General features: G+C 45.6%; 1 protein-coding gene and 2 pseudogenes across 6 annotated transcripts; 1 reads left to right on the top strand and 2 right to left on the bottom strand.

The window, feature by feature from the left end:
• Positions 1–12,670: 12,670 nt before the first annotated feature.
• On the bottom strand, positions 12,671–25,600 carry LOC144767566 (uncharacterized; annotated as a pseudogene). Its single transcript, XR_013598263.1, has 2 exons — positions 25,233–25,600; positions 12,671–16,012 (listed from the first exon to the last, which is right to left on the bottom strand). The product of XR_013598263.1 is annotated as an uncharacterized LOC144767566 (transcript).
• Positions 25,601–64,695: 39,095 nt separating this feature from the next.
• LOC144829010 (uncharacterized) lies at positions 64,696–92,476 on the bottom strand (annotated as a pseudogene). Its single transcript, XR_013610584.1, has 4 exons — positions 92,400–92,476; positions 69,973–70,044; positions 69,254–69,307; positions 64,696–68,775 (listed from the first exon to the last, which is right to left on the bottom strand). The product of XR_013610584.1 is annotated as an uncharacterized LOC144829010 (transcript).
• A 262-nt stretch (positions 92,477–92,738) lies between these two features.
• Positions 92,739–133,794, top strand: LOC144828825 (uncharacterized). Of its 4 annotated transcripts, XM_078687461.1 has the most exons (4): positions 93,289–93,338; positions 93,447–93,521; positions 101,877–103,360; positions 126,473–128,088. In XM_078687461.1, the coding sequence occupies exons 3-4, from the start codon at positions 101,908–101,910 to the stop codon at positions 127,255–127,257; spliced, it is 2,238 nt and encodes a 745-aa protein (XP_078543587.1). In that variant the 5' UTR covers positions 93,289–93,338; positions 93,447–93,521; positions 101,877–101,907; the 3' UTR covers positions 127,258–128,088. The 4 variants fall into 4 exon arrangements, with proteins under 4 accessions (XP_078543761.1, XP_078543503.1, XP_078543587.1 ...); XM_078687635.1 differs by lacking the exons at positions 93,289–93,338; positions 93,447–93,521 and adding an exon at positions 92,739–92,941 and having other exon boundaries at positions 126,473–129,328; XM_078687377.1 differs by lacking the exons at positions 93,289–93,338; positions 93,447–93,521 and adding an exon at positions 92,739–93,019.
• Positions 133,795–144,179: the final 10,385 nt, after the last annotated feature.

Raw genomic sequence — 144,179 nt, 5'->3', positions numbered from 1 at the left:
TATGGTCTTGTGATAATCCTGTATATGAAGTATATCTTTTACATAAAGTCTACGTATTTTTGATACAACCTTACGACTGGTGTCCGTCTGTGGTGGGTCAGTGGGTTTACTGTATGTGATCATAAATGCTTAACTAACTATCGCCCTGAGGATCAGCCTTGTCTGCTCGCGCCACGCAACCTCGAGGGTGAGCAGGGGTTATTCTTACAGAGTAGTTCCCTTGCCCTGACTAGAGGAGAAGGTCCCTGCTTGTCACAAGTGCATACCTGTGCCAACCAGAGACCTCCGATTCTAACAATCCTTCTCCTACCTCGCCGTCAAGACCTGGAACACTCTCCCAACCAACCTACGACAGACTCAGGACCTGCTGGCCTCCAGAAGACTCCTCAAGACCTGGCTCTTCGATCAGTAGCGCCCGCCCCTCCCCCCTCCCCCCCAGCGCCTTGAGACCCTCACAGGTATGTAGCGCGCTTTATAAATGTAATGATTGATTGAAAATAAATGCGGAAGTATTTGAGAGCAGAAGTAATTGAAGGAATGTGCCCCTTTTTGACATGGTCATGCTTACTTTATCTAGTATTTGATGCGATTTTAACTGGAAGTGCATTGGGTTCCTGCTAACCAGGTTCCCACTGCCAGATCTCTTTCCCAAAACTGTTACATTGTTTCCACAAATGGCAATACCTTTAGCACCTTCTGTAAGTCCTTAGTAAATGGTACCCAGGTACCTAGGGCAAGGAGGCTAAAGAGGGTACCTAAGGGCTGCAGCATATATCGTGCCACCCTAAGGGACCCCTCAGCAAAAACATACGCACTGCCACTGCAGGCTGCATGTCTTGGTGTAGACAAAAGTCCATCGATCACCTCCCTGTGTGCCATGCCAGCATACCCTGCAAGCAGTGTAGGTAAGTCCCCCCTACAGCAGGACTTACAGTCCAGCCCTAAGGCAGGGAGCACTATGCTACATGTGTGGACATATCTGCATGAGTAGATATGGCGCTGTGTTGGTCAGTTCCATTACCGCCCGTAAAAGTGAATAGGGACGCCGTTTTAAGTGCATGTGCAGAACACTGGTGAAAACGAGTTCCCCAAATACATTATAGTATCAAACATCTCGTATTAATTCGCCCACGCTGATTCCTGTGGTGATTTATTAATACATGCACCCAAAGGGCACCTTAGAAAACCTACCAACTACCAGTGTGCTATGCTGACTGGTCCCAGCCAGCCTGCCAACACAGAACAGGCATTGTGTGGCGAGATACGATGTTTGCTGGCATCGGGAAGTGAGACTGAACAGGCATTGTGTGATCCGTGTTTCGTCATGTGGGTACATAGAGGACTGAGCATTCTCTAAAAACACGGTGCTCATTAACTCATGTTTGTTTTGTCATCTTTCCCCTTTCTAGTTAGCGGTGGGATAACCATTTCACTGCGTCTATTCCTCAGAAAAAGAAAAAACAACAGGATAATATTTTTGGGAACAACTGTATGATGGCTGCCTATTATGTTCCACATGGGTTTATATTTAAATATAAACGGACAAAAGGAAGGACATAAAACAAAACAAATGGAAGGGGTCTTGTATTTCGGCAGTGGTTGGCCTGGCCCCATATCGAGGCAAATAGGGTGCATAATGGGACACTTAGAACAGGTCTTGTAATATACTTTTCCACATTCCCACAAGACACGTTCAATATCACCTCATACATTGATCGGGGAACACTGAGGGCCTCATTTACCAAGAATTGCATACAGCAGCATTGCAAGTCTTTTTTGGTGCACTGCTCTGCGCCAATCGAAAGAGCAGGAATGCACCGTACAGGACACAGTGCATTACTGGCCTTTCAGGCGCACATTTTGCAGCCGAGCGCAAACGCAGACACCCTTGCACCATGGTGCAATGGGGTCTATGTCTGCTGAAGAACGTGGTACACATGGAAAGAGGTATAAAAGAGGAGAAATGAAAACATTTCTCCTTGTTATGCCTGCTTTGGGGAGGTGTAAGGTTTTACCGCTGCCCCAGGTTTACGTGAGTGTCTAAATCTTGGGCGGTGTCAAAATAAATGGGTGTTTCGTGGGAGAACCCACATCAACACCCATGGAACACCTCCTTGATGCAGAGTAAGCCAACTCAGCGCTTTGCGCTGCCTAGCCTTACTCCATATCTATGAAGCATTTTGCGTCGCCTTGTAGATATGATTCAGAGGCCTGCACCACACGAGCTTTAAAAAAAAGTGACGCTCCAGCTGGGCAGGCCTCTTGTAAATGAGGCCCTGAGTTTGCTCCAGCAAGATCAAAACTATTTGTCTACAGAGAGTAGCGGACAAGTACTAGAGTACTCAGCCCCTGATGCCCTTACCACTGAGAAGGACTACAATAATTCAATTAAGGGGGGACCGCCCGGAGCGAGACATCCCTCCATGCTTATTTTTTGGGGTATTGATCATTCCAAGTCAAGCATTTGGGGGGAAAGTAGAGTGAGATTTTTCTTTAACAACTGGGACATGTTGTCTCAAGTCACCTGGATACCAGACAAGGTAACAGACTTCAAGTTGGAGTTTTACTGCATCCAGCTTCAAGCTACCAGACCTCACCCTCTCGGGTTTTCACAAGCGGAGCAGAATTTTAGAGATGCAGGAATTCTGCATCTTTTGGGAAAAGATATCTCAGTCTCGCCAACACGCCAGATGGTTTTGTAGTTCCATTTTCCTGATGAAAAAGAAGGGTCAGATTATTGTTTAGTCTTGAACTTTTGGGAGTTCAATTATTTCATGTTCTACAGGCACTTCAAAATGGAAGGGATACACTTGTTGCGAGATTGCCTTCAGGACGGTAATTTGATGGTCGGAGTGGATTTAAAAGATGCATATCGGATTATTCCAGTCTTCATCCCACACCATCGTTTTCTTCAGTTTTAATGGGGATCATTGGTGTTTCACAAAAAAACCAAGGCTTTGTTGAACGTCTGGGGATACACAGAGTGTGTATTATTGTATATCGAGATGACACTTTATCGTACTGACTTGGTAGCCAATCAAAGTGATACAACATTTGTCATGGGTGATTTGCTTGTTTCAGTACCCAGTGTTTGTCATAAACTCAGAGAAATTGATTCTGTCGGCAGTACAATCCATAGAGTTTTTGGGCTTTTATGTGTATTCACTGATGGCACAGTTAGCACTTCACACCCACAAACTAAAAACTAAGAAGAAACTTCAGTTTGCACTGAGAAGACAGACAATATAGCTGCCTCTAGTGGCCAGGCATACTCCAATCATGTCTCATTATTGATCGAATCTAGGACGAAACTGACATAGTTGCGTGGGCACATGGAAGCGTGGTACAGCAGGGAGATCTTTGGATGCCTTCCAAAGGTCAAGATAGAGTCGGATGTCAGACGCTGGGGAAGAGGAGCCCGATTTGGGATCCTAGCCACAGGGGGCTGGTGGACAACAGAGGAATTGAAAATGCACATTTGCTCCCTGGTACTGTTGGCGGGCTCCTTTGCGATCAAGAAGTTGCACCAAACAAAGTGAGTTGCTACAGTTTATTGAGGCTGGACGACGTTTCAGCTTTCTATTATATCAACAAATTGGGCGGCACAAAATTGTGAACGTTTGTAGAGATAGTCAAGGTGTTATGGCGCTTCTGCCTTCAGCAAAGCATTTAAGTGATAGAGGAATATCTGGCCGCGCCACCAGAAGACAGTGGGTGATTGGCATTCCAGACATCTGGCAGACTGCACCGACTGGATGTTGGATGCCCGAATTTTCCAGGAGCTCCATTACCACCTATGTCCATGTCTCATAGACATGTGTGCATCAAGATCGAATCAACAACTGAAAGAATTTTTCAGATGGAGGCTGGATCCAGACGCCCTAGCGACCGATGCATTCCTTCCACATTGGGGGGAAGGTTATGCTTTCCTTCCACTGATGAGGATTTTGAGGGTATTCTCTCAGGTGAGGAGGCGGAGTTAATTCTGGTGACAACTGCTTGGAAGACTTCGGTATCTTTCCCATTCCTTCTACAGCTGTCCTGCGACTCGCTAGTTGTTCTTCCCCTTTGTCCGATGTCGCTCCAGGACCCATTAGGCTCTTTCCCATCCACTGGCGCAGTTGGAGAATTTCAGGACTAGATTGCAAGTGGCAGGACATTCGGAACAGTCTTCAGTCTTCATCCAGTGTGCCCAGAAGATGTCCTTCAGCCTAGTCTAGACAGTTAACTTGGTGTGTCGAGTGGAAGCACCTATAACCATGGTGGTAAATTTCCTACCTGAACTGGCAACTTGTGGTCTCCCTTATCAGACCGTTAGCACCTCTCAGTCTGTCGTTTCTGCCGGAGGAGGGTCATCCAGTGGGGAAAATCCTTCGGTCAGTAAACTGTAAGGGTAATTAGATTTCCAATCCCTCTTGACCACGATATTAATGTATGTGGGATGTGAACATGGTTTTAAAGTTCTTCGATCATTAGGCTGACAACTCTGATCTTTCAGGCAAACAAGTACTGGCCGAGTTGACCATGTTGTTATGTCTCATCTCATGCTAGAAGGGGTAGAATGTTCGAAAATTGGATATTACAAGTAGAGTGATTTTTCACGTGTCTGAACTTATTAAGACTAATATCTGAACTATTAACTATCCTGCATTTCCTAGCAACTAGAAATTGTGTGTGGTTGGTGTCTCAAGTAATATATGAAGATATTGCCAGAACGAATAGACCGGATTCTGCAGGGCAGCTGCTGATTGCATTTCAGAGACCCGTTTGACCCATCTCTTCCACCAGGTTGCCAGATTGCAGAATTGGCTGCCTTTGGACTCTGGAATAGATGTTTCTGTGTTTGGAGCTCCTGCAGTGCCAGGAGCTACAGCTTCTTTAGGTTCACGATTGTAAGAGATCACAAAAGCGGCAGATTTGTCAGCGGAGTCTACTTTTTGTACCTTTTATCATGAGCATGTTGTTGATGTGGCTTCTGAAATAGTGGGACAGCTTTGAGCAAGCATAATCTCAGCCTCTGGTCCCGACATAGAATGAAAAACCTTTTAATTATTGCGTCAAGGATTTTAAGTTCTATTAAGGACATGGAGGTGAGGATTATCCCACTTGATAAGGTACATTTCATATATTATGTAGTGTATTTTGCCTTCTTGATTGTGTTTGCACACTTGCTGTTGACGCATAGTAATATTTTGCTCCCTTGCTTTGTCTTCGGGAAACATAGTTTACCAAATGTTTTTTTTTTCTATCTGGAGAACAGAAGCAAGAGTGAGCAGTCCTACTTCTGGTGGATTCGGATTTTCTGGAATGCAATTCTGTTCATCTGAGTGACGTTTTATACAACTAATGCATCATTCCAGGTTAGACAAAGAAGGTAATCCCATCTCGGACTCGGATATTGTGGTTGAAGTGTTTGAAACTGAGCATACTCAAAGACGAGGCAGTAAGATGGTGCTGGCCATACTTGTGGAGCAATGATTGGTGGATTGTGGTTACTGACATCATGGGAAATGTAGTTTTTAAGTTTACTGTTGATTGGTTGCTGTGCAAATTCAGTAATAGAAAAAGAAGCATTATTCCCACCAATATGTGCTTAATAAAAGGTTTAATTCTTGACGTGATAGCTCAAATAAATTTTCTCGCAACACGTACATACAGATACATAAACATTAGGTCTGGGCGGTGAACTCCGCTCCGTTCGTAGACTTTGTGGAGTTTTTCGCACTCCGCAGAGCACTCGGAATTCAGAAAAACATTATCTTGCTTGTGCTCACCAACGTTAAATTGAAGAGAGTGAGCAAGGAAAATCCAGCACTAGACCATCTCCCAGCCAGATTTCTCAACGCAGCTGCCCGGGGATGGGCACTCACACTCATGTCGAGAAACCTTCCATTCACGTTGAGGAAGCTGCCGCTCTAGTAGAACTTCTACTCAAGTGGCGGAAAGATGCAGCGCCCTGTTGCACTGTGAGTGGTGCCATTTGCACTGATTTTACTGCGCGGGACAAACATCTGGCGCAAAACAATCAGTGTGAAAGGCGCAACGTATTGCACTCCACCCGTTGCGGAACTCCGCATAGCGCGGTGGAGATTTTGTCACTTCTCAGAGTCCTGCTTAGCAAAACTCGCTGAACTCAGCCCAGGCCAAATGTACATTAGGCAATACAACAATAAAAAGGTCCAATGTAGACACGGACATCCCTGGGAGGATTTGCAATGAAATCCTCACTTACATCAGCACAATGAAAGTAAATAAGTGAAGCGGCCGCCAATCCCTATATGCACCGCAGCTACCACCACTGTGTAAATAAGTTATGCGTACAAAAAAAAATAATAAAGGCCTAGAAGTTAATTTGCTTCAAAGAAATTAGATTTCCCAATGGGAGGCACTTGAACTATCCCGACACTTCTTTATGCGGAAGACGCAGTCCTATTACCAGCCCCTGGATACCCTCACGGGTGAGAAGCCGTGCTCTATAAATCTGAGAATTATTATTAATATTATTAACTAGGACAGCAATTAGCCTTCAAAAAGCCCTGGATACCTTTGTGGAGTTTGTCATCCCAAGATTTGCAGAATAATTAGCAGAAGTCATTTGTAATGCTCTGTGGAACAAGGAAATGTAAATCTAAAACGTTTATTCTTGAAGAACCTCCAGTTGCCAAAGTAGAGAGTTTTTAGGTCGAGACTAGAGTCAGCGCACAAGCACAGCTCTGGGGATGATCTGTGGTAGTTCAGTACAGGAGAGAAGCCCCGCCCATATTTGTTATTGGCTTGTGTCTTTGTCCTTTGTAAATGCTGTCTTCTGATTCATTATGAGGCTTGCTAGTCCCTCCTTAGTACGGCCATGTCGTCATTTGTAACCTCCCATGGCTACTGGCCCCTTTACATGGTTGTTACATGGTATGTGTACTTTATTATTTATTGTGTTTCTTCTACATTAGGCGCCATGACCTGCTTGCTTACATTCAGCGGGCCATGCCCGCTTTCACTTTTGCAGTAGCCAGCCTGGCCCGCCGCTCTTTCCTGGACTTGGAGCTGGAGCTGTAGCCTCTGGAGACAGGCAGGAGTCACGGCTGCACGCAGGCAGGATCAGGCCGCACTACTGCAACACTTTGTCCCGATCTCTCTTGTTTTCTTTCCCTGGATTTGGCTGGGGGCTCGGGCTAGCCGTGCATGCCGGTGCCCGGGTTGCGTGCAATGGTAAGCCATGGCATAAAAGTGCCTGTGTGCTTCGGGGGGACCTGGGTGGTGGTGCCCTGCGGGAATGGTAACCTACAGGTCTCCAGCCTCATCGAGCAGGCGGTGACCCACCAGGTGAGGGAGAGGGTCGGCAGATCACTCCGGGGAGGGCAGCGAAGCCCCAGGACATGCTCTCCGCTGCTGTCCTGGTATTCAAGGAGAGGCAGGGGCGCTTGGAAGTCCCCACAATGTTTTCTTTATGATAGAGGTCAACAAAAACACACAATAAAACACTTTAGAAAAATATTAATTTATTTTTCCCGTAGAGCAGATATGCAACGGGATACAGGATCCCAGTACATTTATAAATGTATGCTTCGAATATACACGTGCACTTTATGTGCCAGTTAATCTGCCCACACTGGCAAGCAGTGGGTTATCGGAGACAAGAGGTCATGAAAGTTGCTGAAAACCTACAAAATTGCTTGCTTGTTGGTATTCACAAATGTTTGCAAGGAACATTCCCACCTTCTATATGACAGTAGAAATACGTGAACGGGGCTGCCAATTCATGGTTGCAGTGTTTAAAAGTTAATATACTAACTGCGATCATGAGTGTAATGGGGCAGTGTCAAAGGCATGGCTACAAACATCACAACATCCTGTAAATATTGTGTAGACCTCTCATCTACAGGTAACTGAAGATAAAATATTTCTTCCAACTACACACTTAACGATCATGTTATGTTATTTCTAAAGAATAGACGGTTGACATTCAAAGGGAATATTTTAGGTGATTGCTAAAGAATAGATTGTTGATGTTGAAAGGCATCCTCAATATGGGTGAAGGTAGTAATTCCCGGTCACCTGTCACAGTTTGTTTGGCTGTCGGGTCTCTGCTGAGAGAGATATCGTAGCAGGATCGGAATTTGTGACCTAGTGGCAAGGCAAACATCTCTGCTCTTTGTGCGAAGCCCAACTAATCTGTCTCTCTATGATTGGAGCCTGTGGCCGATATGCAGGGGCGATGGAATTATGTGGCAGGAGAGCACCGAACTATGCGGAGGTGTTGAGTAAATTATGCATCAAGGAAAGGCAAATTATGGGGCATCATTGTTTCCTCATTTTTAGCTCGAGCCTGGGCAGCGCGTGCGGTTCTCTGCGGCATGCTGTATTGGGGCATGGAATTGAAGCCCCGCCCATATTTGTCATTGGCTTGTGTCATTGCCCTTCGTAAATGCTGGCTTATGATTCGTTAATAGGCTTGTTAGTCCCTCCTTAGTACAACCTTGTCTTCATTTGTAACCTCTCAGGAGAACTTGCCCTTTTACTTCGGTTGTTACATGGTACGTCTTTTCTTAGTCTGTATGCACTATTTTCTTTAATGAGTTTCCCCTACTGCAGGCAAAACATGCTTTCCTGCAAAATTCAGTGTGCCATGCACGCTTTCACTTTCCAAGCAGCCCGGGACAATGGCTGCCGCTTCTTTGAAATAAAATAGGTCTCGCATTTACAAGAGTTTGAGTTATTGGCATCATAAATGACAATGTCTTTATTTATGTGTTAATTAGCAAAGCAAATAAATAAAATGCATTGTCATTTACGATGCTAATAGCTTAAACCCTAGCGAATGTGAGACCTATTGCATTGCAAATGCTTGTTGTTATTTGGGGTTGCCTTTCAATCGACAACTGGGAGTTCTTGATGGAGTTGACGGTACAACAAACTAACAGAACCGTGGAAGCAATTTTTCACTTCTCAGCACAGTTCGGTCATAGGCCAGTGAGGGAAATGATCACTTTATATAAAGCCAAGTGTCTTTCAATAGCCTCGTATGGGGCCGGTGTTTGGGGGATGTGCGATAGCTCTAGACTCAAAACAGCAGAGAACAGTTTTCTCCAAAGACTCTTGATGATGCCACAGGGCGCACCAATTTTATTCTGTCACTAGGGAGTGTGCTTACATTTTGTGTGGTATATCCTGAGTCGGTACAAAGGGGGTGGTGATGGGCGGAGCATCTGAACCAATCAAACACTCAGACCCAGTCAACAGATCTGGGTTTAATCCATCACCGTTTTTTAGCCCACTCCTGGGTCTGGCCACACTGTTATTATAAAATTTAGCCAACTCCGGCACTAGGATTCTCTAAATGCATTCTTCAGAGATGCCTGACCTTGGATAATTCTGGTTATTCCTTAACTAGGGTATTTTAAGCACTTTTTTAGTAGGCTGGAGCAGCTATAGAGCTTTTTAATAACCCCAACCAATTTGCCCGCTCAGCTAGAGATCAGATAAAGCTGCCATTTTATGACTAGGCGCAGCGCGTATGCGCAGCAGCAAGCCGTTAAGCTTCCCTCTCTGGCAAATTACCTTGTTTTAACATCTGGCAACAAGCTGGAATTTTACTTCTCTTGTATTGAAAGGCCCAACATAGGTTTTATTTGAGCAGGCTTTGATTGTGGTCCCTGCATTTTCTCTTTGCTTTCCCACATCAAGGGGCTTGGTTTGAGAACCTTCCTCCTGCCCTTAGTTACGGCAACGTTTCAAAAAGACAAGGGAACCCGCAAGGTAGGAAGGACCCTGGGTATCAGCTAATTATTGAGAACAGTGGGTCGTTCAATGAATTATACTAACGAACAATAAATATAGACCAGAATCAGTGCTATATTGGTTCATTCATGTCCAGCCGGACCAACAATCAGTGCTAAAGTTCGAGACATAGAGTGGGACACAATCCTGTATCTGTCAAGGTTCAAAACAAAGAGACAATAACACGTACACAAAACATTTTCAGGCATGAAAAAGAGCTTATTGCCAATACATGAATCATGAGGGCAAGCTTTGTAAAGACGTAGACAAAAATGCACAAGTTTTAACGAATGTGTTTAACATGCATTCAGTCTAAAAGAGTCGATAACGTTTCGATCTATAACGAGGTACATAGATCATCATCAGGACGGAAATTTACATACGCCTGAAAATTAACAATGCCTTGAGGGTGAATACGAGTGCTGATGTCGCCAAGGTCTAGGGATTCCAGGCGGAATTGCTATAAGGATACCGCTCGGTCACTACACAATGATTGAGGATTAATAGGATTCCAATTGGTCATGACTGCATGAGTTGGACGGGTCAGGGGTTGAGATGAGCCGGCCACGAGGGAATCGTGAGATGTGCGCCGGACCGCTAATGCCTGGATCGGCAGGTTGAGGAGCGGAAGGTCGGCTGCCAGGATCGGGAAAGCACATTGCCCTTTCTTCTTTTCTGAGCACTTTATAAATCAGTGAGAACCCGTTTGTTTATTTTCTCATAGTTTTAATTCTTTTCAGGGAGGTTTTAGATTTCTGCAGCACCTCGACGCACCTGAGATTTGCTTTGCTGTGATCAGTTTCATTAGAGGGTCACTTATAATTAGGAAAAGATACTACTAATGGTTGGGCTTTGGTCTTGGTCGGGGATTTGAGTTATCGACATTTTATTCCATGTTTATATTTGTTGAGATCTTGAATGTGTTTATGTATGTTTTATTAAATGAATTTTGAGTTTAATATGCTTGTAACTTGTACTTTTATGGCCTATGTAAGAAGAATTAAGTTTTATGTCTGGCTGATATGCCGTAATTGTGCAAACGCAGCTGTTACAATCTTGTGACCCACTGACTTGCTCTTGACAATAATCCAGTATCACAGCTTCAGCTGAGGCCCCCAATTCCTAGTCTCATCATTCACTTAGCACCCAGGGCGTCTCATCATTACACACACATACATGCCACCATTACCACTTAGTACATTCCTGGAGACACACGTCACTGCAGATCCAGGTCTTGCCACCAGCCACAGCAAGCTCCAGCACTCACCCAAATGTGGGTGTCGATCTGGGCACTGGAGTCTGAGTGACCCCAGATCAGCCTCGCACAAAGCGTAGCACCAGGCATCAGTCTGTCTCTTGCTGCATGGTCACATGCAGTGTGGCTAAAAGGAGGGAGAGCTCAAGGTCACTGATGACCACGGGTGGATCTTGTGGGGGCCTCAGTGTTCACCAGGATTCTTCACGACTCCATACACTAGTGCTATTGCTTCGATATAATGGTTTGGAGGCACGCCTTGTGCGCTCACAGATGGCACAGAATCCAGAGTAATCATCTATTTTAAGCCAACCAATACGGTCAGTGAAGGAAAAGGTCCAAGGGACAAAAGAGTGCCCAAAGCAATTACACTATTAAACGTCAAAAGTTGTCTTTGGAATCCATCTGGGCCTCCCCTCCCTATGCGGTGACTTTACACCAGGTATTAGGTTACTAGAGGTCGCCTTTCTGCTGGTATGGGTTAGGCTCTGTAAGTAACTCATCTCCGCCGGGTGGGAGTTTACTGGCATAATGATGATGCTTATTGCGCTGTAAGACCTACAACATAATGTTTACATTGAAAATCCTGGATTTTGAACGACATAAGACAGTGCTTATCAAAGGTGTGAAGTTTATTGATCTTCTATACCCCGTTTTGGGACTGGTATGAATTTATAATTAATTGATATACCAGTAAGAGACAGTGAGCCGTTTTTTCTTTGAGCCGTTCTTTCATTGAGCCAGTTTTTTCATTGAGACATTTTTTTTCATTGAACTATATTGCAGTAAATTAGATCATTGGTGTACACAACACGGCATTTGACGCCGATGAGGGAGTCACATGACTGACCCTGATCACATGACTATAACAGAGTTTAGATCTTTCTCCTGTACAAACTCGGCGTTTGACGCCGAGAAGGGGGTCACGTGACTGAACCAGGTCACTTGCGAGGAATAGAGATGCAGCTTTCTCCGCGGTGAATTTTAAGTCAGAGCGCGGAAGACGCCGCGTCATCTGGACGAGAGACAGAGCTCCGTATGGTGAGGAGTGGGGGAGAGGGGCTATAAAAATCTGATGGGATATTAGGATTACACCGTTCAATTTGGGGGCTAAGAGATGAGATGTAAGATGATCTAATGGCATGATCGCAAAAGGGAAATTGATGGTAACAGCATTTTCATAACGGAGTGAATGGGCTGTCACAGGATATTAAGAGTGACTGTGCATATCAAGGTCGTAGTTTGCGTAAAGCAGTTAGTGTCACTCTTTATCTGGATCTACAATTGTACTTTGGATAGGGCATATTCGTGTGTCAGGTAGTGACCATGGACAATATAATTTGACCTATGACACGCTGTTTTGTGTTTTGTTTTCCTAGATTGATGCAACAATCGTAGGGGCCATTAAGTTGATGTTGAGGCTCACATGAGGAGCCAGCATATATCTTCCTCTTCCGCTGGTACGAGAAAAATTGACTGGAAGAGGGTAATGCTCATTAATATGTTGGATAGACTAAGAGTGTCCGGAGGGGTGCTCCTGGTGTGTTTTTAATCTCTGTATTCTTTACATTTGACAGTCCCAGAGTACAAGGTGTCCAACATTGGTGCAGTGACAAAGTGTCAAGCCCTGATGAATCTGCCGGAAGTTTCAGTGGCAGTGAAACATGTTGGCTGTAGGTAATGGTATGTAGAGCTAGCTACCAGCCTTTTTAGTTCAACAGAATATACCTAATTTCAGAATAAAAGTTGTGCGAAAGGTGTGTCTGTTAATTTTAAGCACCTTTGGTCACAAAATGGAGTGAATGCTTGTTGCTCCTTTGCACTTTACACACTTTTTTGGTTTGTCTTGGACACTTTTCTTTCTTCTTTTCTGAATTGAATGACTACCTATGATGAGAAAAGGGGCATAATCTGGTGAACACATGCCAGTTGCCCCGAGGGTGGTGCGCCCGTGAGGAGTCATTCTTTTCTCCACACATTTTTTTACACGTAGTAAGTGTGGGCGGATGTCCTGTGTACATGACTGATACAGACATCGTTTAGTGCTCTGTTTGACTGTCTTTTTGAAGTTTACTAGGAATTTCCCTTATTTTTATGTTGAGAATTTTGGGCGAAATACACTGAACACACCAACGGAAAAAATTTCAGAAATCGATGGTGTAGCATTGGACTTTGATCGTTTGTCTCTCCATTGCATTTATACGAGTATTGATATTTAACGCCTTGGGGACAGGGTTTTTGTGATATTATTGTTTGTTCATCACCACATGAAACAGGCAGGCAGATTAGTTTATTAGCAAAGTTTTATTGCATAAAATAAGTCATTCTTGGCAAACAGCTCCCTGCAACAGTGTCCTTTGTCTAGTTGTCAATCTCACCCCTCACACTAGAACAGGACACAACTGACCTCACAAAACACATCACAGCATGCGATGAAATACGCCTTACAGTGTCTTTATCAGACAATCTGCTTTGTTTTGTAATGTATGTGAACATTAGTTTTTGGGTATTTAATTCTCACCAAAATAGCGGCCAAACTCCGGCCGACTTCTACCATATGGTTTGCTTTGCCCTGGCCTTGACCCATTCTGGTCCGAGGTGGAATCTGAGCTCACACAGACCTTGGGTCGCCAGGTTCCACACGATCCCTTATGTCTTCTCCTGGGTGTATTTGATGGTTTGGACGGCTCTAGAGCAGACAAACATTTTCTGGGAACGGCGGTCGCTGTGGCTAAACGAGATATTGCAGCGGCCTGGGCCCAGCCCAACCCCCCTACCCTGCGAAAGTGGCACCAGGGAGTGGATCGGTGCGCGACCCAGGAAGAACCCTTCTTTGAGACGCATGGTTGTCCCGCGAGGTTCCATAGAGTTTGGGGCAAATGGCTGATCCTACTGTTTTAAATTGCCAGCTTTGGCTCTCCCATGTAACGGGGTGCTGCTTTCCACCTTGGGTGGCTTGCATTAATACTCCTACCCACACAGTGGGGTTCTTTACTGTCTGTTGGAGATGGAATTGGCTTTACTGTGTAAGATATATGCTGTCGTTTTGTTTGTTTTTCAAAATGATAATAAAATTGATTATCAAAATAAAAAAATTCTCACCAGAATAAACCATCTCAAAACATTATGAATTGTGTAACGGTCTCGGCAGTTGAAACTGCAGAATTATATGGTTGGTGCCACCTTTGTAAGTTGTTAGACTCTGGACAGCCATGAATCCTTTTTTGATCTCTCAGCCTGGATGGGTTGTACAGAATATTTACACAGCCGGTCTGAAGATACAGATAGGGAGTAGATGTTCCTGCTTTAGTGAGTTTATATTTTTTGTCCTCAAGTGGTTATTGATTCCTATTTCTTCTCCTAGTTTCTTTTTCCCATGTGCTCAGGTCTTTCAATAATTTTTTGTTGAATCCTAAAAGTTATGTCTATCAGGATAGTTTATGATCCACACTTGGTAACATGTCCTCAACACTGCACTCATTTCATGAGAGTCTGACAGGTTTAATTCGCAGTGAAGCAGCCTCTGTGAAGTTCGTTGCTTGGTGAAGTGACGTTAGTGACGTTGAAGAACCTACATTCTGTTTGGAGACGCTGCGAACTTTAGAGTTTGTCCTTTAACTCAAAGCTCTTCTGACATTCAGAGGAAAGGGAGGACCTCACCCCGGAAGGATCGTTAGATGTCATAGGAGGTTTAACTTCAGCTGTAGATTCTTAGATGATGTAAAAGATCACATTTCTTTTTTTAAATGAAGGCTTTTGTGCAGTGCTTTGAGAAGGCTTCCATCTTGTATGTGTTATTTGATGCTGCTGAGGAGCACCTTTTGTTTGTAGCAGTTTCCATATTCTGTACGGCGTCATGGCCGTCGCCTGTGTGTTCTTTGATGGCGTACAAGGCTTGCCTTAAGATCAAAGTTCTTGCTACATACAGTGCAGTGATAAAGCCTCTGTCCTGTGTGTACGCTTTGAAGCCGTACAAGGGTCACAGTGCAGTGATAAAGCCTCTCTCCTGTGTGTACGCTTTGATGCTGTACAAGGGTCTCCTTCCGCGAAAACCTCTTCTCACACACAGTGCACTGATAAGGCCTCTCTCCTGTGTGTATGCTTTGATGGCTTACTAGGGCTTTTTTAAGAGTAAAGCCCTTGGAACACACAGTGCAGTGATAAGGCCTCTCTCCTGTGTGTACGCTTTGATGCCGTACAAGGGTCGCCTTCCGAGAAAACCTCTTGGAACACATAGTGCAGTGAAAAGGCCTCTCTCCTGTGTGAGTTCTTTGATGCAGTACAAGGTGTGTCTTCTGAGAAAAGGGTTTGGAACACACAGTGCAGTGATAAGGCCTCTCTCCTGTGTGAGTTCTTTGATGCAGTACAAGGTGTGCCTTCCGAGAAAAGGGTTTGGAACACACAGTGCAGTGATAAGGCCTCTCTCCTGTGTGAGTTCTTTGATGCATTACAAGGTTTGTCTTCCGAGAAAAGGGTTTGGAACACACAGTGCAATGATGAAGTCTCTCTCCTGTGTGAGATCTTTGATGCCGTACAAGGTGTGCCTTCAGAGAAAAGGGTTTGGAACACACAGTGCAGTGATAAGGCTTCTCTCCTGTGTGTACGCTTTGATGTTGTAGATTTCCCTTCTGAGTAAAACTTTTCTCACAGATATTGCAGTGAAAGGGCCGCTCTCCTTTGTGAGTTTTTTCATGTGTTGCCTTATCAGCAAACCTCACTTCATGCTCAGTGTAGGGATACTGATCTGTGTGTGCAGTAAAAGATGCGTCTTTCCAGTAAATGTCTTCTTACACTCAGCACAGGCATAAGCTCTTAGGCCGGTGCGTATTATTTTCTGCCTTGCAAGTAGTGTTTTATTGTTAAAATTCTCCCTCCTGTGTATTCCTTGGTGTTTTCTTTCATTTATTTTATAAGCAAAATTCTTCCTTCCTCCAGAAGCTTTACGTTTCTCTTTCCCATTCATACTTTCTGTCTGCGACTGCTGTGCTGCAGAATGAAATGAACACTGAGAATTATACATGGGAAATATTTCTTAAAAGAAATGCACGGTTATAATATGAGAAAGGTGGACAGTAATATCTAGGAAGGAAGGAAAATGTTACTATCTGTAAACAATCATTTGCTGCTTGTAGTTCTAACGTTCACATGTGGTGATCTCTCATGGGTTGGGTTCTGACTACTAAAAAGAAATTTATTTAAGATTGAGTTTTGATCTGGAGAACGACTCGTAATCCCATACCAGAAAGGCATAATGCATCAGCTCGCAGACTCCAATTAAAATCATTGTGTTCTTTTCTCCATCGGAGTTCAACTGCTTATATGTGTAAAATAAAAAAAATAAACTGCTTAATCTGAGCAACCTATATACTTTCCAACCATACAGCAAGTGGGTGATGCATGTGAGCCTGCAACATGACAAGCTGACAGTATTTGCAAGAGAGTAATATTTTCCATTTGCAGCAAGCTGTGGCACATCACAGGTTGTGCAATAACTTAAAAGAATAGGTAAGGTCCAGAACGCCGCGGCCAGTCTCATTCTAGGGACACCACACCACAAACATATGACTCAACACCTATGAAGCCTCCACTTGCTCCCCGTCGGGAAGAGGGTCACCTTCAAACTCCTCACCCACGCCTACAAACCCCTCAACAACATCGGACCCACATACCTCAACGACCGAGTATGATATCCACGTACCCAAGAGGAACCTCTGCTCCACTGACCTCGCCCTGGCAGAGGTCTCCGGCATCCGAGGAAACAGAAACGGTGGGAGAACCTTCTCCTACATCGCAGCCAAATCCTGGAACGAGCACCCCGTCAACGTCAGACGCTCCCCAACCCTTCAGGAAGGACCTCAAGACCTGGAAAGAGCTCCCCGTGAACATCAGACGCTCCCCGACCCTGCACAGGGTCAGGAAGGACCTCAAGACCTGGAACGAGCTCCCCGTGAACCTCAGACGCTTCCCGACCCAGCACACGTTCAGGAAGGACCTCAAGACCTGGAATGAGCTCCCCGTGAACCTCAGACGCTCCCCGACCCAGCACACGTTCAGGAAGGACCTCAAGACCTGGAACGAGCTCCCCATGAACCTCAGACGCTCCCCGACCCAGCACACGTTCAGGAAGGTCCTCAAGACCTGGAACGAGCTTCCCGTGAACTTCAGACGCTCCCCGACCCAGCACATGTTCAGGAAGGACCTCAAGACCTGGCTTTTTGACGGACCTGGAGCTGCTTCTCCCCACCCCCCCAGCGCCTTGAGACCCTCGCGGGTGAGTAGCGCGCTCTATAAACCGCTGATTGATTGATTGATTGATTGGAAAGAATTGCTAATGGAGTTACTAATATGCTTAGAACAATTAAGCACTTCTGGGCTTCTTCCTTGCATTGATGTCACCAGAGAAATATTTTATGAAAGGATGCACAGAACCACATGTTTCTGCTTTACAAATATCTACTAGAGGTATGTTGGGTAGAAAAGCCATGGTTGCATCTTTATCACACGAGGACTCAGCCTGTGGTATTTCTATGTGGTGTCTCCGCTAGGCCTGGGCGGTAAATTCAGTTCCACTTGCAGAATTTGGGTAATTTCGTGTTTCACGGAGAACGCGGAATTGCCAAAACTTCCGTGATCCACGGCTTTGAGGAATTTTTTGCTTTTTCCCGCATTCAAAATGTGTGTTCGCCAGATATTTTCCCCCGAGCACGCAAACAGCGTTCGCGAACAGGAAAAAAGCACTGGGAACGGGTGGAACAAGCAATTCCGCGAGTTCGCAAAATTCTGCGTGCTCGCTGAAATTTTGTTTGCTGAGCTTTGCGTAACACGACTACGCAAATTCCGCCCACCCCTAGTCTCCGTACGAGTAGGAAACCATATGCCTTATTTTTCATACCTTGTCAATTCTAATAATGTAGAGCATGAGTGTATGTTTAACACTGGATGCATATTTAACTTTGTCTTTGTAAACTTTCAGGAACTGTTCATCTACTTATGGGGCGTGTAGTTTGCTAACTGTTTGAGGAAGTGACTGCTACTAGGTAGACAACTATCTACAGTAAGGCTTGCAGTGATGTAGTGGCTTAAAAGGTGGACTTGTTACTCTTGATAAGACAACATTAAAATCTTAACTGGATGCCAGGGGTGCTCTGGTGGGAAAACCATTCTCAACTCTCCCATGAACATTTTCACAAGAGTTTTTTCAAAAGTATTCAAACGTTAGTGTAGGCTGGACCAGCTTCTTTATGTATGTATGTATATGTTATTTCTATACCGCAAACTTAGCCTAAAGCTAGGGCCAAAGATGAACATAAATTATTTTTAAAGAAGGAAGTTCTCAACTCTTTCCTAAACGGGAGCAATGTCGGGCGGTCCTGATGGATACAGGGATGTTGTTCCAGATCATGAGTTCATAGATGGAAAAGGCCTACTAACTTGTTTTTTTTGTTACAGTTCTAAGTCTGCAGTCCGATGGAGTTCTCCAACCTCGCATTTGTTGCACTTGAAAATAAGAGCTGAACTTAAGGACAACGAGAATGATGAACAAGTGATAAGAAAGAGGTAATAGCTACAAAAGAGGACATTTTAAAGGGAAAAGCAAGACTACTGTCCTGGAAGAGTCTTAAACTTTGTAAGACGATACGAATAAGTAAGGAGAATAGTCAAAATTACATTGACACAAAGACGACATGAACTTCTGACAGAGGAATCAAGCTCAGAAGGTCACTCAGACTCAGACGCCTCTGCTAGCAACTACCTAGAAAAAAAACCTACTTGTCACTTTTTTCTCTGGGTACGGGATACTGAGACAAGGACGGACAATGGAATATCATAAAAAAGGAAAAACAAAAGCAAGAGGCACAAACAGAGGAAGAGAAAGACAGGAAAGAGCAAATGGAAGACAACAAAATAACTCATCCCTTAATGAAGAGAAAGGTGATAGAGCAAGGTGAGATATGATTATTAAATCATCACAACATTAACTGACAATGGATGAACTAAATATCCATAACCTTGGCTTATATTTCTGCCCCAGTAGGGACTTCGATTACAGTTCATGTAGAATTGACATATTTCCGTTTCTAAGATATCAACCTAAAATCAGACCCAAGCCAATAAACATGAGAATAGGGAAGCCCAATACAGAAAACATGACTTGTGTTCAAGAGACGCTGATACTTCATGACATTGGCTGGTCTGGATGATGGAAATATATGTGCAACGAAAGAGCGGGAAGCGTTGCTTGGAAAGGAGGCACCGATAGATCAGGGAAGCATAACTTGCTTCAAAAAGCAAGCTACATATAACTCCTCCTTGCCTCATGATAATTTGGATGTCTTTAGTGACTCGGTCGCCAAAGACTTGTTCAAATAAATTGTTCACCAGTCAAGGCAAGAAGGGAAGAATCCTATCTAACTTGAGTATTGGACAAAGGGAAGCCATTAACACATTACGTAATGACAACATAAGTACCAATGTAATCCGATAAGGGGCAAGAATGTGGTTTTAATGATTGTTTGCAATTATGAACAAAAGGCTTTTCAATAATTATTAAATATGGATTGTTGTGAAATGGTAATGACAACATTTTCATTTGTGTAAAACACTACCCTCTACTGTCCCATGCTTTTACCTTCTAACAAATGTATGCAAGAACAAGGGTGGCGTATAGTGCCCTCCAACAATAGCTTACTAGAAAACACAGCAATAAACTAAAACCATTTAATGCTGATTCTTGTGGAGAGCCTCCCATCATATTGTATAGATAGAGAGAATTTTCTACGAAAGATACACAATGGAGACAATCATATTTGACAATTACCTAGGATGTGATCTTGCTAATTATGTATACAACACTCGCAAGGTCTAAGAGCCTAAGAACATGCTTTTTGCAATAGACCAATATCTCCATATGACTATACATGGATGCTTAGGACCATGACTTTTGCCTAAATATCAATATTTTCATATTTAAAGATAGATATTACAGACAAATCTCAGGGACAGCAATGGGCACCTGCTCTCCCAACTCTGCAAATGTATTTGTGGTCTGGAGGAAGGAACAGGTCTGTTGTGTAGTTCCCACTAATCCATAGTTCAGTTCAGAATCTTTATTCAAATTTTTTCAAATTCATAAAAGCAGTACAAATTTACAATCCCAATAAGATAACCATGATTCTAAATACATTTAAAACGTCACGCATTACTAAGATTACAAATTATTTTAGCAGCAATAATACAGAAATTTACTAAGGGTGATCCATTGTTTTACGTACATAGGTAGTAACTCTCAAAAAAGTGCTAGTGCGGAATATCAATTCATCATTATTCAAAGTTAGCAGCATCAAAAAAGACTGCTCCAAAGAAAGTGGTCTATGCTTCTTAAAATATGGAACTAAAAACCATTTAATGTATTTTAGATAAAATTTACAAAAGAAAAGAAAATGTAAATCATTTTGTAAACTCATACCATCACATGGACACAATTTATCTTCAGATCTTATTGATAAATAACCTATCGGGAAACATAATAAAAATCTAATAGTGCCTGTCCTTAAACGGAACAGAAGTGATCTTTCCCAGTTTGTCATTGGCAATATAAGATACAACGGAATTGGTTGTATATACAGATCTTTATTCACATACGCCTGGATAGTTGATTTAGTTAACTCCCCCGCCAGTCTATCTTTACTGTAGAGTGCATACAGTGCAGACTTTATTTCATTTTTGTCTTTAGGCTCAATCTTGCAGGGGTCAAAGAAAAGATGACCTTTGCCCACACTACTCAATTTATTAAGAACTCCAGAGAGCCAGGGGATTGTCATCCCTTTCTCACAATTAAGACAGTCTCTTATAATTTCATGGGTTAGGGAGGCCGATTTGTTTCTCCAAAGAGCCAGCCAGAACAAGGCCGGTCTCGATGCTATGAAATCCGATATGTAGTACAAATTCAATTCGCAATGACAAATATACTCTGAGGTAGAGATAGGGGCTCCAAGGATTTTTCTGCAGAAACGATTTTCCTACGTCTGAATACTAGATGTTTTATTCAGACCCCATATGTCAGCCCCATATGTTGCTACTGGGACGCACTGTAATTTAAAAAAAATTTAAATTGCTTTTGTAGCACCTACTTTCTTAGGCCGTGGGAGGCTAAGAATAGAGTTAATGGATTTTGAGAACTTGCTCGTGGTGTGGACCAGATGTCCACTCCACGAGCCGTTCGCAGCCAAACCCATTCCTAAATAGGTGAAAGTATTAGTGGAATAGAGTTTATCTGATCCCACCGAAATAACACTAAGTTGTTTTTTCCCCGGGCCACAGGACATAATAATAGATTTTTTTAAATTTACTTTAAGATCTAGGTTATCCATATATTGTGCAAAACGTTTGACCAAGCTACGTAGAGCATTTGGTGTAAGGCCCATAAGCACCGCATCATCTGCGTAAAGCAGAGTCGGCAGTAGTCCCCCCCTTATTTTTGGGACATCAGTAGTTGCTTGTTTTAAAAATGTATTTAGTCCATTGATATTAATAATAAACAACAGGGGTACTAAAACGCTCCCCTGCCTAACTCCTCTTTCTACTTTTATGTGCCCTGATATTTCCCTGGCCATTCCAATCCTTACTTGTGCTTTTGTGTCAGTATGCAGGTAGGCCAAAAAGTGTACAAGGGGCTCTTCTAGGCCATAATCTAAAAGAATAGCCCACAATTTAGACCTATTTACTAGGTCGAATGCGGACGATAAGTCCATAAATGCTAAGTAGATTGGTGACGACTTAGCAATAGTATATTTGCTAATTACTAAATTTAAATTCAGACATTGCTCTGTCGTCCCAATCCCACTTCTGAAACCCATTTGACAGGGGTCTAGAACCCCCGTGTCATCTACCCAATCATTTATTCTGTTATATAGCACTCGTCCCAAAATTTTCAAGGTATTATCTAAAAATGAAATAGGTCTGTAGTTTGCTGGGTCTGTTCTCTTCCCTTTCTTGTATATTGGCACTATTATACTTGCAGACCATGAGTCTGGCATTGGCACTAATCGTAAACTATTAAAAACATTTTTTTAAATAGGTGCCCAAAGTTCAGGCTTCCATTTGATGATGTCTATCGGAAGGCCATCTGGCCCAGGGGCTTTATTGCCAAGGCTTTGTTCGATAGCCGCAATTACCTCACCTAAACTGATCTCTAAGGACCTGAGCGTTTGTTGGTCAATTTAAACTTTGGGTGAGGTGCCTAGACTGGCTCCGGGCACCTCCGCAGGATAAGTTGGCCTAGAGACCAGCGAGCTCACAGTGCCACCATAAGACTCCCTAACCTTACCAGGAAGCGAATGGTTTCTGGCAACCTTTCAACGTGACAACCCTGACCCCTCAGGGATCGGGGAAACAGAACAGAATCTTTTGCTCAGTCACTCAAGCTTACTTGCTCTCAGAGAAATATACAGAGAATACACAGTGGGAGGTTTTCAAAATATTTATTGAACCAATGTTATTCTTGTATAGAATACATAAGCTGCAATAATCAGTAGACCGAAGCAGCTGAAAGTGATTACAAGCACGTAAATAGTAGATATAGTTCTAGCATGGTGCTAAAACAGTGTATATATGCAGGCATATAAACAAGGCAGTAATCAGGGGGACTCGTACTATGCACTCCCTACTCTGCGTGTACCTAGAGTGTGTGTGAAGCCAAGAATCCCCACTAAGGGACATGACAGGAGAGAATGCAGGCCACGAATTGGTTACAAACTGAACACCGACCATGGAGATGCCAGCCCGCTGCATAGTGAAGTCTCAGCCCGCACGGACCCTCGGTGTCAGCTGTAGCGCCTCCTCTACTAATCTATCGGGATACTCATTATTTATAATAGAAAGCATCTTTGTGATGTACGTATAGATTAGACAATGTTATAGAAATGTTTATAGCCCTGCCACCCCGTGAATGAAGATAGAGATGACATTTGTACATAGTGCGACAAGAGGCCTTGTACGTGGTGTTCGATGCATCATGATAATGTTGTGCGAAGCTAGATGTGTAAACAAAGTAGTCTTAGAGAAACTACTCCAACATTGTCGTGCATGCAAATATGTGCAAAAGGTCACAGCAGAAATGTTCTTGTAAAACATTGGACGATATATGTAATGAGCCACTTCGATACATGGGCCTAACCCGGGCACATAACAGGTGGTCTGGACATCACAAAATAAAAACATGACAAACCATGTGCTGATTTGGTTCGGGGATATAGATGACCTTTCCCTGCTGTGGGATGGAAGTAGGGAAATGTCTAAAAGATTAATCCAGAGACAGACAAAAACTGATTTCAACCGAAAATTCACTCATTAGATCAGAAATAAATCTATAAATGACCTGGTTATCCATACTGAGCTAGAGACGCACACATGGTCACAAGCCTACATAGAAAGGAAAAAGCAGGGAGCTGTGAATAGCGCGCATCCAAGAAACTGATAGAAAGTATCCCCTATGGTGAAATGCTACGGACCCGTAGAAACTGTAATAGCCAAGAAGTGTATGAGAAGGAAGAAAAAAGTAAGCGGCCAGCAGCCAAGCGAGCACCCAGAACATGAATAAACTACTTTCAAATCAGAGACACCAAAGGAGAGACCTGATATTACCGTAAGGTTCATCACTACATACAGTCCAAGGTACACAGCAGCAAGACAAATTCTAAACAATGGAAGATATAAAAAGCTGATCAGGTGATTAGACACAATATTACCTCACATCCCTCCATCACGTATCGTAAAGCCCTATCCTTAAAGGACAAACAAGCCCATAGCTATATAGATAGTACAATGAGAGAAAGGGGCCATCTAACCTAAAAGGTTTCAGAAAACTAGGGAAATGTATGGCTGCAAATCTGGTGTAAAAATAAAGGAGGTTATTCTGCATAACAGTAACTTAACAGTAAGTGCTTGTCACTTGATGTACTTGTTTTACTGCTATCTATGTTTTTAACTAAACCTTTTTATGCCCTTTTAATGCAGATGTATGATGTTTAGCTGGACTTATTTATTATGTTGTACTAAATGTGGTTTTTTAAAAAAATAAATGAATTTTGGATGCACATGCTTTTATGATAAATTTTATCAAATAATGCTCATACTACTACTACAAAAAAAAGAGATAAAGTACCACCTGGCGGCCTCATTCCTCTATATAGTTATGGAACTCCTCGCTGACATGCAATATCCTTATAATGTGTGGCCGGAAGTACTTTATCCCGAATATATTTGCACTGAATAAGGTTACAGTGAAATTATAGTTGGTTTTGTTATAACACCTTAATGGATCTTTTAAAAAAATCGCTTAAAAAACAAGGGTAAAGTGCATTTATAGTTAAAACTTAAAACTGATCAAACCACAGCAAGTTCTAGTTAGAACCACAATCCATAACTCGCACTACGGGTGTGCAAACCCTAACTCATGATGCGATGACATTTTACATACTTAAAGAGTTTGCTAAAGGCAGGATGCTGCTGTAGGGAGATCATGGCTACTTTTTTCTGCACATAAAACAATTCAATTCAATTCATAACACACCAGTGACACATAACAAATCACTTTGTGTATCTGTCTACCATGAGGTGGTGTGCACTCCTGGAGAACCCTGCAGTGGCAACAACATCCCTGGTCGTCCCGGCTGTTGAGGCTGAATACAGACTAGGATTTTTGTATCAGGAACTGGAGACGACTGCGTCTTACCCAATGTAACTGTGCAAATAAATAAATAAAAATAAATAAAACTGGAAACACAGTTCCCTCTCTGGACTGCTCATGTCTGCTATTCTCAATGAACACCACATCAATTGCATCAGATAATTAAGTTTGACTCCAGCCAGTATTTCCTCCCATGAATAGCACTATTTCCAGTTCCACAGCCTGGAATGGGGACGGACAAGAAAGGACGAGAGCTACTGGCCTATTTGTCTCATGCAGAGTCCCATAACCAGGCCTGTTTCTGCACAGGAAGGATGCAGTCCTGTGTGGAACCAGAGAAGAGTGCAGGGACACACCTGCACCCTGTGTACTCGTACTCTGGGGGTCAGTATCGCTCAGGGGGTTCCACCCAAACCATCTTAATCCCCTTGAAGACTTACTAAAATCTGCCCATATGCATTCTAAAGAGGTTACATGTGTTAGTGCACTCAGCGTGTCCATGTATAGCAAAACAATTACCTGGGGTGGCTTTGGATGGCAATAAATGTGACTGTGTTGGTCCTGTCTCCATTGAGTCTGAGGGGGCGTCTTCATCTGCAGTAATTGTGTCCAGTTCTAGGCATGATGGGGGCACAGGCTGACTCCGCTCTTCAGGACAGAGCAGTTCTGCCTTGCAGTTCTGATGTTGATCCTGTGATTCAGGGTGCAGTAGCGTGTTACTCTGATCTGAACACTGTGTATCAGTACAAGCGGGTTGTAGCTTGTAGTTCTGATATGAATCCTGCTCCTCTGGGTGCAGTGGTTCCACCGTGTTGTTCTGATCTGTTTTTTGTGCTTCAGGAAGCACCGATTCTCTCTCTCGATACAGTACAACAGTGTGCAGTGGTTCCTCCGTGTTGGTCTGATCTGTTTTTTGTGCTTCAGGAAGCACCGATTCTCTCTCTCGATCCAGTGCAGCAGTGTGCAGTGGTTCCACTGTGTTGTTCTGATCTGTTTTTTGTGCTTCCGGAAGCACCGATTCTCTCTCTCGATCCAGTGCAGCAGTGTGCAGTGGTTCCACCATTTTGTTCTGATCTGTTTTTTGTGCTTCAGGAAGCACCGATTCTCTCTCTCGATCCAGTGCAGCAGTGTGCAGTGGTTCCACCGTGTTGTTCTGATCTGTATTTTGTGCTTCAGGAAGCACCGATTCTCTCTCTCGATCCAGTGCAGCAGTGTGCAGTGGTTCCACAGTGTTGTTCTGATCTGTTTTTTGTGCTTCAGGAAGCACCGATTCTCTCTCTCGATACAGTGCAGCAGTGTGCAGTGGTTCTACCGTGTTGTTCTGATCTGTTTTTTGTGTTTCAGGAAGCACCGATTCTCTCTCACGATCCAGTGCAGCAGTGTGCAGTGGTTCCACAGTGTTGTTCTGATCTGTTTTTTGTGCTTCAGGAAGCACCGATTCTCTCTCTCGATCCAGTGCAGCAGTGTGCAGTGGTTCCATAGTTTTGTTCTGATCTGTTTTTTGTGCTTCAGGAAGCACCGATTCTCTCTCTCGATCCAGTGCAGCAGTGTGCAGTGGTTCCACCGTGTTGTTCTGATCTGTTTTTTGTACTTCAGGAAGCACCAATTCTCTCTCTCGATCCAGTGCAGCAGTGTGCAGTGGTTCCACAGTGTTGTTCGGATCTGTTTTTTGTGCTTCAGGAAGCACCGATTCTCTCTCTCGATCCAGTGCAGCAGTGTGCAGTGGTTCCACCGTGTTGTTCTGATCTGTTTTTTGTGCTTCAGGAAGCACCGATTCTCTCTCTTGATCCAGTGCAGCAGTGTGTAGTGGTTCCACCGTGTTGTTCTGATCTGTTTTTTGTGCTTCAGGAAGCACCGATTCTCTCTCTTGATCCAGTGCAGCAGTGTGTAGTGGTTCCACTGTGTTGTTCTGATCTGAACCTGGTGCATCTGAACAGGTCTGTTCCAGCTTGTCTTTCTGCTCTGGGTCCTGTGCTTCAGGGCACATTGATTCTAGCTCACAGTTCACGTTTGGATCCTGTGCAGAAGGAAGTTCCTGATTCAAGCATAGGGGTTGCTGTAGGCACTGGGTTTGTTGTGACCCCAACTCATCAAAGGACAATGGCCCAGACTCTAAGTGTTCGTCTGATGACATCCCATCAGGTGACACGGGTTGTAGACTGTGGTTCTCCTGGGAATCTTGGAAATCAAAACACATCAATTCTTCCTCCAAGGGATCATCAGGCCCCTTCCCATTTGATAACACGGGTTCTACACCGTGGTTTTGCTGTGGTTCGCGTCCATCAGGAAATAGTGGGCTTGGGCAGAGGTTCTGTTGTTGGTCCCAGCTATTAGTAGACAATGGGGATGGTTCTTGCTTCAGGGGCTCATCTGGTTCCCCCTTTTCTGGGAACGTTGACTGTACGCTCTGGTCTTGCTCTGGTGCCTCGCCAACAACAAATTCTGAGGGAAGACACAGGTGTGCCTCCAGTGATCTGCCTGGAGGATCTGTCTGAGGGTACCTGGATAGAGTACAATCCTGCTGTAGTCCATTTCCATTTGGAAACCCAGGTTGCATGCACTCTTCCTGCTGCGACTCGTGTACATCTGGAAACCCAGGCTGCATGCACTGTTCCTGCTGTGACTCGTGTACATCTGGAAACCCAGGCTGCATGCTCTGGTCCTGCTGCGACTCGTGTACATCTGGAAACCCAGGCTGTATGCACTGGTCTCGCTTAGACTCGTGTACATCTGGAAACCCAGGCTGCATGCACTGGTCTCGCTGCGACTCATGTACATCTGGAAACCCAGGCTGCATGCACTGGTCCTGCTGCGACTCGTGTACATCTGGAAACCCAGGCTGTATGTACTGGTCTCGCTTCGAATCGTGTACATATGGAAACCTAGGCTGCATGCACTGGTCTTGATTCGTCTCATGTACATCTGGAAACCAAGGTTGCATGCACTGGTCTCGCTGCGACTCGTGTACATCTGGAAAACCAGGTTGCAAGCACTGGTCTTGCTTTGACTCGTGTACATCTGGAAACTCAGGTTGCATGCACTGGTCTTGCTGCGACTCGTGTACATCTGGAAAACCAGGTTGCAAGCACTGGTCTCGCTTCGACTCGTGTACATCGGAAACCCAGGCTGCAAGCACTGGTCCTCCCGTGGGTCACGTCGATCTGGAAACACTGGCTGTAGCCAAAGGTTTGGCTCCTCTGGGCACACTTGAATATTGGTCGGAGAAGAGAGCGTACACTCCTGCTTTGGTGCGTGCCCATCAGAGAACACCTGCTGCAGACACAAGCTTGGATCCCCTGGCCTGTCCAGTTGAGATGTCGCAGGAGACCGGCTAACAGCACAATTTCTAATGCTCACTGGACAGACCACCTCCAAAGTCACTCCAGCATTATCTAGGGAACCTTGATCCTTTTCTATCCAGATTTTCTTAATCAGCCCAGCGACTCTAGAAGGTACGTCCTTCACAGTATTTAGCAAGTTATCCAGTTTGGCTTCCAACTCCTCCAGCATGGATAAAAGGAGAATGTGGGGCAGTTTCTCTGAAAGCGATTCCAGGTCCTCGTCCCTCTGAGCATCATTTCGGGATCTTGAAGCTGATTCGTCATGAAGAGGTAAAGATGAAACTGTGGCTCTTACGGATTCACGTGAACACTGCGCATTTGCTTTCTTTCCTGGAGCCCGTCTTCTGCCCATTCTGGTACTTTGATTTTCAAGTCTCAAGTGTCTGCGGAGGAGAGGAAAAGAGACAAGACAACACGTTATCACAGGACAGCTGGGTAAAAATACTCCTGATCAGAGAAAATTTGCTAATTTCTAAAACCTGAAAAATGTTAAATCATTAAAATTTAACAATACCCACAACATAGTTCATATATTATGAAAGGCACGGATTTGAAATTTGTTTCCAACGCTATGTCTGTTCCTTGGTCTGCTCAAATTGCACACGGTTACGAGAAAAATAAAATATTGCAACACCCTTGTAGCAATCAAAGGTTTATAGTACCCTAGCAGACAAGACTGCAATATCATCCTCACTTGCACAGTACACCTCTCTTTTGCAATAATCAGGGAAGTGACTGAAGCACGCGCCAACATACTCAACCTCTACAGGATCTACAAAACGCTTGTTATGTCATTGCACATATAGAGAGCATGTTCAACCTGGGGTTTCTTGGCACTGAATCATAAATAAATAAAAGAGGAGAAAACGAACCATAACGGGGAAGAATCTGGTCTGAATAGGTTTGTGGGTAGTCAGATTTCTGGGAGAACACATGGAGTTAGATTCAAAATGGATTTGGCCAGGAGAGAGTTCCGAATGGAAGGAGCTTGTACCAAAGCTGCGTCCACCTGATCTGATCCTCTGTAATTTTGGAATAGAAAGTAAATTCAAGTGAGGCGATCTCTGGTTTTGGACGGGTGTATGCATTTCCACCTGGTTTGCAATGAAGTGAGGGGCTAGACCCTGGGTGAGGCAGAGAGTCTTAGAGGGGATTTGTTATTTCAATAGAGGTGTGGCGCGTGCCCACCTCTGAAGATGATGTAGTAAACAAGCTGCGTCGCTGTGAATTACTTTTAGTCTATGAATGGTGATACTGGGCATTCGTACATATTCTCGGTTGGCATGATGAGATCTAGATAGGACTGCGGCCACCACTATTGATTTTCTTGTCTAAAGTGGGAGGAGTGGGGTTAGTTTCTGAAGCAGTTTCATCATAAATCTGCATTTAGTTCCTACTGCCCCAGCCTGCTGGTTCTTGCTAAGATTGCTATCAATTATCACTCAGAGGCGTTTAGCTGTGGGTTTAGGCTCCGATAACAATCTCAATTTTGTTGTTGAGTAAAGTTGGTTCCAAAGATTTAGAATTACAACCTCACTTTTGTCCACATACGGTTTTAGCTGATTCAACCTCATCAATTAATTATCAAATCGCATCATAAATAATTCCATTGATGAGAATTAACAACTGAGAACTGGTGTTGTTTTAAAGCCTGGAACCTCTTGAAGACAGTTCTCTGATCAATAGTTTTTGCAGGTTAAGGGAGTAAAGGTATAGACCTATAATTCTTGGTTATATCGGGGGCTTCTCCCTGGTTTTCAGTAACGTGAGCTCTACAGCATTTTGAAACGCGCTTGGAGCGACAGCTTGATGAAAACGCTCTGCAGGGGATTGCTGAAGACCTGGCTTTACGACTGAGACGCAGCACCCTCGGCGCCCAGATATCCTTGGGGTACACTTTATAAATGCTGATTGATTGATTGATGAGGTCAGAGATTCTATGACTGCTGGAGGGGAAGGGTCAGTTGGTGACCCGGATTTGACCTTGATCATAAATTCATGGATCTTATTATCTTAGTTCCACAAACAAAACGGTTCAGGTGAAACACAATTAACACTTAAACAATAAACATTAGAGCGAAGAAAACTAAATAAAGAAAAAGAAGAATCCTTTATACACACATTGACAGATTATCAAAATCAATTGTAATTTATTCTATAAATATTTTCCATAAAAAAGCTCCTGCATTATTGGCCATTCCGAGCCCCGTGGCTCCTACATTGCAGACAAACTTTTTATTTAGAGCCCGAGAGTCTCCTACGTCCCTGGGGCATTTTTTATTCAGAGCCCACGAGGCTCCAACGTCCCGGGAGCATTTGTTGCGGTCCCACGAGGGTCCAGGGGGCATTTGGTTTTCAGAGCCCCGTGGCTCCAACGTCAGTGGCGGCATTGTGGTTTCGAGCCTGAGAGGCTCCAACGATGGGGGCATTTTGTTATCTCGAGCCCACAAGGCTCCACGCGCATTAGGGGCATTTTGGAGGGTAGAGCGTCCCCGGTTGTTTATTCCTAGAGCCTGCAAGGCTCCCACGATGTGTTTGGGCACTGTGTTTATTTGGAAGCCCAGAGGAGAGCCAGGAGGCACGCTGGATACAGGCTCCGTTCCCCAGCTGCCCAGCACCTAGTGGGCAGCTGCTACGTTTAGGCCTGGTTTTTTGCGCATTCTTCTTTGGCTGCCTGCGCAGCCAGCCCAGACATTCTGGACATTGGGCCTGTGAGCCCCTGAGAGGCCAAGTTGGCCTGGGGTCAGTTCTGTGACCTTTTGCGCAAATGTGATACTTGCCTAATGTTATTTTATGCATAATATGCACTGCCGTTTTAACTATACCTCTACATGTGTGTTTATGCTTAGGAGGTTGTTTTACCTAGTATAGTTATGCTAGTGAGTTCATGGTTCACTGCGTGATATATGCCTAAGGTGGTTAGGATTGCGTAGGGTGTACTTACCTTCTACCAGTGGTTACTGGTTGTGTGCTACATTTGCTATTTGGTGCTGCAATTATTCTATGTTCTAAGTGCTATTCCTACAAAGTGCTATTTCTACCAAGTGCTATTTCTACCAAGTGCTAGTTCTACCAAGTGCTTATTCCTGACAGTGGTCCATGAGGCCCTGTCCTGTGTTTATAATCCCCTGTAAATTCCGCTCGTGCCAGTGGCACAGTGTAAATTGTGTGTTTATTATCTAATGTGTTTGGTATAATACAAAAGCTATTTTTATATATAACCTAGTGTGGAGTTTCCTTTGTGGTGGGCCCTGGGTGTTGCTGCTGGGTACGCTCCGGGATAAGCCTGACTGTTTGTGCCAAGCTACCAAGGAGGTGAGCAGGGGATATCTTGGCGAGTGACTTCCTTGCCCTGACTAGAGTGGTAGTTTCTGCCTGGCTTTGGCGCAAGCCTTAGCCAACCGGAAATCCCCATTTCTAACAGGGTTATTTCACCCTGTCGGATATCAGGACAGCTCCTTTTATGATTATAGATTCCTTGCTATACTGACCGTATCTGTGTTAGGCTTTTCCTTGCTTATTTTGGCACATGTATTGCATATTAGAGCATGATCGTTAAAATACACATTTTAAACTTGTCTTGTGTCTCTGTCTGAATTTACTGTGGAGAAGTACATGTGTGAGAGCGAAAGGGTGTGTCCTGTCACCACGATTGCTGAGAGTCGGGAGTGTTGTGTTCTGGGGTGTCTAATCACTTGGTCCTTGGTGAGTAGGAGGGCAAGTGAGACATGTTAGCGAGTCGGTCCAGCACTCATGGGTGCTAAGGTGCTAGGATGACTCGGTCCCTGCCTGTAGGAGAGTAGGGTCTGCTTCCTATGGTCACCCCCACTTTTTTCTGTGATACTCTGGTTTTTCGACTTTAGTGTGGCTGTAGGCCTGCTAATCAGACCCACAGCCCAGCTGTTCTCTCTCTAAATTGATACCATGTACTTTAACGTGACCGTCCCTGCTCTCTGCAGACAAGGTCGCTCCCCCACGCTGCTCCCTGACCTGATTGGTATCGTGGCACATTGCTCCTTGTGAAACTGACGAGTGATATTGACGCCTGCTTTGCATTTATTTCACCTTATTGCGCCCTGCTTTGTGTAGTGCTTAGACACTCTTTCATTTTTGCTGCTTAAGGACATCTGCTTGCTCCGTGGAAGGCCGCCGGCCATTTTGCTGTTGTTGTTGTTGTGTCGCCCTGCCCTGGTATCCACCCCGCTACCGCCTTCCCAGCTGACCCTCCCTCCCACGAACAGTACCTGCGCTGCTCTGCCCATATCGCGCTGTGACCGTCCCTGCTCTCTGCAGACGAGGTCGCTCCCCCACGCTGCTCCCTGACCTGATTGGTATCGTAGCGCATTGCTCCTTGTGAAACTGACGAGTGATATTGACGCCTGCTTTGCATTTATTTCACCTTATTGCGCCCTGCTCTGTGTTGTGCTCAGATAATCATTTATTTTTGCTGCTTCTGCACCCTGAACTGATTGGTATCGTAGCGTATTGCTCCGTGTGAAACTGACGAGTGATATTGACGCCTGCTTTGCATTTATTTCACCTTATTGCGCCCTGCTTTGTGTAGTGCTTAGACACTCTTTCATTTTTGCTGCTTAAGGACATCTGCTTGCTCCGTGGAAGGCCGCCGGCCATTTTGCTGTTGTTGTTGTTGTGTCGCCCTGCCCTGGTATCCACCCCGCTCCCGCCTTCCCAGCTGACCCTCCCTCGCCCCTCCCCCTCCACTTTTCATTTATGACAGCTGACTTTCCGCGCAGCGTTTACGCGCAGCGATCGCGCCCCAGTCGCGCCGAAGGATCGCCAAAGGTAAGCCCGTCTACGCCCGTCCGCGCCAAGACCGCGCCCAGCGCCAGACCCCCTGGCCCCCGTACCACCCACCCCACCCGCATTACATACGACGCCCCCACCCTCTTAGCCCTAAACCCCGGCCAACTCCCCAACTGCGCCCAAGCCGCACCTGGACACACCCATGGACCCTTCACATGCAACTCCTGCAAGTATGACGGCACCAAGACCAACTCCTCATCCACTAACACCAAACAGAGATCTGACACCAACCACCTAAAATGCATCCTGCTCAACACCCGCTCAGTCCACAGACACGCCATCGACCTTTGGAATCTACTAGACACCATCTCTCCGGACGTCGCCTTCCTAACAGAAACATGGATGAACGCCTCCTCAGCCCCAGACATCACCATTGCCATCCCGGAAGGCTACAAGATCATCCGAAAAGACCACACCTACCAAACAGGAGGAGGCATCGCTATCATCCATAAGAATTCCATCCGCATCTCAACCAGCTCGGACGTCAACCTCGCTAGCGCCGAACACCTTCACTTCCAGATCCACACCGACCCCAAGACCACACTCAGAGGCACCCTCCTCTACAGGCCACCAGGACCCCGTGCACAATTCAGTGAAGACATCACTGACTTTATCACCCCACACGCCCTCCCCTCCGAGGACTACATTCTATTGGGAGACCTCAATTTTCACCTGGAAAAGAGCAACGACAGCAACACCACCACCCTTCTGGACAATCTCGCCAACCTTGGACTCAAACAACTTGTTAATACCCCCACACACTACGCAGGTCACACACTCGACCCTATCTTCACCTCCAGCAAACATATCTCCTTCAGTCGCACCACAGTTCTCCATTGGACGGACCACAGCTGCGTTCACTTTGTCTACAAAAAGACCACAACCCACAACCATCCTCAACCTACTCTGCGAAGAAACTGGAACAAAATCACCATCGACCAGCTCTCCTCATCGCTTCTTCAAAACCCCCCTGCCCACTCATCGAACCCCAACCAAGCAGCCATTAACCTCACTCAATGGCTAACCAACAGCGCCGACAACCTAGCACCTTTGAAAAAACGTCAAATCAAACTAGGCAGCAAAAACGCCCCCTGGTTCAACGATGATCTTAAGAAATCCAAGAAACTCTGTCGCTCCCTTGAGAAGGCCTGGAAAAAAGACCCAAACACCAGCACCAGGGACGCCTTCAAAAACGCAACCCGCATACACCACCAACTGATCCGGACTGCCAAGAAAGCCGCATTCAAAGTCCGACTAGACAACAACGCCAACAAGAGCAAGGAATTATTCAACATCGTCAAAGAGTTTACCAACCCCACTGCCAACTCCAACGACATCACTCCCTCTCAAACCCTTTGCGACTCCCTAGCTTCGTTCTTCCACGACAAAATCGCAGACATCCACAACAGCTTCGACAACCAACCCGGAGACCAACCCACCCAACCTTCTGCCGTACCTTCACCCCCCTTGAACATCCTTAATGACTGGAACCCAATCTCCACCTATGAGGACACCATCCGCCTGATGAACTCCATCCACTCAGGATCCCCCATAGACCCATGCCCTCACCACATCTTGAACAAAGCAGACTCCATCATAGCACCACACCTCCGAGACGTCATCAACTGCTCCATCAACTCCGCCACCTTCCCGGAAAGCTGGAAACACGCCGAACTCAGCGCCCTTCTGAAAAAACCCACAGCTGACCCCACCGAACTCAAAAACTACCGCCCCATCTCGCTCCTTCCATTCCCGGCCAAAGTCATCGAGAAAGCTGTCAACAACCAGCTTGCCGCCTTCCTCGAAACCAACAAATCCCTCGACTCCTCACAGTCCGGCTTCCGAGCCAAACACAGCACTGAGACCGCACTCATCGCAGCAACAGACGACATTCGAACTCTACTGGACAATGGAGACACAGTCGCCCTCATCCTCCTCGACCTCTCCGCAGCCTTCGACACAGTCTGTCATAGCACCCTGTTACAACGCCTCAGAAACATCGGAATCCAAGGAAAAGCACTGGAATGGATTACCTCGTTCCTTTCCGGAAGAACTCAGAGAGTCCGCCTCCCACCATTCAAGTCAGAGGCCACTGAAGTCATTTGCGGCGTGCCACAAGGATCTTCACTCAGCCCCACCCTCTTCAACATATACATGAGCCCCCTCGTGGCCATCGCACGCCAACACAACCTCAACATCATCTCCTACGCTGATGACACTCAACTGATCCTTTCACTCACCAAAGACCCTAACACCACCAAAACCAACCTACATGAAGGTATGAAAGAAGTAGCCGAGTGGATGAAGCACAGCCGTCTGAAACTGAATTCAGACAAAACAGAAGTCCTTATCTTAGGTACCTCCCCCTCCGCCTGGGACGACTCTTGGTGGCCAGAGGCCCTTGGAAAATCACCCATCCCGACGGACCACGCACGGAACCTGGGCGTCATCCTGGATTCCTCACTCTCGATGACCAAACAAGCCAACGCCGTCTCATCATCTTGCTTCAACATTCTTCGCATGCTCAAAAAAACATTTCGCTGGATCCCCACCGAAACTAGAAAAACGGTCACCCACGCACTGGTTACAAGCCGCCTGGACTACGGAAACACCCTATACGCCGGTACCACCGCAAAACTTCAGAAAAAACTCCAACGCATCCAGAACGCATCAGCCAGACTCATACTAGACAGCCCGCGTAAAGACCACATTTCTGGTCACCTGAAAAACCTCCACTGGCTCCCCGTCAATAAGAGGATAACATTCCGCCTCCTAACCCACGCACACAAAGCACTTTACGAACTTGGACCCGAATGCCTCAACACACGACTTTCCTTCTACACCCCCTCCCGCCAGCTACGCTCTTCCAACCAAGCCCTTACTGCTGTTCCTCGCATCAACAAAACCACCATGGGAGGAAGATCCTTCTCCTACCTGGCGGCTAAAACCTGGAACTCACTTCCCATTCACCTTCGCCTCACTCAGAACCACCTAGCATTCACAAAGCAACTTAAAACGTGGATATTCGACAAGTAATTCCCCACCCTTCTTCAAGCGCCTTGAGACCCTCTGGGTATGTAGCGCGCTATATAAATTAATTGACTTGACTTGACTAAGTACATACCAGATTGGTTACTGGGTCACTCTTGTGAGCTCCTGTATAGTGTAACATAGGTACCCAGGGCATAGGTGTACCCAAGGCCTACCAGGGGCTGCAGCATGTATTGTGCCACCCCTGGTTTGCCTTCCAAACTGACACCATGGGTCTGTTCACACAGCCTAAGTAAGGTGGTGTAATCAACCCTTACTTAGATATAGTATACCTATATCTACCGTATATATAGACACATATGCACGTATAAGTCACTCCTGTGGTAGGCCTCGACAATCCTGGAGGCAGAGTGCTTGGTTTTATGTGAGAGGGTGCCCTAGCATGAGCTGAGCCCCCCTGCAGCTTTTGGAACCATCTCCTTATAGCTGTTCTATGATATAGCCATACCATATACTCTTAAGTGCATTATAATCCTCGCTGTTAATGCTAACTTTGGTTTGGCTTTATCAAAACATGTCGTGTAAGGTGCCAAATAGTTTGGAATACTACCCCCCGCCAATTCTGGTGGCAGGGGTAGCATTCCACCCTTCTAGAGGGAAAAGACATGTATGTTACTGCTTTACTCGGTTAAAGTTAGACAGAGCCCCAGCATCACAAAATGGATGCTGCTGCCACAGACACAGTCTGACCTCCTGCTGCTGGATGAAACTCCGGCAGGGGAGGCCTGGACAATAGGTTTCCTGTCCAGGGCGGCAGATGTGTATTGGGACAGGGAGGGCTGCATCAGCAGATGCTTTTTGAGACATTGCCTGGGGCACACAAGGTGCTCCATGCATAGCCCGGTTCAAACCAGTTGCTGGGGCACTCCAGCCCCAGCTCTGACACGAAACTGGAGAAAGGGAAAGGGGTGTAACCACCCCCTTCTCAGGTCCACCCATAGGAGGGACCTAGGCAGGTAAGGTAATCCAGCCCCTTAGCTTAGTATAAGTATAGGAGCTGTGTCCCCAGGACTTCAGATTACCCTGGAAAGAAACTTTGATACAGAACTCTTGGACCTTCGACATTCTATTCTGTCTAGAAGACAGAAGGCATCTCCATTGTGGAGCGACCACCCTATGCAAACAGGCACCACCAGTAACTTGCCAGTCTGCTTGGCCGATGCTCCTGAAAAAACCCAAAGACTCAGCGACACAGAAAATAGACTCTCAGACTTCTCTAACTCCGACCCACATCCACAGCAAAGCTGAGACCCATGGCGGACACGAAAGACGTGGGACCGGACACCCTGGACATCCTGTAGTTTTCTAACTGCATCGACTCCTGAGGTAACTCACAGTTGTGCTTTGGGGTATGAGAAGCCCAGACCCAAGCACCATTTGCACTGAAGCTTAGCCCTCCACACTCCACGAGTGCTGCGTGGGGCCTGCTCTTGCATTTCAGCTTGACGCGTCTTCCCAGTTCCTTGCCCGTTTGCTAGTGAGCCCCCTGAAGATTTTCTTTCAAACTAAACTACTTTCCTGGTTGCTCCAGGCTTGCTCGAGCATCCCTTCAAAGGAGAAGCGCTACAGACCTTGCTGGTCTGCAACAGAGCCAATCTCGACATCCTGCGTGGGTTGCATTTGCCGAGGCTTGTTGGGTCCAATCCAGATAACGACGCTGCAGTCAACTAGATCCTTTGTGGGACAGCTCGAATCCAGTGCTTGGTCATCGTCGATGCCTCTTGGACCTCGTGGCTGCAGAGACAATCTCACCTTCTTCGCCTTCAAGCAAGTGACATCGCCTGGTTCCTTCCTGGTTCCTCCCTGGTTCCTTCCTGGTCACTGGCTAGTGACCCAGACTCTGCCCCCTCTGCTTTCTGGTTCTTCACATCACCGATCCACCCTTGGATCCACCCAGACACTTTTCCTCAGGTCGCCTGCAGCACTTCTTTGCAGATCTCCATAGAAAAAGATGACGAAACCTGACACGAAAAGACACCTATGCACCTGGCTTTCCTGGGTGAGGTAACACAAGTACTCCATTGCTCCTGTGGGTCTTGACTCTCGAAGTGTCCAAGTTGAAAAGGGTTCCATCCAAGTCCATCCGGAAGTGTCCTTAAACAGTAACTTTGTAACTTCTTAGTTTTCCATTATAAGTCAATGGTAACTCGCGACTGTGTTTAGACACTGGACACGTCTCCCGTGGGCCTCCTACTTCCTAACCTTTAGTTGTTTAGTGTATTCCCAGCGATTCTACAGGCCCTAGGCCTGCTTTCTAACTCTCACGTGGTACTTATACCACGTTCTTAGTATATGGTTCGTGAGGCCCCTAGGGCATAACTGTATAGGTGCAACTTATCGTATGCTAATTGAGTAACTTGTGATGTACTTTGACCTCTGACCTCATAAACAGTGCAGAGGGGTTGTGTTAGAAATAAATACATATAAATTTGATATATACCTTGTGTGGTGTCCTTTCATTTGGTATTCAAGGGGTTATAATTGGTAAAACAGCTTGCTTTACATTCTCTCTGAAGTCTTAGTCTGATGACTGCTGGTCCATGCTACCACTAGGATAGCTTGTCTATAAGGTTGACTTTACAACCACCATCAGTAAGGGTCGATTAGACTGGTGCAAGGTGCCCACTAGAATAGTGGACATCATATGCCAGGCTAACTTCTCACACTGCCTACTAAGGTTCTATGGTCCCAAGCATAGTTCCTCGACTCCGCAGAATCCCTGCAATCTTTCTCACAGTAAACGTACCATTCCCAGGAAAGTGTATCTGCTCATCGTCAGCAGTGATCTTATTCCATTTTTAAGCCACAAACATGTATGTAGCCCGGATACATGTAGTAACATTCAGTGGGCTGGTGCGCTAGCTGGAGGCAAAGTCTCTCCCTCGCAAGTAGTATTCAGAGATGTATTACATGCGCACCCATTCACAACGAGAATCAAAACAACATAAACAAAGACAAAAGGCGAGACGTATTATCAATGACCAAAACAAATACACCTGTGTCTGCCTTACCAGGGCCCAGGAAAGAAACCAAAGTTACAACTGAAAGGAATGTTGGTGTCCGCATTTTCGACAAGGTTCATGTTGAGGCACCAACTACAACAGCCAATAACTGTTCAACAGACCGCACTCTTTGCATTCGTCAGTCTAGCAGGAGCTCTTCTCCTGTCAGAGTACTCTCCATAATCCCTAACCCCTCTGGGGGAGACACCATCAAGTTCACACATTCAACTCTCCCTAAAGTGAAATTATGCTTAAGTGAAAAATTGCTCTTTCGAAGAAAAAGTTCATTTTGAGAATATTTTGGGGGCAAATGAAAATGTAAATGTACTTGTATTTATATAGCGCAAATCACCGACGGTATCTAAGCGCTTGCTTAGGGAACCCGTCCTGGTATTCCCCTGTGAGATACCCCGGCAGGGTGTCCACAAGGTGAAAGCCAGGCATCCCGCCGCGAGGGGCCGTAGTGGAGATTAAGCAAGCTATTGCCCAGAGTCGCAGAGTGTGAACCCGTGAGTCGAGGAGGCACCGGGGCGAGAATTGTTGAGTCCGTGGAATTTTTGAGCCCGAGACCCGCCGAGGCGGGGAATCGAACCCTGGTCACGGCCGATCTCAGCTTCCGGGTCTGCCGCCTCTAACCACTGAGCCACACTTCTCCACTGGCACGTTTTTGAAAGGATATCAAACAAGAATTACTGAGAGAAATCAATGTGCACTGGGGTGGGGGACGGGTCCTTTGAACAATGACCACCACACTAAATCCTAAGCGCAATTTGTCATTTTATTATTTTCTTTTGCTAAAACTTCCTCATTTAAATTCAATGGTAAGGGTGCCCTTAAATAAACCTAAACTAGGAGGCGCTTGGCTAGTGCGCTAACCTGAGGTCAGTGTGATGGGTTGAAGCAGCGTGAGCGCGGAGCACCAGTGAAATGAAATGAAATGAAATACTAGCATTGGTAAAGCGCACAGCTGCCTCCGGAGAGGTGTCCAGGCGCTGGGAGCTGTCGGAAGGATGAAGCGAGCTATTGCCCAGAGTCACATGGTGCTGGGCTAACCTGCTGCCAGGGATCGTACTGTGAACCCCGTGGTCCAGAGTCAGGCTCCCTGGCCACTGCGCCACACCTCGTCTCAGTGAGAGAATGATGGTAGTTACTCATGCATCACGTCCCACAGACATGAAGAAAGAGGTCTCTGCAGACTCCAAGCGCACCAGACATCACTCACCCTTACCAGGTTCGAAGTTACTCACTGAAAATATGAACTGGGAGCGACCCCACACCCAAGAGAAGGGGTACCACTGGTAAGTAAAAAGAAAAAGTTTTCTCCTGGGTCTATTTAGAAACCCGCTAATCAATATTAGTCCCGGGTAATAATTCTATAAAACGCTCATTTCTTTGTCAATCTTCCATACAGTTCCTCAAAGGTAATTTAGTGACATCAATTAAACAACAGAACTAGTTGGGAAAACCACAATATATCTTTAATAAAATTAATAATGACATATAATAAATGTAATGTACAGGAATTTATATAGCGCAAATCACCAAGCGGTTTCTAAGCGCTTGCTTAGGGAACCCGTCCTGGTATTCCCCTGTGAGATAACCCCGGCAGGGTATCCGCAAGGTGAAAGCCAGGCATCCCGCCGCGAGGGGCCGTTGTGGAGATTAAGCAAGCTATTGCCCAGAGTCGCAGAGTGTGAACCCGTGAATCGAGTAGGCACCGGAGTGAGAATTGTCGAGTCCATGGACATTTTAGGACTCAAGACCCCGCCGAGCCGGGAATTGAACCCTGGTCCCGGGCTGACCTCTGCTTCCAGGTCTGCCTCCTCTAACCAGTGAGGGTAAAGGAACAGGGTTAACCCAAAACAAGTCACTGAGACCTGGGTATTGGAAGTACTGAAAGGAAGGGGTCTCAGTGTGAGAACAAATATGATTATAAACTTTAAGGAAGATTAGACAACAATAAATGAATCCAACATTGTTTTAATTCACAATGAGGAGCAATATATCCAATATATTAACATTTTCAATGCATAAAGTAGGTTGAACGGTGCCCAAAAGGGAAGGGAGGAGGTGAATTTGTGAGGATGGTGTGATGGAGGAATTGTGACAATAAAAACAAGAATTATCAAAAAATTACAGTTGTGTTTTCATTTCATTACACATAGGATGATTCACTGTGCCGATATATACAAAAATGTCATACTCCAATAATGCAATAAATGTCAAAATGTAGGTAAGGAGTTGACTATAAGGACGTTGTCGACGTTTCGACCCTCTAGATAGCGCAGGGTTAGTTGAGCCCTTGCCGTGGGGTCTTCTTCAGGACAGGGAAACGGGCAGGCAACCGTTGTACTTGGCACTTTGTCTTATCACTGCAATAGTCCTTAGATTGGTTTGTCAGAACGATAGGTAATCAGTCAATAATTTGATAGAGATTAATAAATAATGGAGAATTGGAGGGCGCGGCCAGCCGCGTGGCGGTGACACAGTCAATTTCGGTGTCGTCCCGATCAGATCAGTGATTTGTGATGCGTCCCCTCGTTATCAGTGAAAATCGAAGTAGTCCGACTGGTTCAGTATGATGTGGGGATCAACCTCGGTATGATGGTTGACCTGGATGCCGACTGGATCGAAACACAGAAAACGCTAGACGCCAGCCAGGGGATGCCCTATGCAGTTAGAGGCAGAAGGATTCTAGTATTTAGGAATATTTATTGCAAAGCACTCCGCAAAGAGATATGAACGTAACCTGCTCCTCCCATTGCAGAGATTGGGTAGAGATGTTGCCAATTAGAAAACGCTTCTGCTTTAGTTACTGGGAAGAGCGGCGTTGTTTAAAATGATGTCCCTACGCGCTTTCTTTATGCGCTTCAGAACCTCCCGGACGCAGTCCCTGCGAAGTATTTCAAAGCAGTGGAGAGTCTTCAGAGAGATTTGCTCTGGGATGGTCGTCCACGTTTAGCCTTCCCAAAGCTGGTGCTAAGTTTGTATGACGGCGGGATTGGACTCCCCAGCATCAAAAAATAATATTGGGCGGCCCACCTGGCAGCCATTAATCAGTGCACTTACCGTCTCTGGGATGATCCGGGCTACAGTTGAACAATTGGCTCCATCCCGGCGGCAACTATAACATGGCCCTCTACTCTAAACCCCACAAATTTCCCTTAAAGGGACCAACTGGACACTCGGTCCAGGTCAACAGTAGTCTGGGCTGGGAACGGAAGCTCAGCTAGGCTACCCCCTATGGGACTCGGAGCAGTTGGACACCCTGAAGAAACAAGGGGATTTGACAAGTGGGATATGATTGGGATCACAAAGATAGGAGACCTTTGGAAGAAGGGAGATATGATATCATTAGCCACCCTGCAACAAGAATATGAAATGGTGGATACAGAACACTTTAGGTACATACAAGTGAGACACGCACTAACATCACAGTTACCGAGGGGAGTATCTCCTGCAGAGTCTTCACCGCTGGAGGATAGGTTGCTTGACAGATATATGAAGACAGAAGCTGTGTCCCTGACTTACAAGAACTGATTAATAATGCTCCTGACCCCTTGGGATGGATCCGAGAGCACTGGAAAGGGGATTGTCTGTATCTGGACGATGAGGAATGGCAGGAAGCAGTAGCTTCCCCACGAGAGGTTGCAATCTCTTCCTGACTGAGATCGGTCCAACTCAAATATCGCCACAGAATATATATTACGGGGGTTAAGCTTGTCAGTATGGGTAGGGCAACTGATTTATTGTGTCGAAGGCAGTGTGGCCAGGCAGGTACATTCATCCATAGTCTCTGGGAATGTGTGCACATTCAGAATTACAGGAAGGGTATACACGACTGTCTTGGTGAAGTCCCAGGACAGGATATGGGAGTGGAGGCCAAACGATGTCTATTGAACGTCTAGGAACCCACTGATTTGAATAGTAAAGACAAAATATGGGCCACGCTGGGTTTGATGGTAGCCAAGAGGAATCTCGCTAGGCTGTGGGGTGCAAATGTGCCACCCAAAGTGGAGTCTTGGAAGGATAACATGGATTGGTGTATGATAAGGGAAAACACAGCATATGTAGCGAGCGGATGGCCTAAAAAATGATCCTCTATCTGGAGCAAATGGTACAAATATCGAGGTAATCTCTGTACCCCGATAGTTGTTCCCTCTCTTGATGAATCAGATACGCCACAGTAAATTTGTTATAGCATTCAAAGACCTGTGTGGTTCACTTGCACTTGGCTTGTCAAGTCAAAGAGAGCTTTATTCGATTGCTATATCAGACAATCATAAAAGCACATAAAAGCATAAAAACATATCAGACAGCTCATAAGTCAAAAATATCCTACAAATATACACATAATCTATAATACATTTCAAAGCTAAAACAGAATTAAATTGACACCTTTGTCCGATTAGAATCAATTAAATAAGCATACTTTTCCTTTGACTCAGAACTTCCTTCAGAAAAATTACAATCCTAAAAACACTGTGCTCATTATCCAGATGTTGTAGTGCAAGAAGAGCAGGTCAACATTGACGAACCCAAACAATTTTTAAAGTGGTACTGAATATATTTTCCTTGCATGGATATAGAATCTACAAAAGAAAACCACAAGAATCGTAGATTGGTTGGAGTCATTATCACAGGGGCAGATTTGTAGGTTTTGAGACCAGTCGTTCATTGTAGGTAGAGTGACTAGCCCCAACCTAAATCTAGTTAATAAAAACCTATTGTAAACTCCTGGTACAAAAGTTAAATAGGGTTGAAGGTTAAAAGTAGTTAAAATCAGCTGGTTATGCAGAACTGTGGGTTTCAGTATCTCGGAAGACATTCTAATGGTGTCCAACAACAAAAGGCCCTCTTTTCCTAATTCTTTTCTTGTTATTGTCTGCATAGTTCTAGGGTTAATAAAACAGTCTAAGCGGCCAAGATCTTTTAAAAAGTTGCAGACGTATCTTATCCATGGGATCTTTAGGGCCCCTTCCAGTTTCATAATATCGGATAAAATATCTTTGTTTAATTTTGCCTCTTCTTTGGCCCAGAGCCTGTGCCATAAAGCACAGGCTCGAGCTTGATTAAATCAGAGATGAAGGGAAGTCCCAGCTCCGCATGACATATACATGATGAAGTACTATTTGGAACAGATAAAATTTATCTTAAGAAAGAGTTTTCCATGCGTTGGACAGGCAGCAGATCGGTAAACCCTCAAACCCCTGCACCATACACTACTGATGAAACACACTTTGCCTTGTAAATTTTAATGAGCTCCTCAGGTGGTGTTTTTCCTAATTTCCTAGCAAAGTTAGTAAGGGCAGATGTTGTTCTTAAGAGTACCTATTCTTTCGCTGCAACAGTTTGTGCCCAAGTATCATTATGAGCAAATTTGAGAACCTTTTGGTTACCCCAATATTGGTATGTATAACTATGTGAAATTGGATCTATCCCAATTGATTGTAATTATGAATGTTGCTTCATTGGTAATTAATAAAAAGACTTTAAAAAAAACCATACAGTTCTTCCTCCCACATCGGGCATATCTAACGCCAGCGCAGCTCCATCGCCACTTCCCAGAGTCGCACTTTGCTTGCCCACGATGCCACACACCTAATGCGTCACTTGTTGTTAGACTTGGCATCTTTTGATGTGTTTCCCCTGAGTTTTTGCTTTCTGCCATCCCGATTTTCTGCTGGTATAACGTTTCTGCGTGCTTTTTGCACTGATGATCAGTGGTAAAGCGCTGATACTCCTGTGGTGAATGGTGTTATGATTGAATGTGTGACTTACTTGTCAGTCCACAGTAAAGGGCACTGCGGGTGCCGGGGTTTGTGAGTCAACCGCTACTCGTGGGACTGCAGCACGGATGGTGCCACCCATGTACGTAGCCCAAAAAAGGTATAAGTGAATGAAGTTTGGTACACCTGAACTCAGCGTCTAAAGACGCAGCCTTTAGCGATGGTGTCATTTACATTCTGAGACCACAGAGGCCACTTTTAGAAAGTGGGTATTATTTTGCTCGGTCATCCTGTGTGCCACTATTGGAATGTGGATTGCCTGTCTGGTTTTTGGACGACAGATGGCTGGGAAGCAGTTTGATTCCCGATAGTTTAGATAGGCCAGGAAAGTTTTACATAGACCAGGGTTACGATGGGGGAAGAGGTAGGAGATTTCCTTGCACCTCAAAGGGCCTGGTCTGTCTCTGGCAAAGCCGGCTCCACCTCCTGCCAGGAATTCATGCCCGAGAAGGCCCAACTGGTTCTGGTCGGACACTGACACCCTCTGCCTGGCAGATCAACGGATTTTTGTGTACAAATGCTGTGTCCCAGACCCCTGAACTTTAGAACTCATCTGGATCAAGAAGACTTCACAGAAGAAGAGCAGGAGATGCTGCTAAAAGGAATGACTGCTTTGCTGCGTGCTTTGCTGGGCTGACCTGCAGTGGCTGTTTCTGTCTTGGGCAGTGAAAGGCCTGGACTGGACTTTCTGCAACTGAATTGGTGAAACTCTCCAATGGCTTGAGGTAGAGCTTGCCCCCTGTTCACGATGTCTCAGGAACAGCAAAGACTTCAGGTTCTGGGGACTGTGTATTTTGTGCTGCAACCCAAAGAACGCCACTCAAGGACGTCTATGACGATCCTGCCGAATCTGTGTCCTGAAGGCAGCTCAGAGGGCAGGTCAGAGGGCACTGCAGCAACACCTCACAGTGACCCTGGGCTCACCGACGATGCCTGCTGATGTCATCACCCAGCCGCTGCTCACATAGCGACCTGTGGGCTCCGCTCTCCGCACCGCCTTGCTTAATGCCTATGCTTTGGCACTGCAGAGGGCACCGCCGCCACGCCGCACCGTGACCCTGGCCTCACCAAAGACGGCTGCTGATGCCATCACCGAGCCGCTGCTCGCACTGTGACCTGTGGGCCAGCATTCTGCACCCCCTCGCTACACGACGACGCCGTGACCTTCCTGAAGCCGCCACTTCCTGCCGAAATCGACGCTACTGCTTGCACTGTGGTTCTGGAGTACCGCTCGTAAGTTACATGACGCACCGCCCTCATCCCACACCGCAGTCTTGGCCACCGACGCCAGTTTCATTGACTCCAGTTCGTCAGCCGACGACAGCGCTTCAGCAACGACAATGCCGCTGCTTGCACCGTGACCTGCTAGCACCACCTTCATCTCGGACCACGACCCTGGTCTCACCGACGACGCCATCTGATGCCACCACCGAGCCCCTGTTCTCACCGCGACCTAGGGGCAAAGCACATCGCAGCACACGACGCCTGTTGGTGTCAGTACTCCGGATCCCATCAGAAAGGAGCTCGACCTGCAATGCGAGTGAGTTCAAGGGTCTCATCACCCTGCATCTCTCAAAGGTACTATTTGTGGGTCTTCCCGACACCGTAGTTGGCCTGCGACCCTGCGGTCAGCCCAAACTGTGAAGATTTTGAAGTATAATATTGTTGATTTTTTTTATCGTTTTTGGTCTTGTCTTAAGTATATAAAAATTGGATATTTGTCTAAACTGGTGTGGCGTCCTTTTGTAGTGTTTATACTGTTTTACTGTTGGTTATGTGCAAATGCTGTACACACTGCCTCTAAGATAAACCTGGCTGCTTGTGCCAAGCTACCAAGGGGGTGAGCAGGGGTTATTTTAAAAGTGTAACTCCCTTATCCTGACTAGAGTGGTGGTTGCTGCCTCGCTTTGGCGCAAGTCTCAGCTAGCCAGAAATACAACTACCACGTTATAGTCCGGCTTTGCTCTCCAACATTACTGGGGTGCAATCAATATTGCGCTGCAGGAAGTCACAGGTCCTCCAGACATATACACTTGGGAAGCAGCACAAGGTGCAAACACGCTTTGCAGCCTTAGACCTGCTGTTAGCCAAGCGAGCAATCACACTACAGTGGCGAGCACCAGCAGGTCCCCCAGTGAACACATTGACTGGAGCAGCATTCAAATGGTGTGCTTCGGTATGAGGAGATACTTCGGATGGGTTGATGCCTCATCTCCCCACATTCTTCTATCTTGCTCATGCACTTCTGCAAGCAACTGAGAAAGATTCTGAGCCCCGCAGTTCTAGCACCCGCTATAGGTACCAAGGTGGGTACCTTTCCCAGCAGAATTGACTAACCCCAACCCCCCATGAGTTCTGCCCTGCCCAGGCCCCCATTATTCTCACTAGTGTCTAACATCCAGAGATTAAGCATGAGCGCAAAATCCGCTCCGATCGCGGATTTTGCGGATTTTCGGCAAATCCGCGATCCGCGAACTCTCGCGGATTTGCCGAAAATCCGCAATCCGCGAGCGGAGCGGATTTTGCGGTCAAAAGTTCAAGCGCGCGCGCCTAATTAACGATGGCGCCGGCAAGCTGCCAGCGCCCATCCTGCAATAGTTACTTAATTAGCTTCAACAGGAAGCTCTAACAGATAAGATACAGCAGGGGCTCGAGCGCCTGCTTTATTTTAGCAGTTGGAGCTTCCTGTTGAAGCTAATTAAGTAACTTTTGCAGGATGGCGCTGGCAGCTTGCCGGCGCCATCGTAAATTACTTCAACAGTGGTGTCTTGAATAAATATGAAGGGCAGGGTTCATTCGGGCACGACGGTCCTGGCACAATTAAATAATTAATCTGCTGCTCTGATCGGTCTCTGACCTTTTATACACACAAGAGGCATGCTCGCATGGACGCCCCGTCCGTTTGGCCCCGCCCACACACTCGAGGTGTGCACCGTCTTCCCGCCATTTACCCACTATGATGGACATTTCACTCAAGGGACCCCTGCGCACTTCGGCGCGATTGCATAGTGACACACACTTGGTCGCTGGAACTAGTTGAAGCGCAAATGCAGTGACTCATTCAGCAGCCCAAAAAAAAACGTGAGCGTTGGGAGGCTGGGCATCTTTGACTTTTACGAGCACAACCCCCGTGCTGTTCCTGTGACCAGGGGCTTCTGTCTCTTAATCTGCTGCTCTGATCGGTCTCTGACCTTTTAGACACACAAGAGGCATGTGCGCTCGCGTGGAAGCCCCGTCCGTTTGGCCCCGCCCACACGCCCGAGGAAGCCCCGCCCCCAAATCCGCAAATCCGCTGAATCCGCGGATTTTGCGGATCCACGATCCGTGAATCCGCTGAATCCGCGAATCGTGGATCCGCAAAATCCGCCCATGCTTACCAGAGATCCCTTTGCCAGTTACCTGTGCCTCGACCCACGCTCCCTACTACCATCACAGCACTAGAACCACACCCATCCCCCCCTTACCATCCCTCCCAGAAATCACTTCAAGTTAACAGTTTATTTTCATTCGTGGGTGGGATAACACAATGCAGCACTTCTCACAACGTTTAACTTTAAACTCCTAGACTTGCTTCTTCTCTAGTTTGTCTTGCCTGTTGTTTAATGCATTGACCTGCATACCCTGTTATGCCTTTAGCCTAAAACTGCATATTCTATGTAATGGCACTTTGGTGAATATGCTATAATTTGTGTTGCTATTGATCCATTGAAAAAAACAATAAAAATATTTAAAAAATAAACAACCGCTTAGCAGACTTTTGATATCACCTATCGCTAGATTTACTCTCACAGTTTTCTCAGAAGATCCTTTTCCCTGCTCCATCCAGCAACGGCGGTAACTTTGTCCTTAGTCATTTTTTATTCACTCGAGCCACGGCACATCGATGGTCACGGACAAGCCCTTCTGTAGTAGCGAGTACATTCTTACTTTGGGTAGCTTAACTGGTTTATCCCTAATATGGAGCTCCCATCTTCTTAGGCATTCCGGCATGTAAGGGAGGGTCCACTTGGGATATCCTCCTCCATGTCGGATGAAATCTTCTGCTATAGCCATGTCCTCTGGTTCCAAGGATCCCTCCTCCGGCTAAGGCAAAAGGGACGCTGAGTAGGAGCTCTCTTGCAAAAGCTCTAGGTTGGGGATTAATGTATCGGTGTTTATCCCTAGTTAACCCTGCCAGCTGCCCTTCTCTCTTCCCTGCATTGGGTGCCCTGTAGCACTGGATCGCCCGAACCTATTTGAAACTTACCTCGTCGCAACGTTCTGCAGCCCCTCCGCCTCAATTCGCTGCGGTGCTGCGATGTCCATGCAGTGACGGTCTCAGGGACCCCTGGCAAGCCTGGGTGGCGGCTGCGAGGGACACATCATCTGACGATCTTAGGGCTGAGTGCTGCTGCACCCACTACTCACCTGCACATCCCGACACTGAGGACAGTGCTAAGACGGTCTCCGGGACCCCTGACGTGCATGGTTGGTAGCCTCGAGGACACATCGCTGGACGACCCAGGAGTGAGTGCTGTAGCACCTCGCTGCCCCCCGCAGGTCCCGACGCCGAAACCCGTGCTCCCCGGGTGGTGATTTACCATGCTGGAAGAAGTGGAGCTGGACGTTACCTTCCGCCTCCAGGCGCTCTCGGCTGGCTCAACGCGGGAGCTTCATTGACCGGTGACCTATTTCACCGCAAATATCCTCTAGCGGGAGCTGCTGCAGACAACTCCAATCGGGAGAGTACCTGACTTGATGCGACCTACTCCCGGGGGATCGGGGAAGAAAGTGGTGCCCAATGTCCCAGTGAATGACATCGGCGCGGAAAAAAAAAACGTGGCCACCATTTTTCCCTCGATGCTGCACAGCGTGGAGAGAGGTGCAGGCTGGCCAGGAAGGCATTGCAGCGGCTATCTGAGGCCGGCGACAGGCACAAATACGGGTGTGAATTGCCAGGGAATGTATATATTCCACTGATCTCTGATTCAAACTGGAATCGGCGCTGCCTGACTTCAAAATGGCGCCTGTGATGGACACAATGCCTCGGGATAACTCTGGACCCTCTCATTAGCCAGACCCTCTACAGTAGCGGCAGGAAGCGTCCCCTATTCCCCAAAGGGTGCTCCATTTGAGCCCATAGCCCTGTCACAGAAAACATTGCAGCTTTGAGAACCACGGAAAGATGCAGATGCCCATCTGAGACTGGGGACCGGCCGAATGGAACACCAGGGGCAGAATGACTTGCCTGACCCCATGTTGGCCCCCATGAGATCAATCTGACTCAACTTGCCCGACTATAACATGGCAGCCTATCCTCATTCCCTTTCTTATCCTGCCACCCTCATCTTCTACACTCGTCCCTCTCCAGACTCAATGACCTTCAGTCACTACCTGATCGTCACACTAAGCCGGCTGAGCACGAATCACATGGCCGATTCCCAGTATAGTTCTCCGACAGCTATAGGGGAGATTGGCTCTGGCACACCACTTTGGCCGTCACCTACCCATCTGGACTTTGGACATATGTCTCATCAGTTTCTCCGCTGCTGTCTCCTTCCTGTGGTCTCCCAACTCTCCTTGGTATTTTGTTGGGTCTTGATTTTCTTGCTTGCTAGTAACTCATGTCTTGAGTACGTAATCATGCTGTAACTAATGTGAAAGATTGGTAACTTGTAACATGCTGTTTCCTTATGTAAAGTGCTCTGATACCTCCGGGTTTAGCCAGTGCTATATAAAACTCAAATAAATAATAAATAAAATTAAAAAAGGTCTAATGTACTGGTCTTTTTCCTCAGTCCAATGGGCTAGCAGGTAGGAGAATGGCTGCACAAAGATCTCCCCTTACACGATCTCCCTTGGGTTTAGTTAATCTATCCCTTGTGTTCGAGTGGAGCAGTGTATATCTTCGCAGCTGCTGCCCCTCGTGCAAGTGCAAAGGTGTCATCTTCCTATGTCTTGGTTGGGTCAGCACCAGGCTACCTTGGTCTCCTATTTCCCAATCACCCTATCCACTACGTTGAATATTTTGTAAGTCTAGGATACCAGCCACAAGCCTCTATTTTAATTCTACCTCTGGTTCTTCCTCGATGAGTACCCTCTTCCTAACGATGCTCTCTTCATGTGGTGTCAAACCAAAGGGGTCACGTCCATTACGGGGGCCTGGTAGGACGTAATAAAGTTTATAAAAAAGAGGGTACCTGGCCACCAATTCACCCAGCATTTAGAACAACTTTAAAGCGACATTTTGTTTTTCATTAATGCATTCAAAAGATACATTCTTCATTTTTCAAAAAGAAAACTGGATCAACATATAGAACAAAATTGTGCAAAATATAACAAAACATTAAGAAATGTGAATACATAACATTACAACTCATGTGCATTTACAGATAATTACACCAGCCGTGATTGCTAGTAATCAGCCTGCCGTTAAACCAAGGTCTTTTGTGCTTTGTTTCCTTTAAAGGGCATACTAACTATGGGGAAAAGAAAGTTTGAGTTCTCTCTATGGGTATGCTTCTTGCTGGTAAACCCTCTTGAGAGTCCAAGTCAAAGTTAGTTCCCTCATAGGTTCAAAGGAAAAATGCTGACGCGTTTCCAATCCCTTTCAGAGTTTGGGGATTATCGTCAGGGCTGAACCACGGTGTACACGAGCAACGACGTCTCACTGTGAGACCTGACATTAGTTTTGAATACACGCTTTTGAAACTGTCATTTGCCAAGTACTCGGCCATTTTGGCTTAATTACATATAGGATGGTGTACCAAGAGTGAAAACCACTTCAAAAATATCAGATTACACCGTGGTTCAGCCCTGGCGATAATCCCCAAACTCTGAAGGGGATTGAAAACACGTCAGCATTTTTCCTTTGAACCTATGAGGGAACTAAATTTGACTTGGAGGGTTTACCAGCAGGAAGCATACCCATAGAGAGAACTCAAACTTTATTTTAAGTCTGCCCTTTAAAAGAAACAAAGCACAAAGGACTTTGGTTGATCAAGTTTTCTTTTTGAAAAATTAAGAATGTATCTTTTGAATGCATTAATGAAAAACAAAATGTCGCTTTAAAGTTGTTGAAGTAAGGTACAGCAATTGACTATTTTGCACCTAAAATCTGCTAAAATAAATAAGCAGTTTTGTAAATTGGTGGCCAGGTACCCTCTTTTTTATAAACTCTTCATGTGTTGGGCACACTGCTCTGTTTTCTCACTGTGCTTCCTGGATGTAAGCTTTTTCTCTCTTCCTTGATGTACGAATGTGAATCCCTTCGGACAGGGTCCCTTTCCTGTGTCCGCAGTCAGGCTCAATTTACCAATTAGCTCCTATCTGGCTCACCAAAATGTTGCTTGAACATGAAATACCTTAGAAAAACAAGAAACAATCAATCAATTAATCAGGGGTTTATGAAGCGTGCTACTCACCAGTGAGGGTCTCAAGGCTTCTGGGGGGGTGGGGGGGGGGCACTGCTCCGGTTAAGTTGAAGAGTCAGGTCTTGAGGTCCTTCCTGAACGTGTGCTGGGTCGGGGAGCGTCTGATGTTCACAGGGAACTTGTTCCAGATTTTGACTGCAATGTAGGAGAAAGGTCTCCCGCTGGCGGTGTTTCTGCGGATGGGGGGACCTCTGCCAGGACGAGGTCGACTGAGGGGAGGTTCCTCTTGGTTATGTGGAAGGATACTCTCTCGGTGAGGTATTTGGGTCCGATGTTGTTGAGGGATTTGTAGGGATGGGTGAGGAGTTTGAAAGTGACCCTCTTCTCGACGGGGAGCCAGTGGAGGCCTCGTAGGTGTTGGATCATGAGCTTGTGACGCTGTGTCCTGAGGACGAGTCTGGGTGCGGAGTTCTGGGCGGTTTGGAGTTTGGAATTGGAATTGGAATTGGAAACGGATTTGTAGAGCGCGTAGCTACCCTAGGGCGTCCCAGCGCTGTCGATCGACCTATGTTTCCAGAGGGGGAGGAAGACTAAGGGAAGAGCCATGTTTTGAGTTGTCTACGGAAGGCCAGAAGGTTGGGTTCTCTATGAATGGAGATTGGCAGGGAATTCCATAGCTTTGGTGCATTGTATGAAAACAGTCTCCCTCCAGAACGGGTCTTGTAAATTCTGGGGGTGCTGGCCAGAGAGAGAGCGTCTGATCTCAGTTGCCTGTTGGACTGATGGGGTTTGACAAAAGTGCTCAGAATCGGTGGACCTCTGCCGTGCATTATCTTGTGTGAGATGCAGAGAGTCTTAAAGGTAATCCTTTGTAGAACTGGAAGCCAGTGCAGGCTTTTGAGGGCTGGTTTCGCTGAGCATTTTGACTTGGTCCCCGTTAGGATTCTGGCCGCAGCATTTTGGGCACATTGTAGTCTGTGAATGACCGAGGCGGGGGCTCCCAGGTAAAGGGCCTTCCCATAGTCCAATCTGGAGTTTACTAGGCCCTGCATTAGCAGCTTCCTAGATTGGAAGGGGATTAGATGAAGAACCTTCCTCGCTGTTTTGATAAGGCCAATGCAGGTGCCTGCAGTTTTTCTGGCTTGAGATTTAAAGTTAAGGTCTTGGTCTAGCCAGATGCCAAGACTCTTGACTTCTGTTTTGGGGATAGGAGAGGGACCCATGCAGTCTGGCCATTTGAGGGATGGAGGGAGATTGCGAGGGTTTCCCAAGAAGAGGATCTCGGACTTCTCGCCGTTCAGTTTAAGGCGTGATTCGCACATCCACTGGAAGATGTTTTCCAGGCAGGCTGCCAGGTTGTCTAGGCTTTTATTGGATTGGTTGATGGACACCACTAGTTGTGTATCGTCGGCATACATAACTGTTTTTATGCCAAATGGTGTTGTGATATCTTCTAGCGGGGACATGTAAACGTTAAAAAGTGTGGGGCTCAGGGATGAGCCCTGGGGGACCCCACACTGAAGAGGGAGTGCTTTCGATTGGACAGTGCCGTCAGACACTTGGAATGTTCTCCCTTCCAGGAAGGATTTGATCCAGGACAGGGCAGTACCAGATACTCCTACCATGCTGAGCCGATGGATGAGGATCGCATGGTCTACTGTGTCGAAGGCGGCACTCAGATCAAGGAGGATCACTGCCACTGATCCTCCTTGATCTGTGATGGTTCTTGCCTCCTCGACCACAGCAAGTAAGGCTGTGTCTGTTCCCTGTCCTGGTCTGAACCCCGTCTGAGAGGGGCGCAGAAGTTTGTTGGTTTCTAGGAAGAGAGACAATTGGTGGTTAACAATGCGTTCGGCCACTTTGCTGATGGCGGGGAGGAGGGAGATGGGTCTGAAGTTTGATGGTTCCAAGGGGTCAAGGTGAGGTTTTTTTAAAAGTGCCCTGACTGTGGCTTTTTTCCAGTTGTCTGGGACTATGCCCAGTGCCAGGGAGGCATTGATGAGGCTGGTGAAGAGAGGGGCGATCGTGGGAGCGACCAGTTGTAGTTTGTGTAGAAGAGTTTTGTTGATTCTGGCATAGAGGGCGTTGCTGTGGTCCACTCTTCTGGTTTTGACTGCGTGGGTGACAGTCCTTCTGCAGTCGGGGGAGTCCATTTGAAGGTCCTTCAGAGGATGCAAAGGCAGTTGAAACTGGTGGAGGCGACGGCGTTGATCTGGTGGTCATGGAGAGGGAGGAGTCAAGGATGATGCTGAGGTTCTGAGCGTGGTCTGTAGGGGTGGGTGGGCTCCCGAAGGCGGAGAGCCGCCAGGTGTTTTGTGCCAGGCGGAGGTGCAGGGTCCGAGGATGAGGACCTCTGTCTTCTCTGAGTTTAGCTTCAGGCAGCTGTCTTTCATCCAGGATGCCACGTTCTTCATTCCTTCAAGACAAGAGGTATTTGACAAGCCAGAAAAGATACAGCCAGGAAAACTGTTACAATCATAGGGTCTGAGGACTGTCTCAACTTATAGTCGATCTGACATGGGTTTTGATACAATACATTGAGTGCCATAAAATAGTTCCAGAGATCCTTACTTGATGAAGGAATGTGAATCTCTGTCTTTGGAGCCATAAATTAATGTATTTGATAAGGAATCCAGGTGGGCCTCTACCTTGTGTGGACACAATGCGGCCAGTGGGAAACATGTCCTGATGTCCGGCATGAGTAGCTCAAATGCACTGCCTGTACTGTGTTCTGATTGGCTATGTATTTCAAACTTCATTAGGATTCTGACTTTATGGTGATTTGGGAAGGCGCATACCCCTCGGGTCATGTGTGCTTTATTGGAACCAATCTACCTTGACCATTGTGGTGTTGCTGTGCATATCTATGGGCTGATATGGGGTTTCCTGTTCGCACGTTTGTCTGCAAGCTACATGCAACCCTATCAGTGACCTCGGGCATGGGTCTCAGCTGCTGCTTGACTACGTATTTCTGAGTCGGGGTTGACGTGGATTTTACAACAGGCAAATTTGTCAAAAAAGATGCTTGTTTTTAGGTCTCGCTGATCCAGTGCGCATGCGCTGTTAGCGAGACATTTAGTAAGCCGCTTTTGGATGTGCTTCCAAAGCGGCGACCAGCTTACTCTCACGCGCACAAGCACGCGCGCTACGTTTCCTTTCACTTTCGCGGCGCCGTAAAGGCGTGTTCCAGTGCAGTGTCCCAGCCGCAGTTAAATGTAAATCATCAAGTGCGCTAATTAAATCCTCCACTGGCATTCTAGCAGAAAAGCCCCCAATCACCCCAGCATCCATGTTTACTGCCACACATGGCATTTGAGACAGTCCCTCATTAAGTACCTGTTATCACTGGCCACAAAGAGGGTGTAAACATTATTCCCCCGCAGGGTAGTAGACCCTCACCATGGTTTCAGACTAGTATGCTGAGTGTCATTTCATTACTGAGCTTAATGTATTTTCTCGGATAAAAAACTAGAAAATGATAACCATACATTTCAAGGAAAAAACAAGTACCAATTGCACACCAAATTACAGTAAAGACAACGATGCCTCAATGGACATGAAGGAGCAATTAAAAGTGGTCGAAACAGAGGAAGAAATGGATGTTGGATGACTCCTCTTTTATTGTATGGATGGCCGGCCGACACGTGTTTCGTCGTCAAGTTGTGACAGTGCTTGCACGACTCATCAGGGCTGTGACTCGAAGAAGAAGGACCACAGGTCTGCAGATATAGGAAATTGCTTCTCATCCAGTGGACGGATTTTAGAGAGGGGAATGCTCAATAAAGGAGACGGTCCGCACCCGGAACCGCTGCTTGGGAGCACCCTCCCGTCTGAACATCAACTCGACTTCGGATTCCACTGCAATCTGACGATCTCTCGCCTGCCACCACTTGGATTTAATACCCCCATATCTCCATGTGAATGCTCGTATTATCAAGTGGCTCTACGCACTCCAGGATTTTGGAGCACTGTCTCATTTATTGAGCATTCCCCTCTCTACAATCCGTCCACTGGATGAGAAGCAATTTCCTATATCTGCAAACCTATAACCTGGTCCCGAGCAAGGGCCGGGTCGGAAGTATCACCGGCCAAGCGACCTGTGGTCCTTCTTCTTCGAGTCACAGCCCTGATGAGTCGTGCAAGCACTGTCACAACTTGACGACGAAACACGTGTCGGCTGGCCATCCATACAATAAAAGAGGAGTCATCCAACATCCATTTCTTCCTCTGTTTCGACCACTTTTAATTGCTCCTTCATGTCCATTGAGGCATCGTTGTCTTTACTGTAATTTGGTGTGCAATTGGTACTTGTTTTTTCTGTATATTGCGTGTGCTCTGCACACACTTGGAGGGGTTTAGGGTCTTGGTCCCCTCACCTACTTGCACCCGAACCTACCTATCTTATACACTAACGTGTGCTGTGCGCCTAGTTTTTCCCTGTACCCTAAAAAACCCCTTCTCCTAGGTTTTTTATACATTTCAAGGAGACACTCAAATGTGCATCTTTACCATTTGCATAATTAAATCAATAAACAGACACCTGAAATTTGCAACACGAGGATCCTTGCTACAAAGTGCCCAATACCAATCCCTATGGCATAGCCAATAGGTCTCGCTTTTGGGACCTTATGAGTAACGTTGCAGAGTTTGCCCTCATTTGATTTCATTTTTAAGCCAAATCTGTTCTCAGTAATTCGTGAAATCTGCCGACGTGTCCATCGATGTGACACAAGGTCGGGCGATTTTCAGAGTGGTAAAATGTAGCGTATAACATTACATAGCCACCTGTTAATGTAGGTTCTACATCGCATGCTCGCTTCTGTGCCTCTCTCCTCCAGCTGTCAGAGTACAAAGCAGTGCCCTGGCTATTCTACTACGCAAACGTACAGCATACATGTTCAGGACTGATAAAAGTATCTCTGTGCTTAGGGCGCTTTCCTTTTTAGGTCTCGCTAGAGATCTAAAAACCACCACACACACAACCACAAACACAACCACAACAACACACACAGCCACACAACCACACACACAACCACAAACACAACACACACACACACAACCACACACACAACCACAACCACACACACAACCACACACACAACCACACACACATACAACCACACACACAACCACACACACACAACTACACACACAACCACACACACAACCACGCACACACAACTACACACACAACTACACATACAACCACACACACAACCACACACACACAACTACACACACAACCACACACACAACCACGCACACACAACCACAAACATAACACACACACATCCACAACCACACACACAACAACAAGCACACACCCAAGCACACACACAACCACAACACACACAAGCACACACAAGCACACACACAACAAGCACACACACAACCACACACAACCACAACAACACACACAACCACAACCACACACACAACCATACCCAACCAAACATCCACACACACACCCACAACCACAACTACACCCACACCCACACACAAACCACACCCACACACACAACCACACACACACACACAACCACACACACACACACAACCACATACAACCACACACAGCCACACACACACACACACACAACCACACATACACACACAACTACGCCAAGCATTGGCATAGCCAATAGGTCTAGCCTTTGGGACCTTATAAGTGTTTAGTCACGGAACAGTTGATGTGGTTGCACCAAGGATATTGTACTGCATAACTAAATACTTAGAAGGTACCAAAAGCAAGATCTATTGGCTATGCCAATGCTTGTTATGTTTAGCTATGCTGCACATCATCAGAGGTGCTGTATAGCAGAGGTTCTTAATCGTTTGACATCTAAGGACGCCTATTGAATTAATACTTGAGCTGGGGACCCCTTCCTTAGCAATTTCTATGATTTGAACCTCAGAATAATACTCAAAAATACAACTACCTGTTGAAAAAGTTATTAACTATTTTATTCAATTCACTTTCAAAAAAGTATACAAAAATCAAAATTTTAATTTTAATGGGAAGATTGGAGCTTTTTGAATTTTAGAATCCAGAATATCACTCTTTCATTTTCACTCATAATGCATTCCAGTGCATCTATTGAGGCCACCAAACGTCCATACTAGATTCTGTTCACTGTTCTTGTGATGTGCCCATGAACTGAGCAGATGTTAATACCGAGCTCATTTTAAGTCCTCAATTTCAAATTCCTTTACATTGGGGAAGTGTTTAAAAATGTTCAGTTCTACAGTTCGCTTTTCCACTTATTTATACTTTAGTAATCTGCTAATATTATCTACTTTTCTAAAGTTGGGGACCTAGTAAGTAGGGGCACAAACCCCCAGCGGCCCTCAGACCACACACTAAGAACAGCCAAAAAACATCGACAAAATCCATGGGTCCCAAAGGTGAGACCAATTGAATCTACCAATGCCACCTTGGGTATCGTGAGCTGGGGCAACGAGCTTAAATTCAACTGATAGTCTGAAATCAAAAATGTATGTTAACATTATGAATTGCATTACATCAATTTCAAATATATGCTTGGTTTAATGTCACATATTTCCTGTGCTGTCTTGCATGACATTTAATGTTTAGTAAATGCAAGATGAATGCTTGAATGGGGTGCTCTTTGATACTGTTGAGTTAATACATCTGATGCAGAGATACGTGTGGAAGTTGAATGTCAAGAGGAGTAGCCCTTGACACCTGAGCTTGTGATTAGCTCCATTTGCTCGAGGACGACTCCTCAGTTCCTGCCGTTGTAACCCTCTGGTTTGCTCCGGCCTCCCGTGGGCTCATTTTCATTCTAATTCTCATTTTCTTTGCCAATTTCTTTGCTTTGTTTTGATGCTTTTCCTTATTTTTCAGCTCATTTATTGTGGCTCTGGCCATTTTGGTCCCTACTGTGTAAGTTCAGTTGTGCAGTTGCAAGTACAGCCCCCTCCCGCGTTCTGCTGTTTTTCCCACTGCAGCTCTCCCACTGGTTTCCACCCTCCTGCCTCCCTGCCAGACACTCTCATCTCCCTAGACAACTTATGGAGGACTCATGGCCCTCCAAACATCCACTTCTACACCACAGAGGAGCTGCGGGCCCTCGGATGCCAGAACAACAGCTGTTGCACATCCCCCGGTGATAGACCACAACTGCCGCTTCTCCTGCCACACAGGTCCACCTGCCCGCACCAGACCCCGTGCCGCTTCTGCCCAGAAGTCTATGAACAACCCAGAACCGCTCTAATGCATCCTGCTCAACCCCTGCTCCCTGTGCAAACATGCAATGGAAGTCTGGGGCACCATCACCCCCCTCTCCACTGACATTGCATTCATCACCGAACAGTGGGTAAAACCCTCCTCAAATCCCAACATCGCCACCACCACTCCTGATGGCTACAAGATTATACAACGGGACTCCACTAACAAACACGGTGTGGGCAGCGCCATCATCTTCAAAGAAACCACCCAATGCACCATCACCAACAATGACTCAATGCCTTTCATGGAGCCCCCCCCCCTTCTGACTACAGACCGACGTTAAGACCCACAGCCTCTTTGCCTTCTCCCACTAGCTGTTCTTGTAACTCAGGCTGTATTAGTGTTGGATTGGGATCAACAATCAGCCCGGGCACACCAATAAAAAAGTGGCCCATATGTGTGAATTGCCTTTCCGCAAAACAATGCTTTTATGGAGTTTTATGAAAAGAAAGAGAGTGGGGGCATGTTTTATTAACTTCACTTAGATAAAATAACAAGCATTGAAAATGCAATAGGTCTCGCTAATGGTATTGTATACCAAAGCAAAAAGGCTTTAACTTAATGAAAGGCGAGACCTATTGCATTTTTAATGCTTGTTTCTATAGGAGTAATAACAATGTCCTAGGTGAGGCATTGAGAACAGGGAGCAATATTCCAGATGAGTGCCTCAAAGGAGGGCACATTATTCCACATGAGAACTTATTAATAATGTGTTACAGGAGAAGAGAGAGGGAGAAAAAAAGAGAGAGAGAGTTGCATACTTTTTTTTTAGCAGAATGTTTACTGATGCTACATGTCACTGCTATATGTGAAACATGTGCTCCTACATGTGTTTGGGAACATGTAGACTGCTGCTGTCCATACTCTACCTTGGTATCTGTGTAATGAAAGGACTGCAGCTGTGCATGCTGTAATTGTGTGTGTATTAGTGGAGCATGGTAAAAATATGTTACAACACTAAAGAGAAAATTATTTACTTTGACAATCCTCGTTTTATTGCATTCACTGCTGCGTTCATCAACAATTATTAAAATATGTTTATAATGCAAAGAAAGGTCTGCCCATTCTTCCAGGTGCTCAAAAGTCTTAAGAACAAATTTCAAACTTGAACATGCACTGCTGTAATAATTACTCTGCAGCGTCGCCATATACTGAGTGAGGACTGGTTCACTATCTTAAGAACTTGCTCTGAATGTCAGAAAGGAGGCTTTCTGGACTGACGTTTTATGCAGCTCCTGATAAGTTTTGCTGGCAATGACGGGATAGTGTTGTTATGAAACATCGCATTAGAAACTTTATCGACCTCGGAAGGATGAAATGCAGAGTCAATGGATTCAAACTCATGGGCAGACGTCTGCTGAGCCATCTAACAATTTTAAAATGTATTATTCTTTCTCCCACAGCGGCAGCAACCGCGTCCCCTTTCCTGATGTGGAATGCAATCTACGCGGGCTCCCCAAGGAGCTCTTTGATAGGCTGCATTCAAATGATACCACCCAAGCATCACAGCCACTGGCTCCCAGCTGAACAGTGATGAAATGCAAGGCTCCCGCTTCATTCCCAAGCAAAGGTCACGGGTATGTGCAAAACCGACCCTTCTGCCAAGAGACATCTCGTCCACCAGCCAAGATCCCTGTGCAGGCCCGAGGCCTGTTCTTTTGAAGAAATTGCTTGAATGTTTCTGTGGAGTTAATGGGCTGAGCATTTTTATAATGAAGCACAATGCAAATATAAACACGTGGCCTGCTTTATGTCTTTATGGGGCCATGTGTTTGAAACACATGGCCCCATAAAGATAAGAAATCGCTTAAGACAGCCGTAATGCAGGCGAGCCCATTCAAGTGGGCCGTCTGACAAAGAGAAAAGTCTACGTCAGACAAACCTCTTTTCCAATGGCTGCCCACCGTTTAACATAAACGGTAACACTGGCCAATGGGAAAGTAGGGGCGGGGCTGAAAGCCCGATACTGAAGCTCACTTAAAATCATTAAATCTCGCCAGCGGGACTGCGCATGTGCGCAGCCCCCAACCGAGACCTAAACACGGTACTTGACCTCACAAGCTATTCTCAAGGGGGCACTATTAAGCCTATTCTCTGGTGATGATTAATATAAGATTTTGATAGAAGGTTTTGGGCAGAACCATTCAGAGATGGTGACGAGATGCACAAAACTGGCATGAAGTGCAAAATAGCCACAAAGAAGAGTTGAGACATCAAGTCAAACCTGAATCGACGGCCATCAAAATGCATCAAACGTCAGGCAATTAAAACAGTGGCACAGTCTTTGGGGCTTCCAGGTTATGGAATTGTTCAAGGTTGATGATCCGAACCAACGTGGTGTGAGAACAAGCAGCGTACTGGTACTCATGCTGACGGTACAAACATGAAACTTGTGACAGCCAAGGTATAACACAGCAGGTTCAAAGGGCAATCAACAATTTGACCCATATCTCAATTATCCAGGTGGAAAGGTGGAATACCAATAAAGGCAAATCAAGGTGCAGGTATTTCAGATTTTGGGCTCTTGGTGCCTACACTGTAGCCGTACAGTGAGGAAAAACAACTTTTCATCGTACAAAAAGGTACATGAAGAATAAGACCTCAGAACCATTTAACAGCAAAGTACATTTCAGTGCCAATGTGGTGGTAAACACATCAAAATCAGGTGAAATGAAGAGAAGAGAAAATATAAAAGCAATTCACGATAACATGTTTAATAACAGGGAGAAATTACCTGATTCTACTACTGCAGTATCAAATCGCTGCTACAAAAGGCCCTCAGGAGGTGAGAGATGTAGTTAGTCCAGGAATATTACTGCAAGATATTCGTTGCCGCTCCTCCGTCAAAAAAACACATTGCATGAGTGCTCTGGTGTTCGCGCAGGATCCTCCCATTCACTCTAACAGCCCAAGTAACTGCGTCCACTTTAGCTTTACTACAAGGGGTCCCTCGGTCGAGAGGGACACCTCGAGGGCTATTCACAAAGGTATCTTACACCTGTGAGTACTCTACACATGCAAGGATGCTCTCTGAGACTTACTGTGCTACTTTTAGCTATCCAACATTACCAGCGTAAACAGTAAAATAAGTAGACTTCGCGTTTGTACGCCATTAAACTGAGGTGGGGCAAAAATGTACAAATGTAACTTACTACTACAGCTAAGGTTGAGCAATAGAAAGTGCAGCCCCACACATAGCCAGTCAATGGTAAAGCAAAACCTTCCCTTAGAACATACTGGAGACAGAGACTTAACAATAGAACCTAATAGGAAATTAAGATAAATTAAAATTATTTATTTAGCCTTCATATAAATTCAAAAAATGTTTACAAAAGAAAAAAACAATTACTTCATGATAACATTTTAAACTTTAATTTAAAAAATATTGTACCTATCAAGAAAATAAGTTCAAATAATTATATTCATAACTTTTATTAAACAGCTCTGTGTAAGGCAATTTAGATTTCTGAGTACATAACAAAACAATACAACAATATCATTTTCGATGTGATTTTTTACAACAAATCTTTAAAGAAATGTTTATTTAACACATTCATAATTAATTAAATATTTAATGAAAATACAAATTACAAGTGTTGTAGCATTTTTCATTTTGTTCTACATTTGAAGTACATACAATTAATTTACTGTACACCCCAGAGACTGGCTAAGTTCTCCAAGGTGGCCCCAAGTTGGAAGAGGTGCGGTATAACGGGGCAGACGAAAAGGATATGTTCATGGATTGTCCTATGCTGGAACATTAATGGAATAAAGTAAGTGGCTATGTAGAGGAACTCATGGTCTGTGAAGTCAAGGTAAGACACTCTTTGATATCTTTTGGGGTAGACTTGGCTTTGAATAACCTCAATGAGCACCAAAAGGACCTCTTGTTCTTACTTGCAAGAACAGAAATTTGCACACCCTGAATTTCTCTGGTTCTATTAAGACAGTAAGGTATGTGAAACAACTAGACCTAGCGTGTAACAATAAAGAAGCCGAAAAGCCTAGGTCTCCTTTAAAACTGGCAAGCAAATCCTATTAGTTCAAGGATTACACCAGAACTTTGCTGAGTTGAGGTCGGACCGTATTGTGTATAATACCATTCATCAAGACACAGAGTCATACCTACGTTAAGGAGTATCTCAGTCCGTCGACTAGGATAACTAGAGTTCGGTAGTGACTGTCCGTGGAATGAGAACAAAAAAGATAAATGATACTTTTCTAAAAATGAATGTTATATTAGTGTTTAATTTAACAAAACATCTTAAAACAATAAAATACTTTCATTTTAGTTATTATGGCCAGTAAATAACATTTATTTAGATTTTTAGTTTACAATATTTAATGTAATATTATTTCCTATAGGTTTTATTTGACATCTCTACCTCCAATATTATTTAGGGAGGGTGTTGCAGTTCCAACAGATGGCCGTGTCTGATTTTGGAGTTACTCCAGGAGTTGGAGTACATTGTCGGTGATTCTTTTGCCCTTCCCTAAACTCCTCCCTTAGCCTCTCACCTTCATTCATAAATATTTCCCATTTTACAACCACATCCTTCTGTCACTCCTACATTTACTACTAAAAGGTATGCTAACATATGGAAACTGTACAAAAGGGGGTGGTGATGGACGGAGCATCTGAATCAATCAAACACTCACACCCAGTCAAAAGATCAGGGTTTAATCCCTCACCGTTCTTTAGCCCACTCTGCCACCCCAGTTCAGACATGGCTATATGCAAATCAGTCTGACCCTGTGCCTCATGGGAACAGTCCAGCCCGAACTGCCAAGCCATGTCTTCCCTGGACCGGAAACAAGCTTCCGAGGACCGGTTTCTGGCATTCCAGCCATCTTCAGCCCGGCTTGCTTGAATCCAGTGGCAAAGTGAGCAAGGGACTCACGTCTGAGCATACCATGCCACACTTATGGCGGCCAAAAGCGGTACAAAAGGGGGTGGTGATGGACGGAGCATCTGAACTGGACTGTTCCCATGAGGCACAGGGTCAGACTGATTTGCATATAACCATGTCTGAAATGGGGTGGCTGAGTGGGCTAAAGAATGGTGATGTATTAAACCCAGATCAGTTGACTGGGGGTGAGTGTTTGATTTGCTCAAACGCTCCGTCCATCATCCCCTTTTGTATCGCTTTGTTAGCCCTAAGTGTGGCAGGGTATGCTCAGACGTGAGTCCCTTGCTCACTTGGCCACTGGATTCAAGATAGCCTGGCAGATGAGGATTATGAATCCGAAACCGGTCCCAGGATGCTTGTTTCCGGTCCGTGGAAGACATGGCTTGGCAGTTCGGGCTGGACTGTTCCCATGAGGCACAGGGTCAGACTGATTTGCATATAGCCATGTCTGAAATGGGGTGGCTGAGTGGGCTAAAGAATGGTGATGGATGAAACCCAGATCAGTTGACTGGGGGTGAGTGTTTGATTTGCTCAAACGCTCCGTCCATCATCCCCTTTTGTATCGAACATATGGAAACTGGGCATTAGAGGCAGACAACTCCAACCAGAAAAAGATGGGAGAGGCGGAACGTCCGCACAGAGGTTTGCGAATCGCATTTTGTAGTGCTTTAGTCGTCCTATTGTAGTTCATGAATAGGCCTGATTACCGCTGCAGCTCTCTTGGATGTATCTGATGTGATTCTAAAGCTCGTGAGACTGTCCCCAGGCAAATGGGAAGCAGGCTCCATTTGTAGCAAAAAAAGAAATGGTAAGATGTCACTCAAGTGGATCTTCATAAGACTAGGCTGTGTCCCCTCAGAACAGAGGTGTTTAGGACTATTTATGGTAGGGTCAAGAATGGTTTGCATAGGGTTGTCCCTGTCTGTAGTTGCACAAAGACTAGAAAATGATGTGGCGGGATGTTTCAGAGATTAACTACCAGTTGTTCCATCACCTTTAGTTTTTCTTAATGATTAGCACTTGGTGGCACAGGCAGGAACAGACGTTGGGCCTATACAGACCTACAACAAAGGAAGCCTTTTCTTCAGCTCCCTGGTGAGGCTCATTAAGGCTGCAGACAGCTTGAGGTTCCTTGCATTCCTGATCATGGGGGCGTGGCCTCAAAGTTCAGAATCTACTCGACCTTGTGGTTTGGAGCCATAGCTTATTATCACATAGGGAGCAAAAGACGTGGGATGGAATGAGGCCACAAATAGTCACAATGAAATATGGCTAATTCAAGCATTTCCATCCCTTGCTGTGTGCTTTTCTCAGTACACAGATTGTTGGACAATCAATGGATTGATGTCTTTGTGGCCGCTTCATGTGAATGTTCTGCTATAGTGAAACCTTCTCCCCAGGGTTGACACTGAGCACCTTTTATTCTCCCGCATTGTCTATCTCATGTACATAGGTTGCATTTATAACTGAAATTTTCATCACATTTAGAGCACTGTTAATATTCTTTCTCACCGTGGGTTCTCTTATGTTGAATCAAACTGAATCTCCAGCAGACACCTCCCTGGCATTTAGAGCAAGGTTTTGTCTAGTGTGAGTTCTCTCATGTTGAACAAGAATATATTTGAGGCTGAAGCTTTTCGGGCATTCAATGCACTGATAATGTCTTTTGCCAGCGTGGATTCTCTGGTGTTGAATGAGATGGACATTACAAGCAAAGCTTTTTTGGCACTCTGAGCCTGTACGGTTTGTCCCCAGTGTGTCTTTTCTTATGTTGAGTGAGATTACCTTTATGACTGAACCTTTTCTGGCATTCAGAGCACTGATAAGGTTTTTCACCAGTGTGAGCTCTCTCATGTTTAATGAGAGAGTCCTTACAACTGAAGCTTTTTTGGCACTCTGAGCACTGATACGGTTTGTCCCCAGTGTGTATTTTCTTATGTTGAGTGAGATTACTTTTCTGACTGAACCTTTTCTGGCATTCAGAGCACTGATAAGGTTTTTCACCAGTGTGAGCTCTCTCATGTTTAATGAGAGAGGCCTTACAACTGAAACTTTTTTGGCACTCTGAGCACTGATAAGTTTTGTAGCCAGTGTGTGTTATCTTATGTTGAGTGAGACTATTTTTATGACTGAAACTTTTCTGGCATTCAGTGCACTGATAAGGTTTTAGCCCAGTGTGTGTTATCTCATGTTGAATGAGACAGGATTTCTGCCTGAAGCTTTTCTGGCACTGTGAGCATTGATAAGGTTTATACCCACTGTGAATCATTTCATGTCGTGTAAGATGACTTTTCTGACTGAACCTTTTCTGGCACTCTGAGCACTGATAAGGTTTTTCACCAGTGTGAGTTCTCTCATGTTGAATGAGATTTACTTGATAACTGAAACGTTTTTGGCACTCTGAGCACTGATACATTTTGTAGCCAGTGTGTGTTATATTATGTTGAGTGAGATCACTTCTCTGACTGAAACTTTTCTGGCATTCAGTGCACTGATACGGTTTTAGCCCAGTGTGTGTTCTCTCATGTCGAGTGAGATTACCTTTCTGACTGAAGCTTTTCTGGCATTCAGTGCACTGATACGGTTTTAGCCCAGTGTGGATTCTCTCATGCTGAATGAGATTGACTTGATAACGGAAACGTTTTGGACACTCTGAGCACTGATACATTTTGTAGCCAGTGTGTGTTATCTTATGTTGAGTGAGATTACTTCTCTGACTGAAACTTTTCTGGCATTCAGTGCACTGATACGGTTTTAGCCCAGTGTGTGTTCTCTCATGTTGAGTGAGATTACCTTTCTGACTGAAGCTTTTCTGGCATTCAGTGCACTGATACGGTTTTAGCCCAGTGTGAATGTGCTCATGTTGAATGAGACACAATTTCCACTTAAAGCTTTTCTGGCACTCTGAACACTGATGAGGTTTGTGCCCAGTGTGGATTCTCTCATGTAAAATGAAAGAGGATTTGTGAGTGAATCTTTTCTGGCATTCAGGACACTGATACGGTTTTACCCCAGTGTGGGTTCTCTCATGTTGAGTGAGATGACATTTCAGTCCGAAGCTTTTCTGGCATTCAGTGCACTGATACGGTTTTACCCCAGTGTGGGTTCTCTCATGTTGAGTGAGATGACCTTTCTGTCTGAAGCTTTTCTGGCATTCGGTGCACTGATACGGTTTGAGCCCATTGTGCATTGTCCCATGTTGAATGAGAGAAGATTTGTGAGTGAAGCATTTCTGGCATTCAGGACACTGATAAGGTTTTAGTTCAGTGTGAGTTATCTTGGGTTTAGTGGGGTGGGATTGAGAGCTAAAGCTGTTCTCGCATCCATTACTCTTAATCGAGTTATGTGAGCCTCCATGCTGGGTTTGCTCCTGGACATCTGCCATTTTAGGACTGAATCCGATTCCAGAGTCTGTAACTCAGCATTAACTTTTTTTAAAAACTGCAGATGCTTTTCTTAACATTTGTGTTCAACTAATTATAGCTTTTATCTGGAGATTATTTTCCTACTTTTAAATGCAGCCTGTCTAACCTGCTTTATAAACTTTCATTGAGGAGCCGCTTGTATTAAGTGAGCTTGATTCATTTTCTCCAAGTTATGCCCGGGTGAGTTCTCTCAAGTTGAATTAACTCATTTTGTGACTCCATTTTATAAGATTTGATTTAGGAGTTTTAAAGGTCTTTGGGGTTTAGTTTTTTCCGTTTAAGTATATTTGTTCATGCAAGTAATGACAGGGGATTAGGGCATGCCAGAGTGGCTTCATGAATTAGCAATAGATAGCACTGGCCTCTTTTTGACTTTTAGGGCAGTACATGCTTTGTAGCTATTTGGCTAAGGCAGGTACATGATCGACTTTGGCGGTCCGGGAGACTTTGAAACTACTCAGATCAACCCAAGCGACAGCGTGGTGGGGATAATGTTTTGGTATTGGAAAGAATAATCCAGCGTCTTTGCTGTAATGAGAAAGAGTATTTACAATTAGTTTTTTCAAACAATGTCTTTTCTCTAAGAATCTAGACAAAAGCTTGCTCTTTTAAACTGCAGTTATTAGTCTTTCTGACAATTCTGTCACTTCACGGTCACGGATACTGTTTTTTAGGAGGGGATTGGGTCTCCAGGGCATTTCTCATAAACCGTCAGACAGAATTTACAACACTGATTGTTCTCAAATGCACTGTGTAGGTATCAATTGTAGCCAATGTTCTTTGTTCAACCAATCTTGAAATGTTTCTTTTAAGTGAAAATATTTTTACAATTAGTAGATGCAGATTTTCAATTCACCTCTGAGTTCCATTCATATTTCAGAGGCTCTTCAATCTCAGTAACTGACTCTTCGTAAACATTTATCGTCAGTTTTCTATAAATATTTGACAACATTCACATTCAGCAGTTTCTTCCACTCCAAATTCTTCACCATTCCTGGCACTTAGAATATGTTTCTCCTCTAGAACTCGAGAATGTTTTAACTTTCCTTGAAATAATCCTTTTTATTGTGTGTCACAAAATTAAAACCTTCTTTTATCTATTCATGCTTCGGTCACCTGGAGAAATAGAGTTAGATATTGTAAATCAACACGTAGAGAAAATATTTATGACTTTGTACTTTGCAGAAAAAAAGCATTTATAAAGCAAGATAGGAAATCAGTTTGAGTTGCATTTCTGATAGTGATGAAACAGGTCTGGGACACAGTGTGGAAAGGGAGCTTGAAACCACTGGAACTCAAGTTGTGAAAGCAAAACAAGTGAATATTTAAGAAAGAAGTTAGACATATATTCTTGCACAGATTATCAGATACAGCCAACATATTTGTAATACTGTTAATGAATTATCAGATGCTATTTATTCCACTGCACACTGGGAGTGTTAATTTATTCTTTTTTTCCAATGATCTATGAAAGGACATTTAACTGAACAAAGGAGTTGTAATCACTGCTTCAAATGCCAGCATAGACTGAGGCTGTGTCCAGTTAGCTCAGTGGAATTCACCATTTCAAATTGTTGGGTTGATAAGGACTTACTTTGTGGCCTGAAACTCAACACACTCCTCCTACCGGGCCCAGGCACTGCAACACCTGACAAAGGAAAAACATCACAATATTAACCCCTTTAGTGCTGCCGTTGGCCAACGGTCGTCACGAGCACGACCTTGCCAGTGCTGCGCACGTCCGTTGGCCGACGCGGCCGCACCCATTTCTTCGAACGTTCAGCACTGGCGAAGAACGTTCGAAACAACAAACGGGTTAAAGGAAAACAAAAAGGGCAAGAAAAAAAACATAAAACAGAGGAATTATAGAAAAAATAGACTATCTTCCACTCTCACTACAAGTACCCAGCATGACCCCTGAAGTGACAAAGAAGACAGAAAAGGTCAGGATGGGAGGATGTAAAGAGGTGGAAGTCAGATCCAGAGAGAAAAGATGCAGAAAGAATAGACATAGAGAGGATAATATCACGTGGTTTAGAGGAGGAGAGAAATGCACCAATTGTAAAGGAACTGCTGAGCAAAACAGGAGGCAAGTGCTCACAGTCCAGTGCATCTTAACCTGATAAGGAACCTGACCTGCACTAGACACCCAAAAGTTCCATCAGGTTATTATCGGACGTCTGATAGCAACAAGAAAAGTGTATGGAGGGAGTCAAATGCTGAAGTTGGAGAGACATAAACCGAGATCGAGAGAGGGAAAAGAGAAAGAAGAAACAGGCAACAAGGAAACTTAGGGTGCTAGGAAACACTAACCGACAGTTATGTGTTCCTTCCTCCAAGGGTGTCAGCCTCACCTCACAGTATAGCCTGATCCTTCCAGAATACCTTGATATGAAGTAAAGAGAAGGTTTTACATAAGATGACAATCACACTTTATCCCATCTTCTAAATTACCGTCCTGAACTAACAAAAAAAATGAGCTGTTGTTCTCTGAAAACCATTGTGAAGCAACTATGGTTATAAACATACAGACCATGATCTATGATCCCACTGCTGGGAAAGGTCTCGTGCATGTGGAGCGCACCCACACTCTCAGAGAACAGACCCCAACAACACAGTCCCTTCTTCATAATGCCCATCTGTCCATTTACAGTTCATGAAACTTTCGAAGCAGAACAATCTGGTTCACAAACGGCATGTTAAAGTCCTCCTACATAATTCTGCCCATCGTTCATAAGTCAGCCTCTTAGATTTATACAAACCATGCTCTCTGAGAAACAGCAAATCAAGGTCAAGCTGATGCAGTGTGAGAATACTGAGAAATGGAAAAGCAACAAGGCATCAATGTTTTGGCACTTTTTATTTATAAATTATCTAAAGGGATGATGTGGAGGGTCGGTGTCTTGAGAGCCCCAAAGGACGGACACTCAAGAGCTGGAATTTGGACTCAAACCTTCGCAGGACAAAGCTTAGAACATTGGAATGTTGAGATCTCCATTGTAGACCTTGGAGCAGCAGCAGCCTGATATAGGCCCACTTCTCTCAACAATACAATGTCCTTATACACGGCCTCTCTCTTTTCCCTGCCTCTCCAAAATATATGAATTGGGCAGAGAAAGCAAAAGATAGTGCCTGTGCAGTCGGGCCCCAGGAGCCTTCCCCCTTCTTCTTCCGGTAGCTCGCAGTGTCACTGGCGTCTCGGAAGGAGGAGGGGGATTACTGCTCAGCTCCTGCATCTCCCTTCATCACTGAACGACGAAAAGCAGTTTAGCCGAGGGAGAACAAGGTGTGGACTCCAGTCCCTTTCATAGCTACTGCTCTTAATGTTCAATAATCAACCACCGTGGCAATGCATGCAGCTACTAACTGTTGAACATTCACATCAACAGCTGTCAAACAAAGGTTCGGAGTCGCAGGGGTATTTCAACCCCCTCGGTCTCGGTCCCCTTTGTTTTATTAATTAACACATTCTGCCCTCCTTAGTCAAATGATGTAATGGACCTATAGTCCTCCGCAGCAGGCTATACCAGCCATTAAAGGACCGCTCCCTAGTTAAAGGCCTTTGCCTTTGGAGCTGTAAGGCCATATTAAAGATTTAAATATTTACAGTAGTCAGGAACATGGTTACTCTTTCAGAGAAATAATCATTATAGTATTTGCAAGAGGATCACCTAAAGTATATCAATAGACAGACCAACACAACTACTGTCTGCTAAGAAATAGAAAAAGGTTCTTCTATATCATCAAATAGCAAATTGACATAATCTGCTTAATTACAATGAAAGGAAAGTTCTGAAGTATAAAATTAGGGGTGGGGTGTAAACTCTACTCCGCCTGCAGATTTCACGGAGTTTACTGGCACCCATACTTATTTTTCAGGTGATTTCAAGACAAGAAAGCCCGCTGATGTGTCCAAAGCAAGGCGGCCCATGTTGATGATACTTGCACCATATCTATTTTTGTGAATAGGACTTTTTTTTGCATTTGTTGCAGTACACAACCCCTCGGCCCCCAGCTCAGGTGCATGTGCCTCACAATACCAATCCAGTTCATTATCAGGGTGGGAGTTATCAGTGACAGATGGGCACAGTAATGTAAACTCCTCGGCCAGAAGCGCAAAGGGCTACTTCTCCAACTGAGAGGGGATGGGCAGTGTGTGGGAGCCCCGTACCTCTTGCTGCCCATCCCAGCCGTCCAGAAAGTCCATTTGGGATCACATGCCTCAGAGTTCTCAGACAAAGAAGGTTTCATCCCCTCCCTCCTCCCTTGAGTCTACACCTCCACCTTGCAATATCCCAACAAAGCTGGAGAAGGGGGCAGCTGGCACCTGAGGGGGATGTTGAGCTCTAGGGTTTATGGGCAAGTCCCTTCTTTACCTCACTCAGTGTCTAGCTGGCGCTGTGCAAGTCAGAACGCTGCGACTAAGACTTCCGCTGCTAGATGTGATTTTGCTGTCAGATCTGTGCTGTGCTTGGGTCATCTCCCTGCTGCAAGGATGGGGAGCCCTATTCATCCCCCATCAATCTCTGGAGAGCTCGGCTTCCTCGGAGATGGAGGTATGGAGAGACACATCCTGCACAGCCACAGAGAAGTGATGGGGTGCTGGCACTGGAGTGCTGTGGTTGTTATGGGCTTAGAGCTGAAGTTTGTTTCCATGTCACACATTGTGCTTACTCTATTTTGTCCGGAACACAGTATCTTTTGCGGGATGACACTTTCTTCTTGAGTGGGTAAGGCTTACAGTGGTTGGTGAACATGGGATGAGAATTCTTATTTGGGGGTGACCTTTCGTTGAGGTTTATTTTCCTTGACTGACATGGGGCTGTTTGTTGCCAGTGCCCCTAAAGTGCAGTTTGTTGACATTTCTATGCCAGGAAGCGTGAAAAAGATTGTTTGTAAATCTCCCTGACCTTCATGTTACTCTTTGAGGTTTTGCTACCAGTTCCTAAGGGTCAGTCTGTGCAAAGGTGAGGGGTGTTAGTAGTATAAATTGTGAGGTTGAGTCGATGGTATGCATGCCTCTGTTTAATTCGATGTAGAGTGGTATTTGAGCTCTGCCTCACGGTTACAGAATGATTTCTGAATCCTGGAGCCCCCACATTGGCACCTGCATGTGTTCTTTGCAGATGAACTAAACTTTCTTGCCCTTTGGAGCCATCAGAAAACGTTGGAGTCAAAATGTGAGGTTTCTGAAGTCTCTAAAGGATATTTTTTTAAGTTAAAGGGTTTCATAGCAATCCTTCCTGCAATGAGACAGGCTACACTTCCTATGTTGACAATGTCTTGCGTTGCCTTAGCCCATGAATGGAAGGGGTTGGGGGCAGGATTGAGAGATTAAACGTTCTGAAGATGTGCCCTCAGCACATGGGGCCCCAGCGCTTTCTACTCAGAATGCTGAGGCGCTTATTGTGTGTAGGCTGAATGTGCATACTTCATACGTCTTTGGGCGCAGAGATGGATTAACCAACGAGTGTACTCATACAGATAAGAATAGGCCCTCTAACGTACCCTTGTTCTCAACACTTCTTGGGAGGATGGGTGTGAGGCGCCAGAATTGCACCACTCGCACTGACATCAGGGATCCAGCTTTTGGGTGCTTTCTTCTGTCATGTGGTTATCAGGTAGGACATGGGGTGTTCCCTAACGCCGAAGCCTCACTGCCTAAGGAGTTGATATGTTCGAAAAAGGCAGAGCTCACAGCCATTAATATCAGGTTTCACAACTCGCAGGACCACATGCCAAAACTAGCAAGGCCTCGTTTTTATCATGTTGTTTCCTAGCAGCTCTTTGATTCCCACCGAAAATCTCACCTGCTAGGAGTAGGATTTATTTTACAGGGAAAGGCAGGCTTTCCCCTCTGATCCAGGCATTATTTTATTTCAGCCTTATCTTTATTGTGTCTATGTGCTGGTCTGCAGCATGGGTCCTTGCACCTTCTGGCCTGTCAGGTAACAGACCATGGCAAGTGGACTGCACTTGCTCATTGGCCCATTGTGTAAAGCCCAAAACCCAAAACCCAGGGGGAAAGAACTCTTTGTTTCTTGTGTGGTACTGTGTTGTAGTCAGGGTGGTTGGGTGGAACACTGCAGAATCTTGCAGAGTTTTTGTAAATGTCACTGGAATTCCGTGGAGAAGAACTCAGCGAGTTTCGCCCATCACCATAAAAAATCTGTAAGAGGTCTGCCATGAAGTCTGCCTCTTGGAAAAGGGTACAAAAAAATGTCAGCAAATATCCCAAAAACAGTACATTATTGCAAATGCAATTTTACAAAACACACCTACAAAATGAATAATTAATTGTGACTAAAAGCAAGGGGATGACAATGGATATTGCATGTTCTACAATACAATACATCAACTTGGGAAAATAATATAACTTTTTCTCAGGTGCTGTATTATCCTCAATTTCCCACTTGTTTTTTTAATTCCCATGATTGCATTGACTCCCTAACACTCCTTTTAGAATGCCCTGCTCAATCATTTTATCAATGACAGGTACAATTCCCTCCTCTGCTGCTCTTGTAAGATTGCACCGAGGAGTGTGTGGATAAACTGCAGTCTGTTTCACCGTGGTTGTACTGGCTCTGCACTGTCAATCAATCCAGTTTCTTTTCCTGTAAAATTCCAGGCCTCTTAATTTAATTTTCTGTGCCATTTAAATCTGGAGGTAAATCCTCTCTTGTGAAGACTGGTTACAAATGAACTCTTGAGTCTTGTGAATGTAATATAAAGTCTTCATTTTGGGTCTGAATGACAACAACATCCGGTGTACAGTAAATTATACAAATCATTTTACAAAGAAGGTAACGCTCTAAAAACACTGAGCTTGTCTCACTAAGTATAAATTTGTGGCCATTCATTATGGACACAATTTGTACATGAACATTTGCTGACAGCTTATTAATTAGTTGGTCATCAAAGTGCCTACAACTTGTACTTCTTTTCCCAAGAGGAGTACGTTTGGAGCTTCCGTACATAAGACTGTGGAATGGGAGAGCACCTTCACAGATTAAAAGTGATGCTGGATGGCTTCTCCTTCCACAAAAGGGTCACTCTGGTTTCACCTCCAGGACTGCACCAAGGATGCAATCCTTCTCCGGTCTCGTGCTCCGTCACTGTGTCTGATTCTGTCCAGTAGGAACTCCCAGTGTAGGTGTAAATTGTGCAAACTCATTATTAATTACTGAAGAATTTTTTTTAAATCTTAAATTTGTTGAGAATTCGGCATTCTATATTGCATTAGGCTGTGGGGTCTCAGGACTGAAGGCATGTTTCAATTTAACTGCCTTTGATTCCGCATGTTCGACACAGAGGCCAGTTAGGCTGGGACCATTGCCTAAGACACCCCACTCTGTGGTGTCTGATTCATGTTCTGTGAATCATTGTGAAACCAACACTCCCAGTTACTGCAAATATGGCAAAGAGTGTTCCTTATTCTGCACATAATTAGTATTTGAGGTGAATACTCGCCATGCACTGCTAATTACCGCACATATTACATCACTCATGACATCATCATCTATGGCATTATTAATAATATCAATGAAACATTTGTTGTAAAATGATTGATTAAAAAACTGGGATGAAAGTTATGGTTACCTTAGAGCACATGTTATAGTCATTTGGCAATTTCCTAACTTTAATGTCCCTGTAATCTTTGTTTGTTTTTTTCAGTGAATTTCTACATTTTTAATGCTATTTTTGGGAGGGAGTTTTCTATAGCGTGAACTCGACCCGAAGGCATCAGAGCACTTTACATGAGCGGCAGTAGCATTATAGATGGACACATTCATTTTGTTGTGCACAGAAGGATTAAGTGATTTGCCCAGAATCACAGGATGTTGAGTGTCCTTGGTGAGACATGAACCCGGTTCCCCAGCTTCGAGGTCGACCGCTCTAGCTGTTAGGTCACATCCGCATCCTAACTACAATGTCCCTGTAACCTTTGTTTTTTTAGCGAATATATGGTTTGATGGGAAGTGAATTACTTGCCCTCCTAGTCAGGGAGGCAAGGGAAGGGCCCCGCGCTGATAAAAGAAGGGCGTGTGGCAGCCATGCTGAAACTAGCTCAGCACTTGCGGGGACAATTGCTGCTGCTGCGCAACCACATGAAAGCTTTTTGTGTTTGCAGTCGATCCACAGACATTGAAGGACAAGAGAAACAAGCTGGGTAGGCCATGTTGGCGGAGAACAACATTGGCGGCTGTCTTCAAAGAGAAACATTAGTAAGGAAATTACTATACTAGAAACAAGGTTTACAAATCTTTGCTGTTTATTTTAGCTGCTTAACCGCGGCGGCTATTCCGCCGCGGTGCGGCGGTTTAGTGTAGTGGGCGGGGCCGAGACGACCAACGGACGTGCGCAGCACTACGCAGGTAGTGGGCACGACGGCTGTTGGCCGTCAGAAGCAGCAATGGGGTTACAAGGCGCAAGACTTTGTTGCCTCGATCTACAAACTGTGTATTCAGAAAAACATTAACCTCCTAAATGAGTAGCCTGCTACCATAAACGGCTAAGAGTGGAATATACTGGTGAGAACAACAAAGCAGCATGGAAGCAGAGGATATAAACAAGCGGGCCGTGTAGGAAATAAGAAAGGATCATGGCATGGGAATCCGCCACCAGGCTGAACAAGGAAGAAATGGAGTGGCTGCAATGAATCATTCTCAATAAACAATGGGGTGACCCTGTGTCCCTTAGAACCTGGGTATAGTCTTGCAAAAAGTACAATGGCTCGGGTGTAACCAAAATATTTCTTATAAATACAATTCAATTTAGGAACAAGTTATTTTATGCACAGGTTAAACCTGAAAACATTTTCTGGAAGACACAATAAAAGCACAGAATCAGGGTGTTGAAGCCATCTTTTTGTTTGATACCAACTGTAGTGGCTTCAGGCCCTATTAACTTAGCCTACATCTGAAAACCTCCATCTTGGGAGGTTTTGCCCTTTCACCGACTGAGAAATGCTGTCCTTGCAAGTCTCTACGCCCAGACGAGATACGTGACACACCGCTTGCACAATACATTTTATTAGCAATAACAGATTTCGCAATATTACTCATCGCCTTGCTTATGTCGCAGTCTGTATGGAAATATACCAGGCCATGGCAGCTCGCATTTTGATTGACTGACCCCAATACTGCCCATTCTGATCACATGGTTAGCTACAGTATGTGTGCATCAAATGTATCAAACCTTACAAGGAGATGTCTTGTTACAGATCTTTGTCCATTGGCTGAGGGAATCATGGTTGACTGTAACTACGTATAATACTTCTTGCTACGTATCATATGGGTGGTCTTGTGGTTTGAGTCTATAAAGTGTACCAAACATATTAAATCTTTGGACATTCAGGCTTCTATGCTGACTGTCTCTGTGTTGCACGTTAAAATTGTTATTTGTTGTGCTAATAAACCTACCATTTTCCTAGCTGACAAAGAGCTGTGGTTGTGTTATCTTTCTATCATTTATTATTCATTATATTACAGATTTCACTTCTACAAGGGTTTCAAGGCATTGGGATATTTTATATAAATTGCATCATTTATATATACCCACATATAATAAATTTCATATACACGGCTGCCAACAAGCTAAAAGTCAAGGTGAGTTGTGATCAAGTGACATACTGTGCTCAGTGACATGTCTGGATGCGTGATATGTACAAGGTGATTAAGATATTTTCAAGTAGTGGAAGAGGCTAGGGTAAACAAAAATACCAAACAAGCATTGGCATAGCCAATAGGTCTCGCCTTTCGGACCGTATAAGTGTTTAGCCATGCAACAGTAGATGTAGTTGCACCCAGGATATTGTGCTGAATAACAAAACACTTATAAGGTCCCCAAGGCGAGACCTATTGGCTATGCCAATGCTTGTTCTCTGACTACTCTCTCACTCTAGAACATTCCAATAGAAAAGCACAAGCAATAACTCAAAATGACATGGACTCTTTGGAAGAAATGCCAATCCAATGCATCATTAAAGCCGAGGCTTGACGAATATTACATCAAAAAGGATTTCAAGAATATGATCCCTCTGGATTTTACCTCCCCTAAATGTAGAAGTGAGTAGCTGAAAAGAACTCGCTTTCACCAAAGATGTGGCTTAGCTATGTACCCACCTAAGAAAAAGCTTTAAGAGTTTGTATTCTACACATCCTCATTGGTGTTGTAAACCTAAGTAGCTGAATAACGGAGGATCACAATCAAAAGCATTTTTGGTGGACGATTTGATGATCTGCTATAAAAAGCTGTATCAGATGTTCTAAATACAAAAAGGGGAATGAGCACACAACACATGAAGGACTGTCAGATTGTCCTAGTACCAGTAAGGCTTTGAAATGCTATCTTTCTGGATTTCATGAAGATATTTGGTTTGTCAAAGGGTACACCACTATCTTAGTGATTGTAGAATACCTAATAAATTACTATTGTGCTGTCAGGGTAATCTCAACTGACCTACTGCTAGCCAAACACTTTTTGAGCAATGTGTCTTTTTCAAGACTTTCAGAAGGGTGTACCGGATTTTCATTAAAAAATGTTGAAGGATCTAATGCATTTGAGTGTTTTCCAATAGATTGGCATAGCAGCTGTAATGGGAGTGTTGTCAAACAGAATCTATTTCTAGAGTAAATGATACATCGTGATAAGGACATTCCTTTGGTTGGTTAAGGGGTTAGGTACAGCCCCTTGTCAGAGTAGAATAGGACTCAGGAGGGGATCCGAACAACCTCTTCTGGAGCCATAGGGACTGTATGCATTCAGAGTAACAACACGTCTAGAGTGCATGTCTGACTGAGAAGGGGGACCCAGAGGGAGAGAATGAACTGTAGGAAAGGATTGTTTGCAGGCCATGAGGAGATTCAACATCTGATTGGCTGGGTGTGCGATATGAAGATTGAATGCGAGTTATCATATGATTGGGTCAATGTTTGGTTGCGGTGAGCTACTAGTGTGTTGAGGCCTGAGGCTCAAGTTAGTCTATAGGTGACTTGTCAGTGACTAGCGATGCAAGAACAAAGTGCGAGTCAGTCTGTGATGAGATGCAAAAGAGGGCTGCACTATTTAAAGAAGAATGTAGGGTGGCAGCTCAAAGCTTATTACAGTTGAGTAATCATGTCTTATTACAGAAACAATACGCAGAGATTGTAAGCTTATAAGGAGTTCATGTCATATTAAACGGATTACTAGTTATTTAGCCTACAAAACAAACAAAATCATATCTTCTCTGGGTGCCAATAACAACAGTCCTCATTTTATCACCTTTAACCGAATTAGAACAAGAGAAGAGTGAACCAGTCAAGACTCAAACTTGTGACCTTCAGACATATCTGTGCATTGGCTGCCCTAGTCGGCTGAGGTACTTCATTTACTACACACCGCAATGTCCTTGCATCAAAGTTTGGTGAAACACAACACATAAGTGATACACTCAATCACTTTAGAACATAGCTAAAGCAACATGCAACATGCATCTCAGCAATCCAGAAAAGTCCATATTCTAACCATATGTGTGATCTTAGACACCGAGTGATCAGTACGTGGGTGCTGATGTTTTGTCTTAACTGCTTACAGTGTGGGACTTTCCCCAAAATAGGAATGAGTAGATTTTGGTTCCTTAGTTTGTGTATGCAAAGGGCACCTAGGACCTGGAAAACATGTTATAAGTAATGTCAGTCTCTTCAGGAAAGCAGAATAGACACTCAGTGCCAGTCTCCTTGATCTTAACGATGTCGCCACTGTGTTGTAATTACAGCAGCTTAGTCTAGTGAGGCCACCCAAAGTATACCCTGGGTGGTTTCAAAGTATTGGCCACCCTAGGCTTGGTATGTTTTTTGCACCATAACACACCACGTAGGTGGCCTTAACAAATACATTGCAAGTCTTCCTGAGATTACACGACTGTGTAAAGAATTCGTCAGCATTGTTCCTTAATATGGTCACCACTTTTTGGAACCAGCCTTATCCTTAGAAATATATAGTAGGGTATACCTTCTGGCATATATAATGGTTTCTCCAGGAATGAGCACAAAAGAAGCACTAAAGAACTTAGATGACGATTACTCTGACCTAAACAAAAGTGTTATCACACCTGGAGCACAATATATGTCAATTTTAGAAACGGCAATCTGAACAGATGTGCCCAAACCATAAGTGTATAGGTTAAAAGTTGACAGGTGTCATGTCAAGTTTCGTCACTGCTGTGCCACAAGTATGGTCTAAATACAGGTTAAATTAACAAAATGGTGTTTCCAAAGCAGTGTTAATCCACCTTGATATGGAAACTCCACACTCACTGCCCCCTCCTTTGAGGTGAAATAATTTCCACTTTCCTCTGTGGTTACCACCTTGTCAATATTGTAATGACAAGCTGCCATTTTTACCTAAAATCTGGTACGCGGGGGAAATCAGTAAAGGCATGTTTTGCCCCTTTGAAACATACACTTGAAACCGCAAATACGGATAGAAAAACTAGAATGTTGGAACAGTCTGTACTACAGCAAAAAGAGCAGCACTTACTGAACATTAATAGTGGATGAATGACACATGTTGTTCAGTAAAGCTCAAAGAAAATATCACAATATGTTACAGAGGCAGGAAAGACTGCCTTGTATGTTTAGTTACCAGGTAACCCCATGTCAGCGAGCACACAATGCCCCACTCCTGCGCATTGAAGAAAAAAAAAATGTTTTCGGGTGTGATTGCTCAACTGAATCAACACAAATGAAAAAGGAGTTTAACTTTTTTAAATTTTTAAATTTTTTAATTTTATACGTTTTTCTATAGCGCGGACTTTACCCGAAGGTGTCAGAGGCTTCACAATAGGAACAGAACTGATACATGAGGAGAAAATTACAAGTGAACAAATTACAAAAGCAACCGTTACATTACATGAGGCAAAAGTGACAATCATGAGCAAGCAAAATACAAGAGGTAGCAAACGGTGCATTACAGGAGGAAAAAGTGACAAGTGTGCAGGTTACAGAAGCGTACAAAGTACAAGTAGAGGTATAGTACTGCAATAAATGGAGGACACTCAAACACAAGAACAAACGTTACGTAGGCAATTGTGGCACTTGTGCAAGTATCGAAAGCAAACAAAATGTAAGAGGTAGCAGACAGTGTGTTACAAGAGAAAAGTGACATGTGCATGTTACAAAAGAGAACCAAGCACAGGTAAAAGGGTAATATTGCAATAAACGACAGACAAGCCCCCCCTGCCTCAAGCACTGCGTCCTCACAGAGCAGATACCGAGCGGTCACTGCCCTCCTTGAAGGCTGCCCTTCAATACTTTGAACCCCTGGCATATATTTCGCAGTAGAGAGGCCTACTCCACGTGCCAGTGGTCCCTATCTCTGATTGGCGGTGAAAGCGTGCACTGATGACTGGTGGTGTTTGTGCCTGGTGAAAGCGTGCACTGACGACTGATAGTGTTTTTGCCTGGTGAAAGTGTGCACTGACGGTGTGGTTGAGTGTGTGTGCAGTTGTGTGTGCAGTTGTGTGTGCAGTTGTGTGTGCAGTTGTGTCTGCAGTTGTGTCTGCAGTTGTGTGTGTGTGTAGTTGTGTGTGTGGTGTGTGTGGTTGTGTGTGTGGTTGTGTGTGTGTGGTTGTGTGTGTGTGTGTGTCCTCCCATTTGCTGCTTTAACAAAACTGTCTTCCTATTGGCTGCTCCGGTTACTAAACTGAGTGAGGAGAAATTCGAAGAGGTCGGGCTGGTCCCTCTTAAAAACAAGAGACAATGGGATGACCTTTCACACAGTAGCAGCAGGTGACTGCCATTGGCTGAAAGGGGAGCCAATAGCCTATGGCAATGCTTCAGCACAATACCGTGGACCAGGTATTGTTAACATGCGGGAATCCAGGGTCCATTTACGATAAATTAAAGTAATGGTTGAGAAGGAGAATACAAAAGAAAATCCTCCAACCATCATTCACGCAGGCCTCATTCTTCATGAGTTAAAATTGTATTTATTTAGTGTATTTTTTATAAAGCGCGGACATTACCCGAAGGTGTCAGAGCGCTGTAAATCGGACGTCAACGAGGCAAAAATGCACCCCTCCCCCCATGAATTTATGTTCAAAATACTTTCTCAAAGTCTCCCTCTGGCCTGCTTTCACATAGTGCATGTGCGTTTTAGTGGTGTAAGAGACAGACCCTTCACTGTCGAGTCATCGCACTGCACCAAGCATCTCCCCCCATCCCTGGGTGTGGTACTAGCCACTTGGGGAGGATTAACGATCCCATCCATGGCAGTGAAGTCTACAGCTGTTTGTGGGGGTGTAATACTGTATTACACCCCCACACACAGCTGTAGACTTCACTGACATGCTAATACACGGGGTGTTTAATGGTGCCCAGTCCTGATGATTGTCACTGTAGTGAAAGGTCAGCCCGGATCACTCACAGGAAGTGCGGTAATTAGCACCGGGCATCAAAGTGAAGGGAGTGGGAGCTCTGCCCCTGCCTGTCGGTGCATTGGGGGAAGGGGGGACGGCGGTTCCTGCGTGAAAAGCGCTGTGACCCGATGGGTTAGCCATGAACATGCAAATGCAGTGCAAGAGTCAAAGTGTCGGCCCCGGTGCCACTGCGCCTTCTCCACTCTTGACAGCACCTTCTCCAGGCTCACACCTCCCTCGGTTTTTCAGGGCTGGGCGCATGCGCAGGGTCTTACCTTACTCAAGTGTTTCAGGACGAGGTGGGCGCACTATCAGGATTCCCTAAAGATGTCCAGGGCGCAGGCACACGAAGATCAGTCACTGGGGTGGGGTGGGGTGAACAGACAGGAAGCGCCGAGAGGGCCCATCCTCACCCTTCCAGGCACTCTGCTCTTGGCAACTCCCAACAAGCCAACACACATGTCATTCAAAAGAAAGAACAAGCGAGTTTCAAACAGCAAAATACAAATTGGGCGGCACACTATGCTAAGCACAGATTTTTGGCTTAGGTGTTTTTTATGCCATGTCCTTTACATTGGCGACACCCCTTTGAGAGACCCCCTTGTTTTTTCATCCCACTTAAAGCCCTGCTAGGGATACACTTGGAACCCAGCCTGCTTCAGTTTCTAGCGTGTGCTCTGTGGTGGTCTTAAACACTTTCATGTCTCACATCTTTATTCGCGCAGTTATTAAAAACCATTGCAATTATAGAACAAGTGTGTTCGTATTACCATGGTGACCAACTCCTGAGTCATGCTGCGAGCTACGCACGGGCACTAGTGATGACTTTTAAGAACTAGTCCCATCTCCCCACCACCCGCCCGAAGGTGCCGTACCTCGGATGTAGGCGCACTTGCTCTCGTCCAGCTGGCTGCATGATGACCCGCCCTTGTGCCTCCGGGACGGGGTGCTCGCGGGTGCCCGGGTCAGAGCGGTCAGTGGCCGGCGTTGGCTGTTCAGGGAGGGACTCCGCGCGGATGCTGCTCCCAGCTCCTCTGTGCGAGCTCCCGTGCCCCTTTTCAGTAAAAATGAAAACTTCCTGCCAGAGGCCGTGATGTCGGGATGTGTAGCCGTGAGCGTGCACATCCCGAAACCGGAAGTTTGGGTGCGTCACGCCTGTCGTGGGGCGGGACTTCCGTCTTCTATGGGAAGCCCACGCCCACGCCCACGGAGTGGCTGGCCCAGAGAAGCAGTACTGACGCGGGGCTCCCATGCCTGAGGGAGAGCCCCGCGGTGGCGGCAGAAGTCAGGAGTGGCGGCTGAGGCCACCGATGGTGAGTGGGGTGGGGGGGGAATGCGCGTGTGCGTGTGTATGTGTGCGTGTGTGCGTGTGTGCGTGTGTGTATGTGTGTGTGTATGTGTGCAGGTGTATGTGTCTGTGTGTGCGTGTTTGTGTGTGTGCTCAAGGAAGGGGGGCTGGCTGTGTGTGTGTGTGTGTGCGCGTCGTTAGTGCATGCTAGCCAAGCGAAAGCAGGGGCTGTGTGTGTATATGGAAGTACGTTTACGCAAGCGCGACTCTTTAGAAGTGCATCCACAGACATCAATCGGCGCGTGCCCCAGTCTGTCCCACTTGGCAGGCAAGACGACCACAATAGATCTCGCTGGCGACAGCGCTTCCTCGCTGCATCACCAGCGAGACCTAAAAAACGATATATAGAAGGTCACAAGATCCTTTCTGGATTGGATTTACATTTCCTGTTTTACATGAAGCATGTGAAAAGAGACCCCAGTCCAGACACCGACCTGCAGGCAGCTGATCGCGTTGCCACTAAAAAACTAATTTATGGATTTGGACTCGCCTGACTCTGAGTCTCACAGTGTCACTGTCACTTACTTGACTGAGACGCTTGCACTGGCAGTTTAGTTTGTGGGTCAGCCGCCCGCCTTTCTCCTCAGAATCTCGGCCGCTGTAACAACAGTCTCTCCCTCTGCAAACGTGCATGGTGTGTCACCCCCGGCATCAGACGCACTGAAGCTCAGCATCAGGTGCCTCTGCTGCACAGTGGCATCCACAGCGCTGCGGTCCCGTGGGGTTAGGTCGAGCGGTAGTAGGATCATGGGTTCCAATTTACCACCATGCGGAGGTGCGAGCAGTACTGCTGTGACTTCCATTGCACAATCTTACTGCAGCACGAGCAGCTTGCAGGGCGTAACGTCGGGGGGCGCCTATGACGTCACTCAAAACTATGCTGCGCCGAGGGGGAATCGTAAAGTCTCAATGAAACTTTGTAGCACTTGCAACATCTACCTCAGCCAATCCCCAAGCGGTGCGTGAACAGCTCGCTCACCACAGCGCGATGCCAGCCACTCACTCCAGCTTAGTTTAGTCATAATAGAAGCCCACCGGCTTGACAGCAGAGGCGCGAGCTCTGCCTAATATGCATGACAATGCATTTCAGTGCGGTGATGCGGATCACCACACTGAAAGGCATTTGTCTAATGCGTGATGCACGATACTTGGCAGGGCTGCTAGTTGAAATTGGCTGCAACGGCCGGCAAATATTTTCTTTCCGAGCTGGGAAGTGGGGCGACAAATGTCGTAAGTTTCCTATTTCCAGTGGTGCGTACCTCAGCTGCTCCAAGTCTCGTACTGGCAGTCCTGCTGTTTATTTCAGTGCAAAATGAGGATTAAAAGTATCCGATTGCAATTAAACAGACATTGTGCAATGTCGATAGTTCATGCTTTGTGCAGGCCTTTTATTTCCGTGAATCTGCAAAAAGTTTTTTTTAAATGCTTGCGGCTGATGCCGTTTAGCAGAGGAGTGGTGGGGAATAGGGAGATAAAGTGAATGCCACTTGGCAGTAAAAGTAAAGTAAAGTCCACATTTGTAAAACGCACAATCACCCATAAGGGTCTCTAGGCGCTGGGGGCCGTCGGGAAGATTAAGCGAGCTATTGCCCAGAGTCACATGGTGCTGGGCTAACCTGCCGCCGGAGCCGGGGATCGAACCGTGGTCCCCAGATTCCAGCGTCAGTCGCCCTGGCCGCGGCGCCACACCTCTCCCCTAGCAGCACCACTGAGAGCAAGTAGGGTATAACAGCAATGGAAGCACGTGGAGGCGATGCAAAGGGAAAACATAGAACATGGAGGGGCAGGGGAATTAAAGTTGAGGATGTGGCTATGGGAATGGGAAACAAGAAAAAAAGCAGGAGGGGGGTGGGATTCACTCGCGGGAGCAATAATTGCAACCAGATGGTCCACGCACGCCACACGAGTGGATCTCCTGACGTGCATTGAAGGCAATGGAACGCGTGCACGTTCTTGGCTGAAAAGACAGAGCGCTCGGAAAAGGTCATTTTCCTTTTCAGCGCAGGCACTGCGAAGGCTCTACCTAAAAATCACCCTGCTACTCTATTTCATTTCAGTATCTCAGCAAGCAGAGCCTTTAGCTGGACCAGGTGTATATCGTCGACGTTTCAACCCTATATGCGGCATATTGTGTAGTCAAGGCGGGTCTTCATCAGGACTGTGGTGGGGGGAGGGATGGCAGCCTGCAAAGTCAGATAGAACTTGCATTAGGGACATTTAATTAGGGAAGTCACGGTGTGTTCCACCAGCCAAAAACCATTATCATTATAAGGATAAGGTGGTAACCACTCACCTAACGATAACCGCAATGAATCGTGGGCTCCACGGAAAACAAGCCCAAACCCCCTTAAAAGGAAGCCCAAAATCAAACTAACATCTAACCAAAACAATCCCAACTGACAATCGACATGAAAGATTGCAAAAAAAGTAATAAAAAATACAAGCAACGGAGCGGGCAAAGGCGCGGCAGGCAGCACGAATACAACTGTGACATTAAGAAGAGATGAGAGGGAGGAATTATATATTAAAGTGTAAGCAGCAATGACTCTGAAGCTGAACACAGGTAAACAATAACAGAGAAGGAAACCCAGAAGAAATAGTCCCCTAAGGAACAGATACAGAGCAACAGAATAATGATACAGTACTTAGTCCCTGCTGCTGGGAAGGACGGAAGAGAAAAAGGAGGGTGAAAGAGGCAGGGATGACCACTGACAAGCAAGGACTTTTGAAGGACACTGAAACAAGCAAATCAAAAGCAGGGTGATGGCTTTAAGCCAACATGAGAAATTACAACAGTTCTTAAAAATGCTCGACCTAAAAAACGAAAGTAATGTCTTTAAACTGGTAAATTGATAAGCAGGGAAATGGCTGCTCAAAGGGCCCCTATCAGAAGAAAACAGTCTCATACAAATATATGGGTGTTATGCTGGACTCAAGGGCCTCCTACGCGGCAAAAAAAGGAAGTATTAGAGGGAAAGCAACTGCGCTCAAATTTGCCTTTTAACATTATTGAATAGTGTCTGAGGTCATAACCTTAAATCGTTCATCACAGTGATAAAGTCAAAATTGCTCCCGACTTTATCGTATGGCGGCGCAATAATGCTTGGTGAAGATGTACAGCTCTTGCGTAAGCGCATAATATGGACCTATAATGAGTCCTTCAGTTGCATAGGTCGGCCTCACCTTCGCCTGAGCACGTCCGACTTGAGTTTCACTGGTAAAGCAATCTTTAGCTAGACAAGGGGCCTTCTGAGAATGCAGCCACAAAGAGGAGCGCTCCTAATGACTCGATGGCAACTTAGGTTTCATTAAATTAACTTACCAAGAGTGAAAGGATGCTTCAATAAGTATTTACAGGACAGTACTTAGAACCTTGGCGATATGTGGCTCCTGGAAACAAGGAGCACGTTTTTAAGAAAGCAGGGCCATATTATCAAGGAACAGCGTTAACATTATCGCCGCTTTTGTGGCAGGAAACTGATGATGAAGGACATCAAACCTGGCCTTCTATGGGAATTCACAAGGACATATTATCAAGCCCCTTATCGATGCTTTAGCGGCAGCTTCCTGCCGCTAAAGCGGCGATAATGTTATCGCCATTCCTTGACCAAATGTATCTGGCTGAAAAGTTGGTTGGAGGATAAAATGGCGTTTAGCCAAGCTCCCACATGGGTGGCTAGTGTTAAAGTAAAAAGTGCGATGCCAGACAGCAACAGCCCTATTCGAAGCAGCATATTCTGTGACCATCAAGAGGAAACTTATGTTAATGAGATTTGGGTTGCTCCCTAGCCTGGGCTTTAAGCCTAAGTGGCCGGAGGAGGGACACTTGCCACTGGACAAAGAAAACATTCGTGCCCATCCTCTGCCCGCGCCTACTGGGCCTCGGGGGGACCTGCCACCTCATGAATTCTTAGCCTTAGCAATAAGAACTTGCCGCTCAGCGGCCGTGGGGTCTTTAAACCCCCGAAACATCCAATTGAACATTCGGCTGATGCAGTTTCTTGACAATTTTAAAGGCTTGATTAGGGTAAAGGACCTCTCCTGGCAGGGTCTGAGTCCGCCTTCATTCAGAATGGGTGCCAACAGTCTGGCGCGTGTGGGCACAGTGGGCTCCCAGAGACAGGCTGCCAGGGGCACATGAGGCCTGAGAGGAATTCTGCACCCTCTATCCCGGGTGAGGTGGACCCAAGATCCTACATGCTCTTCGCTCCTGGGTTCAGGAGGGGAACTTGTTGCACTTTGCACCCAGTCACTTTGCTTCAGTCACTTGGCGCCCAGTCACTTTGCACCCAGTCACTTTGCACCCAGTCACTTTGCACCCAGTCACTTTGCACCCAGTCACTTTGCGCCCAGTCACTTTGCGCCCAGTCACTTTGCACCTAGTCACTTTGAACCTAGTCACTTGTCACCCTGGCACTTGGCGCTCAGTCACTTTGCACCCGGTCACTTTGCACCTAGTCACTTGGCACCTTATTAACTTTTTACTTTAACACTTGTCTATGTTATGACGGGGAGAGGGACTCTTTGGGTGTTTTAACCCCTTCCAGGCTGATGAAGAGCTCAGCTCGTCATGAGCGTAACCTGACGTGCGCTCAAAATTACCGCATACAGCGGGAAAAGCCGCCGCAGCGATGCGGTTAACATGATGAGGCTTAAGCCCTCTCTACAATATCTGCTGCTCTGGTCGAGCGGATGCGCCCAAGCCTGTGTTTTGATTATGTTTTTGCTTTTGTAAATGATTATTTACCCACCTGAGTTAAATGCTGTTATGGGTCCCTGAACGTTTCATGGGCAGATCTAAGAATCCCAAGGGGGGAGCTGGGTGCATCAGAGCTTTGCGATGCACTTTATGTACATTATAATACCCATGTGGCCATGTCCAGGTTTATTCCATCTGCTGCTGTGAGGGATCCATAGGATGCCTTGAATATGTTGTGATAAAGCGCTGTGTCTGCGATACTCTGAATAGAGGCGCTGTGTTTATCATCTGCTGCTGTGAGGGATCCATAGGATGCCCTGAATATGTCGTGATAAAGCGCTGTGTCTGCGATACTCTGAATAGAGGCGCTGTGTTTATCATCTACTGCTAGAGTTAGATGGATTGTCTTTAGTTTTAGGCCTGGGCTCGGGTCAGGTTTTTAGACTTCTTTAGTGATGGTTGAGTGAATGCTTTGATGGTTTCGGTTTCTATAAACCAATAAACTAACACAAGTCAATCTTTACTTTTGTAATGTGTTCACTTGTAATTGTTCCTCATGTGAAGCCTCTGACACCTTCGGGTAAAGTCCGCGCGAGATAAAAACGCATCAAATGAAATAAAATAAAAATAATAAATAAGTGATATGAAGACGGGGAGGGGGGGCTTTAAAAGTGACATCAGCCCCAGGGTGGGGGGCTTTAAAAGTGACGTCAGACCCGGGGTAGGGGGGGCTTTAAATGTGACGTCAGGCCTGGGGATGGTGGGCTTTAAAAGTGACGTCAGACCCGGGTGGGGGGCTTTAAAAGTGACGTCACCCCCGGGGTGTGGCGCTTTAAAAGTGACGTCAGTCCCGGGGTGGGGGGCTTTAAAAGTGACGTCAGCCCCGGGCTGGGGGGCTTTAAAAGTGACGTCAGCCCTGGGGTGGGGGGCTTTAAAAGTGAAGTAAGTTCCGGGGTGGGGGGCTTTACACGTGACGTCAGCCCCGGGGTGGGGGGCTTTAAAAGTGAAGTAAGTTCCGGGGTGGGGGCTTTAAAAGTGACGTCAGCCCCGGGGTGGGGGGCTTTAAAAGTGAAGTAAGTTCCGGGGTGGGGGGCTTTAAAAGTGACGTCAGCCCCGGGGTGGGGGGCTTTAAAAGTGACGTCAGCCCCGGGGTGGGGGGCTTTAAAAGTGACTTCAGCCCCAGGGTGGGGGGCTTTAAAAGTGACGTTAGCCCCGGGGTGGGAGCTTTAAAAGTGAAGTAAGTTCCGGGGTGGGGAGCTTTAAAAGTGACATCAGCCCCGGGGTGGGGGGCTTTAAAAGTGACGTCAGACCCTGGGTGGGGGGCTTTACAAGTGACGTCAGCCCCGGGGTGGGGGGCTTTAAAAGTGAAGTACGTTACAGGGTGGGGGGCTTTAAAAGTGACGTCAGCCCCGGGGTGGGGGGCTTTAAAAGTGAAGTAAGTTCCGGGGGGGGGGGGGCTGCACCGACCTGGAGTGCGGAGGATTCACTGGACGCCGCGCGCTTCTGCCGCAGAATAGACCTGCGGGACCTCTCTGGGTATTTATAGCGCCTCCGGCGAGGGCTCGGGGGTCAGGGCACTTTATAAGGCAGCAGAGCCGGCGTGCTATCGAGCTCTGTACTCCCCCTTCCCCGTTTTGCGCATGCGCACATTACGGCACATGATGTCCCACCACGCCCACCATCTTTCAGTGTACCCCCTAATGTTTTGCATTTGCGCATGCTCTATTCAAACATGCCCTGGCCTCGTGCGCTGCAGAGCCCGCCTCGTGCCCGATGGAAAGTTCAAGGTGCCCATATTCTTCCAAACAACATCTTTGCTTCCAAACCCAAGGATTGGCAGAGGAGATGCTCTCACTGGAGTGAACCGGTGAACATCAAATGGAGAGAAACCACTCCTGCATTCGCCAGCATCTTTTTCAGGTGTGAACTTCTACCAGAGCCATTCTCGCAGGAAGCCTGTTCATACTGCTTCTTCCTGGACATCTCTATTTGAGCCCCCTCTTCATCTGGGTCCTGCAAGTGCATTGCTACATCTGCCTTCCTCTTTCTGGATCGACAGCATTCTCTCCTTTGTTCTTGCTGTTTGAACAATGGCACCCATGCAAACCTTTCAAAAGGCATGTGCGCTAGCGGATCCTAAGAAGCACTTGCTGGGCTACAAGTAGGCCTTTCTCTAGGTCGCATTTCATGCTCTGAATAACAGCACTGAACGTGTTTCGACTGGAAAGTTCCAGTGCATCATGACAAGGCTGTCAAATACAATAATTACCTTTGGCTTGGGAGTGACCCACAATAATTCGGACATGCCTTATACGAGTTGTTAAAATTAACTTCTCAGCAGGGCTGCTGTGTTTGAAAAGGACAGTGCCTACAAGTCTCAGCAGGGCTGATCTATTTGAATAAGACAGGGCCTGCACTTCTCAGCAGGGCTACTGTACTTTGAATAGGACAGTGCCTTCCGTTTTCAACAAGACCTTGAATGGTCCAGTACCTGCACTTCTAGGCAGGGCTGCTGTACTTTGACTAGGACAGTGCCTGCACTTCTCAGCAGGGCTGCCTGCACTTGTACACACATAAGGCAGAACCTGCACTGTTGGACAGTGTTGCTAAACTACAAGCACAGCTTTCACGGGAGCTGCTACTGTACTGTAAAGTCAGATAGCATACCTGAACTTAAAATAATAATGGTGTATTTAACAGTAAAACTTAGATTTTGGGATTATGCTTGCCACTTGCTCTGCTCATGCTGCAAACCATGTTCACTCGCTTTATGTAACATAATCGGAGGAAACCTGTATGGTTGCCTTCACTGAAGAGTAAAATATAATAGTGCGAAGCCCAATTCTCTGCAGTGTTAGGATCTGCAGAAAACATAGCTGGTACCAGCAACTGTAGTATTGTGTTCCAACTCCTGCTCTGAGTAGGGAATGAGATTAGCTTCATCACTGCATGAACACAGAATCTCCGCCCGAGTGTGAGACCCTAACCTCTACAAGGGACCCTGCTCTGGCAGTGTGGGTCTACCCTTTCACATTTAATAATTCAGAAGAAGACTTTCAAATATTCCACTGCCTATGACAATCACCGCCCCTCTGCAGATATTGATACAGCTAGGGTTCTAAGGATTACAGCCGTTTCTATATATTATTGGAACTGTTGCCAGGCATGACATCTGGTCAAAACCTTTTGGTAAAAAAAGCACCATTAAATGTTACTTACGTTTTTATTTGACTGAAGTGGTGCTTCAGGAGAACAAGGCTAGTACGCCCTCTATTCACTACCAATAATGAACCATGTTGTAGGACAAAGACTATCTACATGAAATGGTCGAAGTGCATTGAAATGAATGAATGAATGAAATGAAATGAAATGAAATGAATGAAATGAAAAGCGTTTTTGTTGAGCGCAAGAGCTGCCCTGAGGCGTCCAGGCGCTATAACTGGAATAGGGTCTACTAAGTGGAAAACCAAGGAAGGTCAGAAATTACTGAAACAGAAGAGTTTTGAGCTGCTTACGAAAGCTCAACAGATTGGAATTGCTTCTTAGGAGGTAGGGAAGGGCATTCCATAGATTGGAGACATTGTAGACAAAAGATTGGCCTCCTGCTCTGGCTCTCTGGATCCTAGGGACTTTAGCCAGAAAGGCATTAGATGATCGGAGCGATTTGTTAGGTTGGTAGGGTGAAATCAGGGAATGATTAATTTCGGGGCCGGTTTTCCAAAATGCTTGATGGGCTATACACAGTGATTTAAATGTAATTCTTTCCTTGATGGGGAGCCAATGCAGAGTTCTTAGGCCTGGTTTTATCGAGACTCTACGAGAGAGATTGCCAAGGTCTTAGTGGCCTTCTTGAAGTGCTAATCAATACAGAAATAAATAATTGGTTGGACCAATAGTGATACTATATGGATCAGTATAGAAAGAAGTACATAGAATTGTGTAGTTCAAAATAACAGAGAGATGCATCCCAAGTCCTAAGCGTCCTAAGTGACCGAGCACACGGCACTCAAACATCACAGAGATGAAAGAACCCTGAACAGCAGCCTATGTAACCTATACCATACAAACTCAAGACTTGTGTAACATTCTTAACCCCCCACCTGTCGTCTCCGTCTCAGGATGGTAGTTCCAAGGAGCGCCCTTATTAGTGTCATCTATATCAGACAAGATGGCTGCAGGGTTAGTAGTGACATAGCTAGAAATGTAACATCCTTTACATTGTAAATCCTCACCCCCCCTCCTCTGCCCCTCGCCTCCCTCCTCCCTCCTCTCCCCCCTCCTCTAAGTCTCACCCTCTCTTCTCTTCTCTTCTCTTCTTTTCTCTTCTCTTCTCTTCTCCTTCGCTCTGTTGGAAACTCATGATCAGTTTCTCTTCCGGGGCAGCAGCAGCGGAGCCGATGGAGCTCTCCTCAGGCCTGAGATGGGAACAGTGTCCGGGTCACGGGGGTAGCGTCAGCACCAGCAGCGAAGGCGGAATGAGGCCTCTTCTCAGCATACCATAAGCCCCGCCCCCCTCTCGCTCACCCATGTCTGCTTCTGGGTCAGCGGCGGCAGAGTCTCCTCTAGTATCGGCTGGTGATTGGCTCCTCAGGCCTGCAGGTAGAACAGTGTCCGAGTCAGCGGAAGCAGAGTCAGCACTAGCAGCGGAGCCCAGAGCACCTGAGGGTCTGTCTGTCTGTCCAGAGGAAGGAGGAGCCCTGAGGGTCTGTCCGTCCGTCCAGTGGAAGGAGGAGCCCTGAGGGTCTGTCTGTCTGTCCAGAGGAAGGAGGAGCCCTGAGGGTCTGTCTGCCCGTCCAGTGGAAGGAGGAGCCCTGAGGATCTGTCTGTCTGTCCAGTGGAAGGAGGAGCCCTGAGGGTCTGTCTGTCTGTCCAGTGGAAGGAGGAGCCCTGAGGATCTGTCTGTCTGTCCAGGGTAAGGAGGAGCCCTGAGGGTCGGTCTGTATGTCCAGAGGAAGGAGGAGCCCTGGAGGGCTGTCTGTCTGTCCAGGGGAAGGAGGAGCCCTTAGGGTCTGTCTGTCTGTCTGTCCAGGGAGGAGGAGCCCTGAGGGTCTGTCTGTCTGTCTGGCCAGGGAGGAGGAGCCCTGAGGGTCTGTCTGTCTGTCCAGAGGAAGGAGGAGCCCTGAGGGTCTGTCTGTCCGTCCAGTGGAAGGAGGAGCCCCGAGGATCTGTCTGTCCAGGGTTAGGAGGAGCCCTGAGGGTCTGTCTGTCCAGAGGAAGGAGGAGCCCTGAGGGTCTGTCTGTCTGTCCAGGGGAAGGAGGAGCCCTGAGGGTCTGTATGTCCAGGGAGGAGGAGCCCTGAGGGTCTGTCTGTCTGTCCAGTGGAAGGAGGAGCCCTGAAGGTCTGTCTGTCTGTCCAGTGGAGAGGAGGAGCTTGGCTGCAGTTACCATCAGTTTCAATCATAGACACATCAGGGGTAAGTGAGACCTCTCACAACCAAGAGGTGTGAATACAGCCAGGGGGTGTACTGACCTAACACCTTCATCGGGGGGGGGGGGGGTGCAGGGGGCAGGTGTACAGGCCTCGCACCATCACCAAGGGGTGCAGGGAGCAGGTGTACTGACCTCACACCATCATCAGGGGGTGCAGGGGGCAGGTGTACTGACCTCACACCATCATCAGGGGGGAGAGGGGGCAGGTGTACTGACCTCACACCATCATCAGGGGGGAGAGGGGGCAGGTGTACTGACCTCACACCATCATCAGGGGTGAGAGGGGGCATGTGTACTGACCTCACACCATCATCAGGGGGTTCAGGGGCAGGTGTACTGACCTCACACCATCATCAGGGAGGAGAGGGGGCAGGTGTACTGACCTCACACCATCATCAGGGAGTGCAGGGGGCAGGTGTACTGACCTCACACCATCATCAGGGGGTTCAGGGGGCAGGTGTACTGACCTCACTCCATCATCAGGGGGAGAGGGGGCAGGTGTACTGACCTCACTCCATCATCAGGAGGTGCAGGGGGCAGGTGTACTGACCTCACACCATCATCAGGGGGGAGGGGGCAGGTGTTCTGACCTCACACCATCATCAGGGGGTGCAGCCTGCAGGTGTACTGTCCTCACACCATCATCAGGGGGTGCAGGGGGCAGGTGTACTGACCTCACACCATCATCAGGGGGGAGAGGGGGCAGGTGTACTGACCTCACACCATCATCAGGGGGTGCAGGGGGCAGGTGTACTGACCTCACACCATCTTCAGGAGGAAGGGGCAGGTGTTCTGACCTCACACCATCCTCAGGGGGGTGCAGCCTGCAGGTGTACTGACCTCACACCATCATCAGGGGGCAGGTGTGCAGACCTCACACCATCATCAGGGGTTGAGGGGGCAGGTGTACCGACCTCACACCATCATCAGGGGGTGCAGGCCGCAGGTGTACTGACCTCATACCATCATCAGGGGGTGTAGGAGGCAGGTGTACTGACCTCACACCATCATCAGGGGGTGCAGGGGACAGGTGTACTGACCTCATACCATCATCAGGAGGTGCAGGGGCACTGACCTCACACCATCATCAGGGGGTACAGGGGCAGGTGTACTGACCTCCCACCATCATCAGGGGGTGCAGCCTGCAGGTGTACTGACCTCACACCATCATCAGGGGGTGCAGGGGGAAGGTGTACTGACCTCACACCATCATCAGGGGGTGCAGGGGGCAGGTGTACTGACCTCAGATCATCATCAGGGGGCGCAGGGGGCAGGTGTACTGACCTCATACCATCATCAGGGGGTGCAGGGGCACTGACCTCACACCATCATCAGGGGGTACAGAGGGCAGGTGTACTGACCTCATACCATCATCAGGGGGTACAGGGGGCAGGTGTACTGACCTCATACCATCATCAGGGGGTGCAGGGGGCAGGTGTTCACACCATCAACAGGGGATGCAGGGGGCAGGTGTACTGACCTCACACCATCATCAGGGGGTGCAGGGGGCAGGTGTACTGACCTCACACCATCATCAGGGGGTGCAGGGGCAGGTGTACTGACCTCATACCATCATCAGGGGGTACAGGGGCACTGACCTCACACCATCATCAGGTGGTGCAGGGGGCAGGTGTACTGACCTCACACCATCATCAGGGGGGGCAGGTGTATTGACCTCACACCATCATCAGGGGGTGCAGGGGCACTGCCCTCACACCATCATCAGGGGGTACAGGGGGCAAGTGTACCGACCTCTCACCATCATAAGGGGGTGCAGGGGGCAGGTGTACTGACCTCAGATCATCATCAGGGGGTGCAGGGGGCAGGTGTACTGACCTCATACCATCATCAGGGGGTGCAGGGGGCAGGTGTACTGACCTCACACCATCATCAAGGGTGCAGGGGGCAGGTGTACTGACCTCACACCATCATCAGGGGGTACAGGGGGCAGGTGTACTGACCTCATACCATCATCAGGGGGTACAGGGGGCAGGTGTACTGACCTCACACCATCAACAGGGGGTGCAGGGGGCAGGTGTACTGACCTCACACCGTCATCAGGGGGTGCAGGGGCAGGTGTACTGCCCTCACACCATCATCAGGGGTACAGGGGCACTGACCTCACACCATCATCAGGGGGTGCAGGGGGCAGGTGTTGCTGACCTCACACCATCATCAGAGGTCGCAGGGGGCAGGTGTACTGACCTCATACCATCATCAGGGGGTGTAGAGGGCAGGTGTACTGACCTCACACCATCAACAGGGGGTGCAGGGGGCAGGTGTACTGACCTCACACCATCATCAGGGGGTGCAGGGGGCAGGTTTACTGACCTCACACCATCATCAGGGGGTACAGGGGGCAGGTGTACTGACCTCACACCATCATCAGGGGGTGAAGGGGGCAGGTGTACTGACCTCACACCATCATAAGGGGGTGCAGGGGGCAGGTGTACTGACCTCACACCATCATCAGGGGGTGAAGGGGGCAGGTGTACTGACCTCACACCATCATCAGGGGGTGCAGGTGTACTGACCTCTCACCATCATCAGGGGGTGCAGGGGCACTGACTTCACACCATCATCAGGGGGTACAGGGGGCAGGTGTACTGACCTCATACCATCATCAGGGGGTACAGGGGGCAGGTGTACTGACCTCACACCATCATCAGGGGGTGCAGGGGCAGGTGTACTGACCTCACACCATCATCAGGGTGTGCAGGGGGCAGGTGTACTGCCCTCACACCATCATCAGGGGGTACAGGGGGCAGGTGTACTGACCTCACACCATCATCAGGGGTACAGGGGGCAGGTGTACTGACCTCACACCATCATCAGGGGTACAGGGGCACAGACCTCACACCACCATCAGGGGGTACAGGGGGCAAGTGTACTGACCTCTCACCATCATAAGGGGGTGCAGGGGGCAGGTGTGCTGACCTCACACCATCATCAGAGGGTGCAGGGGGCAGGTTTACTGACCTCACACCATCATCAGGGGGTACAGGGGGCAGGTGTACTGACCTCATACCATCATCAGGGGGTGTAGAGGGCAGGTGTACTGACCTCATACCATCATCAGGGATGCAGGGGGCAGGTGTACTGACCTCACACCATCAACAGGGGGTGCAGGGGGCAGGTGTACTGACCTCATACCATCATCAGGGATGCAGGGGGCAGGTGTACTGACCTCACACCATCAACAGGGGGTGCAGGGGGCAGGTGTACTGACCTCATACCATCATCAGGGATGCAGGGGGCAGGTGTACTGACCTCATACCATCATCAGGGATGCAGGGGGCAGGTGTACTGACCTCACACCATCAACAGGGGGCGCAGCCTGCAGGTGTACTGGCCTCACACAATCTCAGGGGGTGCAGGGGGCAGGTGTACTGACCTCACACCATCAACAGGGGGTGCAGGGGGCAGGTGTACTGACCTCATACCATCATCAGGGATGCAGGGGGCAGGTGTACTGACCTCACACCATCAACAGGGGGTGCAGGGGGCAGGTGTACTGACCTCACACCATCATCAGGGGGTGCAGGGGCCAGGTGTACTGACCTCATACCATCATCAGGGGGTGCAGGGGCACTGACCTCACACCATCATCAGGGGGTACAGAGGGCAGGTGTACTGACCTCATACCATCATCAGGGGGTACAGGGGGCAGGTGTACTGACCTCACGCCATCATCAGGGGGTGCAAGGGTCAGGTGTACTGACCTCACACCATCATCAGGGGGTGCAGGGGCACTGACTTCACACCATCATCAGGGGGTACAGGGGGCAGGTGTACTGAGTTGTAAGTGCATGCTTTGTAAGTGCATGCGTTGTAACGTCATACATTCGTCCAGAATGGGTCCGTTTGGAGTTGTTACTCATTTTCATGAATACCTGCTCAGACCTTGTTTTTTGATGTTTGTATTCAGTGGGAGTTTGTCTCTGCAATGGATTAAGAGGTATACTAGGAGGAAACAAAAGCATATTTTTACAGAACTTCGTTTCTTCTCTCAGAATACATATCTTTATTAGGCACCTTTATCCACAGTTCTGTACATTGAATCCTTTGATATCCGAACTTTGTTCCCTAAAGTAAGGTGGTTGTTTTATTCATAACTAGCATATGAAGCTGACTTCTAGATCGTTGATATGCTAATAATTTGTGGGGCCCGGGCAACACATATTTGGGGCTCCCTATTTGGAATACATTTGAATTTATTACCACTTTTAGGGTCATTGAAGTCCGTGTGATACCTCAAAAATATTTAATAATGGTAAAACTTCAGAACCCAGGGCCGTCAAAAGCATCTAAAAGCCCAAGCTGGCTACAGTTCACCAGCCAAGTACTATCAAAGAAGCTTGAACAAACATTGATAAAGGTATTTCGTTTTGCGTTTGAGTCTATATTGTTTCTTGCAAAAGGATTTATGTGGCTGTCCAGTCAGCTTGTTACTCCTATTGCAGGAAATCCTGTTATAGGTTATGTGTTCTAGGTTTAGTGGACTAGTGCATAACATTACAATAACAAGGATTGGCATAGCCAATAGGTCTCGCTTGTGGGACCTTATAATTATTTTGTTTTGCAGCACAATATCCTTGTAACTAAATACTTTTAAGGTCCCACAAGCGAGACCTATTGGCTATGCCAATGCTTGTTCTGCTGTAGCTTCTGTGTGAGAGTGAAGTCTGTACATAGGCAAGATGTGAGCGCGCCTCCATGGCCCAAAGCGGCCTGCCAAGCTCTCGGAATTCCGGACGTCTTTTCGAGATAAGATAGTGTAGCTCCGCAGTCGGGGGGCTTGTGAGCCTTCGAGCATTACAACGCGTCCCTCCAAAAATTACAAGTGAGCATGTTACAAAAGCAAACGTTACGTTACATGAGACAATAGTGACAGTTGTGCAAGTATCAAGAGCAAACAAAATACAAGAGGTAGCAAACGATATGTTCTTAGAGGAAACAAGCTTCTCGGCATTGCTGGTTGAGGGAGTGGGGGGGTGGGCGGGGGAGCAGCAGGCAGATGCGAGTGGAGCGCGCGCTGGAGAGGGAGGGGGTGGGAGGACTAGGCAGCGGGAGAGAGGGAGAAAGGAGCGCGAGGGAGGCGTTTTTAGATACATGAAGCCAAAATTACAAGTGAGCATGTTACAAAAGCAAACGTTACGTTACATGAGACAATAGTGACAGTTGTGCAAGTATCAAGAGCAACAAAATACAAGAGGTAGCAAACGATATGTTCTTAGAGGAAACAAGCTTCTCGGCATTGCTGGGTGGGGGAGTGGGGGGCTGGGCGGGGGAGCAGCAGGCAGATGCGAGTGGAGCGCGCGCTGGAGAGGGAGGGGGTGGGAGGACTAGGCAGCGGGAGAGAGGGAGAAAGGAGCGCGAGGGAGGCATTTTTAGATACATGAAGCCAAAATTACAAGTGAGCATGTTACAAAAGCAAACGTTACGTTACATGAGACAATAGTGACAGGTGTGCAAGTATCAAGAGCAACAAAATACAAGAGGTAGCAAACGATATGCAATAGCATATCTGAGGGAACACGGCCTGGGGGAAGCTGGCTGGGGAGGGGGAGGAGAAATGAAAGGAAGGCTGTGTTTGCGGGGAGAGAGAGGGGAGGTGCTGGTGTGGGAGGGGGGAGGTGCTGGTGTGGGAGGAGTGCTGCTACGGCAAGGCTGTGTTTGCGGGGAGTGAGAGGGGAGGTGCTGGTGTGGGAGGGGGGAGTTGCTGGTGTGGGAGGAGTACTGCTAGGGGAGGAGAAGCCCTGGCCGTGAATGCTCGTGCATGTTCACGTGAACTGCAAGAAAACGCCAGGCTGAAACCCCTTAGTTTGAAGAGGATTTTGCCGACATGAATTCGATCCTATCCATTCCTGCGGAATGGGACAGGCTCGACCTAAAAAGACTTATACATAAAGCACTTGAACGTGTAGCCTTAGTGGCTGAATATTTGTAATTACAAATAAATCCCCTTTCACCATAGGCATTTCTGCTGCAGCAGCGAGATTCAAAGCACCGATCTCAGGATTTTCGCCATCGCATTTGTGAAATTCGAATAACTTTCTCTTTATTTCACTTCCCCTGCCTTGTCCATCTCAACTTCTATATATGTGTAAACCTACAGCTAAACACGAGCCGCTTTCAGTGGCGGGCCTTGGCGGGGTCGCGAACCCCAAATCTCAACAGCAATAATTTTGCCGGTTTCCCACAAACGATGCAAGGGCCACAAGTATTCCTTTTCAGCGTGTTTTTATTTTAAGCCAAGTCACTCAGCGCGTTTCGGAGGCAATCTTCTTGTTCACAAGTACGAGTGCAATGCAAATCACAGTGTTTATACAATATCATGTAACACACCTCTACGTAATAAACAGTGACAACAGATTCAAGGTGTTTGAACGTCCTCGGAGCTGGAAAAACAGACTTGTTTAGTCAATGTAGGGAGATACATCGTGAGACATTGTATTAAAATCATCATGCAGTATGTAAATTAAACATTAGGTCATTGCTGTTAACCTAAACATTTTTCTTGAGTTTTTTACGTGCTTTTGCGAAAAGCATTAATTCCGCATCGTCATGTACGGCACCTTGCCATTTCCAACTAAATAAGTGCTGGCGTAAGTTCACTGTGATTATAAGATTACCACGTCATCTGTAACTCTACGCGCTTGGTGTAAAACATATCATTAGTGCTGGTGACCAAGCACGTAGAATTACAGATGACATGGTTTATCTTATAATCACACAGAACTCAACTCTGAGGTGAGGCTGGGTAGACCACGCATACACAGGAGAATGTGAGGGTTGAAGATGAGCAGACCAAGCATGCACAAGAGAATATGAGGGTTGAGGCTGAGCACACCAAGCACGCACAAGAGAATGTGAGGGTTGAGGCTGGGCAGACCAAGCATGCACAAGAGAATGTGAGGGTTGAGGCTGGGCAGACCAAGCATGCACAAGAGAAGGTGAGGGTTAAGGCTGGGCAGACCAAGCATGCACAGGAGAATGTGAGGGTTAAATCCGGGCACACCACGCGTGCACAAGAGAATGTGAGGGTTGAGGCTGGGCAGACCACGCATGCACAAGAGAATGTGAGGGTTAAGGCTGGGCAGACCAAGCATGCACGGGAGAATGTGAGGGTTGAGGTTGGGCAGACCACGCATGGACAAGAGAAGGTGAGGGTTGAGGCTGGGCAGACCACGCATGCACACTACGGAGCAGATTTATTATTTTTTAGTGCAGCATAGTTCAGCAGTTAGGTGCAGCGCCGTGATGTGCGAGGGGGAGAGAGCCACGCTGAGCTAGATTTATGAAATACAGCACGCTGCTGCTCACTACCCCTGCACTAGTACACAGTCTACCTAGTGCCACACATAACCTTTACACCATAAGCCAGAGGTGTGTGTGCTGTCAAGCATAGGATTCGTACTGGAAACACACCATTCCAGTATAAAACCTATAGAGTAATCCTTAAACACTCCAGAGTTTGTATTTGTCAATAGCGGTGGCCGTAGTCCTATCTAGATCGCATAATGCCAACCGTGTATATGTAAGAATACCCAATATCACCATTCACGCGCCACACCTATATTGAAATAACAAATCCACTATCAGACCCTGTGCCTCAGCCCTAAAGGGTTGAGAGGTTAAGCCCCTCACTTCATTGCAAACCTAGTGGAAATGCATACACCCGTACAAAACCAGAGATTGCCTCACTTAAATTTACTTTCTATTCCAAAATTACAGAAGATCAGGTGGACGCAGCTTTGGTACAAGCTCCTTTCATCGGGAAATCTGACAGCCCACAAGCCTATTCAGACTAGATTCTTCCCCGTTATGGTTCGTTTTCTCCTCTTTTATGTATTTCTGATTCAGTGCCAAGAAACCCCAAGTTGAACATGCTCTCTATATATGCAATGACATAACAAGCGTTTGTAGATCCTGTAGAGGTTTGGTATGTTGGCGTGCGCTTCAGTCACTGAACTGAATACTGCAAAAGAGAGGTGTACAGTGCAAGTGAGGATGATAGCGCACTCTGGTCTGCTAGGGTATTACAAACCTTTCATTGCTGCAAGGCTGTTACAGTATTCTCTTTTTGTGGTAGCACAGTGTACAATTTGAGCAGATCAAGGAACAGACGTAATGTTGGAAACACATTTCAAATCCGTGCCTTTCATAATATATGAACTATGTTGCGGGTGTTGTGACATTTTAATAATTCATTTTTTTCTGGTTTTAGAAGTGAGCAATTTTCTCATCACACTGAGGTTGGTGAGACAGGAAGGAGTATTTTGACCCAACTGTCCTGTGATAATGTGTTCTCTTTCCTCTTTTCCTCTCCTCTGCAGACACTTGAGACTTGAACATCAATTTACCAGAATGGGCAGAAGACGGGCTCCAGAAAAGAAAGTGACAGCGCAGTGTTCACTTGAATCCACAAGACCTACAGTCCCATATTTACCTCTCCATGACGTCTCAACTTCAGGATTTCGAAAAGATACGCAGAGGGACAATGACCTGGAACCGCTTTCGGAGAACCTGCCCCACATTATCCTTCTATCCATGTTGGAGGAGTTGGAAGCAAAACTGGATAACTTGATGAATACTGTGGAGGACGTACCTTCTAGAGTCGCTGGGCTGATTAAGAAAATCTGGATAGAAAAGGATCAAGGTTCCCTAGATAATGCTGGAGTGACGTTGAAGGTGGTCTATCCGGCGAGTATTAGAGATTGTGCTGTTAGCCGGTCTCCTGCGACACCTCAACTGGACAGGTCAGAGGAGCCGAGCTTGTGTCTTCAGCCGGTGTTCTCTGATGAGCATGCACCAAAGCTGGACTGTACGCTCTCCTCGCCAACTGATGTTCAAGGGCGTCCAGAGGAGCCAAGCCTTTGTCTACAGCCAATGTTTCCTGATCGACATCACCCACAGCAGGACCAGTGCGTGCAACCTGGGTTTCTAGGTAGAAATGGAGTACAGCAGGATTGTCCTCTATCCCGGTGCCCTCAGACAGATCCTCCATGCAGATCACAGGAGGCAAAGCTGTGTCTTCCCTCAGAATTTGTTGATGGGCAGAGACCTGAGCAAGACCAGAGCGTCCAGTCAGCGTTCCCAGAAGAGTGGGAGCCAGATGAGCCCCTGAAGCAAGAACCATCCCCATTGTCTGCTAATAGCTGGGACCAGCAACAAAACCTCTGCCCACACCCACTATTTCCTGATAGACACGAACCACAGCAAAACCACCGTATACACCCTGCTCTGCCAGATGGGAATGGACCTGATGATCCCTTGGAAGAAGAATTGATGAGTTCTGATTTCCAAGTTCGCCAGGAGAACCAGTGCCTACAACCTGTGTCACCTGATGGGAAGTCATCAGACGAACACTTAGAGTCTGGGCTATTGTCCTTTGATGAGTTGGGGTCACAACAAACCCAGTGCCTACAGCAACACCTATGTTTGAAGCAGGAACTTCCTTATGTGCAGGATCCAATCGTGAACTATGAGCTGGAATCTATGCGCCCTGAAGCACAGGAACCAGATAAAAATGACAATCTAGAACCGGCCTGTACAGATGCACATGGTTCAGATCAGAATCGCAAGCTAAAACCTCCCTGTACTGATGCAGAGGGTTCAGATCAGAACTACATACTCGAACCACTGCACCCTGAATCACAGCATCAACATCAGAACTGCAAGGCAGAACTGCTCTGTCCTGATGAGCGGGGTAAGTCTGTGCCTCCATCATTCCTAGGACTGGATACAAATACTGCAGATGAAGACTCAATGGAGAGAGGAAATACAAAATCACATTTATTGCTGTTCGAAGCTACCCCAGGTATGTGTTTCACTATAAATAGTCTCTCGGAGTGCATACTAACACATGTAACCTCTTCAAAATGCGTATGGGCAGATTTTAGAAAGTCTCTGAAGGGAGGATTATGGTTTGGATGGAACCCACTGAGCGATACTGACCCCCAGCCTCAACAGCAGGGCTGACCAGGGATGTTGTTGTCACTGCAGGGTTCTCCAGGAGTGCACACCACCTCGTGATAGACAGATACACAAAGGTTTTGGAACTATGAGGTGACTTGCAATAATCTTATTATATGCACCAGATGGTACTTTATCCCATATAATACATGGTCACACCATCACCTTTCCCACAAACCTTGGTGCGTAGCTCCTATATATGCAGCAGCTAACATGTTTGCAAACATGAAGAATGAACTTAAAACCTCTTGTGCAAAAGTAAAAATAAAAACTGTTAGATATTTGTTGCAAAAAGATGTTAGAAACAGTTCAATAAATGTCCATTGAAAAAAAAAAAGCTGCAGTAGCTTCGAACGTGTAGAAACATGTAGAAAGATTCCACCCTTCCTTCATCTAAGGAAACTAATAAACATATTCTCTCTGCTTCTCATAGTAAACTAGTAACATACAGCAGAAGTAATAAAAGCAAAGTTCTGTTTGTTGCTTTAAACAGCTGCTTCAATTATGCTTCGTGACTTGACCTTCTTTTCACATCAGCTGCTGGCGCTGGCAGCAGGCATTGTGTCCTCAGAACTCGACTGTAATAACTTATAAAAGCCGAGTTCTGACGTCTCTTCTTCATAATCACTGACTTGGTGCATCACAAATTCCTGATTATAAAGAAATTAGAGACTGCCATTTACACAGGGATTACAGAATCCCATGTCATATAATTATATATATAGACATATAATAACTTTGGCACAGTTCAATGAATCTGCACAAAACTACTTGGGATTGGCATGGCTAGTTTCATGCAGTGTTTTTTTGTGGTCCTCAAATTAAGCCACTAATCATTTAACTCGCGGACCCAAATGTAAAAATATATTGGATCCGATTGGATGAGGGAGCTTGTTCGCCCATCCCTTTCGGATATATAAACCCAAAGTTGGGTCTACGGACCTGAAGCTCCCTGATTGGCTGGCTACCTCTTGAACCATTACATGATGAAGAGACTTGTTCCCCGCATTCTGTAAAAATACTAAAGAAGCATAAAGAGCCGTGGTGCCATCCTATCTCTTCCTGGCACAGGGGCTGCCTAATGTTAAAATGTAGAAAGAAATTGCTGATTTTGAACAGAGGTTGGATTCCCCATCATGACCCTTGAGGTCCGCAAACCTTAGGCAGGTGTGTGCGCAGGTACAGTAATTTGCCTTGTACCCTGGTGGGCATTTGGAATGTTCGGAGACCTGCTGCTCGGTCCGAAACCCTATCGATATCCAATAAGGATACACAAGTTTGCAAGGGTCCGAGAACCCCAAGAAAGTGTCCGGAACCCTTAAAAATTTAAAATAAAGAAACATAAGCCAGGCCCTTTAGGGATTCCCCTGCTGTGCCCAGGCACCGTTGAACACCTGTGCCTTCTTGGAGTTGGCTGTAGGGAACTGTTGCGTGTGAATATTATGAAAAAAACACCCACTGAAAACAAGCATTGTCAAAACAAATAGGTGTTTCCTATCCGAAAGTTATTGGCTTTGGCAACGAGTTTCAGCCATTATGTACACGAGTGTGACTGCTGTTCGACATGGCTAAAAGTTAGTGGCACGAGGTTGGTGGGGTAGGTAGAAGGAGGATAGATTGGGGTAGAGTGGAATGGGGTAGATTGGAGTCAAGTGGGGTTGATTGAATTGAGGTAGATTTGGGTGGAGTGGAGTAGATTGAGGTGGAGTAGGATGGATCGGGGTGGATTGGAGTGGGATATATTGGGAAAGAGTGGGGTGGAATGAGGTAGATTGGAGTAGAGTGGAGAAGACTGGAGTGGAGTAGATTAGCGTGCAGTATATTGGGGTAGTTTGGATTGCGGTACATTTGACTGGAGTAGAATGGAGTGGAGTTATATAGAATGGTTTAGGGTAGATTGGGTTGGGGTGGGGTAGAGTGTGGTGGAATTGATGGGAGTAGATTTGAGTGGGGTAGATTGGATGGGGTAGATTGGGATAGGTACGTTTGGAATGGAGTGGTGTAGGATAGATTGGAGTAGGGTGGAGTGGATTAGATTCGACTGGAATGAGGAAGGTTTGGGTAGAGTTGGGTGGAGTAGAATTGGTTAGATTGGAGTGGAGCTTTTTTGGGGTAGATTAGGATGGAGTGGAATGGGGTAGATTGGGTGGAGTGGGGTAGATTACAGTGGAGTGCAGTAGATTATGGTAGATTGAAGTTGGATAGATTGTGGTAGTTTGGAGTGGGTAGATTGTGGTATGAGTGTAGTTGAGTTGAATAGATTGCAGTTGGATAAATTGAAATGGAGTTTGGTAAATTGGACTGAAGTAGAGTGAGGTAGGTTGGGGTGAAGTCAGTTAGATTGGAGTAGATTAGAGTTGGGGTAGATTGAAGTGGAGTGGGGTAGACTGGGTTATATTGGAGCAGAGTGGGGTAGATTGAGTAAGAGTGGGGTAGATTGCGGTGGGTAAATTGGTAATGGATAGATTGGAATGGGTTGAATTGGAGGTGGATGGATTGGGGCACTTTGGAGGGGAGTGGGATAGATTTGAGTGGAGTGGGGTGGATTGGAGTGGAGTGGGGTGGATTGGAGTGGAGTAAGTGGTGTGGAGTAGAGGGGCGTGGAGTGTTGTTTCATGGAGTGAGTGGCATAGATTGGAGTGGAGTGGCATAGTGTGGAGTATACTTGGTGTGGTAGCGCACCGCCATTACAGACAATACATTTTCAATTGAAATGATCATTACATTTACATCGAAATATGGTTTTACTACACATAAATGATAATGTTTGCAAATGTCATCCCCTAGTGTATTAATGTGTTAAAATCTTATTCAAATATTTTTCTCCACACTTCAGTAATCCAAAACAAATGTGCTTCATTAGTACTAATTCTGATATATTCTGAAACATCAGCCCAGTTCTTTTTTTTTTTAGGTCTTGCCGCAACAGCGCTTAACTTTGTGGGCTTACTGCCCACCCATTGCTTTTTATTTGTTTCTTCGAATCTCCTTTAAACAGCCTTGTTTCCAAATGGCTAATCTTTCCTAATTGTCCCTCCTTTTCGTAGATTGTTCCCTCCCACAGAGCACCGCCCGTTACTTGTATTCTTGCATTGGTCCCATATTATCAACTGCTTTAGGCACTTTTTCTTTTTTCTTTGTCTAGGAGCACTTCATATGCGCACTTTTTTCACTCGCTCAAAGCTTTTTTGTAAACGGCTGTAATTCTTGTTCATATCTCGTCACATTTGCTGTTCATTCACAGACCGAGATCAAATGTCAGACGATGTTTCCCCTAAACAGCCTGTTCCTTCTCTGACTTCCAAGTAAGAGAGCCAGTTCCTCACCGTCTCACTCATCGCTGCTTGCCTCTCCTTGCTTGTTATTTATAAAAGCAAATGACTTCATTTTCTTGCCTTCACCGCCTCCCCTTCGCATAATGGTAGCAGCTGTTTCAACTAAAGTGCTCATGTCTACTGCTGCCGACCAGAAACTTCACTGTCGACTGTAAAGTTGGCACCTAAGGTACTGGAAGGACGGCTTGGGGTGGAGGGGACATTGGCATGTACAGTGGGCCGTGCCATTGAAGCATCTTCTGGCAGCTCTCACCAGCAGCATCATGACGCGACCCTGCCACATCTGTACGACGTTTCCGGGCCAAAAACAGTATAGGATAATAGCTATAAATTCTGTAACCAGTCTGTTTGCTACATACAATCCAATGTACTAAATGATATGAGGTCTTCTTAGTACATGTATTTCTAAAATGTCACATGTTGTAATATTTAGGACACATACTATTGTAATGCAAGTTGATCTCTAGTAATGTTTAGGACATGTATTATTTGTAAAGTAGAAATGCTTTCCACTTAAAAGTGAATATATATACTTGGTAGTTTGTTTAAAGGACTAATCAAACCAAATGTCAGAAGTACAATGCTATAGAATTGTGAATCACTCTGATACCCAGTTGGGTCATGTTTGCGCTATATAAAACACTGAATTAATAAATAAATAACACACCTGAGTGCGGGGAGATCCCCTCCACACACACCTGGGGCCTGCTGTGAAGAAGGTGTGTGAGGGCTGAAAAATTACCTTCATGTCCTGCAATGCCAGCACCCTCGATGCTGCCTGCATGGTGGCCATATTGAAGCAGAAAATCATCAGGACATCCCAGGCATTTACACCCAATACCGTGAAAGACGGCAAGCCCGTGGGCTGATTTGGAAATTATTGGGCACTTTGCTAGTGGTATCTTTAGGAAAATAATCAAATACCGGCGGCGAGGCCAAACTACTTTTCAAAAATAACATCCTCACACTGGGGAGAGACTTCTCAGGCTCTGATTGTGGGCTGGGATTCCCTGCAACAGAGAGCAACCATATCTAGTTTCTTATCAGACTAAATGTTCCCATTCCCGGCGTTCAGAAAAAAATGTAATATCAGCATTTTTAGGTGCAGTACCTAAGGAGCTTATTGATGGCACAGTAATAACTCTCCGTTCCCGGCATTCTATTTTCATTAATCATATCCACAACATTAGATTGAAATTCAAAGGGTAGGCCTCATTAAATACGTGTCAATCTTTGTAACCCGGCAAAATGCAGTAGGATATTTATTTTTCGACTGATGGTGTGGGGCACTGCTAAAAGTCATTTGCAAAGTCAGTAGGTTCACAAGGCAAGACCAATTGGCTTTGCCAGTGCTTGTTTTTTGTCGTGTGCTAGGAAAACAATCTTACACCTTCTCCTCTTGTATGGATACTCAGCAGAATTGTCACATACATTCTCTCACTTTGAAGTCATTGGAAGAAAAGTAAACACCAAGCTTTCTCAAAGAAAGAGCTTGACATTTGACCTCTGTCTTTGAATGCACAGCAAATGTGACCAGATAAAAACAAGATTTAAAGGCCTTTTTAAAGAAAGCGTGCTTGTGGAAGAATACAGTAAACAAGGTTTGAGCAGCGGGAGGGACGGATGTTAATTACAAACCACAAATCCAATGGTAAGGAATGGGTGGAATGTATTCCCACTGATGCTTCCTGAATATCCTCAAAATGTCTTTAGCGCTGTCTGGTAGTCTTGGATCAAAAGCACAAAGGTCACGTTGAAGTTTATTATTGGGATTGCTTTTAACATCTTAAATTATTTTTAAAAATTATTTGCAACTCACTTAAACCATGGTGTCTCTGTCTCTTTCTCTCCCTCTCTTTCTCTGTTTCTCTTTCTTTCTATCCTTCTCTCTTTCTCTCTATCTTTGTCTCTCTCTGTCACTCTTTCTCTGTTTCTCTGTTTGTCTTTCTCTTTCTTTCTATCTTTCTTCCTTTCTATTTCTCTTTCTCTCTCACTCTCTCTCTCTCTTCTGCTCTTCCTTCTTTCCCTCCCACGTAGTTTGTGGTTATAAGAGTTTCTTTTGAAAAGCAATTATTTCTTTTCAAAAAGAGTTTTTTTCTGGTTCCTCTTTATTATACCAAATGTGTTTATTTTTGTGGTTTTATATAGTACAATCTTTGCTGAAGGGCATTGAAGCACTTTTCTAAAGAAGAAAGACCAAAATGCAGATTAGCTGTGCCATAAAATAACAGATAAGCAATAGACTAATCCCACAGTTCACGTCAGGGGAGAAAGTTCAAACAGTTAATATCTGGATACATTGGAAAAGTGGATGAAGAAAAGTGACCACAGATTTATTATTCAGAGCATCTCTCAAATAGGAGGATTTTGAGTTTATAATTGTGGCAAGACTTGTGGTTGTTCAAGGTGGTTGTGGGAGGGAGTTCAAGATCCTTGTAGCGCTGGCAGAGAAGGTGAGCTTTATAAAGCGTTCTTGCCTGAATGCCGCTTGTTCCAGCAGGACGACTTTACGAATTCTCGATCCTTATTCAGAAACCGGGATTTTTAGTTTTTCAACCACGTAGGAGGGTGTGGAGTTGTGGAGGGCTTTGTGGGTGATGCATTCAGTGTTACATTGGTCTGCTGCTTCAATTGGAAGCCATTGTAGGATGCGAAGTATAGAAGAAATGCGATTTAAAAACTTTGTGACCTGCCACAAAGTGTATAACTGTGTGAAGCATTTTCTCAGTGATGCTAATTTTCTCGGGGAAGGCCAGACAGGAAAGAGTTCCAATAATCCAGTCTGAAAAGTACCAGCGTATGGACTTCTAAGTTCGTCAGGCACTCTTGTGCATTGATGAGACTTGCTTCTGAAGGTAAATGTGAATAAATATAGGTCTGTAATTGTTAAGGTTGTTCTAGTCGGCGTCTGTGTTGTTTGATGAGGGGGTGACTTGGCCGAGTTTGAGGGATGTTGGCATGGAGCTTCACGAAAAGGAGGAGTTGATGATTTTGGTCCATGCAGGCGAGATATGATGTGACTGAGATTCTTGATACGCTCAGGAGGGAGAAGATCGGAAAGGTGCGATGTTGGTTTCATGCAAGCGAGTAATTTGAGCTCTTCTTCTTGAAATAGTCGAATTCAGTCCAACTGACATAGGGTGCGTTTGGTGAGACGACCATTAGTTGGAGGTAGGGCCGTGGGTAGACACTCTTTGCTAGGGGGGACATCTTTGGTGTAGGACGGAGAGATGGGTGGGTCAAGAGAGATTTCAATGTTAGAATTTTTTCAGAGAAGAATGTTCATTTATTAACCCCTACCGCGCTACCGCGTTTTCCCGCTGTGCGCTGAAATTTAAAAAATGGCTTGTTTGTGACAAAGCCAGCTCGTCATCCGCGCAGCGCAGGTAACGCTGATGACGAGCTGGCTTTGTCATCAGCGCCGAAGGGGTTAAGCGTTGAGGGAAAGAGGAGGTTTGCTGTTTGATGATGTTCAGAAGGTCTTTAGGTCTGTTCCTAGAACCGTCAAGTTGGGCTCAGGAAAAGGGGAATTTTTCTCTGAAGATATGTTTTTTGTATTTTATGCGTTTATCTCCCGGTATCGCAAGATGTGTTAACAAGGTTTGTTGTCTCCAGTTTCTTACAGCCAATCGGAGTTGTTGCCTCTTTGTTAAGGTTGTTGTTAAACCAAGCTCTAGAAGGAATACTTCTTGATTTCTTGAGTTTCAAAGGGGCATCTATGTCAAGTTGTTCTCCCATTTTTCTGTTGTAGTGGGCGGTGAGATCATCACTTTGGAATTTGGGAACTGACTAATGCTTCTAACTCTGCCTGGGAGATTCAATGTATGTTCCTCGCTCAGTGCTTGTACCAGGTATTTTGGGGGTGGGCCTTTGGTTGGATGGCGTTGAGATTGAAAAGAATTAGGTGGTGGTCATTTCAGTCGGTGGGTAGGATAGAATCGAGGGATAAGGTGTTCTGCTTAGAGATGATTGCATCAAGGGTAGAGCCCTTGGTATGAGTTTGTTTATTGTAGTGTTGGGTGAGATCGTTCGCTTCCAGGAGGGTGGATAGGGCTTGTACTGTTGGATCATCGGCATTGTTCAAGTGCAGGTTCAGGTCTCCTAGTCGTCTGCGCTGCCTTTAAGGTAGTTTTGCGTTAATAGGTTTGCTTAGTCCTCAAAGATTTGTCATTTTTCACCAGGAGGGTGTTAGATGACATGAATTTTGATAGAGTTGGAGCCTTTGGACGAGAGTTGAACTCTTACATATTCAAAGGTAGGGTATTTCGTGTTGAGGAATGGAGTTAAGCACAGATAGTTTTTGTGTATAATGGTTAATCCACCGCCAATTTGATTTGATTTGATTTAATTATTTGTATAGCGCTTGAATCACCCCCTGGGGGGGTATCTCGGTGCTTAGAAGCGCAGCATAGGTAGTTAAAGGGGGGTTAGAACAGGGCAGTTTTCAACAGTCATCTGAATTTAAGATGGTCCGGGCACTGTCTTAGGCCAGCGGTAGTTGATTCCAGATGAGGGGTGCTTGGTACAAGAAGGACCTGCCTCCGGATCTAGCCTTTTTAATGTTGGGGGTTTTGAGGAGCGATTGGGAGCTGGAGCACAAAGTACTAGTTTCTCTACTAGATAGGGAGGGCCATTGCCCCAGATAGCTGGGGGGAGCATTCAGAACCGTACAGGCGGCTGTGTTCTGTATCATTTGCAATCGGTTTAAGGAGGACTCATTTGCTGCGATCAATAGGGCGTTGCAATTGTCTAGCTTGCTTAGTAACAGGGCCTGTTTTAGGGTTTTCCTTGTTGTGCCGGGGAGATAAGGGAAACCATGATTTTGGCAGGTATGGTATCAAGTGGGGAGCCTGATTTTATGGCCATCATGGCGGTTTTGGTTTCTTCGCGGGTTAGAGGGGGGAAATTTAAAAGGGTGTCAGGGTTCGGTATGGGTCTAGCGGGGGTGTCAGGAGTGAAATCTGGGGGAGAGGGAGGTTTAGTAGTAAAAATATTATTGTAGATGTTTTTAATTTTTTGTATAAAGTGGTTACTAATTTTATCACATAGCGTTTGGGAGGTAGTGTCTTCTGATTCACAGGCTTTGGGGTTTGTGAAGGTTTTCTGGATTTGGTACATAGCTTTGGGCGAATTGTCAGCCTGGCTAAGTTGGAGGACTATGTGTGCTTTACGTGCGATTTTAATGTTTTTGGGATACAGGGTAAGGGTGGCCTTGAGGTTTTCCTTGTTGACTGAGAGGTTGGTGCGACGCCATTTCCTTTCAAGATTTTGACACCCTGTTCTTTCTTTCTGAGGTTTTATGGAGAACCACGCCGCCTGAAGGGCTTTGGTTTTGGGGTGCCCCACTTTTACCGGTGCGATCCGGTCAATGACATCTAGGATAGATTCATTAAAAAGGGAGAGGCTATCTTCAGTGTTATTACATGGCCAGTTTTTGGTGATCGCGAAGGTGGCTGGGTTGACTCTGTGCCATTGTCTGAACTGCGATTGTTTGCGTGGGATTGGCTGTTGGCATGCCTTGGGGTCCTCCAGTTGGAGGTGGATGATTGCATGGTCTGTCCAGCTGACTGATATCGGGGTTTCGCATGTGAGGAAGGTGGAATTGGTGAAAACCACATCTAAAGCGTGACCAGCTGAGTGAGACGGACCATTGCTAATTTTAGTGAGATTGAGTGTGGCAAGGTCAGAGAGGAAGGATATAGTGTCTGTCTTGTCAAGGTTCTCGCTATGGATGTTGAAATCCCCCAAGAGTATGAAGTTGTTAGAGGAAATCACGTGTGGGGCTATAAGTTCCATGAGGGTGAGGGAGAAGTCGGCTAGGGGTTCTGGGGGGCGGTAAACCAGAGCCCCTTTCCAGAAAAAGGAAAATAGATAATTTTGTTTAGTGGCTTGGATTAGGATGTTCCCATTTCTGTAAATAGTTATGGACCGATCTCTGCTAAAGTTCTGGGATAGGGATATAGTTTGTTTAGATCCATAAGGGACATTGGTAGCATTATCACATGAAAGCGTTGAATGACGTTTTCTTTCCTTTTGGCGGGTTTCGGAGTGTAGAAGATGAAGTCCATTTTAAGACTTGCGTGTGTTGTATTGTAGAAGATGTCTGTTATTAGTGTCTCTGGGTGTTCTTTAAGGATTTTGTGTTTGTACTTTTTAGCAGCATGTTTGGAGAGGTTTTGCAGAAATGAGTTGGTGGCGTATCTTTCCACGCTCCCGAAGTTGAAGTGATACTCAGAAGTTGTTTCTGGAGATAACCAAAGTTAGACTTCAGGAGAAGCATTCAGAGGTGTGCATAGTGGTCAAGAGGCGGCCTCAAACAGCTGAGATCGCTGCCTGATTGTAACATTGGGCCCTTTAGTGGCCGGTTGGTGGGCACTTCTTTGGAAGAGTGGGATGCAAGTGTCAGAGGCTTGTGAAGAAGGTCACCAAGGCGATCTGGTAGGATCCCTTTGAGGAAAAGGGGGCCTTGAATGCCGAAAAGCGCAAGTGGGCGTGTTGATGTCACTGGGTTCTTAGTGGCCATGGTATCTAGGAGCTGGAGGTTGTGATGGAGCTTATTGGTCAGTCTGCAGAAACGTCCTTTATATTCGAGGGCATATATACAAGTTATACACCCAAATTATAGGTAGTATATCAATATCAGCATAGACTAGTAGACATCACAAAGGATGGGTCACTGCTATAGGCACATGGTAGGATAGGAAGCAGCATCAACTTGAGATGACAGTATATGCACGAGATAATATTGGAAGAAGATGGGCAAAACAATCACCATGTAGGCTTAGAATATCAGTGTAGATAGAAAGACACAGTATACTCGCAAGAGAACATCTTGCACTTTAACACAGTGGAACTTCGTTGAGAGTTCATTTTAATGGTGAGATATGTTAGGAGGGGTCACTAGGTGTCAGTGATGTAAATTGTCTCTGACACTGTAATTTTGCGGGACTTTGTTGAGAGTTGTTTTTACTGGCATGAAGTAATAGAAGGGACAGTAGGTGGCACTGGGACCTCATTAGGTCTCCGCCTGTGAAAGACTGCGCACATGCGCATTCGAGCTGGCGAGACTTAATGGGATAGAGAGAACATCACTAGCGAGGTTAAGCCCCTCTTCCCCATTGGCTAGCCTCCTAAACGGTAGCCAGCCATTGGAGAAGAGGTCTTAGTGACGTTCTTCTTTCTATTTAAGCCCCGTCCTTTTCAGACTGGGTGACTTGACTTACTGCTGAAGTAAAAGGTTCCTTATCTTCTTTATGGGTACATATGGCCTCATAAAGAAGATAAGGAACCTTTTACCGCAGCATGAAGTCAGGTCGCCCAGTCTGAAAAGAACGGGGCTTAGAGACAAAAGGCTCAAGGTAATGTCTTGTCCTTCCATCGCTATGCATGCCAGACAGGCATTTGCGGGTCCAATGACGTCCCTGAAACAGGCCTTTGTCACACAAGGTGGAAACCTCGGAACGGCTGGAAAAGTCATCCAGGGACCTCTAACAGCGCTGCAATGTCACGCCACTATACAAACGTAAGACATAAGAATATTGCTCACTTCCCAGGAGAGGCTTGTGCAGGCCCATTGGCTACTCAAATCCAGACCCTGGCTCTGTGTACCACAACAGAGCCCTGTGTCTACCACTGAAAGCCAGATGCAGGCCCTGGGTCGCCTACGGTCGCAGGCCTCTGCTACAAAACATAGCCCCGCGGCCCTACCAAAAGAAAACTGCCTCAGTTATACCGTGCTGCGTGGACCAGCACACCCAACACCTCTGCACGGGCCTCTGTCACACAATAGTGCCCGCTGTCATGGGAAATAATTACTGTACTCGGTGCGTGCAGCACGCAGGCGGCGATACTTTTTCCATTTTAAACTAGGCTTCACTCTTCAACTTTTGAGTATGGAATAAAATAACCCAGCTGTACAACAGGAAGATCGTCGTGAAATTGTAAGTCGATTTCCTTCATTATTTCATGGTTTGGGAAAAGTCAAACAATGAAAGTAAGGTTACACATAAATGAGAATTTTCATCAAAGACACAGACGAGTTGCGTTTCTTGCAAGAAGCTGTTGAAAAGGAACTTCATTTTTTACTTATACGTGGCATCATTGAACTCTACAGTGGTCCGACACCACGGCTTTCTCCCATTGTAACAGTGCCTAAAAGAGACAGGGAAGGACCTGTACGCATAAGTGTTGACATGCGTCAGGCCAACAAGGCAACTGAGTGAGAGAAACCTCACAGTCCGCACATTGCTGATATAATAACTGAATTGAATGGCGCAGAGTTCTTCTCTCGACTCAACCTAAATAAATGATCTTACCAATTGGAACTTGAAGAAAAATCCAAATACGTTGCAACCTTTTCTACGCATATTGGTTTGTTTTGCTAAAAGCGATTGAGTTTTGGTATATCCTCTGCTGCAGAACTTTTCCAAGACGTCATTTGACTTATCATATAGCCTGTAGTAAATGCATTTAACCATAGTGATATATTGGTATTGTGGGGCTGCACAATAAGAGCATTACAAAACTCTCATGCAAATATGCCATTTGCTGAATGATGCAGCCTTAACTCTGAATGATGAAAAATGTGAATTCCACAAGAAAAGCTTTACTTTTTTCAGCCATGTCTTTTGTGATGGGATATGAAACCTGATCCATCTAGAGTACAAGCATTGTCTACTGCAAATCCCCCACAAGGCTTTTCTACCTTACGATTATTTCTTGGAACGGTCAATTACTGTTCTAGATACATGCAAGACTTTGAACCAGAACTAACCAAAAAGTATGTGCCTTTTCATTGGTCACATGAGTGTGAGAAGAATGAATGAATGAATTTAAGTTTATATACCGCTTAGCTACCCTGAGGCCTCCCAGCGCTTATGGACCGAGCGGCAGAGGAACAGCAATGTTAGAGCGATCCCTTGAAGAGATGGGTTTTCAGGAGCTTGCGGAAGGCCAACAGAGCATCCAGAAAATGAAGCAAGCCATTGAGAGCGCCATTGAAATGGCCAACTTTGATCCCGAACTCCATACAGAGGTTGTAGTTGATGCTAGCCCTGTAGGGTAAGCGGTACAAAAGAGGGTGGTGATGGACGGAGCATCTGAACCAATCAAACACTCACACCCAGTCAAAAGATCTGGGTTGAATCCATCACCGTTCTTTAGCCCACTCTGCCACCCCAGTTCAGATATGGCCATATGCAAATAAGTCTGACCCTGTGCCTTATTGGAACAGTCCAGCCCGAACTGCCAAGCCATGCCTTCCCTGGACCGGAAACAAGCTTCCTAGGACCGGTTTCTGGCATTCCCGCCGTCTTCAGCCAGGCTTTCTTGAATCCAGTGGCAAAGTGAGCAAGGGACTCACTTCTGAGCATACCCTGCCAAACTTATGGCGAACAAAGTGGTACAAAAGGGGGTGGTGATGGACGGAGCATCTGAACCAATCAAACACTCACACCCAGTCAAAAGATCTGGGTTGAATCCATCACCGTTCTTTAGCCCACTCTGCCACCCCAGTTCAGACATGGCCATATGCAAATCAGTCTGACCCTGTGCCTTATGGGAACAGTCCAGCCCGAACTGCCAAGCCATGCCTTCCCTGGACCGGAAACGAGCTTCCTAGGACCGGTTTCTGGCATTCCAGCCGTCTTCAGCCAGGCTTGCTTGAATCCAGTGGCAAAGTGAGCAAGGGACTCACGTCTGAGCATACCCTGCCAAACTTATGGCGAACAAAGCAGTACAAAAGGGGGTGGTGATGCACGGAGCATCTGAACCAATCAAACACTCACACCCAGTCAAAAGATCTGGGTTGAACCCTGTAGGGTTAGGCGCAATCCTTGAACAGCACAAGGGATCGCCAAATTCCCTGAGAAATATCGTGGTACATGCCAATAAGAGCCTACAACAAACTGAACTCGCATACTGGCACCCTGGGAAAGAAAGTTTGGCACTGGTTTGGGCTTGTGAATTATTTCCATGTGTTTGTGTATGGAAAGCCCCTCACATCAGTGGCTGATCACCAAGCATTATTGATGGTATTCGGCAATCCCACAGCAAAAATGTCTCCTAGATTTGAGTGTTGGGGTTTGAGGTCACAAGAATACAACTACACAATTCTTCATCGTCCAGGGAAAGATCAGAAACTGGCTGAGTATGCCCTGGTGTGAGAAGTTAGCCTGGCATATGATTTGCACCAGTTCTAGTGGGCACCTTGCACCAGTCTAATCGACCCTTATTGATGGTGGTTGTAAAGTCAACCTTATAGAAAGCTATCCTAGTGGTAGCGTGGACCAGCAGTCATCAGGCTAAGACTTCGTTGGCGATGTTAAGCAAGTTGTTTTACCAATTATAATCCCTTGAGTACCAAATGAAAGGACACCACACAAGGTATATATCAAATGTATATGTATTTATTCTAAACACAACCCCTCTGCACTCTTTATGAGGTCAGAGGTAAAAGCACAATACAAGTTACTTAATTAGCATACGATAAGTTGCACAGTATACGTTTTGCCCTAGGGGCCTCACAAACCATATACTAAAATAGTGGTATAAGAACCATGTCTGGAATAGAAAGTAGGCCTAGGGAATTGCTGGGGCTGCACTAAACAACCAAAGGTTAGGTAGTAGGAGGCCCACGGGAGACGCGTGCAGTGTCTAAACACAGACGCGAGTTACCATTGACTTTCCATGGGAAACGAAGAAGTTGCAAAGTTACTGTTTAAGGGCACTTCCGGATGGTCTACGACAAAACCCCTTTAGACTAGGACACTTCGAGAGTCAAGACCCACGGGAGCACCGGAGTACTCGTGTTACCTCACCCAAGGAAGCCGGGTGCATAGGTGCCTTTTGGTGTCGGGTTTCGTCGTCGTTTTCATTGGAGATCTGCAAAGAAGTGCTGCAGACGACCAGAGGAAAGGTGTCCGGGTGGATCCAAGGGTCGATTGAAGATCTGAAGAACCTGAAAGCAGAAGGGACAGAGTCTGGGTCACTAGCCAGTGACCAGGAAGGAACCAGGAAGGAACCAGGCGATGTTGCGTTGATCTCAGGTGAAGAGGTGAAGCTTGTCTCTGCAGCCACGAGGTCCAGAAGGTGTCGACGACGACCAGGAGCTGGATTCGAGCTCTCCCACGAAGGGTCTAGTTGACTGCGGTGTCGGTATCCGGATTGAACACAACAAGCCTTGGCAAACGCAATCCACGCAGGAGATGAAGATTGGCTTGGTGCAGACCAGCAAGGTCTGTGGCGCTTCTCCTTTGCAGTGAAGCTGGAGCAAGCCTGGGGCAACCAGGAAAGCAAGTTAGATTCAAGATGGAGTCCTTCGGGGGCTCACTAGCCAACGGACTAGGAACTCGTGGAGAATGCACAACTGTGAAATACCTCGGGAGTCGATGCAATTAACAAAATGCAGGATGTCCAGGAGTTCCGGTCCCACATCTCTCGTGTCCTCCACGGGTCTCAGCTTTGCTGGGGTCGCCGAGCAGCGTCAGAGATGTCTGGAAGTCCATGTCTGGAGTCGCAGAGTCTTCGAGTTTCAGCGGGAGACGGGGAGAGGTGTGGCGCCGCGGCCAGGGCGACTGACGCTGGAATCTGGGGACCACGGTTCGATCCCCGGCTCCGGCGGCAGGTTAGCCCAGCACCATGTGACTCTGGGCAATAGCTCGCTTAATCTTCCCGACGGCCCCCAGCGCCTAGAGACCCTTACGGGTGATTGTGCGCTTTACAAATGTGGACTTTACTTTACAATGCAGACCGGCAAGTTACTAGTGGTGCCTGTTTGCACAGGGTGGTCACTCCTTGACCACAAGGGAGATGTCTTCCATCTTCCAGTCGAAATGGAATGTCGAAGGTCCAGGATATGTCTTTCAAAGTTTCGTCCAGGGTAATCCAAAGTCCTAGGGACACAGCTATACTAAGTTTAGGGGTTGGACTACCTGGCAGGTCCCTCCTATGGGTGGACCTGGGAAGGGGGTGGTTACACCCCTTTCCCTTTGTCCAGTTTCGCGCCAGAGCAGAGCTAGAGTGCCCCAGCAACTGGTTTGAACCGGGCTATGCATGGAGCACCTTGTGTGCCCCAGGCAGTGTCTGGAAAAACATTCACTGAATGCACCCCTCCCTACCCCAATACACATCAGCCTATCTGGGGAGGTGCCATCACCTCCTTGGACAGGAAACCTATTGTCCAGGCCTCCCCTGCCGGAGTGTCATCCAGGAGTAGGAGGTCAAACTTGTGTCTGTAGCAGCAGCATCCATTTTGTGATGCTGAGGGTCTGTTTAACTTTAACCGGGTTTACCAGTAACTACATGTCTTCCTCCTCTAGAAGGGTGGAATGCTACCCCCGCCACCAGGACTGGTGGGGTGGTAGTATTCCAAAGTGTTTGACACCTTACACAACATGTTTTGATAAAGCCAAACCAAAGTTAGCATTAATCGTGAGGATTATAATGCACTTAAGAGTATATGTTAATGTTAATGTTAATGTTAAATGAACTTGTACCGCGCACAGCTGCCCCAGCCAAGGGGCGTCCCGGCGCTTGCTGTAAGAAGTGTGTCAGAAAGAGTGATAGTTCTGTCACAGTGAGGTCGTTGAACATTAGCAGAAAAGGTGGGTGTTTATCGCTTTCCTGAAAGGTAGAAGTTCTTCAATTTTTCGAATATGGATAGGGAGTCCATTCCAAAGTCTTGCGGCGAGGTGTCTAAATGACCTACCGCCCATTCTTTCCAGTTTGAAGCGGGGTACTACTGCCAGGTTCTGTCCTTCTGAACGCAGCATATGTCGGGGAACGTACGATGTGAGGAGGGAACTTAGCATGGGGGGAGAGGCAGTTTTAAGGATTTTGAACGCCAAACAAAGAGTTTTGTAATGGATCCTTTTTTCAACAGGAAGCCAATGAAGTTTCAAAAGGACAGTAGACACAGACTTGTAGCGTGGGATACCGGTTGGCGCTCTCGCTGCAGCGTTCTGAACTCGCTGGAGCCTCGCTTTCTCTGCTACGTTTGCCCCTAACAAGAGAGAGCTGGCGTAGTCTAGTCTTGACAGGATTTCTGACTGCACCACAATTTGGCGGGTTTGGTGGTCAAAGAACTTAAGGATGGGTCTAAGGTTGCGTAAGATACCAAAACAGGTAGCTGCTACCCTTTTGGTATGGAGAGTGAAAGACAGCTCGGTGTCCATCCAGACTCCCAAGTTTCTTACGTGGTCTCTACATTCGGGAGGTTGGTCGAGAATTTCTGGCCACCAATTGTTTCCCCAGGTCGTTGTTTCTTTTCCCACCAGTAACACTTCCGTTTTTCCAGCGTTCAGCTGGAGACAGTTTGTTGTCATCCAGCTGGTGATGTCAATAAGTGTCTGCTTAAAATGTTGTGCACTAAGGCCGTTTTCATTGTCCAGTGACACCACCAGCTGGGTATCATCGGCATATGTCACTAGTGAGAGACCATGTTTTCTAGCTATTTCTGCCAAGGGTTGGACATATACATTGAACAGGGTAGGGCTCAGAGCTGACCCTTGGGGCACACCCTGTTCAATGGGGTGTTCTTTAGACAAAAAAAGGAGGGGTAGAGACTCTAAAGGATCTGCCCGAAAGGAAAGCTTTGAACCATTTGAGGGCAAGCCCTGTTATTCCTATCCCCTCCAGCCTTGATAGCAAGATCTCATGTGACACCGTATCGAAGGCAGCACTGAGATCTAAAAGAATCAGTGCTGCCGTCCCCCCAGAGTCTAATATGGTACGGAGGTGTTCTGTCACACTAAGAAGAGCTGTTTCAGTGCTGTGGCCCGCGCGGAAGCCGTGTTGAGATCTATCCAGAATGACATTGGATATCAAGTAGTTGGTCAGAATGGAGTTGACGTGGGCTTCTGCGATTTTTGCCGGGCAGGGGAGGAGAGAAATGGGTCTGAAGCTTTCGGGTAGGGCAGGATCTAGTGTGGGTTTTTTGGTGATGGGAGTCACCCAGGCTTGCTTCCATTTAATGGGTATGTTGGCTGTCATGAAGGAAAGATTTATAATGTCTCTAAGAGGGCCTAAGACCGTCCAGTCAGAGTTTCTGAATAGTTCCGGTTTCAGGGGATCTGCAGGTGAGCCTGATTTGATTTTATTGCATAGTTTTAGGAAGTCGACTTGATTAAGTGCTGGAATTTCGGATAGGTTGGGCCCATTCAAGTCAGCTTGAGGAGCGAGGACAGTGTTTGTTGGGAAGGTACTATAGATTTTCTTAATTTTGTCGATAAAAAAAGACGCCATAGTGTCACAAAATGCAGAAGATATATTAGGGTTGTATGTCGCTTTCTTAGCACTGAGCTCTTTCAATATCCTGAAGATAGTTTGGGAGGCATTATCACTGTTCTTGATTTCCGTGGTGTAGTAATCCGTTCTAGTCCTGCAAATGTTACCATGATAGCTTTTTTGCATTTGAATATAGAGGGTTTTAAGTGAGGGATCATAGTCTCTCCTCCATTTTCGTTCCGCTTTTTTTAATTCCTTCTTTTGCAGGGAAAGTACTTCATTGAACCAGGGACTAGATTCATGTGTACGCGCTTTGATCCATTTAGCTGGTATCAGAGAATCTAAGGCCTTTTTGATCCACTCACAAAACTGTTGATAGTTTTGATCAAGGTGTTCGCTTAATTGGGGGGAATTCATAGTAAGGAGTGCATGGATGTCTTCAAGGCGAAGCTTCCTCCAGGGTCTTTTCAGGACTTGTTGAGTGGGTTTTGAGTTAGTGTCACTAGCAAAAGGGATCGTCATAATCACCAAACAGTGGTCGGTCCAAACCATCGGGATGGGGGGTTCAGCAGTCGCATTATTTAGATTGGAAAAAATGGGGTCTAAGAGATGCCCACCGCTATGTGTTGAGCCACTCACTAACTGTCGGAGTTGAAAAGCATCTAAATCAGCTAGCAAGGTATTGATCTTGGTATCAGAGGTAAGATCAAAATGAATGTTTAAGTCACCTATAATGGTGAAGTTGGCAGTGTCGGTGATCAAAGAGCATAAATGCTCCAGGAGCGAAGTAGTGAAATTCGTGCTTGCTCCCGGGGGTCTATATATCAGAAGACCTATCAGACTAAGTTGAGAGTTTATCTTAATTGTGAATAGTGCACATTCACTCTCCTTAATTTCTAGTTTCGATATGTGGCAAGTAAAGTCCGATTTAGCCATGATTGCTATACCCCCTCCCCTGGTGTATCTATTCAGCGTATGTGTAGTATATCTTAAGAGGGTGGCTAGATTGATAACAGAGTTCATGTCGTCTTGCAGCCACGTTTCTGTCAAAAACAAGATGTCTAAAGAATAGTTAGAAAGTAGCTCGTAAATTTCCGAGCAATGTTTTTGCATGGATCTTACATTTAACTGGCCTATTCTGATTTGTTGGGGCGAAACTTTATTCAAGGATGGTGGTCTTGAAGGACACGGGTATGGTATGGCTATATCATAGAACAGCTAGAAGGAGATGGTTCCGAAAGCTCCAGAGGGACTCAGCTCATGCTATGGTACCCTCTCACATATAACCACGCACTCTGCCTCCAGGATTGATAAGGCCTGCCATAGGAGTGACTTATAGGTTCATATGTGTCTATATATAAGGTAGGTATACTATATCTAAGTAAGGGGTGATTACACCACCTTACCCAGGCTGTGTGAACAGACCTGCGGTGTCAGTTTGGAGCAACAGCCAGGGGTGGCATAATACATGCTGCAGCCCCTGGTAGGCCTTGGATGCACCTATGCCATAGTGTACCTATGGTACACCATACAGCGGCTCATAAAGGTGACCCAATACCCAATCTGGTATGACAACGACCCGCCTTTTAATAGTCGAGAATTCACAAACGTTCTAAATCACCTCAATATAAAGCATCAAAAAAGCACTCCCCTTTGACCCGAGGCCAATGGTCTGGTAGAACACCTCATAAATACTCTAAAGAAAGCTGTTCAGCATTCTGCATTGGGAAAGCTCGACCTCGAAGGTGTTTTGAACACTATTCTTTGAGTTTAACGTTTGACCCCCTCACTCAACCACAGAGGAAACCCCTGCAACTGTCATGTTTGGAAGAACCATGACAACCAAGCTTTCCCAATGGAAGGGGCTGGGTGTGACGGGATACATCTGCATTCATCTGCACGCTGATAGTCTTCTCTGGCTGGGAGAGAGGTGATTCACACTTACATTTGAATAGGTTGTGTCCTGCCCGCACTCAAAAGGCTGAATTACCCCCTACTGATCGTCTGGAGCCAGGACTGGGCTGCAAGGGATTGTTGCACACTTCTGAGGGTTCATTTGAAGTCACCCGTTCATGAAAGACATTTTTGAGTATATGTACTGGAGCTCTGATCCCATGTTTTTAGACGCTGCTTGGGACTTGAGGCCAGACACTGTTGGCTCAACAAACTGTTCATTGCCATGAGAACTGCTCTGCAGCCAGGAGCTGTAATGGTTCTCAGGCAGGTTCCACAGGAGCGCCAAGGATCCGATGAATATTCCACAGCCTTCCCCTACGGCCTTCCGACTCTATCAAGCACTAGAGTACCGAGAGGCTCGCCAGGGGAAAACAGGGAGACAAAACAAGGAAAGGCGGGGAAAAAATATTCTTCTTGGTATGACGACTTCTGTGTGGTTGTACATGCACCTGGCCTGGACCTCTGATGGTTGTAGGGGCTAAAACCAAAACAGGAATTACTAACCCTCAGAAACATGCACAAAAGAACAGTAGGCACATCTATAGGTTATGTGTACTACATACCAAGAGTAAATAAACTTTGCTGGCATATAACTGTGTATGGGGGACAGGAGTTAGGTTGAGCTAAGGTGGAGGAACAAACAAGAAACACAATAATGAGTACTCGAGGAATACTGTGCACTTGTCTACACTGTTCAGGATTATAGTAGTCTTACTTGGTCATATGTAGAAGACTCTTAAACCAACATCTGTATTGCAGTAGAGCCCACCCGAACCAGACGGTAACATTCACGTAGAATTAACTGGCTGAGATGTAAAACAAACATACATTAATACAAGTATGACTTCATAGAGAATAACATAGAAATAGCGCACTGCGCTGTTACCGTGATTCTGGGAGTAGTGTAGATGAATCATTCACGAGTCCACGCAAGTGCAGAACCCACACACAGCAAGTATGGCCAGGAATGCAGGAAGTGAGGGAAGATGATAAGTACCAAGAAGGAAACAAACTGCGGGTAAGGGAATCACCGGATGGCGGAGACTAAGCCCGGCCGCCGGGTGAGGGAAGGACACAAACACGGCTAAATACCTAAAGGGTCCCCTGCTGGTCAGCGGGGGAAAAGCCCGGCTGAATTGCGGAGCAGTGAATAGGGAAATGACGGGGGAGAAAACAGCCCGGCCAGACGACGGAGTAACAAACCCGGCCGTCGGGCGGAGCCAAGGAAAAAGGAGGAGAGGTCAGTGATTGCCCGGCCAGACGACGGAGCACAAGCCCGGCCGACGGGCAGAGCAGCACACCAAGGGGAACACTGACACTCTGCCCGGCCGGACGGCGGAGTCAAACCCGGCCGTCGGGCGGAGCAGTCTATAAACAAACGGGGCTCAAGAACTAGTTCCAGAGCTTGGAACTATAGCAGGAACAAGAAGATAACCTCAAACGCAGAGGAACGGAGGAGAGCTTGATCCTCCACTAAGGAAATCCGGAAATCAGGCAACAGGAAACCAGGACAGGAAACGCTGTAACGGGGGCTTGACGCAAGGACGTAAAGCGTCGCTCCCAGGGCTCTAACAGCTTATGAAGGGGTTTCTTAAAGGGACCGCCCGTTTGCGGACCTCGAGGCATGACAGGAGCAACCACCATTTTGACTAACTTCCTTGTTGTGTTGACCTACTGCTGCTGGGCTGCAGGAGGGACTGCCAATTTGCAACCTAACTGTATGTGCTGCTTGCTGCCTGCCACCTCCTTTTGTGCCCCTAAGTGCTCTCCAAGGGTTTGTTTGCTTGCCCCCTGTTCTTTCGAGGTCTCAGAGCCATCAAAGACCATGTTGCCTCTTTTCTCCAAGACTTCTGCTGGGTGAGCCCATTTTAGAAGGGCTAGCATGTCGCCAGTGCTCCCTTCTGCACCAAGGTAAATCTTTGTGCATTACAGTACAGTGCACCAAGGGCCTACAGTGCAGCGCTCTGACCAGGTGAGTGCCTTTGTGCATTCTAGGGATGTGCTCCATATTTTGCAAACCAGCACGTGGTGAGCTTTTTTTCTCCAGTGAGAACAGCGTTGTTTCGCCTGGAGGCGTTACCAGAGAAACAAACACGTCCTTGAGCCAGCGTGCTCACTGCAGCTGCATTGTATTGTGAACCTCACCCCCCGAGTCTGGCAAGATATCGCCACCGTCAGATGCCACCAAGAACAAACTAGTGCGGCACCTCTGGCCATGAGACTCGAGGAACACCCCCCTGAAGACTTGTACTGCTCTGAGGTGGTACAGTGCAGCGTCTAAGGCAGCAGAGCTACAGGAGCTGCACAAAGGCTTCAAGGCAGGCGTTTCAACAACACGTTGTTCTGTAACATGTGGCGGGCCAGCATTCTGAGGCTCATTCCAGCCAGCCTCGCCCTGTGGTTTTAACGCATATACTGCACGAAGCTCTCAATGTCTGGTCCCACTCCCGAGACATGACAACATTGTTAGCAAGTTACAGATGCCCTGAGGACACGGACCCTGCACCCACAAAGGTACTGTGAGGCCCAGAAGAGTGGTAAAGCCGCACTGCTCCCCTTCACGGGTGGCTTGGTTTCCCTTGGGCAAAGAGACGCAATTCAAGCGGCCCCGGCGGGTTCCAAATTCACAAGAGCGTGAGGGGCATTTCTTGTTCAGCATTGTCTCTGCTCTGGAGATGACCTCAAGAATGGTGCAGGGCTGTCCATAGAGGAGAACTGCTGGAAGACTCAAGCTCAATTACTGTTTAGCGTTTATTAGGTGCTCCTGCGCCCTACGTTTGGTTTCGAAATGCAATCACTTCAACCACGTTCACTACAGTTACCGTATGAAGTGTAATCGGAGTGCAGGTGCGCAGTGACCTATGTTTTCTCAGTAGTTTGTGTTTTTGTCTGTCAAACCTGCATTATTTGCACTAGCGGTGTGATTTAAGTCATTTTGGTCTTGATTGATGTGCAATATAGAATCTATTTTTACATAATCCTGCTTGGGTTCCCTTTTGTGGTTAACTCACTGTGTTGCTGCGCGAGTGTGTTATACAAATGCTTTGCGCATTGCCTCTATAAACTATCCTGACTGCTCTGCGCCAAGCTACCAGAGGGTGAGCGCAGATTATCTCAGGTGTGTATCTGGCTTACCCTGACTGGAGTGGTGGATTCTGCCTGGCTAAGGTGCCTACCCTAGCCAACCAGAAACCCCATGTCCAACAGTGGTTCTTGTGAATCACTTGATTTCCCAGCATGCTCCTGCTACAGGACTAAGTCACCGCACTTTGTGTAGGAGGACTAGCCACCATTTGTGTCTCAAATGGAAGTGTGACTCTTTTTCCTAGAACATATATTTTTTTCCCTGAATTGTAACTGTTCACTTCTCCATATTATAACAATGCAGCTTTTTCAAGAAGTATTTTCTTCATGTAATTTTCAATGTTTTTTCTATTTTGCAGCACAACAATCACATGTAGAAAGTATGAATGGGAAAGAAAGCCATAAAGGTTCCGGAGGCGAGATGAATTTTACTCAAAATATCTACTTTAAAAAACGGCATAGAATGCACATGAGGGAGAGACGCTTTGCTTGTAATGTGTGTGACAAAGGATTTATCAGTAAGACACTTCTTGTGAAGCACAAAAAAGGACACACCAGCCTCAGGCCATATCCCTGCGAAACGTGTAAAAAGTGTTTCACTCAAAAGGCAACTTTTTTACAGCATCAAAGAACACACACTGGAGAGTGGCCTAATCACTGCACAGTGTGTTCCAAGCGCTTTGCTTATAAGAAAGGCCTTGAACGGCATCAAAGCATACACACAGGAGAGAGGCCTCATCAAAGTGTACATACAGGAGAGAGGCCTCATCAAATCATACACACAGGAGAGAGGCCTCATCAAAGCGTACACACAAGAGAGAGGCCTCATCAAAGCGTACACACTGGAGAGAGGCCTTATCACTGTACTGTATGTGCAAAGAGCTTCACTCGAAAGAAAATTCTTCTTCAGCATCAACGCATACACACAGGAGAAAAGCCTTATTGCTGCACCATGTGTGAGAAGAGCTTCAATAAAAAGGCAAATCTACTTCGGCACCAAATAAAACACACAGGGGAGAAACCTTATCATTGCAATGTGTGTTCAAAGTTCTTTTCTCAGAAGGCAAACCTTGTTCGGCATCAAAGAACACACACCAGAGAGGCCTTATCACTGCACTGTGTGTTCAAAGCGCTTTTCTCGTAAGGCGACCCTTGTGCTGCATCAAAGAACACACACAGGAGAGAAGCCGTATCACTGCACTCTGTCTTCCAATCGCTTTGCTTATAAGGGAGGCCTTGTACATCACTAAAGAACACACAGTGAAGAGAGGCCTTATCACTGCTCTGTATGTGCCAAGAGCTTCACTCGAAAGAAAATCCTTCAGGAGCATCAACACATACACACAGGAGAAAAGCCTTTTTGCTGCACTGTGTGCAAGAAGAGCTTCAATCAAAAGGCAAATCTTCGAACGCACCAACTAATACACACCGGAGAGAGACCTTATCACTGCACTGTGTGTTCAAAGCGCTTTTCCCAGAACGGAGGCCTTGTACGGCATCAAAGCGTACACATATGAGAGAAGCCTTTTCACTGCACTGTGTGCGAGAAGAGCTTAAATCAAAAGTCAAGTCTTGTAACACCAAACACACAGGAGAGAAACATTATCACTGCAAAGTGTCTTCCAAGCGCTTTTCTCAGAAAGAAAGGCCATGTACGGCATCAAAGTGTACACACAGGAAAGAGGCCTTATCACGGCACTGTGTGTGAGAAGAGCTTTACTGGTAAGGCACATCTTCTACGGCTCTGAAGGTTACACTCCAGTGAGAAGCCCTCATCGCTGCACTGAGTGAGAGAAGAGCTTTATTCGAAAGGCACATATGCAACGGCACCAAATAATGCACACTAAACTGAACACTATCACTGCCCAGTTTATGGCAGGAACCTCACTCAAATTGAACGTTTCTACAACACCAATTAATACAAACAAGATAGATTCATTTTCACTGTAACAATGTTATGTCCTGCTTACCCCAAAGTAAGTTTTACTGGAATGTTGTAACTTAGTGAAAGCTTATAGTAAAAAATGCCTAATGGCCCGTGTTCCCTGTAGGGTACGTGCATTTAGTGTAATAACCCTGAGTGCGCACGCTCCGTTGCGAAGCGCATACACTTCACACATCACTGAGGCACCATTTGTGAAGGAGTACAGAGAGCAGATCTTGGACCTAGCAACATACCACTGTTGAAGAGGGGAGAACGTTGCAGCGTGCCTCTTAAATGGCAGTGTATCGGGTTGCCGAGGGTCACAAGTTGTGCATCATCTTTCTTCGCATGCCTTTTGCTGCACTAGTTTCGGAGAGAGAGGCTGCAGGGCTTTACAGGCAGCTGTGGCTCTCTGGGCGTGATCCGTGCCTTGCAGACTAATTTAATTTAAAAGGCCATGCTCTAATTAGCATTGTTCAGTATTTAAGGGCAAGATGTACAGCATACTGATGTTTAAGTCCCAGCTAAAAGTGTTCAAAGGCAAGCACTCAGTGCATAATGGTATGCCTGTGCTAAACTTATTTAGAGAAGTAATTTCTGACCCTGCCACAAGCATGCCAAGTCATATGTGCCCCCAGTGAGGCAGCATCATTAAGATGAGTCATTTTCCCGGCCTAGACCTGGGCTCTGTAATTGCAGCTCTGGTCACCTGTGAAGCGTGATTGCGAGCAGCCGTACAAGAATGTAAGGAGATATGATTGGTAACCAATCACATCCTTGTGTTATTTCTTTATAAATGTTCTGAGTCTTTCTCACTGCTAGTTGATTCTATTGTACCAACCGAATATAGGATTCATTTACTACCTCGCTCACGCCATTACATGAGGGCACAGCCGCAACGCTATCACACCGTCTTACAAAACACACACTAAACTACTACTTACACGTCACAACAACTTTTAGCTCACAGCTTGGGCTCTCAGCACAGCCCCCTATTCACAGATGCCAAAGTCCCTACTCGCCTCTCGGAACAGACTTGCTTCCGTCTTCAGCCCAGGTGCTGCTCGCTCTTTGTGGTGTGTGATTACCGTTGGAGCTGCAGAAAGAAACGTGGGCTCTTTTCCCTTCCCATCATACCTTTTCCCACATATGTTTAAGAGTTAGTAGTTGAACTTTGTTTATTGCAGATGTATGTAGACCTCTTTTCCTCAATAAATCCTGCTGTATCTTTCATTAGAATGGGTTTGAGTCAGCATTGTGTGCATTTAAGATCCCCTCCTATAGGGCTCACATTTATTTTTGTGTCGCTCTGTAAGCTCTACAGCGCTCAGGCTTCGGTAGTGAAGAGTGCTGCCGCAACCAACTACAAAGCAGCGAACCCACTGAGCAGCCCCTTATCTATGAGTGCCGCCAGGTATAACTTGATTTACCTCTTGTAAGGAGTAAGTACTGTGTCCAGACTGATTTTTTAAATGTCTTTTTTCATCCCAGTTCTGTTGCTTTCCTCATTTGAAGAATGCAAAATAAAACAAGACTTAGGGCAGGATGTACTAGCATCAGGAATACTGATTTCCTATTTGCGATTCTCTGAGTCGCAATTTGGAAATTGGAATTCCTAATGTAGGAAACTCGTTTGAGGTTCATTAGCGATTGCTAGCGAGATTCAAATAGACCTACCTCATGCATATTAGTGAGGTAGGTCGCAATTTGAGACCCATTAGGAATCACAACCATCACAGAGATGGCAGCCTGCTGAGGTCAGCAGACCACAATGTCTATCATTGGTTTTAAATAAAGCAGTCTGTTTTTTTTTTAATACAGCCCGTTTTCCTTAAAGGATAATGGGATGCATTTAAAAAGGAAAAAAAATAAGCTTTTTCGTTTAATTTTTTTAAAGTAGCCAGTGGGGTCCGTGGGACAGCCGCATGCTCTTATAAATATTTGTTTTCCATCTCAAAGGACCCGTACCTATTTGCAAATGGGTTACCACCTACTTCAGGGAGTCAGTAAAAATTGACCTTAATTCGGTCCCAAAACTTTCATACAGCCCATTCAGATACAGTAATTGGAAGAAATGCCGTAAACCCTCCCCTTTTAAATACCAAATCGCAAACGCAAATTGCGAGTAGGTAGCGTGTTACCGAATCACAATTTGTATTTGGTACATTTGTAAAAGCATTTTTGAGGTTGGACGTTTCTGATTTTAAAAATGCTTTGTACAAGTGGCCCCTAATGATTTACTCCCCCAGCAGGAGAACTAGCCAATAGGGCACTAAACTAATGGTGCAGCGCCAGCTTTGCACATGTGCAGCAACAGTGGTGGCATGAGCACTGGCACAGGTTTTTTTTTTTTAAACAAATTCATCACTGAAAGCATTCATTTATTTGTGCTCCTCATGATTGAAGATATCTCTTGCAGCCTTAGGCTTGGAGATAATATTTTGTTTGAAGTCCATGTTTGTGTTTTACCAGCGGACGGCAGATGCTCCTGCTGTTCTTGCTCCATTCATCACACACTCCTGCTGGTGCTTGCTGACTCTTTATGCTTCTGTGCACTTTACCATTGGTGCAGCAGGTGCAGTGGCACGGGTTCCAGGGCTTTGAGGGGCCTATTGAATCTTGTAAATTACTGTATATTAGCAGCCCAACAACAGTCAAATTGGTGATTTTCTTTGCTTGCACCTGAGCTCATGGCATCCTCGTCTTTCCAAAAATATGCATAAACCAGAGCTGGGGGTCACTGCTAGCACTGATGGAGGGCTGTACTTTTTGGAAGGAGAGTCCATCTCTCAGGACCATGATCAGATAAAATGATCATTATTACGAGTCACTGCAGTGCCGAGGCCTGAGCGGCAGGAACCCTTCGTCTACCTCTTCTTAGTTCATGCAGGACTTCATTCTACCTAAAGTAAGGTTCCAGTATGTTTCATTTAACAACACAGTTTGCTTCCTAAATTTAACGGCAAAGTTAGATTTTAGTGGATGAACAGTACATAGGATTATACCTGCAAGCGTTTTGGAAATACAAAACAGACACACACACACATCAACCCTTTTAAGAATATCCACGCCTTATGTCCATTATACTGCACTCCAAGTGTTGAATAGGATTCCCCATCATAGGGAGGGGACTCCTTCACAAAAGAAGGGTCGAGGACGTGTTGCATCTTAAAAGGCTTCAAGCCTGTGCTCTGCGTGCTGCAGATGTCCGCAGTGGATGCGTTAACCATCTGCGCTACTTTACATGCTTACTAAGACACAGGAACAATGCTGTATGTGTGTCAATTGTAACTGAGGATCAACAAACGTTTTTATTTAGAGGATCGCCTAAACCTTTTTGTTTAATAGCTACAAGCACTTGCTTTCTTTAGCACTTTGTATTTCATGTTCACTGTGCTGCGGCTCACCACTACCAGTCCACCTAAAACACATTATTTCATCCTGCTTTACCTAAGAGGATTTGTGTTTCCAAATGTTGTGTAGTAGTTTAGTATGCAACCCAAGGCACTTGTGCAGTGTATACTGTAAACTGTGCTGCATCCAGGTGTGTTATTGAGTAGAAATTGTTGGTGTGTGATTATGATGGGATGTGATTGGCTGCTCTGGATTTGAAGTAAAAATAGAAGGGTCCCAAGTATGCATGCAGCGCTTAGGTTTGCCTTTCTAACATCTGTATACAAAATTATTGGTACATCACACACTAAGCATAGGTATCACTAGTACAGATCATTCTATTCATACACTCAAATATTTTCAGAAGTTTCCCAAATTACAGAATTATACCAAGTCACCATATATAAGACCGTCACAAAGTTTTGCACGATACAAGTTTATTATATCCACAGTAATAAATCAACATTTAATATTATAATCAGTTTAAAAATCTCAACAAGAGTATATAAAAATCAGTCTCTGTTATGATTCGTCTGGCACTTTACTAGCTTTCACCCTCATTCACTTAAAAAGCATTTACCATTATCTCAGTTCATACGACAGAAAAGGATTACATCTGATCCCATGAATCTTGCCACCACGTTCGAAAAACAGATCCAAAAGTACCTAATACGAGGATATCCCAAAAATTTGCTAGAAGAATCTAAGAACAAAGTATTAACCATGAATAGAGAAACATTGCTACATCCTAAAGAAAAGCCTGACACTAAACTCACAGTATGTGTTTTGAAACATTCTACGCAATCAGCAAAAATTGCGAATATCATGAGACAACACTGGCATTTGGTCACGGATGAACCAGATCTACATTCATTATTTTCCAAAGAGATCACTTTTGCATATCATCGGTCAAAGAACATGCAAGAATTACTTAAAAAACGAACACCTGAGGCTCCTGAAGTAACTCATAAAGGGATGCAGAGATGTGAAAATTGCATGCATTGCAACAACGTGATAGTGGGAAGAATGTTCACACATCCTATGACAGGCAAAAAGATTCCTTTATTACATTCAAGTACTTGTGATACCAAAGGAGTGATCTATGGCATTAAATGCCCTTGCGGCAAATTATACATTGGTCAAACAGAGCGCAAGATTAAAATAAGAATTACGGAACATAAAAGCAATATCCGTTTGAAAAATGTCAAGTCAACAGTAGCAACTCATTGGGTTGAAACAGGTCACAATATAGCTCAATTACGGTTCACCATACTAGAGGTGATCAAACCCAGATCTGATCAGGACACTCATAAACAAAGACTAAGATCAGAATACTTCTGGATTCATAAATTGGGAAGCCTACATCCACAGGGACTGAATGACAGGATAGAGCTATCCTGCTTTTTATGAACAGTTAAAAAAGCTTTATTAAATCCCTGTTTATAACACACTGAAGAGAGTACTATGATCCCATTCCAAGATGGCTGCCACATTTCTCAAATGTTGAATCTTGTTTACACTGTTTAAACACATATATTTTTTTTTATTTCTTTTTGGTTTTTATTTTTTCATATGCACATAGTATACATTGTACTCTTGATTTTTTGTTTAAATTGTTTAACAATAATAAGTTTAGAATAATATCATGTAAATAGGAGGTTACACAAAAACAGAAGTTTTTGATTTAGCCGGGATGTTAAATCACATTTTATTGTGGTTTTAATTAGTATTCGCAGTTGATCATGTACAAAATCGAGTAGCGATCATGTGATCGCGACAGGAACCAATCACGGAGGCTTTAACCAGTAAAATTAGACTTGGATGTGTGACACGCATAACGATTGGTTGAGCGGAAATGGCGCGTAACTCTTGGCATTTAACTGTGAGTAAGAACGAAACGTTTGTCCTAATCGCGGTAAACTTGCTTTTGGTTATATCAATGCGAATAAGAATGAGACGTTTGTTTTAGTCATGGCAAACTTAAATTGACGTGTAGAACATATAATTTGATCGTTTTTTACTGTTTAGTTCAAATGTTTGGGAAGTTTGCTGATAATACACAATAGAAGTGGGATGCACTCGAACATCATGATAAATGTGGTATATTGCTCTCGATTTGATATTTTTGCTGATATGAATAGACTGAACAGTTATATACTGATTACTGTGAATGCTTGTTGTAATCGCTGTAATGCTCATACAATTCCTTGTTTCCCTCACAGACCCCCGAGGAAGGGTCAACCTCGACCCGAAATGCATTGGGTAGAAGTTAAATGTTAGAACTTTTAATTGTCATAAATGAATGGAGTAATTCAATTGACTTTGAAAAACGACGAAAATAAAAAGAAATGATGTGAAATTTCCAACAAAGAGTGAATACGTTTTTTCACATAAAAAATACAAGAATGAGTATGAGACCATCAGGGTCAGGATAACACTGTGCACAACTCCACCTGCAAGTGGAATCTCCACTTTCTCCATTTTTAACTTATATAAAAATCAGTATCACTGTACTGTAAATATATTCCACAAATAAAGGTTAAAAAAGAAGAAACATTATGTCGACGCAGCGTTTCGGTTTTTGAAGTTAAAAACACCTTCTTCAGGACAGTTTCTAAATCAATAAAAACACATAATTATTATCAGTTACAAGACAAGGTGACAGTCACGATGATTTTTATAATATGGTGCTTTAAATTTGTCGACATTCAGCTTTTCACACTCTCAGTTTCCCTATGCTTTAGCGAAATTCTACACATTGTAATGATTAAACACGTGAATCTAGTGGTTGGCTTATGCTCTTTTCATACATAGTGCGAGGAGGATTTGACAAAAAGTATGTCTTTACATCTAAGTCTTATGCTAGCTTTATAGCTCAGACAATTTTTTATTAAACAGGATAAAGCTAGCAGCACATTGTTATAACATTTCTATTTCTTTAGTCAAGTCAAAGTGATATCTACCATACTGCATACCTTTAGTTTAGCAGCACACTGGGGACATTTCCATTTTCCCACGTACATGTAGTTCAAAAGCTCTATTTACCACCTTTCTCAATATGGGTATTATTTTAGAGCTTATACCTAGACGTAAATAATCCCAATTAGTATTATCATCATAAAGGGATTACATTACGCTGGGTTGTTTGGGGAAGCTTAATATATTACCTTGCTTCTTGAAGGCAGTTCCCTTTGCTAACTACAGCGGAGCCACCGTTTACGGTTATAAATGCTTTTTATAGGAGCTGAAACACATAAAACTTTGTATTAATACTCGGTGTTTACTAGTTGGATTATGTAGAGTGTACCCTGGTGATCTGGTAGACCTACTCACCTGATTTAGTATACAGGTGTGGATAATCCCGTGTAAAGGTCTGTTAAGATCCTCCTTTTGCTTGGGTTACCATTCACGGGGATAGCCTCCTGGATAGGTCTCTCTTCAATTTGGACCAATTTCTGTGGATACGATAAGCCGACTTTATTTTAATATTATAGGTCAGCGGCAAGATTTTCAATAATTACGTCTCTATCAGCCGATCTGCTTCAAGAGGTGTGGGTACATACAAGCTCAAATACAGCAACATTGTGGTCAATCGTCACTGTTTCACTATGGTCATTAAGAGCAGTGACAGTCTAGGAAATTTAGACAATATAAAAACTACTCATGGGTTTGGTTACTCTGCCCGAAATTCGTGGTGCGCTTACCTGGGTCTGTAGATACGGCCTCCCTGCTCCGACTGTAGTTAGAACCGCGGTAGACGCCACCGTTCGCCGACTTGAATATCGCAAGATCTAATTGGTTGTCAGGCAAGGTCTTTAAATATAAGACCGAAGCCAATAGGTTGAATTTTGTCCTATCACGTGCGGCTGTTTGTTACACACCCACAGTTTGTATCGTTAGTTTTTTTTAAATATAAAGTTTTACTTATTATTTGTTAACACGCGTTTTTTTGAAATTCCACGCGTCAGACGGGGACTTTATTGTTCCATCTTATAATAATATATTTGAGTGTACGAATAGAATGATCTGTACTAGTGATACCTATGCTTAGTGTGTGATGTACCAATAATTTTGTATACAGATGTTAGAAAGGCAAACCTAAGCGCTGCATGCATACTTGGGACCCTTCTATTTGTACTTTGTACCTCCCCTTGTCCCACATTGGATAAGTCAGGGACTTCCCTTCTTTTATATTCCCGCTCTGGATTTGAGCCAGAGTGGAGTGTCAGCTTCTCACAGTGCATATCAGTGGCTCCTTTTGCTGTTCAGACTGCACGCACCTCCACTCTTTGTCCTCTCCACACACCACAGAGAGTGATGGTCACACATGTGCAAATTGTACCTGTGGGAAAGTGTTTGGAGGAGTTACACAACAGTGCACAGAGTAACAAAATGCAGTGCTTACTGCAGGTGGTGGTGTTTGTGTGGGAGATTGTTGCAGTAAATCAGATGAAAGGATGGCGCTGAAGAGGGGGACAGAGATGATGCTCGCGATATGCATATGGAGGATTTAAAAAAGTTGTGGGGAAAAAAGGGGTCTAGGTGTCTCTAACAGAGTGAGATACTGCAGATGAATGTGGTGTTTCTGCAGTTCTCTTCCCTCTTTCTGCACCTCATTTGCTTCTTTCTGCACTTCTGTTGCTTCTTTCTGCACCTCTGTTACTTCTTTCTGCACCTCTATTGCTTCTTTCTGCACCCCTATTGCCTCTTTCTGCACTGCTCTTCCCTCTTTCTGTAACTCACTTGCCTCTTTCAGCACCTCTCTTTCCTCTTTCTGTACTTCTCTTGCCTCCTTCTACACCTCTTGCTTCTTTATGCACCTCTGTTGGTTCTTTCTGTACTTCTCTTGCTTATTTCTATACTTCTCTTGCTGCTTTCTACACCTCTCTTGCTTCTTTCTGTGCCCCGCTTGCCTCTTACTGCAACACTCTTCCCTATTTCTGCACCTCTCTTGCCTCTTTCTGCACTTCTCTTACCTCTTTCTGCATTTCTCTTGCTTTTTTCTCCACCCCTCTTGCCTCTTTCTGCACTCGTCTTTGCTCTTTCTGTAACTCACTTGCCTCGTTCAGCACCTCTCTTTCCTCTTTCTGTACTTCTCTTGCCTCCTTGTACGCCTCTCGCTTCTTTATGCGCCTATGTTGGTTCTTTCTGTACTTCTCTGGCTTCTTTCTGCACCTCTGTTATTCTTTCTGTACTTCTGTTGCCTCTTTCTGCACTTCTCTTGCTTCTTTCAGCACCCCTCTTGCCTCTTTCTGCACTCGTCTTCCCTCTTTCTGCACCACTCTTGTCTTTTTGTGCATCTCTCTTGCCTCTTTCTGCACTTCTGTTGCCCCTTTCTGCACCTCTGTTGCTTTTTTCTCTACTTCTCTTGCTTCTTTCTGTACCTCTCTTGCGTCTTTTTGCACCCCTCTCGCACCATTCTTCCCTCTTTCTGCAGTTCTCTTGCCTCTTTATTAATCTCTGTTGCTTCTTTCTGCTTTTCTCTTCCCTCTTTCTGCACCTTATTTGCTTCTTTCTGCACTTCTCCTGCTTCTATCTGCATCTTTCTTGCCTCTTTCTGTACTCCCTTTCCCTCTTTCTGTATTCCTTTTCCCTCTTTCTGCACCTCTTGCCTCTTTCTGCGCCTCTGGTTCTTCTTTCTGCACTTCTCTTGCCTCTTTCTGAACCTAAGTTGTCTTTCTGAACTTCTCTTGCTTCTTTCTGCATATTTAGTGCTTCTTTCTGCACCCCTATTGCCTCTTTCTGCACCTCTCTTCCCTCTTTCTGTAGCTCTCTTGCCTCTTGATGCACTTCTCTTACCTCTTTCTACACCTCTCTTGTCTCTTTATGCATCTCTGTTGGTTCTTTCTACACTCCTCTTGCTTCTTTCTGCAGTTCTCTTGCTTCTTTCTGCAATGCTCGTGCCTCTTTCTGTACCTCTCTTGCCTCTTTTTGCATAACTCTTGCCTCTTACTGCACTTATCTTGCCTATTTCTGCATATCTGTTACTTCTTTCGGTACTTCTCTTGTCTCTTTCTGCATTTCGGTTTCTTTTTATGCACTCCTCTTGCCTCTTTCTGTACTTGTTTTCCCAGGTTCTGCACCTCTCTTGTCTCTTTGTGCACCTCTCTTCCGTCCTTCTGCACTTCTGTTGCCTCTTTCAGCACCTCTATTGCTTCTTTCTTCACTTCTCTTGTTTCTTTCTGCACTTCTCGTACATCTTTTAGCACCTCTCCTGCTTCTTTCAGGACTTTTCGTGCCTCTTCCTGTACTCCCCTTGCTTCTTTCTGCCCTTCTCTTGCCTCTTTCTGCACTTCTGTTGCTTCTTTCTGTACTTTTCTTTCTCTTTCTGCACCTCTTTACTTCTTTCTGTTCTTCTCTTGCCTATTTCTGCACCTCTGTTACTTCTTTCTGCAGTTTTATTGCTTCTTTATGCACCTCTCCTGCCTCTTTCTGCACCTCTGTTGCTTCTTTCTGCACTTCTCTTGCTTCTTTATGCACCTCACTACCCTCTTTCTGCTCTCCCTTTCCCTCTTTCTGCACCTTACTTTCCTCTTTCTGCATCTCTGTTGCCCTTCTTAGACACAGAGCCCTTCTTAGACACAGAGCCCTTCTTAGACACAGAGCCTTTCTTAGACACAGAGCCTTTCTTAGACACAGAGCCCTTCTTAGACACAGAGCCCTTCTTAGACACAGAGCCCTTCTTAGACACAGAGCCCTTCTTATACACAGAGCCCTGCATATACACAGTGCCCTTCTTAGACACAGAGCCCCCCTTAGACTCAGAGCCCCCTTAGACACAGAGCCCTTCGTAGACACAGAGCCCTGCATATACACAGAGCCCCTCTTAGACACAGAGCCCCTCTTAGACACAGAGCCCAGTATAGACACAGAGCCCTGCATAGACACAGAGCCTCTCTCAGACACAGAGCCCTTCTCAGACACAGAGCCCTTCTGAGACACATAACCCTTCTGAGGCAAAGAGCCCTCTTTAGACACAGAGCCCTCATTATCTTAGACAGAGAGCCCCTCTTAGACACAGAGCCCTTCTTAGACACAGAGCCCTTCTTAGACACAGAGCCCTCCTTAGACACAGAGCCCTTCTTAGACACAGAGCCCTTCTTAGACACAGAGCCCGTCTTAGACACAGAGCCCGTCTTAGACACAGAGCCTGTCTTATACACAGAGCCCTCCTTAGACAAAGAGCCCTCCTTAGACACATAACCCTTCTGAGGCAAAGAGCCCTCCTTAGACACAGAGCCCTCATTATCTTAGACAGAGAGCCCCTCTTAGACACAGAGCCTTTCTTAGACACACAGCCCTTCTTAGACACAGAGCCCGTCTTAGACACAGAGCCTGTCTTATACATAGAGCCCTCCTTAGACAAAGAGCCCTCCTTAGACACATAACCCTTCTGAGGCAAAGAGCCCTCCTTAGACACAGAGCCCTTCTTAGACAACGAATCCTTCTAAGACAACATTCAATCTGCACATGGTCTTCTGCAGTCCAAGCAGGAGAGGATACAGCCTTTCATGTGTTCTGTAGAGTCTCAAACCATCTCACAAACTTCCTCTCACGATTAAAAACCAAAAGGCTCTTACCACACTCCTCGAGTATCTAGCCACAGTATCGCGAGCCCTGGTAAGATACACATATCTTGCTGCCTAGACACCTTGGTTTATTTCTTGTGGACAAGAGATACTTAACCACCAGCAGCTGTTTTGCAGCTTGGACCTCATTACAGAGTACCAAGCTGTACATAACTGCCATGTATTGGTTGGTTGGGCCAGACACACCATCCTCCTTGGATGAAAAACCTGGGGCATGACAATAAGCATGCGAAGGGTGACTCCATATCTGAAGGACAATAACCCACACACGTGGACGCTTTCCTCAGCTTATGCGTTCCGGCTGGGTTAGGTTCTGTGGGAAGCAGGCCAAAGACCATGTTCCCTTAAATCTTCCATTCTTCTTTGGTTCACATTTTAAAACTGTCCAGGTCCATGAGAAATCATTATTTTTTTTACATCAGCTGCAACACCTGTGTGTAAGAAGCAAAGACCATGTTTATGCATTTTGAAGCCATGAGCCCTGAAATTGAAGTACTGTAATTTATAGTCTCAGGGAATACTTACTAATATAACAAGAACTTGGCACAGAATCTGAAAATATGAAAAGACATCTTTATTAAACTTAACATAGTGAGGCCACGTCACCCAGAAGCCGTAGCAACTGAACGAGGTAGTCTAAGGAACACAGAGGACAGAGGCCTTTTATATGTTTTTAGCGTTACATGACTCAGTGCAAAAGTAAGGGGCAGTCCTAGCTTTTGCAAATAAGTAAAAACCCAACATTCCTTCTTACACAAGCTGCATAAACCCATAATAAAAACCCGGCACATCCCCATCGTAAACAGGCCATAAAGAAAGGAGCAGAGACAGGTGTGAGTAAGATAAGACATAGTTGTGTGCAATAAAGGTTTATGGCATGCTGTGCCTTGATACTATCTCGATCGGCCACTGGGAAAGGAACTGGCCGAACAGGTTTGGCTTCAGGCAGTGGAGTCAGCTTGCTCAGGTCACAGAGAAGTCAGCAAAGGTGTACGTGTCCTTCAGAATAGTTTTTGGCTTTAGTCACTGGCCTATGTGAGGGTAATCACAAAATGGCTGCCGTTCACAAAATGGAACCCGAGGGTTCAGGACGAAAACTCTGATTTCAGGGTGATTCTGTCACTTGAATATGACGAAAATGCTTGTGCATAGTGTACTAGCCATTCTCGGTCTGCTGATATCAAAATCGTCATGATACGACGATGTTTATGACACAGGTCTAAAATTTTCAGTACCACAGACCCTCCTTTTGCCCTTACATAGGCAATAACCTATACTCACGCTAGTCTGAGTCCAGGTCTATATTCATCAAATCATCAAGATGTTGCTGAAGCATAATCCTATTACTTAGCAACTCTCTCGGGACAGGTCTCCTTACAAACGTAGTAGCACAAAGGCCATATAAGGCAAGGAAAGGAAAAAAAAATAGGGAATACCTCTATCTGTAGTATGTGGCATAAGACTACACACCCAACAATTAGTGATGTTCACTATTAACTGGTGTTGATGCAAAAGCTGTACAAAGGAATTATTAATAAACTCTGACCTCCTAACTAGTTCATGTTCAGGTAAAGTATGGAAAGAATGCAAAGAAGTAGGAGTAGGAAAAGACATAGGTTGGGATGTGGGTACAGATGTGAATTGGGTAGCAAAAACAATCCCACCCATAAAAGACAATGCCATGTTTAAAAAAACACTATAAAACACGTTATTAAGAACATATAGACAACAGGAAAAAGTAGTGACCACTATTACAAACAAAATTATAATTCTTCACAACCCTAAATAAAAGGTAAATCCTAAAATTATCTAGTACCATTTTTAGGTCTTCCTATGCATTTCTGTAATTTATTATATGTTCAAGTGAAACAGTGGTGACCCTCAATAATGCTCTGAGGTGAAAAGGGGATACTCTTTCACAGAAAATTTACTTTATTCTGCTTTTACTAAACAGAATACTACTTAAAAATAATGCCAGTTGAACAATAAAATCATTCTCCTAACACTTAGTCTATAAATCACACGGAAACCTCTTGTGAAACCAATTATGCCCAGAGTCCGTTCAAAAAGCCTCTCTGGCAGGCTTCTATTGTCCATCAAGCCTGCTCCCGTTGTTGCATGGGCCTTTGGATTCAGGCCTCCCATGCTCTGATGCTCAGTATCTGTTGGAGTGCCCTCCTGGCAAACACTCATAGCTCATTCAAAAAGTCTCAAAGTCTCAAGGCAGTGCACCGTATCTCTCCTCTGCGGCAGACACTACAGATATTGTGCTCTTCATTGGTCATGGGCACAGATCATCTCGTGCAGACCCGGGACCATTCTCAGACTCCAACACTCATCATTCAGTGTCAGAGGACGCTCAGGCCGCTCTTTCATGGGCTCCAGAATGGAGTGCCTTTTGCCACTCTTGGATCCTCCGGTGCACTGCACTTCCGTTGAAGCAAAGGAAAAAAAGGGGGTGCGTGGCCAAAACTCAGGCCAAGGGGCTCAAGAGACTGCACACTGTCAGAGGTTAACCAGCACATGACAGGCGCTCTTTTGCACTGAAATCTCAAGGGACTGCACACTGTCAGAGGTTAACCAGCACATGACAGGCGCTCTTTTGCACTAAAAATCTGGTTCTGTGGCAAAACCAGCTCCTCCTTCTTTTCTGATGTTGAACGCCTTGATGAAGCAAGTGTGATGCTTTAAACAGTTCATTGTATAACAAGGGGACTGCAAACAGGTGGCTTGCGATCTTCAAAGGAGTGGCCACACGCCATGGGACAATTCTGCGTTGAAATACACTGTCATTCTCAAAGGCAATACAAACACAAAGGCAATAGGCAAGACAGTGCCTCTAGGCTCTTCAATTGGGTTTCCGTGTGAGAGCATATCCTTCACCATTTAAGGGTAAACATCGACATGGGAATTCTATCTGAATGGATGTCCTCACACATAGTGGCATGTCTAATGGGGCAAACACATTTTATCTCAATTATTACATATAGGTGTTCCTAAATTCCTCATCTAGAACATCTCAAAAGCGGGATCACATACATATTATCATAATAATTGTGCATCAGGTGGGACTATGCAATGCAAAAGCTAATGATCAAGATGTGGGAACAAAAGACAAGAACTAGAGAGTCCTGGTATTTCCATTATTTAAAATACATCTGGTCCATTAAAATTAAAGCAGCAGAAAAAGGAACTAAAAACCAAATTAGAATAGGCATTGCATTTGTCCTATTCAGAAAAAACGTAAGGTGTCTCCTATTGAGATGGGAAGCTTATTGTATCATAGTATTGAGTCAGTTAATCAGTCCATGACTACCTTAACAGACAGACTGGAAAAACATCAGAATAGGCCTAAAGAAAATTCTTAGAACCAGTCTAGTTATGCAAAAGGGGATTATACATAAGATGGGGGTCCATGATACATTACTGCAATCTGAAAGTGTGAACCTGAACAATACACTAATAATAATAAAAGCTGACTGTTGAAAGGAATACGGAAAAGAGGAATGGGACTAGGACACAGCTAAAATCCCCAATAACTAGGCACGATGCGCTTGGGTGATAGTCAGGCATGTGACACAATACCAAGAGTATGGGTGATACACACAAAAAAAATCACAATAGTTTATAAATTTAACTCTACCGCTGGCCACTACACCATATACGGTAATCTCAGCTAATGTTGCAGTTCCTTCTTCAGGGAAAAAAATGAAACCTGGTTTCTTTTATGGTACAAAGCCATATACTTCTTAGGAAGCAGAATCAAACTGACTAATGTAATATAGAAATTAGGTCACCATGTACAAGAGTCACAAATCTATAATTTATCCTTACGTCCAATCAGGATATATAATTTTAGGCCTGCCTGTTCCTTACAGGAAAGGGCAATATCGTGACTACAGATGACACAATTTGCTGTTTATTTTTCTTCAATACCTATAGCCAAATTTGACATACACTGGTTAAGTGTTGTCTGTCTGGTTCACAATATGTAAAAAAAAATCATATCTGTGAATTTTAGTATCAGCGAAAATTTTACCCAACTGTTACAGCGACACGTATCGTCATACATGTCCCCTCACAACAACACAGGTGAATTTGTAATAATTTCTTAAGCAGCAACATAAAACATGCAAAAACGCACAAAACGGACGTCAAGCCATCAGATATACTCGCTGTAGAACAATAGCATATATAAATGAGCGGTGACGCATAATACCGTTTCAGGTTTAAAAATCCCCTCCTTTTTAACAGTAGATCACCAATAGTGGGTATCTGCTGTCAAAACACAACTTTCGGACACACAGAACCAGCAAGAACAATTCATGATAAAACAAAATACACAAACATGAAAAACGCATGGACATTTCTTTTCAAAGGAGTTGCGGAAAAAAAATAACATCTCATTTCAACCAACCAAACTCACGTGTCTTGTTAGGCTTAAAATCCCCCAGAGCAATCCATGAATGATCTGTGAGCAGAAGCGAAAAGAAAAAATACACAGCACACAAAAGAGAGACATTTCTCATAATAAACAGACATCAATTGTAACTTTTAAGCAGAAGACAAAACATGATACACATTAACAAACACAAAAATAAATTACCATTACTTAACTGTTACCATCTTGTCAGTCACCTTGCAACATGAAGCCCTTTTAACTTTCTAAAAGTAAAATATTTTCCCTGACACTGCATGTTAGCCTTGTGCCACAGCCTCTACGATAAAAAATAATTCTTAATTGGCAAATCGTTCTTACTTATTCATGTAGGCTTCAAAATTTTAGTAAAAGGCTGCATCATATTTTTTGTCTAAAACGGAATGCAACACTTGCTCTCTGTCAAATAAAAGCGACTAGCAGACATTATTTTTTTAGAGCAAAAATACAAATGTCATGATGTTGGGACTTTTAAAGAAAACCTTTTTAAGAAACCTTTTTTATATTTCCCTTTGGAATTAAGTCTTTAACTTTAAACCAGAAATTCCACCTTTCTGAGGCCTGTTTAGCAAGGTTATTCTGCATTTCACAGAGACAAGGCTCGAATTTAAAAGGTCACAATGTCAACATGACAAAGACAGAAGGCCTACTACATTTACTGTGAAGGATTCACACATACCAGTTTTTAGAACAAATGCTTGCTACCACCCTATACAATGGTA

Source organism: Lissotriton helveticus, chromosome 1_1 (genome assembly GCF_964261635.1).
Source record: "Lissotriton helveticus chromosome 1_1, aLisHel1.1, whole genome shotgun sequence".
NCBI classification, from domain to species: Eukaryota; Metazoa; Chordata; class Amphibia; order Caudata; family Salamandridae; genus Lissotriton; species Lissotriton helveticus.
Note: the sequence above shows the minus strand (reverse complement) of the source record. Positions and strands in the feature narration are given on the sequence as shown.

What these genes read in the sequence shown, in the direction of transcription:
- LOC144828825 (XM_078687551.1), top strand. Translation starts at nt 101,908, where the DNA reads ATGGGCAGAAGACGGGCTCCAGAAAAGAAAGTGACAGCGCAGTGTTCA. An exon ending in GCTGTTCGAAGCTACCCCAG is followed by an intron (nt 103,361 to 126,472) that starts GTATGTGTTTCA and finishes TCTATTTTGCAG; the next exon opens with CACAACAATCACATGTAGAA.